At 35.7% G+C, this 144,179-nt stretch overlaps 4 protein-coding genes and 3 long non-coding RNA genes across 11 annotated transcripts in view; 6 read left to right on the forward strand and 1 right to left on the reverse strand.

The window, feature by feature from the left end:
• Positions 1–265: 265 nt before the first annotated feature.
• On the forward strand, positions 266–46,003 carry LOC113072950 (regulating synaptic membrane exocytosis protein 2-like). Of its 4 annotated transcripts, none has more exons than XM_026245827.1 (9): positions 266–356; positions 9,373–9,476; positions 11,553–11,719; positions 21,637–21,854; positions 41,219–41,360; positions 42,208–42,320; positions 42,416–42,517; positions 42,611–42,750; positions 44,045–46,003. In XM_026245827.1, the coding sequence occupies exons 1-9, from the start codon at positions 284–286 to the stop codon at positions 44,258–44,260; spliced, it is 1,275 nt and encodes a 424-aa protein (XP_026101612.1). In that variant the 5' UTR covers positions 266–283; the 3' UTR covers positions 44,261–46,003. The 4 variants fall into 4 exon arrangements, with proteins under 4 accessions (XP_026101612.1, XP_026101613.1, XP_026101614.1 ...); XM_026245828.1 differs by lacking the exon at positions 266–356 and adding an exon at positions 5,434–5,867; XM_026245829.1 differs by lacking the exons at positions 266–356; positions 9,373–9,476; positions 11,553–11,719 and adding an exon at positions 13,504–13,647.
• A 3,826-nt stretch (positions 46,004–49,829) lies between these two features.
• On the reverse strand, positions 49,830–59,132 carry LOC113072951 (dihydropyrimidinase-like). Its single transcript, XM_026245831.1, has 9 exons — positions 58,630–59,132; positions 57,557–57,715; positions 57,164–57,343; positions 54,242–54,431; positions 53,026–53,182; positions 52,714–52,855; positions 52,292–52,434; positions 50,315–50,522; positions 49,830–50,205 (listed from the first exon to the last, which is right to left on the reverse strand). The coding sequence occupies exons 1-9, from the start codon at positions 58,879–58,881 to the stop codon at positions 50,131–50,133; spliced, it is 1,506 nt and encodes a 501-aa protein (XP_026101616.1). The 5' UTR covers positions 58,882–59,132; the 3' UTR covers positions 49,830–50,130.
• Positions 59,133–60,231: 1,099 nt separating this feature from the next.
• Positions 60,232–64,598, forward strand: LOC113072948 (uncharacterized). Its single transcript, XM_026245825.1, has 7 exons — positions 60,232–60,723; positions 62,536–63,206; positions 63,308–63,353; positions 63,439–63,530; positions 63,763–63,873; positions 63,967–64,243; positions 64,320–64,598. Exons 1-7 carry the CDS (start codon positions 60,682–60,684, stop codon positions 64,596–64,598), a joined length of 1,518 nt encoding a protein of 505 aa, XP_026101610.1. The 5' UTR covers positions 60,232–60,681.
• An 8,770-nt stretch (positions 64,599–73,368) lies between these two features.
• On the forward strand, positions 73,369–77,124 carry LOC113072953 (uncharacterized). 2 transcript variants are annotated; one of them, XR_003280414.1, is made up of 6 exons: positions 73,369–73,668; positions 74,447–74,495; positions 74,972–75,119; positions 75,211–75,346; positions 75,840–75,967; positions 76,750–77,124. It is a non-coding gene; the product is annotated as an uncharacterized LOC113072953 (long non-coding RNA). The 2 variants fall into 2 exon arrangements; XR_003280415.1 differs by having other exon boundaries at positions 74,975–75,119.
• Positions 77,125–98,555: 21,431 nt separating this feature from the next.
• Positions 98,556–106,590, forward strand: LOC113072954 (uncharacterized). The gene is made up of 4 exons (XR_003280416.1): positions 98,556–98,764; positions 103,594–103,694; positions 104,546–105,001; positions 105,095–106,590. It is a non-coding gene; the product is annotated as an uncharacterized LOC113072954 (long non-coding RNA).
• A 9,854-nt stretch (positions 106,591–116,444) lies between these two features.
• On the forward strand, positions 116,445–134,341 carry LOC113072947 (uncharacterized). The gene is made up of 7 exons (XR_003280413.1): positions 116,445–116,802; positions 119,046–119,202; positions 119,740–119,935; positions 120,111–120,274; positions 126,827–126,911; positions 130,304–130,365; positions 133,871–134,341. It is a non-coding gene; the product is annotated as an uncharacterized LOC113072947 (long non-coding RNA).
• A 6,553-nt stretch (positions 134,342–140,894) lies between these two features.
• Positions 140,895–144,179, forward strand: part of LOC113072949 (zinc finger protein ZFPM2-like) — a 74,987-nt gene continuing 71,702 nt past the window's right edge. Inside the window, exon 1 of the mRNA XM_026245826.1 lies at positions 140,895–141,133. Within this exon, the coding sequence (XP_026101611.1) occupies positions 141,094–141,133 (40 nt within the window). The 5' untranslated portion in view covers positions 140,895–141,093. The remainder of the gene's footprint in view (positions 141,134–144,179) is intronic.

Consider the following 144,179-nt stretch of genomic DNA (forward strand, 5'->3'; position numbering starts at 1 on the left):
TTTGTTTTCCCCCGTGGGTGGGCGGAGCCTCTGTGTCAAGCTAGAAGAAATCAAACAAGGCTTTGTCATTGCAGTAAATAAACCAAACTAAAAAGTGTTCTTTAGTGTAAATTGTTGTCATTTTATAGGGCTCTTTATCCACTTTCACAACATTGCACTGTTTTACCCCATTTACCCCATTGGCTGAATATGACACAGTTTGTGCACCAGTCACTTCCTGTTGTTATATTTGAGTGCGGGCGACACACATGATCATGTTAAATGACATGCGTGGTTTAGTTGCATGTGCGCTCTGATGTTTCCTTCTCTCATTCCTCTCTCAGAAGATGGAGGTGAAGAACTTGAGCCTTCTCCAGGTGTGTAACACATCTGTGAAGGTTTAATCTGTCAGAAAGAGCTTCTTCTGATTGAATTGAACCTTTCTGCAATGGTCTTGAGCTGGTGTTTCCTCTTTAGACGGGTCTAGAATTAGATCATAGACCTTTTTGGAAGTCAGATTAGCTGATTTCCCTCTTTATTTCAGACCATCAGAGCTTTCTGAGAGGGTTATGAAGCCAGGTCCATTGCAAACTCTGTTTATATGTGAATGTAGACAAGTAGCTTTTGGTTTTTCCTTTGTCTTCCTGTAACAGTGATTGTGTAATGTTGTGATAAAAGATTTTCCAAAGTTATATTTGTTTTCCTAGTGACCTTTGTGTTTTTTAGAAGCAGTCACAGAGACTTCTGTTTGCAATCATTGGTTGATTTTACAGATGTGCTGTTCCATTTTGCTAGCAATGTTTTGCATTATTGCTCAAATGGTGTTATGCTAAATTTTATTCATATGGCGTTCTCAGTTAAGTATAATATTTCTCTCTGATTCTTTCGGAGAAATACAAAAAGATGCAGATAAGACATCTTTGACATGCAGTAGGAGTATGGAGCAGTTTGAAACTTTTAAAAAGTTTAGAGGAGAAACATCTTTCTAAGAATAACTAATCTTCTGTTTATTTATTATTTTTTTTAAATATGAATGTCAAATGCCACAGGCACACATATATCGATAAGAAATGTCAAAAACTGTGCAGTCAATTATTTTTGTGGAAACTGTGATTCAATTGTTCAAGAGAACATTTATTTGAAATATAAATATTTTGTAACATTATCTTTACATTTCTTAAAATAAATCAAATCAAATTACTTTGACTTCATCTGAGTTATACAGTATATGAACTTACCCCAAACGGTACTGTGTATCATGAGACCTGGTTCTGGTTTGTGGGCAGTACATAGATACAGATACAGAACTTCAGGTTTACATCAGGTTTAGGAATATTAATGAAAAATTAGCTGTAGACACACACACAAACACACACACACACAGGCACACTTTCCATCCGGTCACACGTCCTCCACTCCCATCTGCCACATCCGTTGTATTTGTCACAAGATCTTGTCTGTTGGAAGTGTGTGTGTGTGTGTGTGTGTGTGTGTGTGTGTGTGTGTGTGTGTGTGTGTGTGTGTGTGTGTGTGTGTGTGTCTGCGTGTCTGCCTCTTTCCAAGCATCAATCCCTGCTTTCTGTCCAACTGGTATTTACTCTACATTAGCTGTTTGAAATACTCACATCTTTTTTTCATATGGCACTCAAAATGAGTGTCCAGGAGGATTTGGCTTATATTTTGTGTATTTGTGGGAATTCTTGCACTGTTTTTACTCCATGTTCCTGTTGTTGTGTTAAAGCTTGTGAAATGAGGCCAAACGGCCCTGCGGTCAATGGCAGGAAAGGCAAGTCTCTCCAGGCGTGTGTTTGCAGTGTAGCTTTACAGTATTTTCCTCTTCATTTTCTTTTCTAAGAGGATGTTTCCTCACCTTAAAGACTGGGCAGTATATCAAAACATCACAACGTGTTTACATTTCATTTTCAAGTCTGAACATGAAATCAATTCTTAATTTGCAATTCTAGTCTAAGTGCATACCAAAAAAGAAAGTTTACATTGTGTGTTGTTTTTATTGTCACTTATGGAAATGTGCAAATGTTTAATTACATTGTTCTTTAGGGGACATTTTTACTTATTGCCCACGTCCTTACATCTTTAATATCGCTTTTTTTTTTATGTTGCATGAAGGCATTGATGTGTCTTAAGATCTTGCTTGAGTTCTGCAATGACATGAAGTCCTGTTGTCTAAGGTCCAATCTCTCCTCTTCACGGTATCTCATACAACTATATATCTCTCTTGTGTGGGTTGTCAGTGTTTCAGTGCATTTTGCTGTGAATAATGGGACTTTTAGAGAGATTGTATTGAATTAAAAGGATCTGGATTGTGTCTGGATAAATGTTGTGTGCTAAGCTTGTAACTCTAACTTTAAATACGCAGATAGACATTCAGCTTATTTTAAAAGACTGTTCTGTTTAAAGTCATTTTAAGATGTTCCTATACTCATGCTTCAGAGTGAAATTAAGATGTTATAAAAATGTCATATTTTGATAGAAGTGTAAGTCAGATGGCTCTGCAGACTGACTTGATTTAGTAGGATGCAGTTGCATGGTTTAAACAGCAGATGACGCACAGTCATGTGTAGAAAGGAGCTGTTCATTGCTTTGGTGCTGAATTATCATCTCTGTCTACCTCTTCAGCCTTTTGATTTATTTTAGGATGCCAGCTTAATACATGGTTTTAGCGGAAACTAAATACACAAGAGTAATGTCCAGAGACCGTATTTCAGAAACAAACACTGATGAATGAAATATGTAGTGGATTCATAAAGTATTTGAATATCTAAGCCAGTCTGAATGTATTGCATTAGATATGACATATGAAACCAACTGGCATTTAAAATAGAAATAAGAATGAAATGGCACAAGCACACTTTTTGAAGTGAAACTAAAGGAAGTTTGACCACTGTTTGGAAACTGCACCTGCACAAAAATAAGGGAATTGTAATCCCTCAGTTTCTCTGACACACATCGAGCCGTATGTTAACGCTGCCTGTGTCTCTCTGTCAATGACCTGCATGATAAGAGGTGAAATGGGTGGACCAGCAGAGCTCAGTGGTCAGTGCTGGTCAATCGTCTAACGGCCTTCAGGAGGAGACGCACGAAACTGCTCAGACAGGTTTGACCTCTGACTCTCTGATCTTGACCCTGTCTGCTCTTTCCACTCTTCCTCTGAATGATTTTGAAGTCTGGCTTCAAGCTCTAAATCTCTGGATGAATAAGTGCAATCGATACAGTCAGGTGAAGTAAATGTGGAGGGTGTAAGTCAATCGGCTGGTCAATAGAAAATCTGGCACAAGGTTTTCTGTACTGACGTACAAGGACTGACACTGCTCGGCATTTATTTTAAGTATTAGGTTTTTCCACACCCATTTATTATTGTAATATCAACCCTTTTTAAAAAAACCCACCCGTAAATAATACATTAAAGAAAACACACTGTTTGGTTGCTTTTACATCTAAAACCAAATTAGTTATAAAATAAAAATCATCTATAATTTTTGTATGGATAAATAAATCACGGTAGTTTAGCTCTATTATCTTTTCCTTCAAGAGACATCATAAATGCAATTCATTGATTGGTTATTTTTAGTAAAAAATGTTGTATGTTGTATTAAATTTCAAACAATTGGGGGTGTTAGATTCTTTTGGTCTTTTATGCAATTAAATAATTATAAAAAAAATGTATTACCACAATTAAAAATAAACTTTCTATTTTTTTTCGAAGTTGCTTTGCAATGATTTGTATTGTAAAAACCCGCTATACAAATAAACTTGAATTAAATTGAATTGAATTGAAAATGTGCACTGTATCACTATATGTATTACTTAGCTAAATTCAAATGAGACGAGCATAGTCAGTAGCAAACAGGACAGCGTTTGTCTTGCTCTCAGGATCTTAGCTTTCTGATAAGACGATTGTGTGTGTGTGTGTTGGGGGGTTAACAGGGTCCATATCAGGTCCAGTTAATTAATGTTCCATCAGTGCATCCGTCTTTGGGGAATGACATCATCTTGAGGGTGATTAATGCATAAAAAATGTGCTTGGGTACACAAGATTATGCATGCGGGGTCGTGGCATGATTAATGCTGCGGCGAATCAAAGCACAGCTCAAGAGAACAATGAAACAATGAGAAAAAAAATACAAATTAGCCGTATCAGCAGATTGTGTGCTCTGTGAAGACACAGAACAAGATTTTAAATATGGAGCGGAGGAAGGTGTCCAATTAGCGCAAAGTGGCCTTAGACTCCAGAGCCATTATAAAAGATACTAAACCAGCACTGAACAAATGATCTAAACAAGGATTCTGGGATATCTGTGATCAGGGCTGAACTGAAGGATCAGCAGGACACTTTCTCCAGAGGTTGATTCAGAGATGAGTGAAGTGAAGGATGAAGTTCTGTCTACATTCTTAAAAAATAAAGGTTCCAAAAAGGGTTTTTGTTCCAGTGATGCCAGCCATTTTTAAATCCTCAAAGAAACTTTCAGTGAGCAGTTCTAAAAATAACCATTATTTTTCTTCGAGTACCATGAATGGTAAAGGTTCTTCATTGTTTTTTTTTTGTTAGTTTTTTGTGATATTCTTTAAGGTACTGTAGATATATTCACCTTGGGCATGCTTACAGTAAATGGGAAGTGACAGCAATTTGTAGTGCAGTTTCAGTCTGTTTCATTGTTCAAATGGAAATGAGTGACTTGCAGCCGATTGTGACTATATTAAAGTTACATTTTATAAATTTTGTGGCCTTTTAGAGATTTATGAATTATTCATGGTGTGATGCATTATGCATTGCAGCAGATAATATACATTACAAATGGCTGCAAAATGTCCACTCTAGCTGCAAAGCATTTTTGTTTTTTGTTGATGTGTAATTATTATTATTATTATTATTATTATTATTATTATTATTATTATTATTATTATTATCTTTATTTTATTTATTCCTTTTTTTGTCAAATCAGAGTTTCTAAACAACTCAATGGCCACCAATGAAAGAATTGCTGTCAGGGGTTTTTGATTTAGTGTTTTTGTAAACTGCCACACAAAAATATTTTATGTTTTTGAAAAAAGTCTCTTATGCTTTCCAAGGATGCATTTATTTGATCAAAAATACAGTAAAACAGTAATATTGTGTAACAATATTTAAAACTATTAATTTCTTTCAAAAAATAAATCTTACTGACCCATAACCTAAACCAATCAGGACCATGTGTTGCAGCAATTTTACATTTTAAAAGAGCGCTTTAAACAAATTAACTGCCAGAAAATTACTGTAAGACTTCGAATCACCTGGAGTATGACACTAACTTTGTGCAATAAATGGTTGTTGTTATTTTGCTTCGATATTGTAGCATATCTGTGAGTGTTGTGTAGCATCCGACTGGTGTCAGGTCCTGGTCTTGTCAAATGAAGGTTGTTTCTCTTCAGGGTTTGTGGTGACTGTCATCCTCATTTCTCTTCTATCCTCCTTTCTTTCCACAGGTCTTTTTGTAATTCATTCCTGACTGCATGTTCTATTAACATTCCTCTAGTGTTTCAGGGTTTGTTTTGAAGCAGGACTGGCTGTTCTTCGTGTTTTCTCACTGAACTGTGATTTATTTTTTATTGCTCTTCTTTAATATCTTTTCTGTTTGTATCATGGAACTTCTTGGTTTTATCTGCTTGTCGTGTGTTTCCCTCATTTTTTGTGTGGTGTTTGTGGTGGTGTTGTTGTTGATGTGTTCCTTCCCGTGTGTTTTTGCCCCTGGTTTCTCGTCCTTCTTTCTGCATACCTCTTCTCACACCCCTCTCCTCTGTCTGTCTGTCTGTCCATTTTTGTGATGTGACCCCCTCACCCCTAACTCCCCCCCTCCCAGAAGACATGGACTCCCCCGGTCGGACAAACTCAGGTCTGTCCTTTCTTCTGCTTTGCTTTTCTCGTCGTCCTCTATGCCGTGTCCCAGCTCCTCTCTGTTTGTCACACTCCTGTTCAGGAACAGCTCACTCAAAAATGAAAACTGATTTATCATCTTGAGAATCTAGCTAATGGATATTCCAGAAGGTCAGTGAGCAGTGTCAACATTAGGGTTTATCTCACAAAGAACACATATTTTCTTTGAAAGCTTGTTTCCGTACAGGGTATAAAAAAAGAAAGAAAAAAAGAAGACTGCAACTTGCAAGTTTATATTCCACAATACCTACTTCTGTTCTCAGAATTGTGATTCCTAAAGCTCAATTCTGAAAAAAAAAATAAAAAAATTATATATATATATATATATATATATATATATTTTTTTTTTTTTTATTTTTTTTAAGTAAATTACAATAATATATTAAACCTTTTTTTATTAATTTGACATAAATTATAATATGCATTAAAAATAATATAAATTAATAATATTAATAACGGAATATGGTATCAATTAGAATGCGCTTTTACATGTATTGTGTATATATACAGGTCCTTCTTAAAAATGCTAATTTTTTGAGACAGGCATTTTGGGTTTTCATGAGCTGTATGCCAAAATCATCAGTATTAAAAAAATAAAAGACCTGAAATATTTCAGTTGGTGTGCAATGAATCTAAAATATATGAAAGTTTAATTTTTATCATTACATCATGGAAAATAATGAACTTTATCACAATATGCTAATTTTTTGAGAAGGACCTGTAGATGACAATTTTTTGACAGGCTTTGTGAGATTCAACTATTATCAGTTTGCACTGCAGCAGACAGTTAAATCTATTCAATTCTACAGTAGCTGTTATACTTTTTCTATGTTGTAATGAGTGTAAAAACCATAGAGGAGTAAATGCTGGGACTGTGCCTGAAAAGCGAACCCCATCTCTTTCTGCTGTTTGGTTGTCTTCTCTGGCTTTTAAATCCATCACTCCTTCTCTCTGCCCATTTTTATTCACTTAGTTTCTTTATTGCAAATCATAAGAGTTACTGTTTGCTGTGAAGCCCATAAGCTTCCTTATCCGCTCCAGTCATAATCATGAGTGATTATGATCGTTCTTATTTAAAATAAAATAGTAACTTCAATATTTTCTGCCATTTAGTTTTTTATCATTTTGATTAAATTTAATTTGTCCTTACTGAATAAAAGTAATAATTAAGCTGTTTGAGTTAGATTTTTTTGTTATTCGTAGTGTTTTATGGCAGTGGACTGTCGAAAAAGTATATATATATATATATATATATATATATATATATATATATATATATATATATATATATATATATATATATATGTGTGTGTTTTTTTTTTTCAATATTTTCATTTCCACATTAAAAGTGCCTTTTTTGAGTGGTTTTACCTCCTGAACCCGTTCTTGGTTATGGCTTGAGCTAATGAAACTGGCTTCATGACAGTATAAGTGCAGATATATCACATCGTAGCTATTTTCAGAAGGTATTAATGTCAATTTCAGTTTTATTTGCATCCACTTTCATCCCCCCATCTCACTTTGAACAACTTTAAAGCAATAGAGAGAGTATCGAGAATGAAGTGTGTTATATGGTTTTGGCATTGCAGATATCTATACTTGAATACGGATTTACTTTGAGGAAGGTTTCCCATGCTGCAAAGCTTTCTGAAAGTGATTTCAGTTGTGAATGTGGCATTAAGATCAAAAAATATCCTACATGCATGAACTTCTCTATAGCGCTACAATTAAATCCAATGAATCTAATGATTCTGAGAGCACTAAATATTGGGTAATTACTTAACAGCACAAATGCTATTTGAAAGAAAAAATTACTGTTGAAATTTACGGCACCTGCACTGACAACGTTTTTTTTTTTTTTCAGACAAATTCTGCTTGTAGTTGTACATTTATATGACTTTTTGCTATACGAACAAACATCAAATTGTGATTTTCATCAATATTAGTCTTAGTATTAGTCTTAGTATTACAGAGACTCAGGCCATTAAGGAACCACCCTAGAAACTATATAGTAACATGCTGAAAACAACCCCCTTGTAACTAGGGATGGGTATCGTTAAGGATAACGGTATTACTACTCTTACCGATAATGCTTAACGGTCCGGTACTTTAACAGTATTCTTATCGGTAATTTGTGTTGTGTTAGGCAGTCGAAAACTTTGCAGTTCTCTGTCTGCACATAATGTACTTTTGAAAGATGCTTTGACAGATTGCTTGTGTTTCCGCCCTTACATGCAAAATTTTTGTTGCCCTTATGACAACGAGTGTTGTCTGCATCAACTCTAGTGAAGTATACCTAGTGAAGTATACCGCCTACATTGGAAGTAACGAACTTGAGCACGCAAAAGACGCGATATGTGAACGGCCCATTATGCGTGTGTGTGCGCCGCGCACGTTCTTGTAGTGTGTGTGTGACTGACAGACAGCCTCCGCGGCGCGCATGAGAGATCTCGCAGATCTCACAGACAAACTTAATATGATCGCACATTAGAAATGTTTGGTGAGACCAAATGTGCATGATAACATTATTAAGCAAAAATACATAGTATACATTATTTTTTTCCCCTCCAGTACCGAAAGCAGAACCGATACCGTCAGATCTTACTGATACCACGGTCTTTCATAATTTAGCCCCGGGGCCATTTTAATACCGGGTTTCTGTACCCATCCCTACTTGTAACTGCTTAAGGATACTCTAGCGACTAAATTACATGTTAAAAACACACCCAACACGCGGGCACTGCTTAAAAACACGCTGCAGTCTCATAAAACCCCCTAGCAACCATTTAGAGTATTACATAACACTAAATGTATTTAGTACTAAATTATACTAACACTAAAATATACCACAATATAATTTAATTGAACCTTGCACATGCACTTCATTTATTTTATGCTCTGATTTATTAATAGTGAAGGACTCTTTAATATTCAGATGTGGTAAAGTGTGTGTCAGGTTTGTGACTTGTGAAGAGTTTATTACACAAGCCAACTCTCGTAAAAAGACCTAAAATTTAGTTAGCTTCTTGATTATTGAACGCTGTACTGTCTCCTCTGTAATTTCCGACAGTAATTCTATTTATATATTTTTTCTCTGCATTATTTATAATATGAAAATGTGTTGAGAAATTTAAACAGCAGTGTCTTTAATAATGGTCTCTTTGATGGAGATTCTTTTTCAAAAAAAATTATGGATGGACAGATTGGTGTAAAACATAAAGATCAGATGGTAATTCATTTTAAGAAACATTAGCTGCATGTGATCATGCTGCATTGTATGAAACACCTCATGACAAATGTTATTAGTTAGCGCTGTTAGTTCAGTGTTGTACATTACTGTTGTAGATGGGAAAGATTTTTGTTAAAGCATTCCACGTTATTCAGACGCTTCATTAGTGAGGCTTTTTTTTTTTTCAACAAGCTTCCAAACACGCAACCTCATTGACGTCTGCTGTGATCCATAGGTGCTATGGATGTTGAGGAGCGGACGCGGCAGATGAAACTGAAGATGAACAAGTACAAACAGGGAACAGGCTCAGACTCCAGACTGGAACAGGACTATCACAAGGCAAGTACTGTGGTCTACTGCTCTACTGGTAGAAAAACTGTTCAAAACCAACTTTTTAAATGATTCAAATGGTTCATCACTCATGATAACTCAAGATAAATGAGTGTGTTTTATATTCGTAATATTTGTATTTATAATAACATTTTCCGTTTAAGTTGCACTCATGCTACTTGAGGTCATCACAGTGAAATAAAACTCCTGGTTGCTTTAATAATAATAATAATTGAAAAATAATATTTTCATTATAATCCTTTATGTTTCACCTATGTTAACTTCACTATATTACAAATCTAATCTAATCTTGACAAACTATATATCGTTGGAAAGGTCTAAGACTCCCAAATATATATGTTACCAATGTTTTTTTGTAAAAAATTATGTAGGAAAGTAATAGATTAATTTATGACAAGATTGCACCCTCAAAAATCTATTTTATAACAGGAGTTTTGACCTTTGTTTAAAAAAAAGACTTTGTTGCTCTTTTCTCTCTCAAATTTTAGAAATCATCAGAAATTATATATCACTTGAAAACATAAAATCTCAAAATTCATCCTTTAAAACCCATTTTAAAATCAGACATTGCATTAACCATGTAAATGGTAATCAATATCATGTTACAAAATGTTTATAGTCATGAATTATAAAAATGTAGGTTTGTATCATGCACATTCAAGTCTATCTTCTAAAATGTGAGTGACAGTAATGGGGTTTTAAAAAAATGTAAATGTTCACATGGAAAAGGTAATTCTTGTTTTGATTTATTAATCTCAAAATATTTGCATGCATGCTTGTGCACGTTATGTTTAAAGTTTTTATTTTATTTTAATTATTTTTTATTTTAGTTATTTTATTTTAGTTTACGAGTTCTTCTTTCACGCACTTTAAATGCATCGGTTTAGTTACAATAGCTACTTTTTGCTTGTAGCTTTAGTTTTGCTAACTAAGTTAAACTAGATCCAAGTAGTTTAACTAGATCCAAGAGCACTTTTTAGCCATTCAGATTGCTTATTTGATCTGAAGTCAACATAGATAAAACATGTTGTGTGTTTGGTGACCCACTTCCCGCAGTTGGGAGATTTTTATAGACCTATATAGTCTTCCAGGTTTAGGGACTCTGTTCAGGATATACATTAGTGTTTGTGTTCACTGGACATTGTGCTGAGATTAAGTGCCATATACAGTCATATCGCCTTCCCTTTGTATCCTTTTAAGCGTGTGGTATGAAAAGCATTGTACAGGCACTCGAGTTGTGCAGAATTCTATTTAAAGCAGGTAAAGACTCTGTTTGTTTGGTCTGTCTAATAGAGGCGCCATTTAGGACGTAATGTTTATAATCAGCATAGCAAGCCATGAGCAACTTATAAATAAATGTTACATAAGATCCCACAGTGCTGTACCTCTCCATGTCTATCCAAGAGAGAATAGACAGGAACCCCTTAGTGTAAATGCAGTGGCTTTCATTTTAATGATGCTTGTTGTCTTTTTTTAGGCTTCTTTAAAAAAAAACATATATAATATATGTATTTTTGCTTTTATCCAAAACAAGCAACTTTGCATTCAGGATAAACACGTTATCAGTTCATGCATTCCTTGGAAATCAAACCCATATTGTACAGTTTGAGTTTAAGTAATTCTCATTAATAGAATTGTATTATTATTATTATTAGTCATGTATTATTTTGTCTATTTATTTATATTAATTATTTTTATATTTATTTGTTGTTGTTATTTGATGGTTGATATGTACATCAATTTTTATTCTTTTTGAATTTATTATTTATATTTGAATAGTTGTCATTTCTGCTGTTGTTATTGTTTTTCATTATTATCATTTGTTATTTTTAATTCATTGTAGATATTTTAGATTGAGCTCTTAGTTTGTGAAATTTCTCTGCCTCTAACATGGAAGTAATGAATAGCAAAGTAACAGTAGTTTCACCCCCCCCCCCCCTCCAAAAAAAAAAATCCTACTGTCATTTTTGCCCTTCTCCCTATTCTCTATGCCCTTTGATCCCTTTGTATTTTCTGTTTGCTGTCTCTAAGCATCTGACTGCATGTGTTGTGTTTGTTCTGCAGCGTTCAGGCAGGGATCCTCAGCGGGGAGAAAACCTCTCGGCCAAGTCTTCGGACAGTGATGTTAGCGACGTGTCCGCTGTGTCGAGAACCAGCAGTGCGTCTCGATTCAGCAGCATGAGCTACATCTCTGTCCAATCAGAACGGCCGCGGGGCAGCCGCAAGATCAGGTGAGACGGCCTCTTCTCGAGTCAGAATCACTGTCAAACCTGTGCGTTAGAGTTTAGTCCAGGTATAGTCCACAGTGAGGGCTGTTCTTTGAGGCCACGTACATACTGATTAGTGTAGGAGTGAATTCCTCATGTTTTGGCATCTCCTGGCTGTAGACAAGAAACATGTATGCCAATAGTTTAACTAATAATTAATAATAGCTAATAACAGTTTAGTAATTCAGTGTTTTAGACCAAACAAAAATTGTATTATTACAGTATTTATTATTGAATGAGATTTTATTTTCATTTTTTTCAGTTTTCTTTTTCTTTTTTCTTTTTTTGTTTTGTTTCAATATTTCAAATCATAAAAATACGTTTAGATTTAGTTTTGGAAAAACCATTTTCATTTGGCAATTATTACAAGTTATTATGGGTGGTATGATTATTAATCATACCACCCACCATCCGTTCACAGACCGTCAAATGCATATTGCACACATAACTTGCAAAAACTATCTAAACCCTTGCCGTTTTAATTTCATTGACCCGCTTCAAGGAAATGTCTTACCAGTCTGCCCGGATACATCTTTATTTACCCGTTTTCTTCTTATTTACCATTCAGAACTGAAAATGCCTTATTACAGTGTAATTCCTGAATTTGAATTGAAAATGCACACAGAATATGAATTTGGATGTAATCTAAATTATGGAAATTCAAAGCAGTTCATATGTGAAATAATCAATATTAACTGCTTGATGAACATTTATTGTCTTGAATGGCTGTAGTTGGTCTCTTAAAACAGTCTCTTTCAGTTAAAGTTAAAGTGGACAGTTCTTAGCCAAATATTAGTCTGACTGTGTGAAAATTTTATTCTACGTCAGCGCTATAAATATTGTTGGCTCTGTAATTAATTGCTTGTTATGTTTCTCATTTCTAACTCGCTTTGGTTAAACTGGTATCCATATTTACGAATGGGTCAAGATGCATCTCATATCTGAAACTTCCAGGCATACATTTGGTTATAGAATGAAGTTATCACTCTTGTAAATACCTGCTGTGTGCAGAACACGATTAAGCACACAGAAAAGGAGTGATGATCATATTTAGCTGCAGTGTGTACATGGCCTGAGAGAAATATAGTTCTGTAGGCTTCATCATTTTCTGGGTATAAGGGCGTTCAGGATTGGGTTCAGTTTGAGTGAGTTTGGCTTCAAATCAATGCAGACTAAACATTTTAAAGTCATTACATTTTCAAGTGAATGTGAACACCATTTCAAATGCTTGGGGTCGTCAATTTTCTTGGTAAGCACAACAGACTTCTTTAAAAAAATATTGTACTGACCTCAAGCTTTTGAACGACGGTATAATTCTATAGCGTTTGTCTGTCATCCAATTATTTTCTTAATAGGCTCTGTGTAACTGAACACAAAGTTACATTTACTATTAGTAAATAATCACCAGCAACCTAGTGCACTCTCATACAACATACTAGATGTGAATATTTAAGTTCTGCGAGCTGTGCAACACATTTTGTTCCATCATATGTGCCTCTGTTGTTTTTACTGTTTGCATTGCGTTATTTGGTTGTGTTGTCATTCATTCATTCTTAAGTTGCAGTTTACATTCAAGTAGTGTTGACACCTATTCTGTGCTTCATTTTTGTTCTGCATGCTGCTTGCACCTCTGCTTCTACTTCTGCCAGCCACACCCACAGCAATGAAGTGCAGGGGCGGAGCCTCTACAGGGAGAGGGAGGAGTCGGTGGGGGAGGCGTTACAGGAGGGACGGGAGGATGGAGGGTTAGAGAACAGAGGGAGCAAGAGAGGAGGGGGGAGGGCAGGAAAGCTTAGGAGACAGACAGATAGTGTAGACAGAGAGGAGGCAGAGCTGGAGGAGGAGTCTGAAGAGGGTGTGGCCCAGAGGACAGTCTCAGAGACGGACCTCAGGTAAACTATAGCCATGGCAACCAGCTGTATCTTATACCATAACTACAAGACATTCCGTTGGATATAAACATATATACTGTTCATGCCTAAACAAGGTGCACTTGAATGGTTTTCAGACTTTCCAAGTTTTACCCTTAAATTGATAGTAATACAAAAAATTGATAATACAGTATTCAAATTATATTTAACATTTTTTGTCAAAAGTACAGTTACTTTTAGTATTTATTTATTTAAAACTGTTAAATAAAACAAAATGTTTACAAACATTACATCCAGTGTTATTTTAGCGTCATTGTGGTACTTCTATAATTTTCACTAACGTTTGAATTAGTTTTATTATATACCGTATATATATGTGTATATATATATAAATTTGTATTAGTTTTTTACAAAAGCAATTGCAACAATAATAATAATAATAATTGTTGGAAAAGCTCCCAACTCTAGTCCAGTGAAATGAGTGTATAGATACAGTAGATGGCCAGCCATGGTGACCTGCTCATGATGGATGAATCAGCCATGTTTCAGCTTATGTGTGTTTAGTGTCTGTATGGTATATTAATGTGCTGCAACTAAAATTCAACGCTTATGACGGCTTTATTTGAGGTTTATTAAATGTGTTTTATTTTAATGTCTTCTAATAACCCTTTTGCCCATGTAAAGGCCTCCATTCAGATACAGCTTCATATTCACTTGATCTTATTATAAAATTTGACATTATTTTCACGAGAATTAAGCAGTCCCTGATTCTGTTATTTAGAGTTAGATTTTGTATTTGATATAATTTTGTTTTATACTGTAGCTAACAGCCATTCTCATTAAAATGAAAACAATATTTGACACAAATGACACACAATGATTTTTAGAGGTATAATTATGTTACAGTAAAATACTGTAATTGCTATGCTGTAAAATACTTTATAATTTTTGTTATTTTAGTATTATTGAGATACTATTGTAGTTTGTAGTTTATATATATATATATGTATATGTTTTGTAATTTTTACTAGTTTTTAATTGTAGTTTATCTATATTTTGAATTGGAGTAGTTTTTGTTCATATATATATATATATATATATATATATATATATATATATATATATCCATCCATCCATCCATCCATATATACATAAATATAAACAAAAATGTTTGTATTAGGTTTTATTGTAGTGTTCGTTAACTATAATAAACATTTGATTCTGTAATGTATTTATTTATTTGTTTTACTTAAATATAAACTTAAACAGCAGAAAGAAAATGAGATTTACTACCATTAATAATCAAGACCATAGTCTTAATTGTGATGAAATAATGCCAGTGTCATGAAAAACAGATTTAATTTTCTTAATACCTGTACAAAAGATCATATCTGCTTTCTTTTGATTACTTGATGAAATAAGATTCACCCATATATGCATCAGGGGTGCATCAGTCCAGCTCTTTCTCTCATCACCACATTTGTGATACTTCTGAGCTCATGTTCTTCATCTCTCAGTTTTGACAGAGCTCTTGTCATCTGGGGCTCTGACCGATGCATTAGTCTCTGATCAAGTTTGTAATGAGGGAGATAGGAACGTGATTTCCTTTGTTAGAAAGTGACTGGAAGCATACGCAGACCTTTGAAGCGAAACGCTGATCATATTGCGTTAAATGAACATGTGAATGGATGGATTCATATTATGTATAAGGAACAGTGATATAGCTGAAGAGGCAAAAAGTGTTTGCTTTCAATGGTGATCTTTCTGTCTGTATGTGTTCACTGAGGCGTGATGGATCAGCCAATATGTGCTTTGAGAAAACAGGAAGTGATGTCAGCAGCGATTACATTGACTCATCAGGTGACTTTTTTTTTTGCAATATGTCAGAGGCATGATTTTTGGTGGCAGTTCTCTGGGGGTTAGTTATGCAATCTCATGACTAATATACATGAAACTAGCAAGCGGGAACAAGAAGGAAAACAAAGCCATAAAGAGGTTACTTAGCATTGCCTTACAAGTCATAAAGAGTCAGTGAGGTTTGTGAGTGGCTCCTGAAGCTTGTGTTCACAGCACACAGACGATCATGAGATGTTTCAACTCTTTTTTTTTTTTTCATTTCCGTAGGTTTCTGTGGTATTATTAGCCTCTAGTCGGACCATTTCAAATCAGATTTTCAGTGTCAAATGCAGAAGTCCTTTAGAAAGTATCGTAAGAAAATGAAGTTTAATTCTCTTTAACTTAACTAAATCCATTAATAACATAATTATTAAAATTAAAAAATATAATTTTAGACATCTTACAATAAAACACTTTACAATAAGATCCATTAGTTAAAATTAGGAATACATGGATGCAAACCTCCTTTCTGTGAGCCTGTTCTGATTGGTCAGAGGGCCCAGTCTGTTGTGATTGGTGTACCATGTACAGTGCATCTGAAATGATACCCCCATTGCCATAGTTCTGTATTTAAAACGCTCAATAGAAAATATAAGCATCTATTATTTTTAAAATTGTGATTCAGTGGAGCCAGCTGGTCCAAATAAACAGGTTACTGAGCCTTCACTGAAGCATTTAGTGAATCTCACGTTTTGTTTTTTACTTCCTGAGATTAGAGAAGCAGTCGTCAATAAAATAACATGTTTGATGGCGGGGTCAAGTTGGTCTATGACCAACGTAGAACATAGACAGGAATTATGCAAATGTGTTACCCTGTGACGTGTAGCCATCACGGAAGTGGGATTCAAATTACTAACAACTCGTTTAGGCTGTAGAGAGTCGATTCTTTATTTTGGGAGACGATAACTTTATTTATTGTGCACTTTCAGCTTTCCTGATCGTTTACATTCACATGCAGCTACATTACACACTGCATAAAAAGGCAATCTTGGAAATGGCATAATATGGGCACTTTAAAAAAAGTTACAGAAAAGTGTGGCATTGTGGCAGAGTTCAATAGAGATAGAAAAGTGGCTTTCGAAGTCAATATATTTTCTTTATATAACTTTAATCACAAGCCTATAGTCCACAGTAATTTGACTTTTTTTGTTCATGCGTTCTGTTATGCTCGATATAAGCTGTTTTCAAATGCAAATCTGAGTTCTGTTTGATAGACTCTGACTCATTCTGTGCCGCCTGCAGTGGGTAAGTTTGGAGTTGATGAGCCGAGTTGGATGTACAGTAGATGCTGTGGGCATTAGGTGGTACGTGAAATGCTTCTTCGATGGTAGAAAAATTCTAATATTTAAATATGGTCAGAAAACATAATTGTTATTTTTAATGTGTTTTTTTAATGGACAACTCTTCAAATATTTAAAGAATATATGTTAATGGTAATATTATCATCTCATTCAACTTCATCGTTAAAGTGAAACTGAAGCTGCTCTGATATTGCGATAAGACACTAATGCTGACTTTCTGCTTTGTATCAAATCATCAGCATCTCATTTTCAGAAATGTCAATTAGGGACTGTCTGACTAAGCTTTGAAAGCTCATTCTTCATTTGCAAGATGCTGTAGACACTTTCCGTTTTCAAGCATGAGAAAAAAAAAAAGATGCTGTCGACTATATCACACTGTCAGTATTTGCCATTTTTGATCGGGACTAGAAGTCGATGATGGGACTAAATTTCATTAGCAACACCAGCAATATCTTCTGTAGCTTCTGAAGGACAGTACTAAATATATATAGTACTATATATATTTATTTACATCTTCATCCTGTTCAAAAGTTTTCATCCCCACTCTTAAGGGGTTGTATTTCCCTCTGGCGTTAATATGAGTCAATACTCTAGACTAAAAATCCACAGCACTTACAAGTAGTGGATAAAACAGTTCATTTTAAATAAATGTGAACATTCTTATTAGTACCTTTTATTACCACGTGTCCACTGACCTTGCATGGGAATCTGGGATTGCCTTTTCCATGAGGGATACAGAACAGAAGGAAGAACGTAGCCCAAAGCATGTATCCTAAAATTCAACAGCATTGTACTACCAGCCAGATTTTGAAATAGTCTTTGTGTCAAGAACGCACATATAAGGCCTTAAAATACTACCTATGTGGGCAACTCACATTTTAGAATGGAAGTGAGAACTTTGTTTTTCTGCTATTCCCTTTTTTTATCTCAATATTCATGACCCATGTTTGCTGACATATCTGAGCTTGCAACATTCTCCTCATTTACTAAATTTTAGGAGAGGATGTTAAAATTTTTGTACTTTATTTATGTTTTGTGTTTGTTCATTTTAAGCTAAACCAACTTTTTTCCTCCCTATGATTGTGAAATGAAGACCATCACATCCATCACTTCCACGATGTCAGTTTTCAAAAAGCAAAACAACAACAACAAAAAAAAACAATTAAAATAATTTATTAGTGTGCAGCTCAAGAGCAGATTTTATTTTATTCAGGGTATCAGAGCCCTTGTGTATTTGGCATGAAAAAAATATGTATTTATAGTGGTTGTGTTTGAATTTCATGCCTTAACTAAATTTGTAGTCCTTAATAAGCTGCATTCATTTAGACAGACAATTAACCGAAACACCAAGGACCCACGGCACTGTTTCCATAGAAACTGATTGTCTGCATCACCACCTCTATATACTGTAAATTCAAGGACAGAGATGGTGCCTGTATTCTTTTTGTCTTTTTATCATCATATTTGTTGCATCCCTTCCCACCCTGCACAGTATGTTATTATGATGCGTTCATACAGGTCGCACGCTTCAGACATTATGCGAGTTACATTTCATGGTGAACCTGCATAATGACCTGAAGTTTGTTGCGAATTTGAAGGTATGGTTGCATTTTCTTATAGTTACACATTGCATAGCTATCATAGCAAGGCGATGCAATGAACCCGAAAATCTGAAACCATGCACATTCCATCAAGGAGAGAGGATGTTTTATGCTTACTCTGGTTTTAGCACTTCAGTGGTCCAAATTTGAGGTGTAGAGTGCCTCTAAATCAAGAAAATGGACCTGAGCCACTGCGTGAACACAAAAATTTCATGCAGGTTTTGTTTGGTGTAAAGGTACATCGTGGCCTAAATGAAAATTCACTTAGCAAAATCTGCATGAAAAAGGAACAGTCTGTTCAGCTGTGAATGAGTAAAAAACATCCCCGGAGAGACATTTGCCTGAGGGATGGCCTTATCTGCCAAGACCTCCTGACAGACCATCAGGAGAAGCTTTGGATGGAGACTTTGGCCTTTGGTAGAGAGATGTCCACTTTGGCTGGAGGTGGAGCTCAGGTGATTGAAGTCAAATTAGATGAGCTGATATTGTCATCAGGACGTAGTTGGAAAACTATTGCTCTGTTCCAAAACCTAGTGAGCTGCCTTCCTGCTATACTATTTACATAGGCATTAAAAAATAAAAATAAAATCTTACATTATTTTTATCACACCCAATAAGTCTTATAGCCCCATTATTATTATTATTATTATTATTATTATTATTATTATTATTATTATTATTATTATTATTATTATTTTATTTATTTATTTATTTATTTATTTATTTATTTATTTATTATTATTATTATTATTATTATTAAGGCTTAATTTGGAGCTTTACTTCAAAGAATCAAAGCTAATAAGTATTTTTTTTTAATGCAGAGCAGATAAGGTCCATATTTCAATATAATTATGGTAGATATATATATATATATATATATATATATATATATATATATATATATATATATATATATATATTTTTTTTTTTTTTTCAAACCTTTGGCCAGGTTTTCAAACTACAGATTAGTCCTTGTCGATCCATATAAACCATTAAGTACAACCACAGTTATTAAGTTAAGTTACAACCACATAAGTCTTATTCTTATTGTCTTTGTGAATTTGTTTGCAATCTATAGTACGGATAATTCCCTCCGTCAATCAGGTGGTGTGACATAATCCAGAGAGACCGATGTATCTTGTCATCACAGCAGCATGAAAGATTTTGTAAATTGGCATCCTGTGTTAATCTCCATCTGGGTTTTGTGTCGGACACAGCACTTTGAGCCGTTCTCATTACAGTGATGAGAGGAGGATAATGGCAATCTGAAGCCCTGCGGCGGTGTAACACTTCTCTCCGTGAAATATGAGAGTCTCATGTGCAGCACTGCTGGAGGGAGCTGTCTGCATGATAAATATAGCGTCTGGCATCATCCCGTCCAATCAATCACTCAATGGAATAGTATCTCTTTAGAGCCGTGATTTAACTCTCAGGACGTTGTGTTGGGTTGTGATTTTCCCCAGAGACTTGTATCGCTATAATCAGACAAGAAACATACTCTACACAATTGATTCTGCTCAGTTGTATTGCTGTACATTGATAACAGTAGACCTCAAACTCAAAACAGATTCTACAAAATGCCATTTTGAGCTGTAGTTTGCTATTGCACCCCTTGTAGCCGCTTTGGCAAAGTAACACGTGCATGCATTTTGTAATCAACATTTGAATGCATCATTTGAATCCAACAAACCATCATTTTGGAGTATCTTTTCAGTGCTGTTTGCTTGAAACAAATTAGAAAGAAAAAATAAATCTCAGAGGTCTCGGTTTAATCCCACAAGAATTGATCCATGAAAGAGATTTAAAATGTGATTTTTTTGGTGTGATTTTTCAGTGCATTTGACTGGATAAATAGTTCACTACTGTAGCGTGTGTAGTGATTTATACTGATACTACAACAGTATTTTCCACTCTTTCTCAGAAATATATCAGTCCCAAATGTTTTAGGATCTAAGATTAGCAGATTACAGATAGATTGATGTGGCACGGCTGTATTTGAGCAGGGTTTATGGACAGAGCTGCCTTTTGAAAAGTCTAATAGTAGTAATTGAAGAACATGTCAGAGCTCATTGATTTCTCTCACATGTTTCTCTGGCTCTAATCGCATTGATGATGAAGAAGAGCAGACCTATGGCTGGATGTGTATCATTTAAAACCATTTATAATCATTAAGATTTCATTAGGATCCTTTGCCCAGGAAGTCATTTGTCTTTTCACTTCACAGTTCGCTCACAGCCACGTGAGATACTAATCTTTTTACACGTGTCTTTTTTTCTTCTCTTTTTTTTTCATGCTGATAGATAAATAGAGACCAACCTGTGTGGTATATAGAGCAGCATGCATTTCAGTGCTGAATAAGTGAACTTAACAGATCAACGGTTTACTGGAAGTGTGTGAGCTACAAAATACTTTATAGATATGCTACAAAATACTACAAAATATATATATATATATATATATATATATATATATATATAAAATATTTTGTTGTTTATAATATTAGTTTTTTATTTATTATGTTATTTATTAGTTTTTTTATTTGTGAAAAAAAAAAAAAACGAAATATCCTTACAACTACAGATACAATCTCTACAGATACAATACAATCTCTAAAAACAAGTCTTATGCATTGTCGCTTCTCAATAGTTAAAGAGTTTTAGCCATTTTAACATTTTTAACTTTTTCAGTGTTTGTTCAGTACACTGCAAAAGATTTATGAATAGAATAGAATAGAATAGAATAGAATAGAATAGAATAGAATAGAATCACGAGCATAAGCACTATTGAGAGAGCTAGCGACGGTTGTTTAACATTGTAGATTGACGCTCTGTTGGTAGTTGAATAAATAACTTGCGCATGTTCTTTATTTTACTCTGTTTACTTGTTAGACTACTAAAACTTAACATCTAGAACATTAGGCCCATCCCAAAACTTTCCCGTAAAGCAGCCTAAGCTGATTGGAGGCCTAAACCCTTTAACCTTGGCTTTGACCTTATTCTGACCCGAGTCTCCATTCCCCTTCACCCTCTACTTACCTATCTCTCTACTTTCTCTCTTCCATCATTCATCCATCCATCCATCCATCCATTCATCCATTCATCCATCCTCCATCCATCCTCTACTCTTCCCTTCCACCGCTTCTCCTCCTCTCTTTCTGTCTCTCCTCTTTGGGCCATCACTGACAGTGAATTTACGTCCAAAATGAAAAACAGGCAAATGGGAACGGCGGCCGGGGGCAACATGACCAAGAGCACCAGCATCGGCGGAGACATGTGCAGTCTGGAGAAGACCGACGGCAGCCAGTCGGACACGGCCGTGAGCCTGGTGGGAACCGTTGACAAGAAACGGCGCTCCAGTATCGGCGCCAAGATGGCGGCAGTCGTGGGTTTGAGCCGAAAGAGCCGCAGCGCATCGCAGCTCGGCCAGACAGGTAGGAGTCTAATAACATCTGTCCATTTCATGTTTGTCTCTTAACTAAGCGTCCTTTAGTTTAATTTTGTTGTCTGTATGTTCTTCTCAACCCTTTAATGAGCGTACTTTTCTTGTATCAGCTCTAACAAACCTAATAACATTTGTTAAAACAGCTTGTTTTCAAAAGTGTAAATTGGGTCGGAGCAGGACCGAGGACCGCCAAAATTATTGAGACCCTCTGTTTCACACCATTCTTTCTTTCTGTTGCCATTTCTCTAAAGTGACAACTGTTTGCAGCTTTTCATTTCAGTCGAGTGTGCAATTAATTGTTAACCAGCTGGTTAAAATCCGGAACATTCTGTGCTGTTGCATTATGATTGTTTAATTTGCCATAGGTAACATGATATTACTGTGATTTTTGGACATATACTGTGGTAATGTCATGTTTTTGGACATTTATCATCGCAATACTAGGGTATTCTTTGACTACATATAATTAAGTACTATGGTATCAAAATACCATGATATTACTATATCACATGTCCAAAAACATGGTATTTTATCATAGTAATACCAAGTCTTCTTGTCGATGAGGTGCATAAAGTTTGAATATTTTTGTTGCATTATGATTGTTTTCTTTGAAATGGCAGGTTGCTGGATGGTTTTTGTTTGGTATCTGATTTAAAGTGCTCATTAATATTTCAATGCAGTTAGGATTGTTGAAGCTCTGGGCTGGTACTTTATAGGTTCGAACCCTGGAAGGAGCCGTCAATGAAGCATCACTGTTGCCCTCTTGATGATTTTTATTCTCAGGTGCTGCAATCTGAAGCGTATCTCACAGCCATCAGACGGTAATACCATGGTACTTTTGATATATATACCATGGCGCTGAATTGTATTTATGTGGCACTACAAATCAGAAAGCACGTCCAAAAAAAAAAAAAAAATGGCACATTTTGTTACTTTATTCTTGGTAAGTTTACTCTATTCTCATTGTAGTCGAAATTGTATCGCCTTGTTTTTTGGACATGTACTGTGGAAATACTATGGTATACTTTAAAGTACCTTTTTATGCAATGTAAATTCCATGCTTTATGAATATATTCACATTCAGTATATTGATGTCCATGAAAATTCCATAGTATTACTATAGTACATGTTCATAAAAACATGTTTTTCAAACATTTACAGTACCATGTTGTTACTGTACCTGTTTTTAATGGACATTTACTTTGGAATTAACTCTGGTATTCTGTGATATTATGATAAATATTATGCTACATACGCAACTGGTCAAAGTATTTTGGTTTTAAATCGATATTAGGAAATGTGATACATTTAGTCATCAGTGTTACATTAAATTGTCGACAAGTGACAGTTTAAAATGTTACAAACGATTTCAATAAAAAAAAAAAAAAATGCTGTTCTTTTTAACTTTCTGCTCATCATACAGTAGCATCCCGGAGGGAAAACAATATAACAATATATAAATATATTTTAATCTATTAATTTTTGCCTTGGTGAGTATAAGAGCCTTCTTTTAAAAAGATTTAAAAAAATCATAATGACCTCAAATTTTTGGACCGCAGTTGTAGTAGTTTGGATTACCATTTAAATAACATGTAGTATAATAATAATTCAATAACATGGTATTGGACATTATAGCCATCTGACAACACCATGGTATCACTGCAAATATTTTTTATTTATTTTTATGGAATACATTATTAATTCAATGCAAATATTTTGGGAGTACACAGCAGTTCTAAGACACCTTCTTTTATAGATTACTGATTTCTGCTTCGCATCATTTCTCCCATATTCAGTCTGTCCAGAGTTTCCATGGTTTGCTGTACTTAAGGAGCGTGAGTGTATTCTCTAGTGTAGTCATGTTTATCTCATCTGTTGGAGTCAATGGGCAGCTGATAAAAACACTCTTTTAAAAATGTCAGTCTGTTTATCCTGAGGTCAGTGGATTTGTATGCCCACGCTCATCCTCTAATCACCTCATTGGCTGCCACCAGCTGGCTCAGGTCTGAGTGGTGGCGTGCAGGTAGATCACATGCCCAAAGAAATGAGCACAGCCCATCAGAAGGCTCGTGCTCAGCCTGCACATGGCAGTGTGTTTTTAATAAGTTGGGCTGGTTGCCAGGGGCCGTAGCACTCTGTCATATCTCGTGGGGTGTGTTGTGTCTTTCTTTAAGCCTCCTTCCATTAACAGTGTTTTGCTTGCAAAAAAAATAAATAAAAGAGTACAAACACAGTTGCTTTGTTGTTGTTGTCGTCGTCGTTGGAAGAAATTTGGCAGCATAGTATTATTTTTGCTGTTGCATTTCTTGCATAAGAGTTGTTCTCGTCTTATATGTGGTGTAATGCTATGGTCATATATTATATATCATCTTTCCATTCAAATTGTGGATTTATTTCTTGCAGAAAATCGAAATATTGCAAAAAAAAATTGTGCTTAAAGCATCCAGTGTGTTCAAAAGAACAAAAATTGTGAATTCAGGGAAATTGGCAAAAATAAATAGAGAAATGGATGTTGTATCCACTGAGTAAAGTCACTTTTTTATTATTATTTTTAATTATTAAATGTAATTTATTGTTTGTTCGCAATTGTTGCCAGATTTAGTATTTATTAGTATCATTAATATGAATTGACTTTTTTCTAAGGTCAGTTTTTATTTTAATCTTTAGTCATTTCAATTTATTTTATTTCATTTAGTTGCAAAGGCAACATCTCTCAGATACATTTTGATTTTCATCTAGTTTTTATATTTTATTTCATTTCTGTTTTATTGCAATTCATGAAAACAATTTTTCATATTTAATTAACAATAATAATGCTGCGCCAGAGCAGCATTTGAGATGCTGCATGTGCAATTATATTTGAACTTTTATAATTCAGCTTTTGTTTTTATTTTAATTTTGGTTTTAGTAATTTTAGTACTATAAACATACAGTATATATTGATACATTTTGTATATTGTGGAAACCTTATTCATATCTTGTTTGCATCAATCATTTTTTTATGTATTATGTCATGTAATTTACATAACAATAAAGTTCATGCTTATAATATCTAACAAATACTAGAAACAAAACAGACCAGATAGATTTTCTTCTGTTTGGAGAAAAATTTGACCTATTCCAACCAAACGTGTGAGAAATGGATGTTGGTTTTGAGGTCCGGTGTGCTGTTTTATTTGGTGCTTTAGAGAGCCGTCTGCTCAGTGTCACGCTCAATACAGTGAAAGCGCGGTTTCACAGACTACAGGAAATTGGGTCTGGCTGAGATGTGCAGCTCTGAACAATAACACCACCTCACGAGATGTGAATCATAGAGCGTATCAATTTTTCAGGAAGAGCTTTTAGGTGGCGTGCGCATGCAGGCGTTTGAAATCCCTGGCCTTTTTCTCAAAGCCGAGTCCGACTCATATTGCACAGATACATGTTTCCAAAAGAGGTTATTCCAGGCCTTTACGGAGTAAAACTATGGTTTTGTGTGTTTGTGTGAAATGTGCATACACACACTGCGCTGAAGATCTGTTGAGACTGTTGTCTTCTACGTCTAATTCACTTCTTTTTCACTATGAAGACTTATTTCATGGTGCATGCAGATTAAGACACACTGTAGAAAATGCATGTGTGCATCTTTATCTGGAGTTATGCTATTTTTGCTATCGCTCATAGTTTTATAATGCATTCAGGTTTGCAAGGGCATTATTTATTTATAGTTGTATTATTTTATTACGAGAGGCACCATGGTCAGTCTGTGTTACTTTGAACCCAAGATTACTTGAAAATAAATTAAGACTTACAGTATCTTCAGCAAGGATGCTGTAAATTGATTAAAAGGGACCAATTTATTTGTAAGAATTTTCAAATTTCAGATAATTTTTTACTTTCTATTCAAGACTTCATGTTCCAGGTTAAATCGCTGTATCTCAGCACTGTGAGTGTCCATAAGAGACCGCTGGAGTCCTGTGGACCTCTCTAATTAATCTTTGATGACAAGTTCTGCAGGAGAGAGCTTCATGGAGCTGAAGCCTCGCGGTTTTATTCATGACCAAGCTGAATCATCGCTCTGATTTATGGTGCACGATTGTTCATCTCGGCGTGTACGAGGCCTGAATTCTCTTGTAATTATACTCAATGCTCCATGGAGAACCATCTTGCATCTAACCTCTGCTGATCTTCCCCTGCCTCCAGATCTGTGTCAGCAAAGAGGCCAGAGCTGCAGGTGCAGATGAAAACACCTGATGTTCGGTGCTCTCTGCTGATTTTTATACGCTCACTCTGACAAAACACAGTACACAAATTGGAAAGGTTTAGATATGGCTCTTTTAAAGCTCAGAAGGGCTTAGAGCTGCATGATAATTGTTATTTTGCTCAAAAGTTTTAATCACGATTATGGTCATTTATATTGCATCAGAATTATTACACTTTTACATAAGTATGAATCAAGAGAATGCCAATTTGCATTTAAATAAACATACTTTTTTACATGAAATCTAGTACGAGAAGAAAATTCTCTCAAAGGATAAACCTTTGAAATCTCTGGTATTAACTCCAACAATTGCAAATTAAGGTTTTTATTATTATTATTATTATTATTATTAAAACAACAGCATAAAACAGTGTAAACATCTGTGTGATGCGTATTTCTTGAATATTTATCATTTCATGCATGCGCGTGCACAGTTTTGACACAGATGCATTTTGGAAAGCCTATAGGCAAATCATAAAATATTTATTGTACAATTATGTAAGTACAAATGATGACAAAAAAAATGTTTGCACCTCAGTGTGCGAATATTCACTACAAATAGTCATGCAAAAAAAAGAAATTATATATTTTTCATAAAAATATGCCTCTAGAAATAAAAATATGTGGGTCAAATTAGCCACTAACATAATAGAAATAACACTAAAAAAAGAAAGGGAATTATTACATTTCTGGCATTTTATATTTTTTAATGTATGACAAGCTACAGTAGATGTTTTGTGTTTTACCTAAATCTTTAGTATTTTTTCATAGTGACAGAAGTTAGTGGCAAACCACGTGAAAGAAAGCTTATGGAAGCTTATTATCAGTGCAAGATAATGCAAATGTAAAAAAATGAAATAAATGGATACATAACCAGGCAAATATCGTAAATGATTATACTTGCTGACAGATGCTAATTGAGAGAAGCATCAATCATGATCACAATTAAAATCCTATTCATCATGCAGATCTAGCTCTTAGTTGTGTTTCATTTAAATAAATCAACTTCCAGATTTTCTCCTTGAGAGAGCTGTTTTCAGTAAGAGTGCAAAAGTATAACATTATTGAGGACAGCTTAGCTCAGATTATTTGGTCTTGTGAGATTTTGTTGTACTTTGAAGTTGGAGTTCACATTGAAATCTAACTTTTGATTGCCAGCAGTTTTTTACTAAATTTGAGTAGCAGATTTGAAAAATCTCCATTTCGTACTGGCCCACTGTTGAAACAATTGAGATATTGAGAGTCTCACAGTTTTCTGTCCTGTAGGAAGATTCTAAAGATCCCAATTCCAAAGCTGATGGAGCATCTCATTCTCTTTCTCTCTCTCTGCAGCACTATGATAGATTTTCAAAAATCCCACAGGCACCTAATGCATCCTGGGAAAGTTGAAACCGCTGGTGTGCCCATCAGTGTAATCGATGTAATCTCATCCGTGTGCCCTCAGCCTTCAGTCTTGGAGCCACTTGAGCTTCCATGATTCTCATGGAGGGCTCATATGCTACAGGAGCGAGACCTATCCGAATGTGTTTCCCAGACAAGGAAGTGGTTTTTCACTCTAGTTGCCATTGAGGCTAGCGCACGCTACAGAATCTCTTTTTGTGTTTTTAAGTTTACTGCAATCCTATTGTTGCTTATCAGAATTGCACTCTTAAAAGTTCTTTATTGGCATTGATTGTTCCATTGAGAACATTTTGCTAAAAAAACACCCTGTTGGATCCTTTACTTTTTTTTTTTTTTTTTTATAATGTAAAGTGTTGAGTATTTCTGATTCAAAAAGGTTTTTGCTCTGTAACGTAGCAAGGTAGCACAACAATTTCATAATGTGTAGAGGGCAGCGGGTTTCCATATTACTGCATGTGTTGGACTGAAAGGGATTCAGGAGGCGTTAGCTTTTCACTGTTTCTAAATACACACACGTGCACGTTTAAAAATACTTTCATTGAATTACTGCTTGCCTCTTGTAGATCTTTTTATAGATGATTTTCCATGCTGCATGTTTTTCTGAGGATTAATGCTGTGTTCAATTGTTACCAATCTGGTTTGGGAAATGACTAGTCTGGAAAAATAGTGTGCCAACTTGAAAAGCTTCATCGAGTGGCTCTTAAAAACCTTTCCCCAGTCCATTTCCGGAGAATTCAGTTTGAGGCAGAGCAGAAGGGACTTCAGATGAGTAGACGGCATGCACAGGGCACGGGCAGATGGCAGGTAATGCACATCACAGGGGACGGACTCGTCTTGTTTAACTGAACCAGATTAGGAGCAGATACATGCTACTCTATTCCCATGAATACAGAACACTTCGGCGTCACATTTTTGAAAAAGCATTTAGTTCCTTTAGAGGCACATTATTGTGTCCTGACAGAAATGGTTAAACTATTATCTAAGATAAAATTAAACTAATGTGAATGCTCGCAAAATCCTTGTATCTGCCCTTAAAATGTTGAGTTCTGTTTTTTTTTTTTTTTTTAATTTATTATTTTATTTGTGGTTTAAATTTATTATTTATAAGATAACACATTCCCTAGAAACATGCTAGTGACATGGTAATCATGTTAGCAACATGCTAACAACACGATAAGGATGCTAGAAAAATGCTAGCAACATGCTAGGGACATGCCTACTCTGTTCCAAACTTCAGTTTCAACAATTTAAATGTAAATTCTCAAGCTTTTCAAAGCTATTTCAAACCTTCAGACAGTGCTTTCTCAAGCCAACTTCAAAGTTTGTCTGTGAACTTTATTTAGCTAGTTTTATTTATATAATACACTGGGAGCTAGCAGACCTTTGGCTCACATGGAAAGTTGTCATTTCGCAAGTGTGTTTACAAGTTATAATAAACGTGAGGTTAAACAGACAAAGGGTTCCAGACAGATAAGTTTCAGCCTGTAACGTTTTAGAGCTTGTCCCAGCAAAGGTCACTCACAGCTTGACATGGTCAGAACTTTTCAGACTGACCTGACACAACAGCATATGAAACCCATCCTCTGGTAAAACAAACATTGTGTACTGATCATGAACATCACGTCGACTCCTTCTTGCCACACTTCAGACACGTGTCTGCATATAACCATATATCTCTGCCCTTGACAGATGCTAAAGCTTCTGGATATCATTTTGGATGTTAAATACTTGGTTCTATCTCGGTGAAATATGCAAAGAAAAGATTTGTCAGTAAATAATAAAATAAAATTGATGTATTTAGCAGACGCTTGTATCCAAAGCAACCTACAGTGCATTCAGGCTAACATTTTTTTACCTAGCATGTGCTCCCTGGGAATCAAACCCACAACCTTGCGTTCTTCTATAATCTTTTATTGTCTCTTTATTTATTTGTTAGCTTTGTTACTATTTTTTATGTTTATAGTTGTATTTTAATTATTGGTTGACATACATAAGTCTCTACTAATCAGAACAGACCATAATATCACAGCAACATACTTATATTTTTGCCTATATTTTCCCTGAATACTCTGGTATTTTGGTACTCGTGCTCTCATTTATTGACAAGAATCTGGCTACATGATACAGAACATGGTCTAATTAAGTAAATTGTTCTAAATTGTTGTTAACTAGATTAGACCTTTATTAATCTCACAAGTTAATAATTTTGATTTAGCAGAAGGCATGTATGGTGAAATGCAGCTGTAGAAAGTAGCACACAAGTATCTTCCACTGTGACAGACCTGGTTGACAGACACAGAGCAAGTCACATTCTCTGTAGCCATGGTGATCTGCAGCTTTCCCTCTGATCTGATTTTCCACGGCCCCCTCTCATCCCCTCACTAGATCTTATGCAAATGAATGGCTCTCCTTCCGTCGATCCTGGAAACGAGCAAAGCTAGGTGAAGATGAAGCGGTAATTCATCTTATTCTGAGCTCTCATCTCAGCGCTGTGCTTTGGCTTGATGAGGATGTAATTGGTCGCAGTGGGGTTTTGTGAGTGTGTGTGGCCATAGATAAGCCGGCTCAGTTCTCTTGTAGATCTTGTCTGGTGGACTCATTGGATACCCACAATATCACATCTCTTCTGCGGACATCATGTTCAGCAAACCCTAAATTTAGTGTTTGGAGAAGGAAAGTTTTATTCAGATGCGTCCTCTGTCTTTGAGAAGTTCTTATAGCGATTTAATAAATGAAGAAAAAATATATACATTTATACATTTTTTATAGGGGCCACTGTTTGAGTTGTATGTAGTGAGATTTACATTAAAATTGTAGATTTATTTTGCACACAAAAAAAAAGAAGATTGTGTTAAACTCATTTGTCTAGGATAACACAAAGTTACAAAAACGTATTTCCATTGCGCTAGAATCACAGTGTTGTTATTGTTAACTAAAACTATTTAAAAATGTTTTTTACTGATTGAAATAAAGCTCAAATTAAATATAAAGATTTGATATGAAATATAGAAAATATAAAAATGTATGTTTTCAAAATAAATTTAAGCTGAAGTAATAAAATTGCTAAAGCTAAAAATAAAACCAAGTAAAGAAAAACATCTAATAAAACTTCAAAAGCATGTAAAATGACTAAAAATCTAATTCAAAATATAATACTGCAATAGTAGATAAACTCAAAACTTAGTCTAAAAAGTTTTTAGACTAATTTCATTAAGTATGTATTGGTTTCTTTTTTTCTACAGCCCATGAATAATCACATTTTACGTATGAAAGTATATTAGAGCATCAAAAAAGCCTGTGTAACTAGAAGGATCAGAGGGCGGGAAATTATCATAAAAAGCTGAACTGTGTTTTGTATATAAAATAAAAAATATGATATAGCCAATTTAAATGAATACTAGCACACTTGTTTTGGACTAGAAAGGGGTATAAGAAGTGCCTGTCATTGGAAAAATCCATGCCATAATTAACAATGAGACAATGCCTTCTGATAGGATTAGATCACACAGTCTCATTAATAATTTACGAGACGCTGCAGACTTATCGTTTAGTTCAAACCAAGAAGAACAAATCAGAGTAACTAGCATAGTGTTGTGTTCTAGTGCTTCGTGACCCCTTAAAGAACCACCATGGTAATACAGTTTTACCAGGGAGGAAAGAAATTATATTGAGATTTCCAGGTCACAAACAATCACAGAAAACATTCAAGTAATCAAAAAAAAAAAAAAAAAAGAAATGTGTTGAATTTTCTATTCACAAAGCATGTGCTATTTTGGCTTTTTAAGGTCAGGTCAATGATGATCATCATGGGTTTCTCACTGATCATTGGTTGTAACGATAAAGATAATACACATCCTCCAGGGTGTCACCATGGTGACAGAGATGATCAGATGCTGCACAGCTGTATGAACCAGATTTACAAAGATACAATGTTGGCTTAATTACGGTCTGACTGTGCTTTATTAAGTGAGATATTCGGTGTACTTTGCTTTAGCTGTTTTAGCCTCTGCCATTTACACAGTCCTTTATTAAGAAATATAAGATACATTGATGAAACACCGCATGTTGTTGTATTTTGTGCAGTTATGAAGTCCACTTTTAATGTTATTCATGTTATGTTATTAAGGCATCTTGTACCAAAAAATGTAGTTTTTCATAAAGATTTTCTGCCCTCTCTCCTTGTTGCGTAATTTTAAACTGACAGTTTACCTTTAAAGAAAAAGTTCACCCAAAAATGAAAATGTGCTAAACTTTGCGCACCTTCAGGCTATCAAAGATTGATCATAAAAGAAAATGGGTGCCATCAGAATGAGAGTTTAAACAGCTGATAAAAACATTACAATAATCCACAAGTAATCCTCACGAGTCCAATCCTCTCCTGATTCAGATGAGGCAACCTTTCACTGGCGAAAGCAATATTATGGAGGACTTGTTTGAACGTTTCAATAATGGATTTGTTTCTAACAAACATGCAGTTTTTCACTTTACAAGACAGTCATTGATGGACGGGACTCGTGTGGATAACTTGTGGATTATTGTGATTATTTTTTTAATCAGTTGTTTGGACTCTCATTCTGACGGCACCCATTCACTGCAGAGGTGTGCAAAAAATGTAATGCTACATTTCTCCAAATCTGTTCTGGTGAAGAAACAAACTCACCTACATCTTATGGACTGTGAATCATTTCTTCAAGGATTATGACTGACTAACCTCTAACCTTCCATATGTTAATACTGTCATTCATCAATACAGATTATGTTGCTAAAAACTGAAATGCCCTGATATGTAAATGTGTGAAATCAGCTACTGAAATCAGCTACATTTCTGATAATGGTCTTGGTGGATTGTTGAAAAGTAGCTAATTTGATTAATTAGTTAATATAGCATGTCATTAGATTTTTAGTTTTGTTAAGAATTGACTAACATTAGTATGGTGCAACAGTTTTATTCTATTACACCAAAGAGGTCTTATTATGACTAATTGCATTTGGAAACTGAACGTTTTAGTAATATGTGTTCATATTTTCTGCTTGTGTTGCATCATCTCTAACATCTTGTAGTGCTGCTGCTTTCTCCGTTTTCTTTTGATGCTACTGGCAAAGAACTTCACTTCAGTCAGTCTTTGTTTATTGGGTCTGCTGTCCTTGAGTGAACGTCTCATGAATGTCTCTGTGTTCTAAGACTCAGCCATAGATGGACTTCCGTATTTCAAAAACAAGCTCACGAGAAAAAGTCCAGTGATCCTGTTCCTCATCTGACACTTGAGTTACTAAGCAGTTGAAGGGCAAAACCAAACTATCTTCAGCTCTCCTTTTTCCTCAGTTCTGATGATGACTAAGTCTGTTAAGGAAAGACGGAGTTAAATTCTGCAGGACAACAGGCCTCCAGGACCGAGTTTGGTGACCCCAGGTTTATGCAGACATTCAGTCAGCTGCACAGATGCCAGTTCTATCAATCTGAGCCGTTAGTAAAGCACTAAAGACTTTATTCTGTGCACACACTGACAGAGGAAGTGGTCGTCACTCCATCTGAATCACCCGTCTCATTATTAGGTTTTTTAATATTTTGATTTTTAAAGGTGAATCTTGTGAAAACTGTCGGGAAATGCCCGGCCATATTTCACATCCCAGACCTGCAACTTTTGAAAACCTATGACAATGTGCAGGATTGTTTTTCCTGTTAATTCTTTCCATCATATTTCACATCAAATTCAAAACGTTTTCTTTCTTCTTTTTTTTTTTTTTTTTTTTGACTTGATTTAAATGGCAACTAAGTGGATTTTCACCTGAAGTTTCATTATAACTTTTATAAAAGGTATTAAATAAAATATTATTCTATGATTCTTATTATTTATTTAAGAACATTTGTAAAGTGTAATTGAAATAACATATCATGATGGTATTTGCTGTGCTGAATTTAGTTAATGTTGATAAAAACAATAATAATTATTATTACTATTATTATTCACATTATGGTAATTAGAGTTTGGGGGATGTTTAATGGTCATGCAAATACTGTTATAAAACAGCCATGACTTTCTCAATGCAAAACATTTTATTTTTATTTATTTATTTATTTATTGTGGTTCAGTATGACCCAAACCTTTCCTTGATTTTTAATGCACACTCAGTCGATGATGATCAGTGACGATATTCTGCATCATTTTGTTGAGTTTTTTGCAGATTTCCAATTCAGCAGTGCTTTCTCAAGAGTTCATGTGCTAATGACTTTTACATGACATAGTGCAGGTATGAGAGGATGTAAACATGTCGTTCATTAGAAATGTTTATCCGCACACACACTCGTTTACACACGGCTGTCTGAGCTGGTCAAAACATCATCAGTCTCACACACTGTTGCCTGATCTCATGGCGCGCTGCTAGGTCATTACATCTTCATGTTCTTCTCACATGTGACGTTCTTTAAATTCCAGTCCTTTGAGATGTTCTCATGTCTTAGACGTGAGCAGACTGTTTTCATGTTCAAGTTGAGTGCCAGTTAATTTGAGGCTCCTGAGACTGTTGATGACCTCTATTAATCTGAAATTTGGTTTGATATGGACATCATAATCTATAAAGGTTCAACTCATATTTGCAAAGATCTTCTGCATTTTGTTTTTGTTGTTTCACATGTCGATATGGGCTTTGTTTTTGATATAATGATGATTTATACAAATAGATAATCATAAAATGGGAATTTAAATTTAAATAAATATCCCTTTTTTTATTTGTCTGTATTTAAAGTATCATAAAAAATGTAAATATTGTGTGTGTGTGTATATATATATATGTACTGTATATATATATATATATATATATATATATATATATATATATATATATATATATTCCTTACACCATCATTCTTTAATTGACACAAAGTCATTAAAAGAGAGAGAGAGAGAGAGATAGAGACAATTCTTATGAAAAAAGCAAGTCTGTGCTTGAAGATTTGGAAGGTTTCTGCTATTCTCATGTAAAAGATGTTTAGTAATCTATTTGGTCACTTTAAACAAGTTAAGAAATTTCTAGTACAGATAAACTAGTCTTGAGTAACATTTGCTCTTCACCTCAAATTGACATTTTAAAGTACAATGTTTTAAACCATAGTTCTACACAATTGACATTTTTCTAAATAATGGAACTGTAGGCCATTTGAAGCCCTGGAACCATTTACTGAATTACTGTGACCAACTTGTGTAGATGATGAATAGATATTTTCAATGGAAATTGGCAGGGGGAAACATTATGAAGAGGCTTTTTTATTTGAAATGCAAATGATAAAGTGGTTGTTGTACGAAGGAAGCTGTGGTAAAGCCTGTCCAGTGATGATATCTGTATTAGTTTTGTAATAGCCATTATAGTGTAGTGGCTGATTGATTGAATACACTGATTCATAAATGTTTTCCTCTCATCCTCGCACTTTCTTTAACCCTTATGACTGATTGTGTTGACTACATCTGGTTTATATTGTAGTTCTTTGCTTGTAAGTACCAGACCGCATTAATGTGAATCATGAATCATTAATCAACATTACCCAGAATTATTAAGTCGTGTGCTAAGTATTAGTTAAACTGCTTGCAACAGAGACATTTTAGAGATGTTGAGAATGTTGGGACCCAAGTGGGGTAACCCAAGGGAACTTTTATCTTTTCAGAGGATGCACTTTCATAGCGCAGGAGACTTTATTGAGATTGTCCAATTTGTACATGTGGGTCGTTATAATTTTTGCTTGACTTTAGCATTTAATGCTTTGGGTCTTCCATTCTCCGGCTGTCAGTCTTGGTGAGTTTCACAGTCATTGTCTAGTTTAGGCTAGTTCAGGCTGTAATGTCTGCTTCCTTCCTTTTGCTGTGTTTAATGAGGATGATGAGATGTCACCTCTGCCCCCTGTGCTGTTTCTCGTATTTAGTAGTGAATCAGGATGAGAGTGCATTCTGGCAGGTTTTGGGAGTAGCGGTACACCCTGTTATGTTCCTTCATGTCTGCTAGAAGAAAGTCAGACCTCACAAAGAGCCATAAACAAGTCAAAATGAATCATAATGGAACAGAGCAGTACCAGTAAGCACACCACAATAGTGACAGATACATAACACATACTCAGATATGGAAGACACCATATATACAGTGTGTGTGTGTGTGTGTGTGTGCGTGTATGTGCATATATAGAAATATTTGTCATACATTTTTTTATTTAATAATTTTTTTAAATGTTTTTAATGAAGTGTTTTAAGCTCACCAACTGTTTTCTATTGCAACCTGTTAAAATGTATTGTATAAAATGTAATTTTCCAGTGATGCAAAATCAGTATATATGTAAAATGTGCACATTGTTTTTTTTTTTTTTTTAAACATTAGATTTTCCTCATCACTGTCACCTTTTGAAATGTTTCTCTGCACATTTATTTATCTAACACTACAATAGTAGCAGAACAAAGGTAGGTTATTTAATGCATCTTAAATATTTTGCAGATAATATTTAGATATTTTCTTCTGCCTTTAGCATGAAGAAAGCCAATTATTTAATTTTAGAAACTTTTTTTTTAACTATGACTTTTTATTAATTTATAAATACAATAGTGCTGTCACTGTAACGATTATTTTGTTAATCCTGTAGTCTGTCAGTTTCATTCTGATGATTAAGTTATCTGATATTTTTTGTGGGGAAAAAGAATATATTTATATACCTAGGTGAATAACAAGGCAATAATAATTGGTTCAAATAAAATATTGCAAGCAAGTTATCTTGGTTTTATTGAACAAAACTGTTGAAATACATAATAACAATACAATAATAACTTATGTATTATATCAGTTGCCTACAACAGCACAGCAATTGTTTACAGCGCAATCTTATCCTTGTTTTGAGTTTGACTCCTAACCCTAAGGTTGTGGGTTCGAGTCTCGGGCTGGCAATACTGTGACAAGGCGTTGAACCCCCAACTGCTCCCTGGGCGCCGTAGCATAAATGGCTGCCCACTGCGCCGGGTGTGTGTTCACGATGTTTGTTCACTGCCGTGTGTGTGTGCACTTTAGACGGGTTAAATGCAGAGCACAAATTCTGAGTATGGGTCACCATACTGGGCTGTATGTCACGTCACGAAATGCTACAGCTGCTGTCATTTCTTGAACAAGAACATGTGGACATCAAAACCTGCAAACTCAGAGCAAGGGTTTAAACTTTTATTTTCATACCCGATGAACAGTTCACATATTTAGAAAAATAATGATGTATTCTCCTGTTTTGGTGCAGGTCTGTACCTTATAAATCGTATTAAAATGCTCCACAACATTCCCAGATGAATATTATAACATTATAAAATGTCTCAAACTCTTTTTTTGCAAATATTTTTTGCAAATTGTACAAAGTATTTGTTTATACAGTTTATTATATTATAATATTCATCTGAGACGGTCCGTTCATGTAAATGATGATGTTAGTGTTGATGCATGTAAACTACAGACATACAGTATAATTAAAGCGCATATTAAACCCTTAGCGCATTTATGAATTTCACAAAATCACAGCCTTTGTAAATTCACAATTGCATTATGCTTTATTATGATTTTTAAATTCAATTAAATTCAAGTTCTTCGATTAAAGTTTATGCGTATAGCACTTTTATCATACAAATCATTGCAAAGCAACTTTACAGAAAATTAAGTTTCTACAATATTTAGTAGTAGCTTATCAGTAGTGACTGTCAGTTAATGTGCATATGGCAGAAATGTACGGAAAAATTCATTAAATACTTAATTAAACAGACGATGAACACTATTAACCGCAATTATTATATGATGCAATCAAACTTATGGCAAAATTTGGTAGTTTATGTATGTTGTCTCAGGGCTAGCATCATCTGAGGTCCTCTGGGGGGTGACTAATTTAATCGAGGAATCGCAACAGCCTTAAAATATAGTATAAATGGGTCTTTATTCATAGCTGTCATAGTTTTAGGAAAGAGGTCCTTAGCATTAAAGACTGAGGATCATGTCATAGAGACTTTGGGAGATTTTGACCTTCATAACACTGTAAAAATCATTGTCCTAGAACGCACCCTGCTATCATTTTTGTAAATTTTGCATATTGCTAAAATCTAGTAATTTAGCTTGCATTAGAGACACAGTTTCTTGTTTCTCTCTGAATGTGTCGCCTTGAGTGGCTGTTGAAAGTGGTTGGATATGGCTGTTATTCCTTTTATGGCTAAGCAAATATTTGCAAATGCATTTTGTGGGAATATTGTTTTTGGGATAGCAGTGATTCAGCTGTTTCTGCCGCCGGGCATCTTCTGTGGTAAACATTTACACTGGGAGATAGTGAAGAGAGAGGTGGAGGCCGGAGATAAAAGATGCACGTCAGCACGGCGAAATAAATCTTGTCTATTTGAGAGCCGAAGAGAAAGGAGGAATTATCAGCCTATGTGCATGCAAGTGTGTGTGTGTGTGTGTTTATCACGTGAACTGTGGGTGACTGGGATGTGGACAGTCAGGGTAAGAGGTGCTCAGGTTCCTAATGACCACACACACACACACACACATTTGCAGTATCTCTGGGTAAAGCTCATGTGCCTGGAGGAGCATTTGAAGTGCTGAGCCCCACCGCTGCCTCTGATTGGTTGGGAGAGGATGCAAGAAAAGGAGCCATGCTCCGCCTCCTCCCCCTCCTCCCCCTCCTGCACGTGTTAGAAAGGAGATGGCTTGAGGAGCGCTCACTAATGCTGCATACTCCAGGGAGATCAGTCGACGCTGAACGTTCTCCAGCTGAAGAACCCAAAACCAACCCTGACTGAAGCGAGAGCCCGTCCTGCATCCGCTGCAGTTTAAATGTTGTTTAAGAGCACTCTGCACTCTGAGTTTAGCCCATCGTCAGCAGTCTCATCACTACAGCATCTTCTCCATTCGGCCCGGCTGTAAACATGGGCAGGCAGAGCCACGATGCCACATCCACCACGAGCACAGGTTCGGGCAGCACCGGCGGGCGCATGCAGCGCTCCCAGAGCCGAATGAGTCTGTCGGCTTCGTTCGAAGCGCTGGCCGTCTATTTCCCCTGCATGAATTCTTTCGATGAGGAAGATGGAGGTAAGATGTGTCACATATGGAGATGTCCAAATGAGCATCTTGCATGTCAGAGTTTATGCGTTTTTCAGGATATTTGGTTTTATAGAGCATACCAACTGTATTATCCATGTTTATTTTGGTTCATGGTAATTTCTGCTTTCTGGTGGAGTTTACAGAAATGATGAGAATAATTGTGCATGGCTGTCAGGAAAATAGTTATTATTGTGCATAAATTACTGTGACAGTTTTTAAAGCACTTAATAGTCATGCATTGTGTTTTGGTGGGACTCAAGCATCGTCATGTGTTATGACCTTGAAGGTATTTGATTTTCTTTCTCTCCAGCATCTGTCTTTCTCCACCTTCAGCCGCCATAGAGGTTAATAAATAAATATCAGATGACCTTTCATATCTTTCAGAACAAATACTTTTTGTGTGATGTGTAGGTGGAACCAGATTTTAATTAATACATTAATATTTTCATCACTGAGTGAATCTCATAAGATGTCCAGGTCACATTTCACACCATTTTTTTCTATTTTATTTTATTATTTTATTTTATTTTTATATTTTATTTTAATAACTAAAACAAAGGAAATAGATTTTTTTTTTCATTACAATTAAGCACATTTCTCCCCAAATTGTCAATATAATTTTACTTTTAATTAATTTTACTTTTTTGGTTATTATTGTTATTGTACTACAAGAATAATACTGTAATACAGTGATTTATGCTAATTTAAAAACAACAACAACAACAGAAGAACAAAGGCAGTACAACACAAATACCATCATGATGTATAAACATTTTACAATTTAATTTTGTAGTATTTTCATTTAATAATACATTTATTTAGTTCAAATAACAATTTGGGGAGGAAAATGTGCTTATCTGTCAGGAAGATTGTGTTACATCATTTAATAGAGCTTTGTAAGCGACAGTCTACGCAAAAATGTAATTGTCATTATTTAATACAGCTCACCCTCATGTTGTTCCAAACCCGAATGACTGACTTCTTTCTGTGGAATACAAAGGAAGATATTTTTAAGAATATTAGTAACCCAACAGATTTTGTTGACTTCTATTATATGGACAAAAAGTACAATGGAAGTCAAGGGGAACTCAAACTCTTCGGTTACCGACAGTCTTCAAAATATCTTTTTGTTTTCTGTTAAAAAAAGAAAGTCATACAGGTTTGGAGCGATGACATGAGGGTGAGTAAATGATGACAGAATTGAGATTTTTGGGCAGACTGTCAGTTTAAGGGATGACTGAATTGAGTCTTCTGACATTGTGCATCATTGTTTCTCGGGTTTTTATCGGTCAAGTTCAACAAGACCACAACCATTAGGAGTTCTTGATTATTATACAGTTGTGCTGTTGGTACAGAAAAGGACGGTCACAACCGCAGCTATGTTCGTCATCCTCTTGTGTTCAGCTCAGTCTCAGGGCCGAAAGCAGAGGCGGATGACATTGAATGAAAAGAAGCCGTGTGTGACCTGTGATTGAATGGTTTACTCTCAGCCATGTCTGCTTCCTGTAGCCAGCCTTCGTTCTCTTACCTATTGAAAATGGGTTCTGCATTCTGAGTAGCCTTCACATTACTGCATCATCCTCATTTGTGTTAGGCAGTAAAAGAACAGGGTGTGCATCAATTTTGGACATCTAGACGTAGTAAATAAAGCAATAAGCAACAAGAGAACGCATTTAACAAGCTTAACAGTGATTTTAGCCTCAGGTGACTTATTGCTTGGGAAAAATTGTGCAATGAATCGTAATAATGGGAATAAACTACTGTTTTGCAAAGTAATATAGTCATTACTCTAACTGTAGGTGGTTTACAGGTGGCAGGAAGCATTGCAATTTAGGGCATTAATAAAGAATGTGCGGTGTGATATTTCAAAAATGTTTTCTTCCTATTTGTTATAGTGACAACTCTTTAGCATACATTGGGAAAACTTAGATAATTAAAAAGATAAGTAATTAATGATCAAATGTGTAATAGCTGCACCGCTAGCAGCACCAGAAACAATGATGATTTCCTAAACTATTGACAAATTTTCAAAATAACCAAAGTGTTTACAATCTTTAGGACATTTACCTAAGAGTTGCTTCTTTATACTTTATGCATGCTAAACTGATATAGAAGAACGTATTTTAACATTAAATAACCTTACACACATCACAGTCAAAAAGCTGGTTATTGCATTAAACATGCACTTCTTCTTTCTTTATGACGGCTGTGAATTGTTCAGCTCGGGGGATGCTGACACAGGTTGAGGTGTTTGGTCACGTCATGCCTAATTGTGGTTCAGTGCACCTGTGTAACCCGTCATGTCAAATCACCCTGCATCTCATATAACTGACACTATGGCGTGTCTGTAGGCCAGATATAGAAACAGAGAAATAGCAGTGTGTCAAAAACAAGAATTTGTTGAATCCGGTCCATCCTGTTGGAGCAGAACCACTATGTCTGGACGTTCATATCACACCGTCTAGATCAAAAACACATCAGCTGTCACACGTGAGCCGCGTGTGAGGCTCTGGTTTTGTGTTGAGCGATGTGCAGAAACGTGTCCTTCATCACTCTGCTTTTAGACAGATTTCTTGATATCCTGACTGACAAACTGTCTCTCTTTCTCTCTGTCGCTGTAGAAGCAGGAGGAAAGAAGCTGCGCAGCACTATCCAGAGGAGCACGGAGACGGGACTGGCTGTAGAGATGAGAAGCAGAATGACCCGGCAGGCCAGCCGGGAATCCACTGACGGCAGCATGAACAGCTACAGCTCAGAGGGAAAGTGAGTAACAAAACATACATGAATTATGCTGTATTATTTATGTTTCTGTATGTACACGTGTATGTGTATATACATTTATATAAAATAGTATTATTATTAAAATACATGAATGATGCTACTAAAATTAATAATGAATTGTTCATATTTATTAAATTATATGTATATTGTAATGCATTTTTATTAATTAAAAATAGTAATACAAATAAATATATTGTTTATTTTAAATAATTATTCAAATAGAGTATTATTATTCATAATTAATTATATATTATAATCTAGATATTAAAAATCTGTATTAACATTGTAAAAAAAATTATAATTTATATATCCATATTTTAAAAATTCTTATTAAAATACATAATTATAATAAGAATTTAGCATTCAACAACATCTGTGACCTGTTACCATGGAAAATATACTCTATTCATTATTGTATTTAAACAAAAATTGATTTGACAGTGATGTCAATTAACAGTGAAAGTCTATGGGTCAGGGTGTTGCAACAGATGTAATTAATAATGAACTTTGACACAAAGTATCTCCTTAGGACTAAACATTATATAAAATAATATCATCTTTCACCTGCTGCCATGTAACTTCTACACAATACATGCAGCAACACCAGAAAGTAGCTATTTACATGGAGAAAAATCCATTTTACAGGTAGTAATCAGAAGTTAATCTACAAAAACAGCAATTTTGATGACTTTACAGCTACATTTTTGCACAGCAATACAAATGTAACCACTTTAACCAGCTTAAACGATGCACATTTTCAGCAGAATGTCTTGCCCCGTAGACACTTCCACTGTAAATGCATCAAAATAATCAAAACATTTTTTCTCAGCCTCATTTTCCCCGGAGTGAGACTCTCTTCTGACAGTCAGTTCAGTGATTTCCTGGATGGACTTGGCCCCGCCCAGCTTGTGGGGAGACAGACATTAGCCACACCCCCTATGGGTGAGCGCTTGTTTATTTGATTCTGTAGCACACAAAATCACTACAGCAATATTACCCATGTGTGATTAATATATCTTGATTTGCACCATGTCTAGGTGACATTCAGATCGGGATGGTGGAAAAGAAAGGAGCTCTAGAGGTAGAGATCATCCGAGCCAGAGGCCTTGTGGGAAAATCAGGTTCTAAGGCACTGCCAGGTGAGAGGGGTTACACTTTCTGATGGGGATTTCTCAGGCACCTGAAAACTCATCACTCGTGATTAAACTCCATCTGTGGTTCTTCTTCTCCAGCCCCTTACGTAAAGGTGTATCTACTGGAGAACGGCGCCTGCATAGCCAAGAAGAAAACTAAAGTAGCACGAAAAACACTGGACCCTCTTTACCAGCAGCAGCTGTCGTTCGAAGAGACCCCAGGAGGAAAGGTTTTACAGGTAAAATGTCATCACTTATAGTTTTATTTACCAGTCTTAGGTCATTATTTCATGGTCATTTGGTCACTGTACACAGCTGCAATACCTGTAGTTTGTAGTAATAGTAACAAATACATTTTAATAGCCTTCAATTGAATTGAATACAATATACAGTATGTATTTATATGTGTGTATATATACACATTTAATTTATCTCTGTCTATATATATAAATATAAAATTATTATAAACTATACTTTCAAATTAAAAAATAAATACATATTTTTTCATATATTATTAAGAATATTCTATCTAACTACAAGCAATAGCACAAATAAGTACAGTAGAATAAAGATACAAATAAAATAAACAGTGATTTTCAGTTTTTTTAGGTAGGTCTAGCATTAGTTTTTAGGTACAGAAATTGAATAAAGTAATCAAATGTAAACCGCATTACATATTGGACTGTATAAATGAAAGATTATTCTTTATTAAAGTTACAAAAGCTTTTCAATGAAAGACATTCGCATTGAACAAGACTGAATGGTTCGTCAATGTATATTTTCTTTACTTCATTGCTGTTGTTGTAATGTCTGGGAAGCCAGAATGTGCTTTAAGTTGAATATATATAGCATAATAAGATAATACATTTAAATGAATTTAAATCAACACTTTCTTTTTTTTTTTCTTTTTACAGTATATTGATTTAGATGACTTTTACATTTTTTATTAAGAGGCATGGTCTCAGTCTATCACCAATGTATAGTAATTGTCTTTTTTTTATGATTGTGACTTAATATTAAAGCTGCGGTAGGGAACTTTTGACGCTCTAGCGGTTAATAAACAGAACTGCTTGCGTCTTGCGGAAGAACATCGTAGCCGGAACTACTTCTCTCTGTTTATGTCTATGAAGAATCACAAAGGTACTGGGTTACCGCGGTACCCCCGAAGCAATCTAAAATAGTCCGAATATAAACACTTATTATAGATGTACTCTAGTGATTCAGGACAAGCTAAAAACACGGTTTGGAAAACGGATTCATGGTGTACTCTCTTATTATATACATTTTTCTACATTTTGAATACAAAAAAAGTTACGGACTGCAGCTCTGATTGGTTTATTTCTTACCGGGAGCGGTCCGTAACTGCAAATGGCAATAGGACCACTGGGAAGAGCTTGATTTTTTTCACAGATTATCTGTCTCATATTCTACTGTCAGGACATAATGACAGGTTTAACAAATATGAAAAATATATATATTTACAAAAGTTACCTACTGCAGCTTTAATGACCGTTTATTCTCTTCCAATCGTAGATCATTGTGTGGGGAGATTATGGACGTATGGACCACAAATCCTTCATGGGAGCCGCTCAGATACTTTTAGATGATCTGGACTTGTCCAACATGGTTATTGGCTGGTTCAAGCTTTTTCCTCCCTCTTCATTGGTCGACTCAACCTTGGCCCCGTTGACCAGAAGAGCTTCCCAGTCATCTCTCGACAGTGGGTCTGGGCCGTTCGGACGCTCGTAGCAGTTTTCTGAAATCTAGCGTTATTGTAGCAGCCATTGGGTGGAGTTTGAGATTTGCGACAGGTCCCGCCCCCACGGTAACACTGCATGCTTGATGTTGTGTGTTCAGAGCTTGTTTCTTAGGGGTGAAAAAAGCGGTCGCAAAAAAATGCTGCACAAATTGTGTGCAAAAAGAGCAACCCCTATAGGGCAGGGACGAGACAAAGCTGGAAAATTGTCTCCTTAGCTTGAGGAACGTCACCATTCCTGCTTTTAGATCCTATTTGAAGCCATTTGAGATGAGTCTGAACTGAGAACTGACCCATCGAGTTCTTCAGAAGCCCTTTTTGAAATGGGGTGAAATGTTCTTTTCAACTTTCTTTTCCCATTTATGTTTCTTTTAATGTTGTATGTATTTGTATCTACATGGGCTAACAGTGTTCCTTGGGTCAAGCCATGCCAACAGACCCAGAAATGTACACACAAAACAAGAATATGACATGGGAATGAACACCTCACTCCCCAGTCAACCGAGAGATGAAATGTATAGGCTTGATTTCTCTTTTAAGATCAAATTGAAGTACTGTACTTCTCTTGATACCGTATGAAACCTAAACAAGAAATAATGAGGTTTTTTTGTTGCATGGAGAAAACTTTAGCTGAACCTAACAATAAAAGTGGATAGAAGATAATTTTCTCAGACTGCTACTTGCAACAAAAAAAAAAGATGACAAGAAAAAAAAAGAAAAATGTGTCAGATCAGCCATTTTCAACAATTTCTATTATTTGTAAAGATAAATTTCGCTAGTGCATGATTTTCATGGGGAGTGAATGCTACCGTGTGATTTAAAAAACAAAACAGAAACAAACCATGAAACCTTGTTTTGTGTCCTGTAGACCGTTCATTGGTCTCTCTACTGTATTTTTACAGACAAGCAGATAAATGACAAGTTGAACATTTTATTTACAGTGAGAAATCTGTTCATGTGACAAATATGTAAAAAAAAAAAAAATGTCTATGATTTATTATTGTAAAGGCGTAAGCCTTATGAAGCTAAAGATGATGTGCAAATTGTACGTTTCTCTACTTCTCCCTTGTCCCAGGGTAAACTCTCTGTACTTATCGTTTCGGTCGTCACATTTTTCATTGTTCCAGTACTTTTAGAATTTTAATTTTCAGGGCTTGTTCGTTTCCTACAGCTCTTCTAGTTTTAATCTATATATTGTTTTGGAGTTCGCTCGTTTAAAAAGCATGTTGAAAAGGGTTTTTGGCAACATGGCTTGGGCACATCTTACTGTAACTCAGCATGTTTTGATAAAGACGATATTTGGAGAGAAAAGAAAAAGCGGTTTGTTGTACAGTGCATGTCGACGGCGATCCTCTCTCCCCCTTCACCCTCAATTGGATTTTAGTGAAAATTAGGCAGTGGTCTCACACGGACTAGAAGGGCAAAATTCCGAATGAACATTCCACCCTGTAAGTTCATACTTTGACAAATTTAAGGGAAAAACGTGACCAGGGATTTTTATATCTTTACGGAAATATGAGCTGCAGTATTCCTGACAAAAGAGCCCAAAAGTTCACAAGGTCTTTTTACCGGAGACGGCTGCAGCTCGCTGACTTTCGCAGTATTGTGCTGTACAGTTTTCCGAGCATGATGCTGTCTGCAGAGTAATGCACATCGGGACGATGATATTTGCCACACAATATAACTGGTTTTTATTTCTTCGTTTCAAGGAAGCAAGTCATTTAATATATTTTTGTTAGTTTATTTACAAGCCAAGACCTATTTATATTTTATTTTCTATTTTTTAGTAATAATCAGAGCTTCTTATATCGGAGAAGTTTATGAATCATAGTTTTATTGCCTGAACGGAAATATACACTGAGACATTACACCTCTTCCTTTGAAAATAAACTCTTCTGATTAACCAATATGATTTTTTTAAACTTATCAAGCTTTCAGTCTACTTATGATTTCTGTGTTAAGTCTGTCACAATCGACAGAATTCTAATAGAAATCTCTATTAAAGCAAACTCTCTAGATATTGTCATCTTATGGAATTGGGATAATGTCTCATGATGTCAAAGGTATGTTCTGTTCCAAATCATTGGAATGCATTTTTTTTTTTTTTTTTTTTTTTTGGTGCAATGTGTTCATGCCAAGGCTATGTCTTGGTCAAGTATGGTTGAGTACAGAGATTTATGTAAGTTATTTTTCAAATTAAAAAATAAAAAATGGATATTACACTGGAAAATGAGCATTTGCAAACAACAGCAATACGTCTCTAATGTTTCTTGACATGACTTGAAAAACAATAGAACATATATTACTCACACATACACGTTTAGAAAAATAATTTGAGATTTAAACACTTTATTATATACTGTAGAATATATAAATTATAAATGGTGTATACAGACATATATGTACTAGTTGATAGTTTCAGAATTCTTAATAATGGTTTTAAGTTATTTATTCATTATATCATAAATTTGGTGCTATAATTTTGTCCTAGAAATTTTTAGTTTTACTGCGTTATCAAAATGATCAAGATACTTTGAAAGCAAGCATGTGGAAACAATTAAACAATGAAATGACCATGTTATTATTCCCCCCCTGAAAACCCATTAATCATACACTGTTCTGTGGTTATGAGGAATTACTGAGACGATGGCTAAAAAAGAAAGCAAACCACTGGGGGATGAAAACACTTCCTCCTCTTTTACTTTAAAAAGATGAATGCTGGACTGTCACAACACTCACGAGCTGACAAGACTGACAAATAAAAGGTATGTTTAAAAGTAAAAAAAAAAAAAAAAACATATATATATTAACTGAAATACTTGCATGATTTCAAATAATAAGCTAGGGTGTTTAACTCATCACAAAATCAAATAGAATAGACTAAATTGAATTGTAACAGATTCACTGTTTCTTCCGTCAAAATACAGTATATTTCTAATTGTATGATCATATATATATATATATATATATATATATATATATATATATATATATATATATATATATATATATATATATATATACACACACAATTGGTATTATAGAACTCAAGCCACTGTTATTGCTGTTATAGATTACAAAAGAATCCACTTGATTTTATATTGGGTTATCTAATGAAATGATAAGAGCACATTTTTAAGTGTGGCTGAAGTGTCTATATATGTTTTGTGGCCACTGTAGATCAAAATAATGCAGATGTTGAAGTGATGAAATCATTAATCATTTCAAAATCTCTGTTCCTTCAGGTTATTGAGACGAAGATGATGATGATGATTCGAGCTAAACTGCATCAACTGGCAGGAGGACTACGAAGGGTCTCGTCCAGAATATGTGGTCTCTACATGACCAAAACCACAAAAAGCTGGAAGGAAAACTTCTCCTCCTGTTGACCTGTTTTAGCACCAGCCTTATTCTGAGCACCTTGCTCTTCCTCATCCTCCACTTTTCTTTCAGATGTGTTCAGAAGGTCTCCCTTCCATTCACTTGTGTCTTTTGTATAAGCTTAACACCAGCGATGTATTTCTCAGAAAGGATCAGCTGTTTCGGAGCCTTGGTTTTGATCTCGATGAGTATGAAACAAGTGAAGAGCCTTCTTATCACTTTAGGAACCAGTTCAGTGATTTCCTTCAACATTCAGAACACGTTACGGAACATGAAACTTCTTGCAAAAGGCCTCCTCTGCAACTTGGAGGAAAGGTTATTGGATATTAACACAGAACCCCTCGGGAATTATATTTAAATGCTAAAGTGGGTGGGAAAGCAACTTAAAAATTACTTTATAAACTTGCAGTTAGGGAGTTACCATGCAGATTTTACACTAGAAGCAAAGGTGGACTCGGAACACTTCAAACTGTACCTCACAGAGGCCGAGAAGTCTTTAAACCAGACCGCGCAAAATGTGTTATCACTGACTAACGCTTTGTCTTCGATAGGAAAGATACTGTCTCCAACATTAGCTCTTTTATTTCTTGTACTTCTCACTGCTTTATATCTGAGAAGATTCCACGTGGACGAAAAGTACAACAATATATACATATACGTATATGGTCCTGGCCTTGCTGCTTGTTCTGATACTGCTGTCCTCACAGATGGTTCAGCTCAGGGTTTTGCTATCGGAGCAGTTTTTCTCAGATGTTGCAGAGAAAAGAGCTGCCTATCTACATGAAAAGATTTTAAGAAAGCGGTGCAAAACTAAAGCAGAAGAGCATGAAGGAAGTTTGACGACCTTAGCCATGCAGGTTGGTCACATGTTTTCTAGTACATATTTAAACATCTTTAAAACTGAATACATTTACTTCAGTGTGAAACATATAAAGACTTGTTTTAGGAGAAAATATCATAAATTAAGTTTACATTTTTTTTCCACATATTCAAATAGTTGGATTTCTTCTTGCTTTAAGAATAGACCTCATTTAGTTTTATGTATGCTTTTGAAATGACCAGTGAGGTAAGAATAATGCATTTAAATCAAGAATATATCCTCTTAAAGCAAGTCTGCAGTTTTGCCTCTCCAGAAACATACAGTAGCAGAAGGTGTATGTTGATAGACTCTATAGTGTTGCAGCACACATTTGCGTTGTGAATTGTGTTGTAATACAATTGGGATACATTTAAAAAAAAAAAAAAAACTTACTTTGTGTGAAATCAAACTTCAGTAGCTGTAATTGCAGCTCAGTTTTTGGTGCCCCTTACTCTTCCATAAGCAGAGGACAAACTAGATGCTGTTTAAATATACTTGAAGTTTGCAACACACCAACCATAATCTCAGGTTTGATAGAGTACATTGACATCACAACATTCACACTTGTTTTTATCAAAAAGTGTAACTTTTCTTTGCACTGTAGAAAGGAGGTGTCCAGTTTATGGTGACCCAGTCATCATCATATAAGAGGCAAGTGGATTGTTCAGCCAAGGAGCCCTAGTGGTCATCACACATTGTTTGAGACCGGGACCATGGTTTTCATTTTGCTCTTCAGGGGTTAACAGACTCAGATTGAGGTGGAAGACACTGAGCAATGAACATATACATATGTTTTAAACTTGTATCCTATAGAAGAAAAAAACGTGCACAACCATTCAAAAATTTAGGGTTGATAAAAATTTATAATGGTTTTGAAAAATCTTATGTTTACCGAGGCTCTATATATTTGATCACACAGTAAAAACAGTACTATACTGTGAAATACTGTATTAGTAAAAAAAGAAAATGTTAAATTCTATTTTAATATATTATAATATATTTAATGTAATTTATTCCTTTGAAAGCAAACCTGAATTTTCAAGGAACATTTATTATATATATATTGTATATGGCATTCATTTGAAATATAAATCTTTTGTAATATTATAAATATCTTTAGTGTCACTTTTGTTCAATTTATTGCATCCTAACTGAATAAAAGTAGCTTTTCTAAAAAAAAAAAAATCATCTCTTCTCAGAGTCTGATCATGATAGAATATAAAAATTAATTTAAACATTTTGTAGCTTAAAAAAACTAAAAAATGTATTTGACAATACTGTATGGCATTTTTAGGGGAGGACTTAAAACTATTTCAGAACTGATCATTGTTCACCATTAATGCCCGAGTGGTTTGAAGCAGCACCTTTTTCCACCTCTAGAGGGCTTTTGAGTTCTTGAGTATATACAGTAGTTTATTGGGGGAAAATACGGTTTTATGTGTTCTTCAGAGCAGTGTGTTGGTTTCTGGGTTCTTTGCAGAACCAAAAAGTTATTTGTGAAGCTTTCCTCTGTGGCATTAGGCTGAAACAATTTTTTCTGGTTGTAGCGAGAGGATTAATTTTTAATAGTATATTGCAAATTCATCTTATAAAACACTCCTATAAAACATTTTCTTCCATTATTCAAGATCTATTTGGGGCTACAGATATGATTTCTCCAGTGTACGGTTCTCTGCACACAGCACTGGGCATTCCAACCTAAAAAAAAAACGAAGACAGAATCATTAACAGTAGTTCATATTGCACACAATGACCACACTTAAAAATTTGCTGGCCATTATTAAAGCAGAGCCCAAACTTATTTAACCTTTTCCCGCTGATTAATCCTCTTATACACAAATTCAGCGAAGGGTGTCCGTGGGATGTATCGTCCCGCGCCTGGCTTTGTGAACAGTTGCCCATTTTCATAAACCACCTTCCCCCTGGAGATTGTGACCACTGGAAGCCCATGACACAGCATTCCCTCAAAAATGTTATAGTCCACAGCCTGGTGGTGAGTCTTAGCGGAAATCGCCCTAAAAACAACATTAGATTACATTAATAAAACAAAAGTTGACTTACTGACTTACATTTAAATATAATGTAAACCAGTGTGTAAATATATAATTATGTATGTACTGTAGGCTATTGCCCAGTGCATCCTAATGTATTAAAACAAATACTTTAATAAATCAGCAGAAGAACCTTTGAGCCAATTTAAAGTGTGTAAAATGGCAAACTACAGTTTTTCAGCCCAAATCTGTTGTTTGCCATATTCAGCTTATTTTTTAGCCATTCTTTTGCTGTATCAGCACAGTTGAAGGAATGAGCTCTGCATGGCCATCTGTCTCCAGAACTGAGACAAACCAGCAGAAATAAGAGTTTTCCAATTAAGATGACAGCTATTATCTTAAAAAGCTAATTTAGAAAAATTCCATCAACTGATACAACGCAAAGGATATTAATTTTCACACTGGATTCGGCCTGACTTAACTTATCTGCACAATGTTTTCATTAACTGATTTATTATGTATAAAAATTGCATACCTTGTGAACCACCATTTACTGTTGAATCTATTATAATGCTTTGAAAGACAATACAAATTACAGCATTTCAAAATGATGAATGCTACAGTCCCAAGTTTGAGGTTAAAGGTTGTACTGCTTGAAATATATTGCCTCAAATATTGCAAACTCATTCTTATCTTCTGACAGCTTCTCTTTTACAGTTTCTTTATTTTAAGTTTTGTTTTGTTTTGTTTTTGCTTGCAGAAGAACTTAGTTCAACATTTACACTTGGTAACAACTTATTGAATATGAATCACTTGGTGCCTATGATTAACCCTTACAAGTGGTAAAATCATAATGCTTTATCTTAATAATTATGGGTGGATATTTATGCAATTTCATAACTGAATTACCTGTCAGTCCAATCAAATGTGATGTACACTTATGTTTTGATCTAAACATAAAGTGTATGTTAATGCAAATATCTTGGACAACGGTCTTGCTTTCCATTATTTTCCTCTTAAGAACATACAGTACATTGAGTTGACCCTAATTGTCTTATATGAACCCAGAAACATCACCGGTCTCTTACACGAGCACTCAGCTCTGATTAATGCAGCGCTGCTGTGCGCTCAATTTCAGCACATTGCTCCTCGCTGCTTAACTCACATGGTTATTTGGTTATTTGCCTAGGAGGAGAAGGATTCAGCCCAGATTCATGGGGGAAAAGGAGCAACAACGTGGCCCAATTACATAAGACCCACGACGCTCTGCTGTTTCAGTCCTCTCCTCTCATGCGTGTGCTTTATAAACGACGCGTTTGAGCAGGAAGAACGCTTCAGTTTCTCCATTTATGGTCATCTCTTCTCAGCCAATCGGCTGTGTTAATGCTTCGTCATGGCAACATCTGCACTTATAGAACCTGTATGACCCCATTCAGGCAAAAACATGCTTAACCATCAGCCCAGGTATTTGAACCTACAGACGTTTATTGCCCATTGGAATATCATTAAAATAATTCCTGCCTACAGAAATTCAAACGGTTGGTGGGGTGCCAAACGTCCAAGTTTAAAACAGACCATATTTGAAATGGTGATTTAGTCTTCTGAATTTTGACGTCACATTTGCAGTTATTCAGTTATTCTTCTCTATTCAAATTTATTTAAAAGAGTCTTTGTCTTTTTTCTCATATCAAATGTCTGGCTGTTAGGAATGTCTGCGCAATAAAGCACGGCTCATTATTCATTAGGGCATGTAAATGAGGTCACATGTAGCTTTCTAGGCTGCGGTGAGTTACCTGGTGGCCTTTGGGTCCCATATGACCAGGTCTGCATCAGAGCCTTTAGCAATTCTTCCTTTTCGAGGATAAAGGTTGAAGATTTTTGCTGCGTTAGTACTGGTGACAGCTACAAACCGGTTTTCGTCCATTTTTCCGCTGTGCTGGGGAAAATAAAGCCACAAATTGTGAGTTATTTTTGTGATCGCTGCACCCCACATCCAAGAATGAGAAAGTTAAAGGTCAGCACTACACTGACATAGACAGACAGACAGACAGAGAGATAGATAGACAGACAGACAGACAGACAGACAGACAGACAGATAGATAGACAGATAGATAGATAGATAGATAGATAGATAGATAGATAGATAGATAGATAGATAGATAGATAGATAGATGGATAGATGGATAGATGGATAGATAGATGGATAGATACTGACCACTCCCTTCTCCCATATTACAGACATCCTATCTTCAACACCATTGACTCCGTTTGGGATTTTGGTGAAGTCGTCTTTCCCTAGGGCTTTCTGACACACTGAGAATGTGCAGTTATCGGTTCCTGTTACGCTTAGATCATCACTGTAAGATAATGCACATTATCACCTCATCATTCATGATGCTTTAAAATATTACTTATTTTTTCATCTTGGAACATGCTTGAACTTTTGTATTCTATGGAAGAAAAGAAAGTCATGCGAGTTTGTATGGAAATGTTAGTAAATGTTGAAACTGTGAAAGTTCCCACAGACTTGGCCAGCAGGTCCATGAGATATCCAGGGGTACTGGGGTCTGGTCTCAAGGGTGGGCCCATGACAAAACTAGCAGCATGAGCCCAATCCTTATGCCAATAGTGAGTGCCATCTGTGCCAAGTCCAGCCGCAATGGGCTCTCCAAACACCACTCGGCCTGACGAGAGACAATCAGTGTGATCAAGGATCAATACTGAGTGCATGAAAATCAGGTTTGGAAATCACATCACCTCAAAGGTGCCAAAACCAGCTCATCTTACTTACACTTAAAACATTAAATGGTGTTGTTGATGTTCCTCCCATTTTAAATCTATAATCTTACCCATTTCCAAATTAAACCATATTAATGTAAGATGCGACTGAATTGTTTTACCTATAGACTACTGCTCAAAGGTTTAAGACTTTTAGTACTTTTATTCAGCAATGCTGCATTAAGTTGAAAAAAAGTGACAGTTATGTTTGTAATGTTATAAAAGATTTGAATTTCAAATAAATGCTGTTCTTTTAAACATTCTATTAATCAAAGAATCCTGAAAAATAAGTTTATGCAAAAAATATTAAACAGCACAACTGTTGTCACCAATGATAATAATAAGATTTATTTTTTTCAAATCCAAAAATCAAACAACATAGAATGTTTTCTGAAGGATCACGTGACAAATAAAACTAGAGTAAGGATGCAGAATATTCAGCAATGTCATCACAGGAATAAATTACATTTTAAATTGTATTAAATAGAAAACAGTTCTTTTAAAAAGTTTAAATATTACTGTATTTTCATCAAGTAGCCTTGATTAGAATAAAAAATGACTTTCAAAAAAAAAAAAAAAAAAAAAACCTTTTTACTAATTGTTCAGGTAAGTTGTTTTCAAGTGGAAACAAGTCAGGATTTTTATTTGAAATAGCGTGCAATAAAAAGACCAGGAACATATGTGACCCTGAACCAAAAAAAACTGAGATACAACTATTTAAAAACTGGAATCTGAGGTTGCAAAAAAATTTAAAATATAATCTAAACATTGAGAAAATCACCTTTAAGTTGTCCAAATGAAGTTCTTAGCAATGCATATTACTAAACAAAAATTAGTTTTTGATATACTGTATTTATAATAGGAATTTTACAAAATGTCTTCATGGAACATGATCTTTACTTAATATTTTGAAACTTTCGTCCTATCAATAATCATGTTGTCTTGTCTTATTTGATTTTACCCACCATTTCTGCGTGCATTAGCCACCACCTTCGCTGCAGATTTGCTCATGACGTGCACTACGTAGAGCGGGCAGTTAACGGCATGGGCGATAGTGATGGCGCGCTGGGTGGCCTCAGCCTCCACTTCCTCCGGACGACACATCTCATGGCCCTCAGGCCCCGTGATGCCCAGAGAGAGCATACGCTTAGCCCCCTGTGTCAGAACACACACAAATCTATATTCACAGAAAATCTAATCTATGCATGCTCTGCGAGACAGCCATCAACTGTATCTCAGCATGCTTCATCAGCATAAAATTCTTCAGATTAAGCAACTACAATCTTTAGATTAGCATTTGTGAAGGAAATAGCAGTGCTTGCGAAGCAGAAAAAGAATAGTATATTTTTACATTTTCTGAAGAAGACAGGAGTGATGCTTGCCTTGCAAAACTCACTGCCACAAAGTCAGGGCATTTATATGTGGTTGCTTAGGTGTTCAGAGTGTTTTAACCCATTCTTTTGTCGTTATCTTGCTCTAGTGTCATAGGTGGTTGCTGAGGCATTGCTATGATTGCTCAGATGTTCTGAATGTCTTTAGTGCCACCTTACAGAGATGTTAAGGTGTTTTAGTGGTTACCAGGTGTTGGGAGTTATTTTTAGTGCATTAATATGTGGTAAGTAGGATGTTTTAAGTGGTTGCTATGGGGGGACGTTTACTTGACAACATTTCGGGCCTGAAAACGCAAACTTCTTTGAAAACAATACCGTTGTCGTCTCTCTGTAAACTAAAAACACTGAAATTTGAGAAAACAGCAGGCCTATTATTATAAATTGTATTTATTTATTTTTTTTATAATTATTACATGTTCGCATAGTGTTTCTTTACAAAGTGACATCGCCAACTACTGGCCTAATGTGCATAATACAGCACTTTAAGTCGTTTTCGCGATCTGTGAAACACCAAGGACATTTTTTTGTGTTTTTACCCTAAGTCAATATGATTTTGACTTTATATTTTAGGCTTCTCTCTCTCTCTCTCTCTCTCTCTCTCTCTATGTCAGCTTCTTCTGATGCTGTTTGGAATGTTAATACCAATTTAATAAGTTAATTAATAAGCATTTTTAGATAATTAGTGAAGGCAGGAGTTAAAGTTTACTAAGACTCTTTGAATAAAAATAACTTGAGTTTCTACAGAAGGGGAAAGAGGAAGGATAGACTCTGTGTCAAATAATGCTAAAAGTATGAGTGTGGCTACTGAGACACTATGGTTTGTGTCTTTAAGAATTTCATTTAAAGGTTTATTTTCATTTAAGAGAAAATGAAAAGTATTTCTTTGTACTTTTGGGTTTTGGATCTTTACGTTTCTTTTGAGAAACTATCAAGTCTGTCATATATAGTCATAACTATCATATATAGTCTTTGTCAAGTCTGGTCTTGACTCGTTCCATCTGACCTGAGGCTGACAGATTTGTTACACCTCCTCTCCCTGTACATGATTTTTACAATAGTCTTTCTGGAACTAGTGAAAAACAGCCAGCCTTAAATACAACTTCATTAACTCATGTATGCATGTGCTGCCCTCCAGTGGAATCATATTTCACATGTTTGGAATTATCATGTGATTTGTTCTTAGAATGCTAGGATTTCAAAATGTATTTCAGTTAATTTTAACATTCAATATAAATTGCCTAAATATGTAGATTTAGTGGCATATCATAAAATCTGACCACTCTTAGACTAACATGACACATCTGGTTCTTTCTACTGCTTTTTGAAACATATTGGGCAATAGAAAGTCTAAAAATAAATGTGGCCAGCATTTACGAGATAGAAAATGGCTGGTTATTGTTCGTTTTATAACACACTCACATTAAACATTACATTTATAACAGTTTTCTGCCCTTCAAATGTGTTCAGTTTAAAAGCACAGGCCAGTTCTTGTGTAACATGGCCTGTTTGTCAAGCTTTGCATTTAAAGAATGATTTACAAGAAACACCTGCACACTGGTTTACTCTTCTTAAATCATGGTGAAGTTTAACTCAGGGGTGAAAGAGCAGAGAGCTTTGGGGGGAAAATCTCTTGCCGATGCACAAAGAGGGTTTCTAAACAGATCCAACACTCGTAAAAAGAAAGCTTGGTAACACTTTATTTTGATAGTCCACTTTAGACATTCTACTAGCAGTAAATAACTTTGAAACTACATGTCAACTAGCAATTAGTAGAGTATTAGTAGACTGTCTGCTTAATATCGTCTAACACTTTCTTTGTCAACTTATTGTCAACTAATACTAAGCCAGCCTAAACCTACCCCTAAAACTAACCCTAAACCTACCCTAACAGTCTGCTTTGAGAGTTAGTTGACATGTAGTTGCAAATTTCTGAGATTTAGTTGATATGTAGTCGACATGTAGTTACAAAGTTACTTACAGTCAGTAGAATGTCTAAAGTGGACTATCAAAATAAAGTGTAACCGAAAGCTTTTTTTTTTTTTAACTGGTATCTGTAATTCAATGAAGAACCTTTAACATCCATGTAACCATTCCATTCCATAAACAAAATGCTTTATATTTTTAAAATGTTCTTCACACTAAGAAAAAAAAAGGTTATTTTAAGAACGTTTCACTGAAATCTTCTTTTGGGAAAACAGTGGTTCAATGGCCACACTATGAAAACAGCCTTTGAGAACCTTTATTTTTAAGAATGAACAGTAAAGATGATTCTGTAACTAAGGGCCACTCTTAAATATGCATAGGAATCTGCTTAGAAAAAAGAGCCTTCCTCTTTCCATGAACCATTCTCCACTCATATCTGGCATCATCTTTTAAGGTCATGTGTCTTTTAGAACATACAGTAGTTCCATGGTAGATTCTTGAATTTGAATGTTTGCAAACAGGAAGCAGAATTGTAATTTTAAGTCATAATTACAAACCCAGAAAACTTCTCACCTCTGCAATAAGGTCTCCATTCTCTGCATGGACTTGAGCTATTGCTCCGATCTCTTTACACTGGGCAAATGCGGCATAGAGCTCATGGTCACGCAGCATGAAGACATCTTTGTAAGCCATGAACATCTTAAAAGAGTTGACACCTTTTTCACGAACAAGACTCTCCATTTCCTTCTTGACCTAGAGAAAGTCCCAGATTTATATGTTAAAGTTAACGATATATCATCACATTTATAGTCAGATGGAAATCACGTGTAATCCCACCATGAGGGAGGACCGCACTTAAGTACAATGAAACAGTTTGTAAGTTCATAATTAAAAAATGACCTTTAGTACAACTTTCATTATTAAAATATACTGTTTTTATTTCTAAATATATGGTGGCCATCATACAGTGTCATCCCACCAGGTCACTGCCATATGAAGGGAGTAATCGCAGCAGACTTTGGGGTCAGCCGTTGCTCTCCACCGCTCATAGGCTTCTAAAAGTGAACACCCCTTCTGTGGGATGACAAAGTCCAGGATCATGGTCGTGCCTCCAGCCACTGCGGCCTGTGGACACAAGGTATTAGCAAAGTAAAGCAAAGGACCATCAACACTCACATTGTTACAAATTAACTCTCTAGTTCCATCTGAAGCAACTTAGGTTTACTTAATCATCCATAAATCATTTGTTTTATCAATCACCATTGTGTTGCATTGCATTAGATGGTTTGCCTCCCAAAATTAGTTTTATATAATAAAACTACAAAGTTTTAATTACATAACTAAGCATTAAACATCAGCTTACTAAGACATATTATCGGATATAGAGTGATATTTATATGCATACTGTTATAAAGATTCCACTGATTCTCATTACAAGCTATCAATATTTCATCTTACTTTTTGGCAATATATATATATATATATATATATATATATATATATATATATATATATATATATATATATATATATACAGTATAACAAAATGCTTTGTTTTTTGCTTAGTTCCATCCTCTGTATAATACTGATGTGCTTTTTTCCCTCATTTTCATTAAAATATTATATAGGCCATAAAAGCCTGATGTATAAAATATGATAGTTAAAAGATTTTTTTCTTTTAATTTCTAAAGGTTCTGGGTTCATAGTGCATGCATCAGATTGCATGAACTGTCTGTTCTATCCTGTAAGACATTTGAGTGACTACGTCAGTATGCAGTAGGTGAAATTAAATATTTAAGCCATAATGTTCTCTTACAAGCACACTGAGCTTATTTAAATAATTAACTGAGCTTATTTAATAATGGATTTCCCCAAATGAGCTACTAACAAACCTGTCATCAGTTAGAATCATGAGACTAATGCCATCAATAGGGGCATTATGCTTAATTTCAGTGTTTTTATTTCGTTAAAAAACAATTTAATGATTATTTAAGGAACAATGATAAATGCACAAAACGATTTCCATCAATTGTATTTACCTTGGTACCGGTTTGAAAGTCATCCACAGCGGTGGTGCCCATGAATGACAGCTCCATGTGTGAGTGAGTGTCTATTCCACCCGGCAGCACGAGTCTGTCTGTGGCATCGATGACCCGAGTGCCAGCTGCTACCTGCAGATCTGAGCCAACTGCTCTGATAACTCCATCTTCAATAAACACGTCTGCCATCTCCGAGAAATCCTCATTTACCACCTTCCCTCCTTTAATTAAAATCCGGCTTTGAGTTGTCATATTTTCTTTTTAGTAGCTGACTAATGCACAAATGCGAGGATTACAAAAGAGTCCAAATGATGTTCAATAGATGAATTGTTTTCTTGACTAAACATGCAACTCTAGAAGCATGAACATGGAACACTGTCTGTCAGTGTAGGGTTAGAAGTGTGATCTGCAAGACTGGAACTGCTTTTTCATTTCTTTTTTGAAACCTCTCACCCATTTCATTGCGAAACCTGCCCAACCGACCTATCCGTTTTAGCCTGTTTCTGACATGATGAGCATGATTTATCTGAACTGGGTTCAGTGAACCGGTTCAAATCAATTCATCACTCAAGAGTGATCCGAGACGCCTCCAGGTCCTAACTATCTACGAAGTTTTAGAACTTTTTTATAATCGTATTCTCTTTAGTACGGAAGTTCTAAGCGGCCATGCATTCTATTTTTTCCCTTTTTGTTTTCTCTTTATAACGACTTAATTTTCTCGTTATCTCGACATAAAGAAGTTCGTTTTCTCGTTATAACGACTTATTTTTCTAGTGATCTCAACATAACGAAGTTTGTTTTCTCGTTATAACGACTTATTTTTCTCGTTATCTCGACATAAGGAAAGTTTGTTTTCTCGTTATAATGACATGACAGTTTTACTGCTGCTATAATAACAAACTCAACTTTGACAGGCATCTGATGGACAACCATGCAGGCGCTCTTACTGTAACCTATATTTCAGCAAATTTAGCTTTGCCTAGGTAATAAAGTCTACAATTCTGTATATAAATAAAGGCTGATCAATCACTGTTGATTTTTCCAGAGACAGTACAACGAACGTTTTGTTTTTGTAATTAACATGTTTAAATGGCAACACCGCGAAATTAGCTGCTTGGATTAAACTCACTTTTCATTTTCCCTTTATTTGAATTAAAATTATATATAATTTGTAATTTGTAGTAGCCTACCCATTATATGATGTGGCAGATATCATGTGTGTTACAAGCTTCTGTTTGAAAAGAGCGTCCATGTGTAGGACTAGGTGTAGTGTGTGTGTGTGTGTGTAGAAAAAAACGATTACAACATTATAGAACAAAACTGAATTAAATTAGCCTATGGATTTTACATATACATCATATTTCTCATCAATATGGTTAACAATAAAGATTAGTAATAAGGAAAAGAAGCACATCAGCCTGCATCATTAAATCCCGTCCTACTGTAGATAAACAGAATACAGTGACGTCAACCTTGGTTTTGATAAGCAGTTATTTTATGACACAGAATGCGTTGGTGAAACTCATGCATCTAGCAGGAACTTAATACAAAAAATATTCCTATGATTCAAGCATATGGGATTAGAATCCCGCCAAATGTATTGCAGTCACAGATCGAAAAATAATAAGCATAAATTAAAAAAATAAAAACACGTGTAAAATAATAACGCACAAAACCGAAAAACAAATGAATTTTTTTTCAACGCGGTGATGGATCTAAAAATAATAAGTGTGAATCAAAAATGTAAACACATTTAAAATTATATTGCACAAAACTGAAACATGTGTTAAAAAAATTCCAAATCGCAAACAAAATCAGGTTTCCTGCTCACGTGTTATTTTTTTGTGTGCTTGTGGTCTTTCCCCCTTTGCTCTGGTTTCCACGTTCTGCGCTTGCGTTTCTAAAAGTTGCAGTTAGAGTTTCATTTAAATCAGGGCGGGCTTCAGTGTCACTATTGGCCAACAAGTTCTAGATTGACAGCTTCTCCTCTAGCCAATCAGTCCAAGGGGGAGTTGACGTCACTCCAATGCGACTCATGGCTGCTGTGAGAGGATGGATAACCAGCGTCAGCAGGCAAATGCCAGACAATCTCAGGTAATTAGCATAAATATTTTGTGTATATATATATATATATATATATATATATATATATATATATAGGTGCGTGATTTCACATAGAGCAGCGGTTACTACACAGAGCCATTGTTTACTGAGAAGATGCGCAAATAAACGCTGAAAATGAACGTGGATTTGCGTATCTTCTCAGTTAACAACGGCTCTGTGTAGTAACAGCTGCTCTATGTGAAATCACGCACCTGATGGAATTAACCGCTGATTAGAAAACCGGCTTTACTGACGAGATGCACATAACGATCGGCCAATTGTGATCGGAGCACCCCTAATATATATATATTAGGGATGGGCATTCGATTAAATTTTCTTAGTCGATCGTCGGGAGAATTAACGATCGACTATCGATTAATCATTAATATTTTTATAATATAATTAATTATTTAATTTTTATAATAAAAAAATGCAATGAATACAAAAATACAGCGTGTTTTTCCTCGGTGAGACCTTTATTACAAGATCAACTTGTGGCAGACAGTTAAACTACGTTCAGGCAAACCGAACATATATCCGCGTGCATATGCAGTGCTCTAAAGCAGCGGAACCTGCAGCTGCTAGCAGGCGTTCTTAACCCTTTCGAGTCGATTAACGCATATATGCGTTTTGAGTCTGAATAAAGTGCTTCATTCTTTTTTCTGAGGAAATCCATTTCTCAAATCATCAACCACATCACATCTTTTTGGGGTGAATTATGTCTTAGTCCTCTCATCGCGAAGCAAACAGTAAAATAAAATAAAAACTTGAAGAACAGTCTCGCTGCCTTTTCTTCTGTGTGGGCGTATTCAAGCCGCGCGCTTCAGTTTGAATCTGAATAGCGCGTTCAGCGCGGGGGCGTGGTCACATTAAATATAATGACGGAAGATATGAAAAACAGACACTGCGAGAATATTTGTTTTTCGGAAGCACTTGTTTAGTTTAAAAGTAGACATTCCAGGCTTTCTATAGATATCTCTCTCATGTCTCTTCGTTGAGTATTCACGGAGTTACGGTTCATTTTAATGAAATGTTTGTACATGACGATCAGCGGAGACAAAGACTGTAGACAGCGCACCTTGTTTGTTATCTTTATTTTATAAGTGCACAAAGGTTTTTTGTTATTATGTCTGTATCCAAAAAAAAAACTAGACCCTTTACAGATTCGATTGATGTATTGCTCTTATCTGTACGATTAAAACTGAGAGTGTAATTTATCAGGGGTTATCAGGAGAAAATGACTCAAAACGCATATATGCGTTAATCGACTCGAAAGGGTTAAAGCCTCATGAAAAATTTGCCGGGATGCATAGGTACATCATTTGAGTCGTGGCCGTGTTGTACTTAAACACGGCATCGCAATGTTTGCAGTTAACTAGTTCGCTTTTTAAATCAAAATGGTCCCACGCCACACTTCGCCGTGACATCTTCATGATTATTCTTTGAAATCAAAACGGAAGATCACAGATAACCGAGTAGGGTGTCAAATATTGCCCCATGGTGGTAAAATATTTAATTGCTGCCACACAGTGAAATTCATTTAATTGCTTGAAGACTCGCACTACGCAACGCAACCTGCATTAGATTAAAAAAATGCTTTAGATTAATCGATAACAAATTAACATGATCGAGGAAAATCTTAACGATCAATTATCGATCGTCGATTAATCATGCCCATCCCTAATATATATATATATATATAGTGTGTGAATTATGACAGTTTTGTGGATTTCGGTTTAGGTGCAACGAATGAATTGATTGCTTGAATTTATGTTGATAGTTTTATATTTCATTTATTCACAGGCAGTCTCAAGGTTGCTTTTAGAGAGACTCTTGTCACGACTACAGGAGGCTTTGCAGCGCTTGCCATTAGACCTGGATTATTTATATTTTATTTGCACAAATGGTTTGGTTTTGATCACTTCACATACAAGTCGTGAACATGTACCTCAAGAAGTAATGCAGTGTCTTTCAAACCTATGTTCTGTTCTTGTGAATCGCCTGGACACAAGACGTACCTCTTTAGTGATTTTGAATGAAATTGCTGGACTAATGGGACGTCCCAAAATCATTGTATCTGAGCAGCACATCAGACGATTGATTGAAATTGGTCTGACTGTACCTTGCATTTCAAAACTGCTTGGCGTGTCAACACGAACCATAGAACGCAGAATGCAAGAGTTTGGTATAACAGTGAGAGGAACATACAGTCAATTGACTGATGAAGAGTTAGACAATCTTGTGGTTGCAATCAAAACAACATCACCACATTCAGGCTACAGAATGATGAGAGGACACTTGAAAGCTCTTGGTCATCGAGTCCAGTGGAGCAGAGTCTTCAACTCTATGAATAGAGTTGATTCAGCTGGAGTCCTTGCTAGAATGTCACAACTTGGACATGTTGTGAGGAGATCATATTCAGTTCAGGCCCCTCTTTCCCTCATGCATTTGGACACCAACCACAAGCTGATCAGGTAGGTTAAATTATTTTTATACAAGTCACTTGTTGTACAGTAAGATATCTTATGTTATTAAAGGTCCCTGTGTGCATAAATGTTTTTCCTTTTGAATTCAGATATGGCTTTGTAATATTTGGGGGCATAGATGGCTACTCAAGAAAGGTTAGTGGTGTGACTCCTGTATGTGTGATACAATCATGGAATAATTGTGTAAAATGCCAATAACTTCCCTAAATTATTTTATGAGGTCATGTATCTGGGGGCTGCAACCAACAACAAAGCAGAGACTGCACTAGGTTTCTTCCTTGAGGCAGTAGAAAAGCATGGAGTTCCTTCACGGTATGTACATTTGAGTACATCCTACCTATCCATCCATGTTTCTATATATACAGAATGACTGACTGACTGAATGGTCTTAAAACCCTCACCAAGCATTTTAAATGGCTTCAAACTTAAAGATATAACAATTTACTTTCTGGCTAGGCTCAGGCTTTCTCAAGCCAACCCCATAAGATGTTTGTCCAACCTTACTATGTAGTGTTAATGTTAAATTTACTGTCTTAATGTGTAGGGTAAGAGCAGACCAAGGTGTAGAAAATGTGGACATTGCAAGGTGGATGTTCACTGTTCAGGGCTGTGGCAGGGGAAGTTTCATTTCGGGGAAGAGCGTTCATAATCAAAGGTAATTTCTTGTTACTTTAGTGTTGGTAATTTGTTTTTGAATTTTGAATCATAAATGATTAAGAAATAAGGTTGTTTTGTCTCTTACATTTAGGGTCGAACGGCTGTGGAAAGATGTGTGGATGTCGGTTTCAAACTTGTATTATGATGTTCTACATAATTTGGAAGAGAGTGGCACTCTTGACCCATCAAACACCATTCACCTCTTCTGTGCACATTATGTTTTTCTTCCACGCCTCCAAAGAGACCTAGATACATTCACTGAGGCATGGAATGACCATTCCATCCGTACAGAGCAAAATCTGTCCCCCAATCAGCTGTGGGAAATAGGACTCGCACAGAATACAGTCAATGTTTCCTGTAATGTGGAGGTATGATTGTAAAAAAAAAAAAAAGCACAATATGTTTTGTCTATACTGTATTATTGTTATTATTTTTTTTAAACAGGACCTCAACATTTTGGTGCAAGATGGAATTTACCCCCAGGAGGAGCAGAACACTGGAGTAGTGGTCCCTCAGGTGGAGTGTCTGCTCTCAGAGTATGAAATGGCTCGACTCAGGACAACCATTAGTCCAGTCTCACAGTCCAGAGACTTTGGCCAAGATATTTACTTATCAGTGTTACGTTTGTGCAGCTGCTTCTTGAATAACACTTTGGAGCTCAAAACATCAGACTGTAAGTTACGTAAAAGAAAATCCTGTAATGGTATCATTAAACTATTGTGAAACTAATCAGTGCTTCCCACACAGAGATTAAACAAAAAAAATGAAATCTATATAACTAATGTGGTAAATGTGACATAAACACTTTTGGCATAAAAATAAAAACAATTCCTTTTAAAAGTTTTTTTTATTATTATTGTAATCAACATTGTCAAATACCTACTGTAGTTGCAAACCTCTACACCAAGGCTCTCTTGGAAAACATGAACTTATAAATGAAATGCAACATCAGTACCTTAAATCAGACATAAAATCAGTTAAGGAAAGCTCTACAACAGAGCGGCTTGATTTGAACTGCAGATGCAAGTTATATATCTTAAATCAGATATAAACTACAGAAACCGCACTCATTTCAGAAAAGAAAGTGCAACTTAAGTATCTTAATGTAGGTCTAAAAGTACTGCAGACATCCAACAGTTTATGTAGGAAATATGTTAACCAACTGTAACACTTAAAGCTATGGTTTAAGAGATTAACTCAAATCCAGCACTATATTGTGGGTGATATTTAAACCCTGCTAAATGCTCCCCCTGATTTTATGGCTTGTACAATGATGAATTTAAAGTCTTCGTATGTTGTCATGTGTGCTACTGGAAAGGTAACCGTATTAGTGCAAGCACTCACTATTGGGAAGCATATGGTGTGCTGTGGCATTCTGACTTTACAGTCATGATCAAATTTGAAAACTATCTGAAAAGCCTTCTGTTCCGAAATCAGTAGTGGCTTATGTCCCTGGCCTGTAATCCATTGCATGACTCTAGGGACAGTGAGGTAGGATGGCTCAGTTTCCACTTCTGCTGCATCTTCAGCACTCTCTATAGTTTTGTGTAAAGAAAAACAAGAAAGTCATATCTTGGACAAACTGAGAGTGAGTAGTGTTATTGAATTTTAATTTTGGGTAAACAATCCCATTGATAATAAAGTACAATACAACGTAAAGCCCACCTCCACATTCAATTTCTTGAAGGAAGTCCTGAAAGTAGTTTATGATTTTACTCTCTACCGAAGCCCTTGAAGTTCCTCTCTCACTCATTTCAGGAGCAACATTGCTGAGAATATAGTCTGCATCTGGCTGGAAAATAACAAATTGTCAGTAGAACAGCAAATTGATGTTTCCTTAAAAAAAACAATGTTGTTACAAACATTTAACTTACTGTACAGTCCTGCCCAGGAACAAACAGACTCTTGCAAAGACTTGGATGCTCCTTGAGTATGTCCAGCAATCCATACAGCTGAAGGCCTTTGCGCAAGTCTCCAAGCATTGGTATAACTCGAATGTTGCATGGAGAACAATTGCTCTTGTGGAGAAAAACAAAAGTAACAAATTAGAAAAACTGTAGATCTAGTAATACAGCATAAGTTTGTTTCAAGATGTAAGTTAAACAGTTATGGTTAATAAGTAAAATTTAATTTGACTAAATGTAACATTACACAGTCTTCCAAATTCTATCCTTCATAACACAGTCTGCTTAAAAGGCAAAGTATTTTCCATATTTACCTAATTACGGCATCTTTTTGTTCTATGTTGAGTGCTCCTGTGTATCCACAGCTGATAATTTCATCTGTAAATTCAGTCAGATCAGTTGCCTCTTCAACCTTAAGAAAAACAGTCAGTGACAAACAGGATGACAAATTAACTCAATGTGATTACTTTGTGGTAATATGCAAACCAACAATGTAATATACTGCTGGCAGCTATTAGGCAGTATTCAGAGTGAAGTTACCTTTGTGATCAATAGGGAGTATTCAACATCATCTACATCATCCTTGCAAATTCTGCTGACATCAACTTCCCCAGTGGTGAGGTAAAAGTAGCACCACTCCCTCATAAAACATGGGGCTGGGCCACCTTGAGCTAGACTGACAGCAAAGATCTCGCCAGCAGTCCTATTATTTCAAAGTGAGGTTTTAAAAAGCACTCAGTAATTGCCTTTACACATGTAATAAAAAAAATTGAGCTTCAACAACACAAACCTGAAGAGACCATTGTCAAGGTCACTGTTGGAGTACTGTGGACTCTTTGCTCTCTGACCCAAGAAGAGGCGTTTTTCAATGCCACTGATCATTTCTTTGAATAACATTGAGAAAAAGCAGAGTGTGAATTACACAGATAAATTTTTATTTATTTTTGGTACAGCTTTTCCACTTTTATTATTCTTAACTTGCCTGTAAGAAACTCCTTTCTTAAAGCACCAGAGTCGACTCCAGCTTCCCCAATAAAGGTTATTTTTAGCTGGTTGGCTGGGTTTCCTTTTTTTTGTCTTTGCCACTGCTTGAGCCCCCTCTCTAGGAGATTGTCCCGTGAAACACAAATGCGGAATTGATTTTCTGCATTAACTCGGCCAGCAAGCAGCTCCAGAAGATCATCTAGACTGTAGCAGGAGATGATGAGATGGTGAACATTTACATTTACACTTTATTTAACTTTTTAGACTGTACTATATGAACATTTTACCATAATACTTGTGGAGAGCTTGAATTGCCTGTTGTATCATCAGCAATACCAGAATCATCATTGCGCATAAAAGAACTGTGATCTGGAGACTCCACTGTAATTGGAAAGAGAATACGGTTTCATTTTACAGTGGAACATGTGACATTAAAGCACTTGGGGTTGATTTATAACACATTTGTTTCCTAGAACTATGTTTCCTAAAGTTTGTGTTACTCACAAAGATTTTGTTCTCCACACAGGCTGGCATGTAGTTCAAGACTGTCCACAGGAAACTTCAGTTGACATATTGGGCATGGTAAAACAGACTACAAACAAGAACATGTTAAACGATATAATAGTAACGTGGATTAGAGAAAATTTTGATTAGGGCTGGAGAATTTTAATGCCACATTACCTCAGATAGAAAATTTTCTTGTGTTATCTCATCCAAATTGCTTTCTGAGACGAACTGAACTTCTGTCTGCTCCAAAAACAAATAAATAAAAACTGTATCATACAAAGTACTTCATCATAAGTATGTGATTAGCAATTTGTTGACATAAACTAAAATCATTTATCCTTTTGTAGGTCTGTATAATAAATCAATATGGAATGTTACATTATTCAAAATAAAAATAATCTTTTTGGGTACTAAACTAATTAGAAAGCATCAATCCATTACCTCTTCATTTGAGGATGCGGAATCACTTGACTTGCAAACCTGAATGTGGAGAGCCAACACTTGCAGGGGCATGCTTTTGTTGCACATTTGGCAAGTAGCCTTTGGCATTTTTTTGAATTCTCTGGCATCATTAGGGAGAGGATTAAGGTCCAGCTCCTCTTGTAGAGGAACTACATACAGCATTGTCTTTCCAGATGCGGAGGCAGATTTAATCTGGGATCCAGTGTAACCTTCCGAGTCTGGAGGAATAACATTCAGCCGTCTTGTACCACTCCCCCCTATAAACAAAGACAAAATTAACATGACAAATGTTTTTATAACCCAAAACATACTGACTCAAGTGGTAATAAAAATATAAAGTCACCAGTAGCCTTATAAAGCATCCATCCTCCACTCAGACCCTCCATTTTCGGGAATGCTTCATACAGTATGCTGGAAAGCTATTGTGAAATGCAAAGAAACTCACTAAATTAGAATTTTTTATTCTATTTCCTGTACTTATGACTCTACTATAAATGTACTTTTTCCAGTTGTACAAAAAGACAAATACACTAACATACCTCTGAATGTGTTATGTCCATTGTAATTGAGATTGTCCTTTTGCCAAACCCTGCTTGAACAAGCTTGAGCTCGTGTGCAGGTGAAGGGGTAGTCTCAGAATTTTTATCCAAAAGATATACATTTAAATCAAAAGGTTTAAATGCTTTTGCATTCTTGGTATGTGTTCTGGATGCTACATTTATTCTTTTTTTCCCGCAGATTGCATGTCTTCGGAACATGCTTGGAAAGGCCCTACAAGAAAAGAAAAATTTTATCATTTATATATTTTTTTTTTTTATAAAATGAATGTCTGTAGGTATACAGTAATAAAAAAACGAAGTTTGTTTAACTTAAAAAAATGTCAAATCTAATAGTGTAGGGGTTTAACTATGTAAATGACAGAGTGCCTGCAAATAAAACATTTTAACTATTAGATTGGTTATCCATGCACTGTTTGGCCAACAACATGCACCTGGCCATGTCCTGATCAATGGTGGTATTTGTCTGTCTTTCTGGTAAGACTGCCTGCTGCCCCTGACCCTGCACTTGAACTTGAGGACGTGGTGTTACAGGACTCTGATTAAGAGTCTGTGTTAGCACAGAGATGAGGCTCTGTGCTGCACTAAGCACATCCAGGTATTCGGTCTGCTAAACACAAAGTTTACATTAAGAGTTAATGCGAGCATAATGAGAAAACCTTTATATTATGCATTCAGAATATATTCAGAACGCTTCACTCTTGATAATGTTGTCATTGTTTGATTGGTATACAGCAGAGCGGACTATATATATATATATATATATATATATATTATACTGAAAGGTCTTTGTACTTATGTAAAGGTGGTATTATTTAGGGTTTTACATTTGCTAAAGATAAAAAAAACTATTATCAATTAATCACAGTAGGGTACTAATCATATATTGGTGAGGTTAAATATATGTGAACATTTTTAACTAAAGACTGTGACAAATGAGGGAAAAATGTTTCTGACCACTTTATGAATCCACTGTATATAGGCCTACATTTCTAGCATTTAGTTGGCATTCTTACTGATGTTCTGTCCTCTATTTCTAATATAAACGGTTAGCAGCCATACTTCTCAAAGCTATTGGAACTGCTTTATTGATGTGATGAAGATAGATAATTAGATACTGATTTCTTTGCACTATAGTGGAATAGTCCCTAAATAAGGTAACAATTTGCTATCCCAGTGAGTTAGGATCAATGCATAAAATCATAATAATCTTAATGGAATCTATGATCTCGAGGCTACACCGTTACAGATAGCAAAATCGTGCATTTTAAGATATTCAGTCATAGACTTAAATACTGCCTGCACGAAAAAAAAAAGCACGTGATATTTAATGCTCATCTGATCAGTAAAGCCAGGTTCTGTAATCAGCGGTAGATCTCCATCACCTGCACACTTTCACATGGAGCAGCATAACGGCTCTGTGTAGTAAATACTGCTCCATGTGAAAGCGTTCAGGTGATGGAGATCTACCGCTGATTACAGAACCGGCTTTACTGATCAGATGAGCATTAAATATCGTTATCGTGTAACGTTAGGCCTACTGCCTAAAATATAAAGTATTGCTTACTAAGCCAAACAAACAAGACACGTGTTAACAGGCTAGATATCGACCTACTCAGACTACATTGAATTTGGAGAGAATATGATAACACACAAAGGGAATGTTTCTGTCACCCACTAACAAAATATTTATGGCTAATTACCTGAGATTGTCTGGCATTTGCCTGCTGACGCTGGTTATCCATCCTCTCACAGCAGCCATGAGTCGCATTGGAGTGACGTCAACTCCCCCTTGGACTGATTGGCTAGAGGAGAAGCTGTCAATCTAGAACTTGTTGGCCAATAGTGACACTGAAGCCCGCCCTGATTTACATGAAACTCTAACTGCAACTTTTAGAAACGCAAGCGCAGAACGTGGAAACCAGAGCAAAGGGGGAAAGACCACAAGCACACAAAAAAATAACACGTGAGCAGGAAACCTGATTTTGTTTGCGATTTGGATTTTTTTTTAACACATGTTTCAGTTTTGTGCAATATAATTTTAAATGTGTTTACATTTTTGATTCACACTTATTATTTTTAGATCCATCACCGCGTTGAAAAAAAATTCATTTGTTTTTCGGTTTTGTGCGTTATTATTTTACACGTGTTTTTATTTTTTTAATTTATGCTTATTATTTTTCGATCTGTGACTGCAATACATTTGGCGGGATTCTAATCCCATACAAGCATTTAACATTTATGAATTCATTAAATGTCAGTAATGAAGACTTCACAAATTATAGCGATCATGAGGAAGGTCCGCATTCAGTAAAGTGGATAGTTTACAACGCCCCATCAGTTATATTCAGGTCTATAGTGCCACCTGCTGGAGCAGTTTTGTAACTTCTTAGAGAAAATGAAGTCGTTATAACGAGGAAACGAACTTCGTTATGTCGAGAAAACGAGAAAATGAAGTCGTTATAACGAGAAAATTAAGTCGTTATAACGAGAAAACAAGAAGAAAAAATATTATAATGCATGGCCGCTTAGAACTTCCATACTTTAGCATAATCTTTGTGTTGAATAAATGTGTCAGGATATCTTTAAACGTCATTCTGTGAAATCTGTGACCTGTTTTAAACCAGGTATGAGCAGAATGATGAACTTGACTAATCTGAGCCAATCGGCTCGTTCGGATGGTTAGTAAAAAATAAAAAAAATAATTAATTAATTAATTGGGGGGAAAAAATAAAGATTTTTGAATTTTGTTTTATTTTTATTTATTTTTAAATATTATTTTATTATAATAATCTCGTGTTTTAAAAACATCTGATATAATGGTCATAACAAAAAGACATGGTAGCCTTTCTAAATGCCATGTTTAATTTAGTAGTCAATTTAGCCTAGGCTACATTCAGCCTACATCAAGTGTTTGATCGAAATAAATTATTGATTTGAAATGAAATATTTTATTACCTCAATCCGTTAATAAACGTTAAATCCTCCGCTTAATCGACAGTTCCCAGCAAGACTTTTAACAAAGAAAAACGAACAATAAACGTCGTAATATTTTCTGTTTTCTTCATTGTTCATAAGTTCTCATTTGTTGTTGTTTTTCGTATTTAAATGTTCGCCCACAAGATGGCACCATTTACCCATTTTTGTTTTAGTTTGCGTGATAAAAAGGGATACAAGTTTGTTTTGTGATAAAAGCATATTAAAGTGAAAGTTGTGGATCTGAAATGTATGGCAGCTTGCGGGATTCAGAGACATTCGGTGTGAGGAACTTAAATCCCACATGAACCTTCTTCCCCGACAGTAGCAGCAGATATCTTGATATTTGCATTCTGTGATGAAGATATCATCTCACAGTAATTTTAAGAGTAAGGCTACATTATGCAAAATAAGGTTTATAATAATATAATAATGACCAGTGAAAAAGTTTATGGTACAGTGTCTTTGACATGATCTGCAATGTGCTATGCATCTAGGGACAATAAAGAACTCGATAAAACATCTGATTTCCAGCTGTTTTGAAAGGCAAATTTGCTTAATTAATCTTATCTTAATCATTATGCAACACCTTGACTTAAAGCTTTCAGACTGGGATATCAGTCAAAATCTGAATGTGCATAAAAGTTCAAAAGCAGCAATAAAACTAGAGACACTTTTCTAAAAGGTCTCTTTTTAAAGGGGGGGTGAAATGCTATTTCATGCATACTGAGTTTTTTACACTGTTAAAGAGTTGGATTCCCATGCTAAACATGGACAAAGTTTCAAAAATTAAGTTGTACGTTTGAAGGAGTATTTCTGTTCCAAAAATACTACTTCCGGTTTGTCACAAGTTTCGGAAAGTTTTTTTCGAGTATGGCTCTGTGTGACGTTAGATGGAGCGGAATTTCCTTATATGGGTCATGAGGGCACTTCTGCCGGAAGAGCACGCGCTCCCGTATAGCAGAGCACTGAGAGCACAACAGACTTCACTGATCAGAGCAGAGCAGAGCGAAATGTCACAAAAGGAGTGTGTTTTTGGTTGCCAGGGCAAGACAACCCTGCACAGATTACCAAAAGAGAAACAGCATTAAGGGACCAGTGGATGGAGTTTATTTTTACAGAGCATCAAGGGAGTTGTGCAAGTGTTTGTGTTTGTTTCCTGCATTTCGAAGATGCTTGTTTTACAAACAAGGCCCAGTTTGACGACGGATTTGCACATCGTTTATTTCTTAAGGATAATGCAGTCCCAACGAAAAAGGGTCACGATCGTGTGTTGGAACCGCATGCGGTGAGTAAAACTGCTTAAGTGTTATTAACTTAGCTATCAGCGTGTAAGCACATCAAGTAAACAACATGCGATGTTGTCATCAAACTGCACTTTCCACATGTACAGCTTAAAAAAAAAAGATGACAAAGTGGAACTTAGTCATTTTCCAAAACCGCTAAGCAAATATATACAGTTTCAGTAAATACCACATAGCATACCGCCTTTGCTGATGCTGCTCTTGTTCAATTTCAGCCTCTGGATCTGATTCTGGATCATAAATATATGCTGAATCTGACTGTTAGCCATGGTTTGTTTTGGTTGGTTTTGTCCTCACGGTGTCACAGCTTCCAGACACGCTCAACTCAAAAGCCTACTGGCACTTGTGATTCTTTAGCTCCGCCCACACGTCACGTCTCTAGCCACTCGTGTTTTTCCGGGAAAAATCGGTACAGACTATCTTTCTCTTATGAATATAATAAAAACTAAAGACTTTTTGGAGTTATGAAGGATGCAGTACTACTCAATAGGTACTCAAGATTAACAGGATATTGAGTGAAAACGAGCATTTCACCCCCCCTTTAAGTGAACTGATGCTCTGATTCTGACCTGAATCCATTTGAATATTCTTTTTCTTGCTCTTCTTACAAATTTTTCTAATTTGAATTGCAAAAATATTGAATAGATTTCAGATTTCAGTATAATTATGTAATTATTATTCTATATTTATAACACAACTTTTGAACTTTAAAAGTGTTATTTTATTTTATTTAAAATGTAATTATATTAATATATATATATATATATATATATATATATATATATATATATATATACACACTAAAAAATCCTGGGTTATTTTTTCTACCCAAGTGCTGGGTTGAGCCATTTGGGTAAATTTTTTGGGTTATTTTCTCAGTCTTGGGTAGTTTTTGGGTAGTTCTATGTAACCCAACCGCTGGGTTATTTTCTGGGTCGTTTTCACTGAGAGCTGAATCAATGCACCCCCTCCCCCACTCGGACGCAATAACCCAGCTCATTGGGTCAAATCAACTCCGCGCAGGATCAGCGCAGCGCGGGCTGACTGAATTCGAGGTGGAGGTGGATGCCACACACGCTGTAATATTTGGAGAAATAAGGTTCGTATCAATATATTTATACATTTGACATGTATTTTTAAACATATTTACACACATAACATAATAATGAGCGAACGAGCGATAAAAAGGCAAAGAAATGTGCGACAACAGTCACGTTTACATGACATTAAATGCACCGCCAGATTCGCTCGTTTTGGTTTGCTGGTAATGCCTGCTGGATAGTAAATACGTTTTCTTCAGTTTTTATGTGTTAAAAGACCCTTTTGTCAAAGTCTTACGTTTCTTCTTAACTGTTAAATGACATAATTTACTTCAAAGTCCATTAAGTCAATTAATTTCAATGCCACGAGATCAATGTGATGTAAACGTCCATTCCTTACCTTGCCCATCCTCCATCTTACTGCATGCAGTGCTAAGTCAAAACAACCCAATTTTTGGGTCATCTGTCGCGGGCATATTTTGGATCGTTACAGGAGAAAATATTTTAAAAACAAACTGACTTCAGCCTTTTCTTTCTGGTGAAATAAAGTTTGTATTGGTCTTTTTTTATCATTGAATCGTTACCGATTGGCAAAAATGTCCCATTCTGATTTTAAAATATCACTTAACGTTATATGATAGATCATAAAGCATCCTGCATTTGCGAGCACCAGAGATAACGTTACCTATTTTTTTTCTGTCTGATGTGTTTCGTTTTTTTTTTTCACAATAAAAATAAATTTCTAATCATTTATTCATTTAATAAATGTATTATTATTTGAAATCCAGGTAAGTGTCAATTAATCTTGGACTAAAATATATTGTTTTTTCCCCTCAGACCTGCTCTTGACTGTCCGTGGTGGCAAATCCACAGCCTTTCGCTGGAGGTGACACTTTTATCTCATCTAATTTGAATGATTGCCATACATTGATCATAATAAAATGACCATAAACCATAAAAAACAGCTGTTACTATTATTAAAAAGATCCGGTAACGTTATTGTGGTTATACCCGTTTAGTTAAAGGGTTAACGTTAATTCACCCAATAATCAAAATTATGTCATTAATAAGTCACCCTCATGTTGTTCCAAACCCGTGAGACCGTGAAACTGTCTTCCGAAGATGAACGGAGGTCTTACTGGTTTGGAACGACTTGTGAGCAAATTATGAGCAAAGTGAAATGTTAAGCAGTATAATTCAGGAATCAGTTTGCATGGAGTTTAGAAACATCCAGGATTTACTAGTTAAAGTGTTGAAAAGCTCTGAAGAGTATTTCTGTTTTTATGGAAACTAATCCTTTTACATGTAAAAAATGTTCATAAGCCTCTATTTGATTAACAGCATTGTTATTTCTTTGTCCAGTAGAATCAACCGTTTCTGAAGAGAGAGCTGAGGAAATTAAACAATGGCTGAGAAACAACACACAGCCCATCAGCCAGGTGGAACAGTACATCTGAAAAATATGTTTGAGGTCCTCCATGAGTTTCCTCGGCTAACTACCTCAGGCATGGTATGTTAACATAATGTCTTTGTCATATGGTAACATGAGTTATATTAAGTCTTTTTTGAGAAGTTTTTTTTTTTGTAATTTTTGCTTTTAGATTGCACAGGACTTTCACATTTTACATTAAGATGAAGCCCCAAAACTGTTTGAAAAATGGCTGGTATACTGACAGGATCTTGCTTTTTGTGAGCGAGAAGCAAAGCTTTCATGTACAGCTGAAGAAATGAAAGAAGGTTAAAATGTTTCTACAATATTTTGATATTATGGGCCAGATTTACTAATAGCTTGCACCATAGTACTGTCAGGATTACTAAAGAAATGCAGTGATGAAAAATTGGGCACATTTTTTTTGCAACTAACATTACTGCATATTTGTGGTAGTTTATATATTTTAACCCATTTTTGTGCTTGGCAAATAATTGCTGCTAGAAAATGCAGCATTTTCTCCTCTCATCTAATTTATTTAGAATGCCAGACAAATATGTTATAACAATGCTTTTAATTTATGCTGCTCTTGGTAGGATATGTTGGTCATTATGTGTCTGTTTTTTTTATTTGCATATTGTCAGTGGATCAACAGCACAACTTTACACTTCAGTCTACACTTTTATGGGATTTTGGACTCACGCTAATTTGACCTGTTTAGTAAATCTGGCCTTATATTCTCAATGACAACTCGCTACTGTTTTTACTAGTGTTGATGAATGTAATATTATTTTCCTACAGATGCAAAGGGAAATCTTGCACTAAAGCTGTTACCTGTTTTGCTTCTACCTCCACCCTACAAAATTGGCAGAAAAACAGTCCGACCCAGCATTGATGAAAGCAAAAAAGCTTTCATTGACATTCAGCCTGTAAGTACGACTTTACAGAAATTTACTTCAATCATTTAATGACTTCACCAGGTTGAATACACTACCATTCAAAAGTTTGGGATCGGTATGAGTTTTTAAATGTTTTTAAATTAAGTCTCTTCTGCTTACAAAGGCATTTATTTGATCCAAATACAGCAAAAATAGTAATGTTGTTAAATATTGTTACAATAAATTAATATTTGCTATTTGAATATATTAAGAACAAATTTTTTTTTTTGTGGTCAAAGCTGAATGTCCAACATCGTTATTCCAGTCTTATATATAGTAACATGTTGACAAGATATGCTCCATAAGAACTTTGTAATTTAATTTATAATGTATCTTGGATAAATAAGTCTGAGCTCACAATTTTTTTTTCTGTAGATAATTTTCATTACTAAAACATCTTACTGGCAAATTTTTTTTTCAGTTTCACACTCTAGCAAGTTAAGGTCTTTTGCTTTTGTAGGGCAGAATATAAAATGTAGAAATTAAAAGTGTTAAATTAAAGTAAAATTAAAGTATTACAAGTGTTACCAAAACTCTTTTGACTTGCTTTGCATCCCTGTCAGTGGCTCTATCAAAGTGGGCCAGATCAAGCTGTAATAATTTTCAGGTATTTTGCCTCATCCAAAGCTCTGGCTATACAAGACCTACTGTTTCTAAAGACTGCTTGATTGAATAAACAGTTTCGAATGAATCCCCAACCCACCACCCATACCCACACCCCTGACACTCCCATTCTGTTTCACCTTTATTCATTTGCATTATCTGTCCTTTAGGTTGAAACAAATATGGTGGAGTACCTCCAGAAGGCTGAAGCATCAAGACCTTACCCTTATGTCCTGTAACTTGAAAATGGACACATTGCGTCGCGGGCATTTGTCATCCTCGCAGGAGAAGCTTTGGAACAAAGAACTATTGTTTAAGGGGAAGTCGTGGCCTAATGGTTAGAGAGTTGGACTCACAATTTAAGGGTTGTGTGTTCGAGTCTCGGGCCGACAGGAATTGTAGGTGAGAGGAGTGAATGTATAGTGCTCTCTTCCACCTTCAATACCACGACTTAGGTGCCCTTGAGCAAGGCATCGAACCCCCAACTGCTCCCCGGGTGCCGCAGCATAAATGGCTGCCCACTGCTCCGGGTGTGTGTTCACAGTGTTTGTGTGTGTGTTCACTGCTGTGTGTGTGTGCACTTCGGATGGGTTAAATGCAGAGCGTGAATTCTGAGTATGGGTCACCATACTTGGCTGAATATCACATTACTTTCACTTCACTTCATTGGGACAGTAAATGTATGTTTCAAATCGTTTTATGTTTTTGATGTAAACTAACCGAAACATTGTTTCTATATTAGGGAGTTTATTCATAATATTTTTGAGTTGGAGGGAAGTGAATCCCCAACAGTGAAATTTTTGCACTGGGCACTACATTCTTGCAAGTAGATTATAAGAGGTTCTTTGAACAAACAGTGGTTCAAGAACACGAGGTAGCATTTTAGTTTAAGTTTTATTTGCACATGAGATTTTTGTTATATTTTTTTTGTATAAACAACTGTTTTATTGTTTGAGGAAGAGTATTACTTTATGCGTACTGATGATTATCAATTACATTTTTATGTAGAAATCTTTTACTGCCAATACGTTGTATTTCATAGATTTATTTTTGTGTTCATTTTGTGGACTTAAAACAACAGGTCCATAATGTAGACTTAAAACAAATGTGCTTTGTAACAAACAGTTCTTGAGGTAAAGCATATGGATTATTTAAAAATAAGTATTTATTTGTATATTTAAAAAAAAACTTGAGGTTTTTTGGAGTTCATGAATTTCATGAGCATATGAATTAAAAATAATATGAATTATTTTTTAAATGTATTACTAAACCTTGTGGTTCTTTGGAGTTTATGAATTCAAATGTTTTTTTCTAAACATTTACAGTTTAGAAAAGTTTCAGAGTCAAACCATAAAAATGAAAGAAATTGTTTTAAATACTGTTTATAAATGGAATTTTATTTTTTTAGTTTTGTATGATCTCTTGAATTTTTGGTTGAGGTAAAGTGTAAAAAGTGTAATATGCTGAAAGAAAAATAAAGATAATACAATGTTGTCCTGTTTGTTTATTATGTGGTATATTTAATGTTAAAAGGAATAAAAATTCCTTTGAAAATATAACCCATTTATGAAATCAAATTAACCCATTATTTTTGTAAAAATAACCAATTTTTGGGTAGAAAAAACAACCCATTTGCTGGGTTAAAATTAATAACCCAACTTCTTGGGTTAGTTTAACCCCATATGGGTTCTGTCCTATATTTACCCAGCAGTTGTGTTAAAAACAACCCAATTTGGGTTGTTTTTAACCCAGTGTTTTTTAGAGTGTATATATATATATATATATATATATATATATATATGCATTAAACAAATGCATTTTGTCTTTATCTTTCAGTTCTTGCACTGAGATGTTACCAGTGCAACTACTAACACAATTCATCTCAACAATGCAAACAAAACCTAAGAAAATGTCCTCTTAAGTGTGGCTCTGTCACCATATACAACAGTAAGCATTACAAGCTTATGAAAAAAGTTTAAGATTTTTTCATATAGTTTTTAATTGTCTTTTTATAGATGGCATTGCATTATGTAGCAGTAAGAAGATGCTGTCTGTTACTGACAGCAGTAATTCTAGACAAAACAAAACCATCTTGAATCCCCAATGCTGTGACACTGACCTCTGCAACACTGTAGAGGCACCAGGTACACAAACATATGAGAATAAGGATTTTACAATGGTAGTATTCCATAGTTTATTTCTGTAGTGTATACATTTAACTGCAATTCAATATTTTATCTGGTTAAAGTCTCAAATTAGTTCTGTTGTAACCTAATCGTATTCATTTATTCATTCATTCATCCATTCATTCATATCGTAATCTGTTTAGCATTGATATTCCAGTGGGATTATGTTTATTTCGACAGTGTCATTTCATTTCATTTCTTTTTTTTTTTTTTTTTTTGACATAACAACTGTCCTTCGTTTTTAGTTTTGTTTCCTTTCCCGAATGTTAATGTATTTTCTAAATGAGACATCAGTTCAGTGATGAGCATGCATGAACGAGATGTGACGAAAACAAAAATATATCAAAGCAAATGAAGGCAAATATCACTTATGAACAGATTGCACTTCAGAAATTTTAGAGGCTGATAGCACAAACACCTTTACCAAACCGACCAGTCAAAATCAATATTCAGATGATGCAACATCCTTTGTTCCTTTCTTGTGTTCGATCAGGGGAAATTCTGCTGAGTTCCTCAAGCTCTTGTGTCATGTCATGTGTCTTTAAGTTATTTGCACCAAAATGTTGTGCTTATTGGTTAATTTGCATTGGCAGTATTGTTTTTACTTGCAGTGATTTGACGGAGTGTATAAATAATGACTATAATGATTTATTTTGTAGTTGTTGGTTTCCATCGGGTCTTTTTGTTGTTGCACAGGAATATCCTCAGAGCTGTGAATTGCATCAGCCGGTTCAGGGAAAGTCTTTTCACTGTCACAGCATCTTGTGCAGCTTACTTTGTCTTTGCTGCATTAAAAAATAGAAAACTGACATGCACGAGAGACACAAAGATGCATGTGCTGGAAAGATAAGCAAGCCTTTAGGGTTTATAAGTACCTAACCTCTCTCTGTCTCTCTCTTTATCTTTATTTTTTCTCTCACTCATTTTCTCCCTCACACACATACACACGCTGAACAATTCTGCATGCCTTAAGAGGATTTACAGGGTGATTTGAAGTGTAATCAGAGTATGAAATATTAAGAAAGCCAGGGCATCTACACTGCGCCTCTGCAGACAGGGATAAGAATTTACTTTCGCTCGTCAAGTCTGGAAGAGTTCAGAAAGTGTTGTTTGTTTGTTTGTTTTGTTTTTGTTTTTTTTGGCATTCATATAACATGATCATCAGCTGCCAGACGTGACTGACGCCTCTGTCATTTAGAAAGTATCTTTCATATTATGAATATAGCATGCACTGTAAAAAAACAAAATCGTTATTTTAAATGGTAAAAGATTGTAAAAATACTGCAGTAAAAACTTTTCAAGTTGACTAAAAGCTGAAAAATCGAATAGGACTTAATGTTAAATACTGTAATTTTTCATCTTATAAAAAAAAAAAAAAAAAAAAAGTGTAAAACTGACTTTTTTTTTTTTTTTTTTTTTTTTTTTTTTTTTTTTAAACATTTTAATTAGGGGATTTCGTGGCCTACTGGTTAGAGAGTTTGACTCCTAATCCTAAGGTTGTGGGTTTGAATCTCGGGCAGGCAATACCACGACTTAGGTGCCCTTGAACAAGGCACTGAACCCCCAACTGCTCCCCTGGCATAAATGGCTGCCCACTGCTCTGGGTGTGTGTTCACAGTGTGTGTGTGTGTGTGTGTGTGTGTGTGTTCACTGCTGTGTGTGTGTGTGCACTTTGCATGGGTTAAATGCAGAGCACGAATTCTGAGTATGGGTTACCATACTTGGCTGAATGTCACGTCACTTTTTTTTCATTAGTTAACATAAACTGCCAATTAAAAATTCTTCTTAGGTATTCCAATATTTAATAACACGTTAAAATCGACAGTTGCAGTTGTATTATTTAATGAGCTTACATGAACTAAGAGTTTTAATTATTTATTTTTTAACAAAGATTAATAACTTCTGTAGCAAATGTAACTATTTCTCGTTGTGAATGTTAATGCTTTAACGAAGGTTAACTAATGAGATCTTATTGTAAAGTGATAGCTATTGGTCTTTATAGTTCTTTTGCACTTTAATCTGTAACATATAGTGATCGAAATTAATCACTATGAATAGATGCAGTAGTAAGTAAAAGTAGTAAATTCAGTAAATCTCAGTAGATACAGTAAATCTGAACTTTACACCTGAACAATACTGATCAAATAGCACTTTTATGGAATAATAAAAAATATGAATAAACAACAAAAATACATTTCTGCTTTTAAACCCTCCAGTACTCCAGTACTGTACATATTTCCCTTTGTTTTTACAGTTAAACCGAGTACAGTGAAACGCTGCTTCAAAACCAATTTACTTTAATAATGTTTGTGAGAAAAGAAGAAAAAAACAGAGTGGAGCTTATATATGAGGAAATGATTGAATTCTTAGAAATTGGTATATTATATAGCAGAATACCAGATGGTTGGTTGATAAATAAGTCCTAAGAAAGCTGAAAAGGAAGATGGAGCAAGTTGTGAAGGCATTTTTATGATTCATTCACAATTAAATATGCATTAAGAAATTAAACAGTGGATTTTGAATTCATGTTCACTTTAAATGCGTTTAGAATACTCCTTACCAGTGGGAATGCATGCTTGAATGCCAGCAGATGGCAACATTTATCTGCAATACAGAGGACTGAGAGAGAAAGGATTAATCATAACCATCCTAAATTACACTAAAGACTATTTCAAATCTGATTTTTAATGGTATACAATTGCTATTTTAGATATGAGCCATTTGCCCATGTTGTTAATACAGGAACTAGTGAAAAAGAAGCTTCTACGAGTACTGTAGGTCTTTATTTGCAGAGGAAAACATTGTTGACTTTCTAACAACAATTGTATTTTCATGAAATCTTCATTGCTGGGCTTGTAGAGTAAATAACAACAACACAGCATGTATATCCGTGCCGTGGTAGATTGAAACATGTTTGTGCTGTAAAGTGTCACAGGATTCGAATGTGTCACAAAGTGGCATGTCAAGCGCCAGTGCAGAGACTCAGTCAATGTAAAGCTTCCAACAATGGGAGGCGGAAAATGTGAAGGGGAACAATTAAATTACGCCTTGCATGAAGTTTGCTTTTCATTTTGGGAGGCAAATTTAGTGCCATGCTTAATCATTATGCTGTCGAACACGATTTGCAGAAATATTCAAGAGCTTTGCGTGCCTCGCTGCCCTTTCTGTATTGAAAAATAATGGGGCTCTATCCAATTAAAAACTGCATTTAAATCAAGAAAGTATTACATGCTCTTTAACAGTATCTCTCTGCTGAAGCTTTTCAGAAGCTGACTGTATGCACGAGAAGGACTCCAGCAGACCTGTGTTTCTCTTAAGGTGTGTTATTGTGCTGAATTTTGTTTTATGACTGAGAACCAAGCTATGGGGATATTTATAATGAAATATATTTACTTATAAAGCAGTGGTTTTCAACTGGTTTTGCATCAGGATCAAGATTTTACTCACAGTATCAAAAATGTGTACCACAACATCAAATGCATTTTTGATAATGTGCACAGGCTGAAAAAATAAATGCACAGTTAATAACATAGCATGGGTTAAAAAAATAAAAATAAAAAATAAAAAGATTTTCTGTCTAAATTTCTTTTGAATTCCAGTGTTTTCTCATTTCAGCATTGATTCACCACACAAAACATATCGTGGTTGCAATTAAACAAGTTTTTATGTAGTGTGGGCAATATATAATATTGAATACTTGAAGAACATGCATGTGTAGTTGTGTAGTTCATTAAATGTAATGCATTCATTGTGTTTCCTTTAATTGATTTGCTCACTAACAGAATCAGAATGAGCTTTATTGCCAGGTATGTTTACACATACGAGGAATTTGTTTTCGTGACAGAAGCTCCGCAGTACAACAGAATGACAGCGACAGAACATAAAACACATAATAAAAGAATAAAAATACAAATATGTAGACAGTGAATGACAATATACAAATGACAATTGTGGGCAGGTATATTACAAAGTGAAGTTATGTATGTACATATATATTGTGTGCAAAATTTAAGTGTATACTAAGTATGTGTGTTAGATAAATAAAGTGTGTGTGTATATAAATATAAAGTGTAGTGTGTTCGCCATTATTGTCAGCTGTTCATAAGATGGATTGCCTGAGGGAAGAAACTGGTCCTGTGTCTGGTCGTTCTAGTGCTCAGTGCTCTGTAGCGTCGACCAGATGGCAACAGTTCAAAGAGGGAGTGTGCTGGATGTGAGGGGTCCAGAGTGATTTTGACAGCCCTTTTTCTCACTCTGGATAAGTACAGTTCTTGAATAGATGGGAGAGTTGAACCGATGATTCGCTCAGCAGTCCGGACTACTCTCTGTAGTCTTCTGAGGTCAGATTTAGAAGCTGAGCTGAACCAGACAGTTACTGAAGTGCAGAGGATGGATTCAATGATGGTGGAGTAGAACTGTTTCAACAGCTCCTGTGGCAGGTTAAACTTCCTCAGCTGGCGGAGAAAGTACAACCTCTGCTGGGCCTTTTTCACAATGGAGTCAATGTGAATGTCCCACTTCAGGTCCTGAGAGATAGTGGTTCCCAGGAACCTGAATGACTCCACTGCAGTCACAGTGCTGTTCATGATGGTGAGTGGGGGGAGTGCAGGGGGGTTTCTCCTGAAGTCCACGATCATCTCCACTGTTTTGAGGGTGTTAAGCTCCAGGTTGTTGAGACTGCACCAGACAGCCAGCTCTTTTACCTCCTGTCTGTAAGCAGACTCGTCACCGTCCTGAATGAGGCCGATGAGTGTGGTGTCATCTGCAAACTTCAGGAGCTTGACAGAGGGGTCCTTAGATGTGCAATCGTTGGTGTACAGGGAGAAGAGCAGTGGGGAGAGAACGCAGCCCTGGGGAGCTCCGGTGCTGATTGTACGGGTGCTGGATGTGTATTTTCCCAGCCTCACTAGCTGCTGCCTGTCTGTCAGGAAGCTGTTGATCCACTGACAGATGGAGGTGGGCACGGAGAGCTGATTTAGTTTGGGCAGGAGGAGGTTTGGGATGATCGTGTTGAAGGCCGAGCTGAAGTCCACAAACAGGATCCTCACATAAGTCCCCGGTCTGTCTAGGTGTTGCAGAACATAATGCAGTCCAATGTTTACTGCATCGTCCACAGACCTGTTTGCTCTGTAGGCAAACTGAAGAGGATCCAGCAAGGGCCCAGTGATGTCCTTCAGGTGGCCCAGCACCAGTTTTTCAAATGACTTCATGACTACAGACGTTAGAGCCACAGGCCTGTAGTCATTTAGTCCTGTAATTTTGGGTTTCTTAGGGATGGGGATGATGGTGGAACGTTTGAGGCATGATGGGACTTCGCACAGCTCCAGCGATCTGTTGAAGATCTGTGTGAAGATGGGGGCCAGCTGGTCAGCACAGGATTTCAGACAGGCTGGTGTAACACGATCTGGGCCTGGTGCTTTTTTCCTTTTCTGCTTCCGGAAGACCTGGCGCACCGCATCCTCGCTGATCTGAATTGCAGGTGTGGGGGAGAGGGGGGATGCAGGAGGTGAGAATGGTGAGAGTGCTTGATTGGAGAGGTGTTCAGGATGGGTTGCAGGAGCTGTTAATGGTGTGAACGGTAGTTTGGAGAGGCATTCAGGGCTGGTTGCAGGAGTTGTGAAGGGTGTGAATGGTTGTGTGGGGAGGCGTTCAGGGCAGGTGATGGGTGTTCTTTCAAACCTGCAGTAAAACTCGTTCAGATCGTCTGCCAGTCGTTGATTCTCTACGGTGCTGGGGGGTGGTGTCTTGTAATTGGTGATCTTCTTTAGACTTTTCCACACTGATGCGGAGTCGTTGGAAGTGAACTGAGTCCTTATTTTTTCAGAATAATTCCTCTTTGCCACTTTGATCTCCTTTTCCAATGTGTATTTAGCCTGTTTATACAAGACATTGTCCCCCTTCACGTAAGCATCTTCTTTGGCCTGACGGAGCTGTCTGAGTTTTGCAGTGAACCACGGTTTGTCATTATTGTAAATTAGTTGAGTCTTTGTAGGAATACACATATCCTCACAGAAACTGATATATGATGTTACGGTCTCTGTGAGTTCATCCAGATCGGTGGTAGCAGCTTCAAAAACACTCCAATCAGTGAGGTCAAAACAAGATTGTAAATCCTGCTCTGCTTCATTAGTCCATCTTTTTACAGTCCTTGATACAGGTTTAGCTGATTTTAGTTTCTGCCTGTAGGACGGTATAAGATGAACCAGAAGGTGATCAGAACGTCCCAAAGCTGCTCGTGGAACAGAATGAAATGCATCCTTTATTGTGGTGTAGCAGTGATCCAATATATTACTGTCTCTTGTGGGACATGTAACATGCTGTCTGTATTTTGGCAGTTCACGGGACAGATTGGCTTTATTAAAGTCCCCGAGAATGATTAAAACAGAGTCAGGGTGTTGTTGTTCTGTCTCTGTGATCTGATCAGCGAGTTTCTGTAAAGCTGAGCTCACATGAGCTTGAGGATGGATGTAAACACTGACCAGAATGAACGAGTGAAACTCCCGCGGCGAATAGAACGGCTTGCAGTTAATGAAGAGTGTTTCGAGATTTGAGCAGCACGTCTTCTTTAACACAGTTACATCTGTACACCACCGTTCATTGATGTAAAAGCATGTCCCGCCGCCGCGCGATTTCCCCGTGGATTCTGATTCGCGATCCGCTCTAAACAGCTGAAAGCCCGGCAGATGGAGCGCGCTGTCCGGTATGGTGTCATTCAGCCAGGTTTCCGTGAAACACAGAGCAGCAGAGTGTGAGAAATCCTTATTTGTCCGAGAAAGCAGAAGGAGTTCGTCCGTTTTGTTGGGTAGAGAGCGGAGATTTGCCAGATGGATGCTAGGCAACGGCGTTCGAAATCCGCGCTTCCTGAGTCTGACGAGCGCTCCCGCTCGCTTCCCCCGTCTGCGCGTCCTGAAGCGCTTGATCAGCGCCGCCGCTCCTCCGATAACAACGTTCACTAAAACATCTGAATAATTGAAATCCGGAAAAACATCTTGTGGTGCGTTCTGCCGAATGTTCAGCAGTTCTTCCCTGGTGAAACTGATGGCAGGAATATAACTAAAGACAGGACAAACTAACAAAAACACAAAAACATATGCGGAGCTCGTCACGGAGGCAGCCATCCTGTATCGGCGCCAGCGAGAAGATAACATAATCTATCTAACTATTTTTACCTTTTTATTCACACCCCGCAAGCATATTGCATGTAGAATATAATATTATGTATTAGTATAATATTAAGAACACTTGAAATGATGTTTACAGGTGCAATCCACCAAGATGAGTTCCTTGTACTAATTGTAAATTACTTGACTTATAACAATGAATTCCTATTATGTTTCTTCCCAGGAAAGCAGTATGTAGAGTTTCTGTTCTGAATTTGTTGCTTGTTTTTTTAGTGACCAACAGTTTTTCACAAATAATTGGTCCTGAAATGTTTTTATAGAATGTGGGTTGAATGCAAATCATAAAACACATGCTTTTGGATTCTCCCAGATACAGTTCATCCTATGAACCTCCTGAATCCTCTGCTCGTCGGTGTAATTAAAAGATTTGCAAACACGTGTCAGCCGATAATCGCACACAAACTGCTTCCTGCGTCCCCAGCTACATTACGTTCCAGAAATCATTTACTGCAGCAATCTGATGTTTATTTCGAATGAATAAATCTAGTTACCACTGAAGGCATTAATTGATATTTTTAATGCCATTCTTATAATTGAAGCCGGAGAAATCCAAGAACAAAAGGCACAGCGAATACAAATACTGATCACTAAAATACACACATTTATTTCTATTATTCTCTCTCTGGGGAAATGAGCATCTCCATTTGTGTCTGGATGCTGAACAGCTAGATGGCATCATTGAGCAACAACATGAGTGCTCTCTCTCTCTCTCTCTCTCTCTCTCTCTCTCTCTCTCTCTCTCTCTCTCTCTCTCTCTCTCTCTCTCTCTCTCTTCTCTCTCTCTCTCTCTCTCTCTCTCTCTCTCTCTGTGTGTGTGTGTGTGCAGTGTTGCCAACTTAGCGGATTTGTCGCTAGATTTAGTGACTTTTCAAACCCCCATAGCGACTTTTTTCCAAAAAAGCGACTAGCGACAAATCTAGCGACTTTTTTTTGACAGACCTTATTTATTCTCTGAGACTCTCCAGTACTGCCGAACGAGCACAAGCGCTCGCGCTCTCTCTCTCTCTCTCTCTCTCTCTCTCTCCCCCCCCCCCACAGGCAGCGCGCGCACACGCATCTCTATCTGCCCTGTTCAGCGAGCAGAGAGGAGCAGCACTTTCAGTTAAAAAAAGATATTCTGTTGCTTCAAACTCTATTTTACATACAAGTACAGTCGAAATCACAGTTCAACCATTGTCTTAATCTTATGTGTATGTTATTTCATAGTCGTGAATAGGATTTAGTGCACAGATTAACAATCTTTGAGAGCTGGTATGTAGTCTTAATGGACCGCGTTTCAGTCATTATAATATTAATTCCGTTGTCTGACAACAGAAACATTAAAATATAATAATAAAAAAACGTTTATTGAGAATTTTTGCAGCATTAAAATGCAGTACATGAGCACAGAAAGGGCGAGATAATATGACGCACCTACGTCATGAATATGGTAATTACCATATGACGTCATCTAGCGACATTTAGCGACTTTTCAGGCAGGGTTTAGCTACTTTCCATTGAAAGAAGTTGGCAACACTGTGTGTGTGTGTGTGTGTGCGCAAGTAATTTGAATTGTGCAGTTTTGCCTCAACCGTGTTCTGTACATTTTATCCGCAAAGACAGATATTTGCAGGACCCTTGTGACATCCTCGCGCACAGATGCATTTCTGAAATACTTTAAATGGCAATGTTATAAAAGTAAAAGAGGATTGTGGGTCATTGGTCTTGTGAAATCAGAGCGCAGTGCAATAACATCCTGTTTGGAACAGAAAGGCTGATATTTGCTCTTATCAGTCGGGAATCAAAGAGGACATTTTCCGTGTCTCAAGTTCTTCGGGATGTTAATATTCTCCTTTCACAGGAGGTAAAAACATGACCTGGGCCAGCTCTTCGCCAAATGTCACAGAGTTCAAGAAAAATGATAAAAACTGGAAGAGCTATTATATGCGGGGAAAAGTGTTCTCATGCATCCAATCTGACACAGAAATCTGCATTTTCATTTTATACTGAGTCAGGTATTTATGTGTATATGTATATGTAAATGTAGATGTGTGTGTGTACATGTTTTTCTACACTATTCTGGTGGTGACTTAAACCTCAATACACACCAAACACAAAAGCTTATAAATCATACAGAATGTTATTTTTTTATTTTTTTATTTTTTTTAAGATTGTAAAAATGTATAAAGTAAAAAAAAAAAAAAAAAAAATCTAAATATTGGACCAGCTTTTCAGTTAACCGATTATGAAATGCAGTAAATTTAGAGCATTTTTAAAGTATGGTTTTATTGTCAGTTCTACATCCATTTTTAGTTTTTCTTCTGCAAAACCCAGTGATCCATGTCATGCAGTCAAGCTGTGCTTCAGTGGAAGCAACAAAATCTGACCTTTTGTTCACATGGTCAGTGACACTAATTTGCTTACATTTCATTAGTGACTTAGAAGTCTTGAAGATGTCTTCTTCATTTTTCCATATAGTGTTTCTTTGTTTTTCATGAAGTCTCTCTACTTTCTACTTCCAGGTTTAAAGGAATAGTTCACTCTAATATTAAAATTTGCTGTAAAAATAGTAATCCTCAGGCAATCTGCGATGTAGATGAGTTTGTTTCCTCTTTGAAAAAGATTGCTCTCCAGTGAATCCTTTGCAGTGAATGGGTGCCGTCAGAATGAGAGTCCAAACAGCTGATAAAAACATCATAATAATCCACAAGTGATCCAAATCAATTAATGTATTGGGCATTGAAAAGCTACAGGTTTGTAACAAACAAATCCATCATTAAGGTGTTTTAACTTTAAACTGTGCCTTCTGGACAAATTATTCATTATCCATAATGCTTCCTCCAGTGAAAAAGTCCATCCCGTTTTCTCACATCAAATCAACATCATTGTTAGTTACAAACAAGCAGGTTTTCACCTTACAAGGCATTAATTGATGAAATGAGAGTCATGTGGATTACTTGCGGATTATTGTGATGTTTTTATCAGCTGTTCGGACTCTCATCCTGACGGCACCCATTCACTGCAGAAGATCCACTGGAGAGCAAGTCATGTATAACTGTCTACAAATCTTTTCTGTTGTAGAAACAAACTCAACTATATCTTGGATGGCCTGAAGGTGAGCAAAATCAAATTGTATTGCTTACTTAGATTACTATTGCTTTAAATGGGAAAACAAAGAATATGATCTACATTTAGACTGTATGTAATATATTATATGAGATTAAACAATAAATTTTATTGTCACAATGATCTGAAATGTTTCCTATCTCCATTGCCTATAAGCCCTGTACTGCAGGAACTCACAGGCATCATGGCAGCCAGCCGTTATCAGAGAGAACAATTACTGCCTCATCCGCTCTGACTATCAGCCCTGATGATCTGCACAGATTCACATGACAGCTAAATAAATATGTAAAGGTGCTGCGCTGGAGATCCTGCAGATACTTACAAGCTCTCTGAGGAAAACTACAGCGCCAGAGGAGATGATAATGATTGTGAGGATGCAAACTAAATTAATCTCTCTTTTATCACTCCATCTTCAAGCTGATAAATGTGTTACGAGCGTATGGTTTTGTGTGCCATTGTTTTGATAGCAATAAAATTGCTACCAGGTTAGATGATATCTTTAATATACACACTGAAAAAGACAATTATTTACAGTAATTAATTTTGCATTGCATTTTGTGCTCCATGGAATAAGGAAAGTCATACGGGTGAAAGTCATGAAAGTGAATAAATAATAGTGAAATATCTAATTTTTAGGTGAAATGTTCCTTTAATAATTCCGAAAGCATTCATATGTGCTTCCCAGTATCAGCCTTACCAAAAATACTACAGTACAGCCAAAGCAAAGACCTCAAAATCAGAGGTTTCTCTGTGAAGCGCCAAAAAGCATGCAGACATGTCTAGTAAGCTCTAATACTTTGGGTTGACGCCTGCTCCCTGTTTCCCAGCATGCTTTGAAACGTGTAAGACCCCTCTCAATCACTTTTGAGCCCAGCGTTGATATTGGCTGTGCTTTGAGCGAGACGGTCATGGGAGGGATCAGCTTTATTCCACCCAAATAAAAGCAACGGAAACAAAGCATCATCGCTATATTTAACCAAATCTGCAGCTTACTGTGACAAGCACATGATAATGATATCCTCTTAACAAGTGTCGGCACTCAATGAGCCAGCACAAGAGGGTGTAAGAAAACTGCTCCAACCGCAGGGATGCTACCAGACCACAAACACAGACTAGTTACTCTTAGAGCTATGGTGCTGTTTGTACAGTTATTTACAGTTAAACAATAATAATCATCTCAATCAAATAATCATTTGTTCTTAAATTAAGGGCACATTTACAGTAAGTCTTATATGCTCTTTTCTTATAGAAAAATTGTACCTTCAAAAGGACACCTTTGTATCGTATTTATTTACAGTCTATGATACCTAAATGGTACAGGTAATGTACTACTATACACTAATATATATATATATAAGTTAAGTTTTAATATGTTTCAGTTTTAAACATTTTAGTACCTCAACTTCAACTTATTTTGGTTCACAACATTTCTGTTTTTGTTTAAGTGGAAAATATCTTAAAAAATGGAGAAAAAAAAAATCAAACATATGTTTCTAAAATATTTTTTTGAATTTTATACAGTAGCAGTGTATAAAACTGTTGTGTGTGTGGATGTTATTTTTCAATACATAATTAGCTTAGTTGCATGCTAATTACAAAATACTGTAATCAATTGCAAGTTACTTTTTTGTGAATTTCTTCTGAGGAGATTTATTTATATGGTATTTGCATTTCTAATTCTATTTTCTTATTTCATACTCAAAGATTTGGGTTAAATTATTATTTTTATTTTTTTTTCGAAATTAACATTTTTATGTAGCGAGGACCCATTAAATTGATCAAAAAGTGACAGTAAAGACATTTGTAATGTTACAAAATATTTATATTTCAAGAAATATTTTCATCCTGAAAGAATGTATCGCTGTTTCCACAAAAAAAAAAAAAAAAAAAAAGCACCAGCACTATTTTCAACCTTGATAATAATGAGAAATGTTTACTAAGCAGAAAACCGGCATACTGGAATGATTTCTGATCATGTGTTACTGAAGAATGGAGTAATTATGCGTTAAGCTTTGCCTCACAGGAATAAATTTCACTTCGAAATATATTAAAATAGAATTTAACGACATTTCACAATATTACTGTTTTAACTGTATTTTCTATCAAATAATTGCAATCTTGGTGAGCTCAAGAAACTTTTGAACTGTAGATAAACTTTACATAATGCAGTAAGTCCTTAGACAGGAAGTCTTCACTTCTGTGGCTGCCATAACAAACTTTTGTTAAACATTACTGTACCTGAGTCCCTTTTCTCCATCTCTGAAAATCGACTCTTTCATAAGTGTCTTTTTGTTGTTCTGCTGAATCTTAATTAGCAATTAGTCCGAATTATTCTCAAACTCCCTGATTCTTGTGCAGAGCTGTAGATAGTGTGCTCTTTTAATTAAGCAGAGGTCAGATGTCTTAACTCGTGCGGTGGAGTGACGCCACGCTTGGCGGGAACACGCACCAAGAAGGGTGTGACTTCGCTGTCCCACATCAGTGCCCAGAATCTGCGTCTCTTATTCCAAAGAGTGCTTGGGAAGGAAAAGAAGAATGACATTGTGAGCAGAGAGAATGAAAAAGTGGAAAACTGGTAGCTTAAGTGTAGGAAATGGATTCCCTGGTATCCTACGTTTTTTAAAGGATTAGTTTACTCCAGAATTAACATTTCCTGATGATGTACTCACCAAGATGTTTGTGTCTTTCTGTCTTCAGCTGTAAAGAAAGCAAAGAAGCTACTAAATTTTTGTGCAGAATCAATTAGCATATTGGTCAATATATGATCATCGAACTTATAGCAGGACATCAGGACTAAATAGAAAAGTATGAAAATGTCATTTTACTGTGGATGGGGTTTACATGCATGATTTGAGTCCATCAGCAAGGCTTCAGTCTATTCCTCTGATGAACAAACTGTTCTTTCTTCGTTGTGCAATAAGACTGATACGTCTGTAGCACCTGCTCTCCTCGAAAGTTTGTTCATTTATATACCATCAATGTCACAGATTCCCTCTCTACTTTGCAAGATCGTAATCGCAAAATCATCTTCTATGAATTTAAACTAGTGCCCCCAGATGTTGAAAGACAAGACCCATCTGATATTAAAAGAGCGCGGGGAGCCGCTCGGCTGCAGGCCTCAACGCTGACTGACAAAGTCCCAATGATAGCGAAATCTAGCAGGTGCGTTCACACGCTCTCCTCAGATCTGTACACCGACCCACTTGTCGTCTTTGTGTACTCTGTAATAAGCTGCTTCAAAGATCACTATGTATGCTAGGGACCGATACGATCTGCAGTATGGAGTTCTCCTTTCCTTTCACCATGCCGTCTGTCTCGCGCTTGTGCTCTTCTACTCCGTCTCTCTCCCTCTCACACTCTTTTGCTTTTCTTAAGAAAATGTCACTCTAATCATATCTTAATGCTTTGACAAAGGGTTCTCTCTTTTTTCATGGGAGAAGAACAGATACTCTTGTGTCTTGAAGGCCGAGGATGGGAATGGAAATGAAAGAAAACACCCTTGAAATTCAATTTCGCTCCGGCGTGGGTCTAGCGTTTGACCTTACGCACAATTACTTAATTGTTTCATTTAAAGACGTCGAAGGATCACACAAACACGTGACAAACAGAAGAGATGTGCTGTGAAGTGTGAACGTGTCGTTGTCGTGTACTCTTGTTGTTGAAGTCTGTTCCTGCAGACGTGTGAAGGGAAACAAACTAGCATGTCATAACCGCATGATTCAATTAGCGTGATATTTCATTTACGCTAGCATCAAAGGCCGTTCATTGTGATTGATGGCTGCTTATCAGACAGCCACGGTGAATAGATACAGTTAAATTGATTGTTTTAGGGAGGAACTGTGTAAAACTGCATTATACTGTTTGTATATAAAGACAAAGTATAGGAATTGTTCTTATCTTTTTCTATATAATCCCAGAGAGCACCGTCGCTTCATATATTTCCAACAATGCATATAAAAGCTCTTTGTAGTTAAACTTAAAGTTTAAAGTGAGCTAGAATGGAAAATGTGAGTGGTGATTATGTGCGAAACCCATTGCTTCTGTGAAAGGCAATATTATTGTAGTATAATTTACACACTATTATAGTATTTATACATTTTTATTACTTTTTATTGCTATTTTTCAGTTTTCATTGGAAAAGTATTTTAAGTTTTAGTTTCATTAAGTATTTCTGTTTAGCTTTATTTTTTATTTATTTGTAGTAACTTCAATGTATTTCTTCAAAAAAAAAATTGAGTTAGATTTTACATTTTTATTAAAATTGTAAGTTTTCATTTAATATTTAAAATGTATTTTTATTTCAGTTCAAAATTATTTTTAGTTTTAGTTTTTCTTAACAATAACACTGTGGATGCTGTAGGTTGTTCAGACCATTGCTAAGAGGTTTCTAAGATGAGTGGGTTTTAGCAAGTTGCTCATACATCAGAACGTCAGAACGAGAGTCCAAACAGCTGATAAAAACATCACAAAAGTGCACAAGTCCAAATACCAGCCCATAATCCATTATAACACTTCCTCCAGTGGAAAAAGTAAATCCACCATTATACTTACGCATTTAAATCCACCGACATGTTTGTTTTGGACTGTTTTTGCTTGTAAAGCGTGCTTGGTCTGTGCATACTGTATTTCTCTCCTTGTTCAGACAATACAACTTTTTCGCTGGAAAAAGCAATATTATGCATAGAGAACTCCACACACAAAGCTTTCCTTCGTAAATTGATGGACTAGACTCATGTGGATTACTTGTAGATTATTATGTATTAATCAGCTCTTTATGGTCTTCTGATGGCACCCATTCACTGCAGAGGATTCAGCGGTGAGCAGTTGATGGAATGATAGATTTCTCCAAATCTGTTCTCAGCAATCTCAGCAAATTGTCATTTTTCAAATTCATTTTTGGGTGAACTGTTCCTTTAATGTTACAAACTAACAGTTATTAGTGGGAACTTTACAACCCCATTTACAGACGGCGGGCGCAATTCTACCTTGGTGAATAAAGTGGGGTGGATATTTCTGGTATTTGCTCCATTAGGTGTGACAGACATGTCCCTGTCATATGGCTCCACAGTGTTTTGAGTTCATGTCAGGATACTGATTGTACTCTTGTTGTTACAGTAAAACCCCACAGGCTGCCGGCCCACACTTCTTTCACTGCTTTACCGTGTCCCAATCCAGAAACAGCGCTGCACATTGGTTAATATTACAGTTATGTCAAATCTCCTCATTACTGCCCCAAAGTTTCTGTATAGCATTTCACTGAATCCTGGCTGCACGCTCTCCCTGGTGAGTGTCGGATGCACACACCTCCATCGTTAAAGAGGGTGATGGTGATGGTGGATGACAGCAGCCTCTGTGCATCTCCAGCCGCAGCTGCCCATCATCTTGAGTGACAGCTGAGAAGAGGACAAAAAAATAAAACTCCCCCCAAAGGTCTGGCAGCTGCATGTGCACCTGCAATCTCAAGACAGAGGCCTGTACCAGCAGAAGAATTTGTTCACTTTAAACTGGGCCAAACAAAGCACTGCATCTATACAGATATGAAGTTTGCTCAATGTATTGCTTGCTGTTTTTCTGGCTGTGTTTAGCATTTGAACCTCTAATCCTAAAAATGTTACTTTATAACATACCTTGTATTGAATCATTTGAGCTGTATAAACGATTCCTTAAATTGTGCATTTGTTGATAAGTGATTTGAGATTTGATTCGATTTTACTTTATTTTGCCAGGAAGATGCTAAAACTGGCGTACAAGTGACAAAATTCCATCTACATTGAAGGAAGGCATATTTAAAGGTCAGTAAGGAACAACCACACCAAACACAATTTCAAATGTGAAATCCTAGTAACGAGAAAAAGAGATAAATACAGTAATGTTGTGCAATATTATTGCTATGATTATTATTTAAAAAAATATATATATTTCTATGACTGTTATTATTATTTACAAAAAAATCTATTTGAATACATTTTAAAATGTCATGTTTTCCTGTGATGCAAAGCTTAATTTTCATCATCATCACTCCAGTCTTCGGTGTCACATGATCATTCAGAAATCATTCTGATATGCTGAAAGAAAAGAAAAGAATATTTTTATTTAGCAAGGATGGAATAAATTGATCAAAAGAGACAGACATTTCTAATGATACAAAAACAAAGAAGAAGAAGAAGCAGCAAAAACTGATTTCAGAATCGACAATATAAGAACCAGTGAGCAAATCAGCATATTAGACTTATTTATGAAAGATCATGTGACAATGAACACTGGATTAATGATGCTTAAAATTCAGCTTTGCATCAAAGGAAATTAAATGTAAATTTTGAATGTATTTTAAAATATATATATTTTTAATTATATAGTAATAATAAAATTGCATAATAGTACTGTTTACTGTGTCTTGTATTGATGAGCAAGAGACTTTCTTTTATAAACGTTGACAATATTCATGCAGTGTCACAAGATCCTTCAGGAATCTTTCTAATATGCTGATATGCTGCTCAAGATATATATATATATATATATATATATATATATATATATATATATATATATATATATATATATATATATATACATGTTGAAAACAGTTAGGCTGCAGTTTTGTGGAAACTGTGATCTTTTTTTCAGGATTCTCTGAATAGAAACCATAACCTTTTTTTCTCTGATTTTTGTGGTGTGGTGATCTATGAGTTGCTAGCATCTCTTCTAAACAGGAACATTGCTGTAAGGTTTAACACGTGGGTTTACAGCAGAGCACTGAGGACTCCAGCTGACAGCTTCTTCCAGAAAGTTGTTTTACACTATTAATTTCACTTGTATAATACCAAATTGCTTGGGAGGATGCTGTCTGCTTCATCTTTTAATGAACTGGTTTGCATGGTCTGTAGAAAGCACGGTCTGCGGTCGATTTTGGTCATCTTTTGTGAGACGCAGCTAGCCGTGTTATTGTGTAACTGTGTCTGCATCCACTTTGATTTGGGCTAACAGAACCCCACCAAGATATGCAAGGTTTGGATGTGTTAGGAACTAATTCCATCTCATCTCAAAGTGCCATGTGCATACTGTGAGAGAAATGGACACAACAACACACCAAAGAAGCTAAATAAACCCATTATTAGTTGATCAAAATCCCAGAACAGATTCAGAATCAATCGTTCCTGGCTCATTGACTGCCTTGACAAACTACTAAAAACAACTAAACTTATAGAAACAAGAGATTCAAGCTGTCTTGTAAAGAATTTATCATGCCTGTTACAGATTTACATCAGCTCATTTTTAATACATCTGTGCATTAATATACAGTACAAATGTGCATTGTTTTTTGGGGGGGTTTTTTGAGAGGTGCAACGTGATTTATCTTCATTGCATGAATATCTGTTCTGGCATATATGGGAGCAGTTAATAGCTCTTGATGGCATCTTTTAATCAGGACTGAATAAAATTCTAAATCAGCTTTCTTTCATTTCTTTAAGTTCATGTAGGATTGGAACATGAATTAGAAAGACAGGAAGACGAAGAAGAGGGTTAAAGAAGAAATTATGCATATATATTTTTCCTTAGATATGTAGATATTTTTCACAACCAATAAGATACACAGTTCTCCTAATTAAGACAATAATCACAGCCATTATTCTTTATATATATATATATATATATATATATATATATATATATATATATATATATATTAAACAGGGCAACAGCATGGCAGCGACAGCCTTTTTCCAGATAATATTTATCATTAGCATTTGAATCTATTGATTATTAAATTAAATTCAGTTCAAGTTTATTTGTACAGCACTTTTCATGATACAAATCATTGCAAAGCAGCTTTACAGAAAATAAAGTTTCTACAATATATTTGGTAGTAGCTTGTCAGTGGTGACTCTGTCAAATTGATGTACATATGACAAAAATGTACAGTAAAATTCAGTTAATGATTTAACCAGACAATGAACACTATTAACAGCCATGCTTATATGTTGCAAACTTGTAGCAAAATTTGGTAGTTTATGTTGTTTCAGGGTTGGCATCAACTGAGGGGTTTGCATCATCTCTTCTCGGGTGTTCGGTCATCTCAGGTTTTTGTAAGGGCTGGATCCAGACTGAAGCTTGAGTAATTCCTAGTTACCAGGGGATGTCAACCTGGGGCAGAAACAGAGAAACAAATAGATACATAATTAGTGTAGCTGCTGTTCCAACCAAGCAAGAATGGTTTGTTCAACCCAAGCTAAGGAATAATAATGTGCATTTGATCAGATATAACTGCAGTACAAGATTATGAGATACATTATTTGAATGCTTGAGATACAGACACAACTTTTCTTAAATTTTTGACATTAACTGAAGATTTGAAATGGGTCTGTAATTTCCCAGTTCATTAGGATCTAGTTGTGGTTTCTTAATAAGAGGCTTAATAACTGCCAGATTGAATGGTTTTGGGATGTGACCTAAAGATAACGACTAGTTAATAATATTGAGAACCGGTTCTTCTGCTACAGGTAGCAACTCTTGCAGTAATTTAGTGGGTAGGGGATCTACAGTAATATGCATTTTGTTGGTTTAGATGCAGTGATAAGTTTATTTAGCTCATCCTGTCCAATATTTGTTTAGATTTTGTATGATATTGATTTTGTGTCATGTCAAAGGAATAAATTGGACTAAGAAATAAGGACTATGGACCACCAATTTAAAATTCTATATTATTTTAATTTAATTGTAATATAATTCTATAAACTTTTTTGGACTTCATTATTTATTCATAAATTGTGTGTGTGTGTGTGTGTTTGTGTGTAAATATATATAGTGTAAACAGTGTCAAAATGCAGAAGATCTGAGGTGAGGCTGCTCTCAGCCTGTTCATGGGCGCTGAACGTCTGAAGCCTTGGAGCTCACATCTCTGAAAATGCTGAAGTCTAAAAAACTACATTCTCACCTATGAAAAAAAACTACATTCTGTAAGACAAAAATTGTTTTATTTATAAAATTAAAGTGGACTTGGGCATCTGGCATGACATTCGCTGTGAAAAAATACTGCAAGTGGAGGGATAAAAACAGTGAAATGGTTGGAGTTCAGTTATCTCTGGTATATCGCACCATTGGAAAAGGAAATCAGGCAATCAGATTCGAGGACAAGAAATAACTGTTGTATAAATGAGCAATATCACTTATACGGCACTCGGCCTGTGGCCTTGTGCTTCGAGCCGGATCACAGCCACCCTGATATAAAGCCATATCGCACTGCTACTCATGTGATATTGCTCTCTCTCTCTCTCTCTCTCTCTCTGTTAACATGTATATGTAGATTTTTTTCTCTTTTAATTATATTTCCTTAAATTCAAATTATGCATCCAATGTGCTGCTGTTTTTTTTTTTTTTTTTTTGACTAGCAATCAACCCTGCTGTGAGAGCCGTTATATGATGGCCAGGGGTCAAAGGAATGCCTGAAATATTTCTGAGATTGGACAGTGTGTTATTTTTAGAGTTGTGGAATGAGAGGGGAAAAAGTTGAGAGCTTTACAAGTAGGTCAGCTGCAGCATTGCTTCATATCTCTTTCAGTATTATTACCGTCCTGCAGCCCAACTTTTAATCCAGCTTGAGCTGCACCAATTGCACGTTCACGGACACTTTTATTGTAGTCGGAACTGCTTACAGAACCAAAACTGAGCTTCGGCAAATACCTGAAAGACTTTCAGAAGGGAACGATGGCCAACAGGTCAGATTTATTGTGCAGATTTGGTTGGGTACTTCAGTGTTAGGTAAAGTAACAAGTATCATTAATGTATCACTGCTCATTGTCAGTTGGTTTAGTTCTATTCTAGACCTGTACAGTAACGCTATGTTTGGATTGCAGCCTCAAGCCTGTTTCAGCCACTGGATAAAAAGAAAGGGAAATTTGACGATTTATCTCACAATCTCAGGATTACAAGATATGAACTCCAATTAGCAAGATCTAAACTTAGTTATATATAAAAAAAAAGATAAAATTTTGAGACTTTTAAGACTTTTCAGAATTTTGAGATGTTTTTTTTCCTTGCAATTCCAAGCTTATATCTCACAATTCTTAGTAATTGTCTTTCAATGCTGATTTTCTTTCGTTAAAATATAAGTTAGATTTTTTTCTGTTTGTTTCCGCAATGGAATGAAAAATAGAAAAGGTAATTGTGATTTTTTTTTCCCCAAAAAATATTGCAATTGTGAGCTTATATCTCACAAATCTGACTTTTGTTCTCAAAATTATGAATTCTGCATTCATAACCCACAGTTTTGACTTTGTCTTCAAATTTTGAGGAAAGAAGTCTGAATTGTGAGATAAAAAGTTGTGATTACCTTTTACATTTATTTATTTTATTTTATTTTATTTAGATTTTTTTTTTTATCCCATGGTGGAAACTGACTTCCATAATAATGAGAAACATGGAACTTTTAGTTTTTACTCCCAAAAACACAACTTGTGAAACACAATCTCAGGGCCAATTCGTACGTATTTTACGAGGTGGCTTATTCGTATACTAATTTGTACGACCCCAGTGACGGTTAGGTTTAGGGGCGGGGTTAGGTGTAGGTCATTCGTATAAATCATACCAATTGTGCAACTCGTAAAATACATATGATTTGGCAACAATCGTATGGATTTGTACGAGTGTGGTCGTACGAATTCATACGAACAAGCCACCTTGTGAAAAATGTATGAATTGCCGTGAGATCGGGTCTGTATGTCGCAATATACTGCATGATAGTGATGACGTTTTGATTTGTTGGTGTTTTAGGCTCTAAAATGTCCCACTTTTATTTAGTTAGTTTCAGTTAGTTGTGTGAAACTCTCTGGTGTTATGCGTTCAGACTGAATTGGGTCCTTAGGAAGCATTTGAGCTGCAGCATCTCTCTCCGAGAGCAGAAACACACCAGGTGTCCCTGCAATTAGCCGCTGTGAGATTGATGAGATCTGGCTGGGCTGATGGAATCACTCTTATTATATTACATCTGGACCGATGTCCATTTATTTATGAAGCACCGGAGGAGCAGGTGACTGCGCCGTGATGGAAATGATGAGGTTTGTTGTAGCGTGGCCCTCATTTGAACTGTGACAGGTAAACACGCTAATTGATTTCAGAGGCCCCACGGAAACAGGAGCTGCCATATTTCCCACTTTTCTGTTTGCCGAACAGACGAAGCTGTCATCCGCCGCGGCGAGAACACGTCAAATGCAGAGCCGGTAATTTGTGCTGATGAATGACAAGCCGAGACTCTTGTTAGGTAGATGGCACGCTCATTAGAAAACACATTTTCAGATGTCAGCGTGCTCCCGTCTTCCATTCCCCTCTGTTCTTTAGATGGAGGAAAGAACGAAATAAACGCTGCTTGAATATCATGATGTCATAAAATCAAGCAGAAGGAATTCAAACCTCAATTGACATGTCTGGTGTATCCGACGTGCTTTGCGTTTTGAACACTGACAGCCATCTGCGAGGGGTTTCTTTCACTCTTGCTAATGAGCGCTGTGTCACCGTGGCCTGATCTCCTCTGGACCGTCCCAGAAGACACGTTACAGCTGTCAGGCCCCTCGGCTCGATCCTGCAGCTCGCAGCAAAGAGCCTCAAACGGCATTGACTTCCACCGCCGGAGAAAACACAAAGCCTCCTCTGACTTGCTTTCATGAGCGTGTTTGTGCACATGAAGGGTTTGTCAGAATGAGCTGAAATGTAAACTAGTGTGTGAATGCTGCTTTTGCGCCTGCCGTAGGTGTGTTTAAGTTCTGCTTAGTCTTCTAGGACAAGATCGAGTTGAATTATTAAATTCTGCATGTGTCGCTGAAGACACATAATGAATTCAGCATTTGCAGTGACCAACACAAACGCTAAAAAATCTACTTATTAAATTAATTGACTAAATATAAAACAAGAACTGCAACAAATTGTGGGGGAGACCAGGGTTGGTTTTCACCCAATGAAGATTAAGGCTATATTTCACGAAAAAGTTTTTGAGTCAAAATGCTTGCTTTTATCTAGCTGATTTGTATATGGGTTCACAAATATCTTAAAAGACTTTCCGTCCATCAAACTAAAACTGTAATTATAAGTAAGTTTTCTCAGGACAGTGATGTCAGTTGTCACATGCTTATCTAAATTTGTACTATTTATTTCAAGTTTTTGATATTTATGTACATAACACTGTATGTTTTGTTTCATAGTTGGTTTCCTGGTCCATTTTTGTCATTAAATCGACTATAACTTGAGACTTTTGTAGTTCTTGTAGTGCCAAATTGTCACATTTTTTAACAGTTTGTTTTAAAAGAATCGAATACCAAGAGCAAACAAGAAATACATTTCAGATGAACTGAAGACAAGTATAGGAATATGAATAAAAGAAGTATATTATGGAACTAGAAGAAAATGGCCAATTGGAAATAAAGTCAAATGCTCTCCATTTTCAATGTGAATCCCAGATAACAAATTTCATCCATGAGACAGGAAAGTACACTCAACAAGCTGGATAATAATTTTCAGGAGCTGGAGATCATTTCACTGAAATACAAATTAGTGATAATACCAGAAGAGAGAGAAAAAAAAACATATTCTCATACACTCTCTCTGATTCTAGTCTGTATTAACTGGTTTGCAAGGCTTCTGTGTAAAAAGCAAAGATCTTTGTTTCTGCTTCCAGTTGAACGCTGCTGTCTAGGATTCATTGCATTTGAATCTCATCACGAAATCTAAATATTCACAAAGCACAGCGATATCTCTCAGAAGCAGCCAGCCAGTCATTTTGAAATTTGTGTAATTCATTAAGCCTGAAATCCATTTCCTGTGCAAGAGAAAGAATCAAAATCAGTGAGAAGCACAGGGAATAATTTATCATGGGATGACTGTCATTTGAACCTGCGATTCAATTAAACTGTATGTTTAATTTTGCCTCAAGATCAAGAGTTAAAAAGCCTATTAAAGTGGCTCTCTTGATGCCGAATCTATCTGTTATCAGCATGTCGAGGAAATTCGAGAGGCTCTCTGGTGAGCATCTCTATCTGTGACACACTGTCAGTATTGCTGAGGGGTTTGTGCTGTCGATGACATTATTCACATCGCAGGAAAGGCTGGGATGAACAGGGAATTGTGTAACCACCCGTACGTAAATAATAATAATAATAGCAACCGTAATGTTTTTTAAAGAATTGTAAGCAGCATTATCACTGTTATCGCCACATAAATACGAGGCATCACTGGTGCTTAGCAGTCTTCACCTTTGTAAGTATTCAATTGTTACATGATGATTTAATCCTAAACTCATGGGATTAGACTAACAATTTCCATATCTTTTTGTTTTTGTGATGTGTTAAATGCACTCCCATATTTATATGGTTTTACATTTAAGACAAGGACAAAAATAAATGAATGACACTGCATTCGATAACAAAATATGTGAAAAATAGCATTTATTTTAAAGAAAGATGGCACATGGTCAATGTAATTTAAAGGCAATCAAATACATTTATAATACTGTTTTCTTAACAGAAATTATGTCACTTCTCTAGGATGATGTCATTAAGGATCGGGCTTTAGGTATTTAAAGGATTTTTACAAAAGACTGACAGAGAAAATGAAATGATCACAAATGTAAAAAGAATAAAATAAACAAAAATATTATTTAAAAATAACCACCATAAAAGAATATATATATTTGAGATAAAAAAAATTTTTTGGAAATATTAAAAATGTATTTTATATCTCATTATAGAATATTTTATTCTAATTGTATTTTATATCTCTAATATTATGACTTTACTTTTGAAATCAAGGTTTTATTCTGGACAATTTGAGTTCACTTGTGGAATGACTATTATTTTATTTTTATTATTATTATTATTTCTTTTTTTTTATGTTGGATCTTTTTTTTCATGGCACTAAAATGTCATTGTACATCAACTCAATGAATCATACAATCATAACATGATTTTCTTTTTTCTTTTTTCTGAGTTTAATGTTACGATCCTCGATGTTACAACCATATAATGGAGGCATGAAAATGTACTACCCAAAAACAATATTTGAACTTAAGACTGAAAGTATTGTGATGCTTTGTGATTGTCAAATGTTAGCAGAGCATGTTTAAAGTTAAAGTGATTTTTTTTTTTAAATGCTTATGGTTAGTCTGCTGGAAACCTGTGAGGAAATAACATCACACAGTCAATAAAAATCACCTTGAGACCAGGTAGGGTTGGCAAATTATAAGCATGTTAGATCTTCACACTGTGATGCCAACAGTGATCTGTGCAGCAGTTTTTGTCAGTGATTGTGAACCTGAGTTGAGTGTAACATGGTGCTCTGATTGCAGTCTGATAACCAAAACGGATCAATATGTGTGCTGTAAAGGTTAAATGACGCTCTGTAGTGTGTTGTCATGGTGCAGCGTGAGTCAGGATGAATGATAAGAGCAGTTCGAAACTACAAGCCACTAACATGGCCTTATATCACATTATAAGTTAATCAGAGGACTCAGCCATCAAAATCTCTGTATGATAAAATGAGAAATGTGTGTTGAAATTTCCAGTGCTCTGTGGGCTTGTGCTGCATTCCCAGGCTGTGTGTTGCTGACGGCGTTCTGATGCTGCTGTGTTCTTCTCCAGGAGGATTTGACACTTTCTGAATTATGTAAGTGAGCTAATGAGCTACACACACAACACACACACACACGTGCACACTCATACACACTCCAGTCCCTGCAGACTCAGACAGTCAGACAGTCTATGCTCTCTCCCCCAGGCCTTCTCACTGCCTGATATCTACACAATACATAAACTGTACAGTATATTCAAGAGTGTCTGTGGCTATCACTGTTTATTTTGAATTATTCTGATTTAAAAAGTGTACTACCATATTATTTGTACTCTTCCTGCAGTGTATGGCATGCATATGGGTGAGCACATTTTCTGTTTACCATACATCCGAGCACTCTGTGTTCAATACTGTGAATTTTTAAAATTTTTTCCAGTCATGAATTAACTGAATATAATTGCAGCTATGGTCATTCTTGACTATGATTTTTTTAATGATCACACATATATCTCTCTATATATGTATGTATATATCTATATTCTATATGCATATACTATCTATCTATCTATCTATCTATACAGTATGTTTGTGTGTGTGTGCGTGTGTGTATGTGTGTGTGTATATATATATATATATATTTCCTCTGGCATTTAGACTGTACAATACACTACATACACAAGCATAATAATGTCCAAATACTGTCCCAATTCGTTTCCACAGTGACTTTTTTTAAATGACACAGAGACAAATTTGAAATGTATTCATATTTGCTCATCTTATAAAGATCATTGTGACATGACTTGAATGCAGTAAATGAGAGCATTGTGGGTATAAGGTGTATTTTCTCAAGGTCAGTGGTGTTTCAAGCACTTCATCATATGATGTCATGCAAATACCCAATGTAAATCAATTAAAGCGTAAATTAATTTGTCTGATTCATTCCACAGAAGTTGTCGGTCACGAGGAGGTTTGTTTGCATCTGAATACTCTCATGTTCAGAACGAGCAATAAGATGGTGAGTATTATTTCCTTTATTCAGATAACGGCACAAAAGGCCAAATCAGACGTCCTTGGATGTGCCCCTTCACACAAAAAATATCAACTATTGTGAGTGTTTCAATTGCAGGAACATGATGTATTGTTTTCTTTGTAGCAATAAGCTTAGTAATTGTAATGAGTATGTATTAATTCTCCAATGAACGTCAAATATTTAGATTTACCCCTTAATTAAAATGTGTACTTGAATGCTTATCTCCTCTGCTATATTACCTCTACTGTGAACAATTAGGATTTTCTTTTTTAAAGACACTCACTTCCATAAGCTAATTGTTTTCTCTTTTTTACAGGGAGACTTTATCAGAACTGGCCACTAATTAACAGAAATCACAGTAACTATTGCATAGGTAGCTTGTTAATTAATGGTCTAAGATGCAATTAAATTACAGATGCACATCCTAATTTATTAACCAACTTCTCTTAATCCTGTGTAATTTCAGAGGGATCTTGTTAAATCGAAAAGCGGAGTGATCAGGGTGGCAAAGTGCTAATTAAGCTCTGAATTGGGGGGCTGCATCAACAGAGCACAGGGATGATCCTTCGCTGTCTGTTTACATCGCTGCAGTGCATTCTGGGAGGTCACCCCACATCCTGGGGCAGGCGTACTGTTCTGCTGCTCTGGAAAATAACAATGTGTAAGACAGATAAAACCAGCACATCTAAATGTATTTATACTAATGTCGTCAACGTTTAAAGCAGGAAACTTTATTTTCAAGAACTTAGGCATTTCCACACAATATGAGGATGCGGAGTCATTTGTTGCTGCAGCAGAAGCACAGATGGAAACCCTTTCCATCATGTAACAGTATCTGTTACATGATGGAAAGGGCTTCTCATTGGTAAGAGAAAGTTCTTTATTGTCTCATCTGTTTCTTCTAAACAGAAATATGGCAATTGAGTTTGATTGTTCTCCTCCTCTAGAGTTTCAAAAGAGATCGCAAAAACTGTGGTCAGATTTGACAAGATATAAAAGTTGAAAAAAACTCAATAAACCCTTAGTAATGTATCCTTTTGGAATTTCTTGTGAGAAAAAAAAGACCTCGGAAGAGCTTCTGAAAAGATCTCAGAAATGTGTAATTTTCCAAAGTCTGCGATTATATATCAGTGATCTCTGAATGAATTAATAGCAACAGATTAAAATTGTTGTTATTTTTCTCTATAGAAAACGACTTGCGTCATCTTGCATGTCGCTCCACTAGAGTTTCATAAGAGATCTGAGCTATCCACGTTCATTTTATAGCTCTGTACTCTTACTGTATGCCAGCAATCGTTTCATTTGTGTCCAGGAATTATAAGAAATACATCTACAGTAAGTCAAAGCTGACACTTAAATGAAGGAAAATGGAGGGAAGCATCAGCCAAATTCAGTCGAGACTACAGACATTTCTTACCACAGGGTATTAAATGACAAAGTCCAAATCGAAACTGAAAAATGAGGTATTGCTGTAAAACAACTTTGCAACTCTGTCACTGTAAGTCAGATATTTTACATTTGTCTCATGCTTGTTGACCACAATTTCCCTCATTTCTAAGTGTCTCCTGTGAAGAAAACGTGGCCACCGTCATATACGGTTAAGATGCCTTCCTCTGGGCTTTAGGAAATCAGACAGACAACATGGCTGCCTCTGATTAAGAGTGTAAGAAATCCTGTTACACACTTGCAGCTGAACGCCTGAGAATATCACCACTCTCATTATTGGGCTGGGATTTGGAGAAGGGCTTGTAGCGTTCCTCATTGGGAAAATGTCTACAAACATCTTTTCATCCTTTTTTTCTCTATATTTTACTCCCTCAGTCCATTTAGTTTCATCAGTCTTGTAAAACAATGATGTTTCTTTTCTGCATGCCGTCGTATGGTCAAGGTGACTCTTTGCTAATGCGTGTAATAAAAGAATCATGTCACGAGAAATGCTTACAGCTGTCTGTAGCGCTCTGCTTCCACAACAAGATCTTTTAGTTTTCCTACATGTTGCATCAGAAGGAACGGACAAAAGAACAGCTGCATGGTCAGTTAAATATTTAAGTGGACTATTCAAAAAGATAGTCCATCATAAACTGTAAAAGTTCAGTTCTTATTTTTTGTTTTGAAGTCAGGGATCAGAGAAGAGTTGGAGAACAATCGACTGAAACAAAGAGAAATGTATTCGAGTATACAGTAGATATGACATTTGGTTTCTGATTTCATGTTCCCCAGCTACTAAATGTATTCGTTCGGGGTCATTAATTGATTATATAAATTATATGATTATTAAAAATAGTAAATTAATTTAGAAAATGTATTTGGTATTTCTAAAAAAGTATTTTTTCTTTTTTTACATTTTTATTACGACATAGCTTTTTTTTTACATTTACATTTATGCATTTAGCAGACGCTTTTATCCAAAGCTACTGACAGTGCATTTTGGCTATACTATTTATTTTTATTTTTTTACAAGTATGCGTGTACCCTGGGTATTGAACCCACAACCTTTTGCACTGCTAACTCAATGCTCTAACAAGTCAGAAATTATGCTAATTTAAATGTAATTTAAAGCCTTAACACACAATTTGATAACTCATATGTTCGAGAGAACAAAAAAAAATCGAAACTCTTCGTAAGAGTCTAGACTACATTGAGTTGTTTGTAGTGACGTGTAACCAAATTGCAAACACTTCTTTTTGACACCAAAGGTTCAGTGATGGCGCAAACTGTGTTCTGTCCACATCAGCGGAAGTACACAGACATTTGAGAATTGTTAACAGAACGGAGCGCCAGGTATTCAAAAAGCTAGCTTCTCTCCATTCAAAAGCTTAGTTGTGTTGTGCATTCATTTGTGTGGGTTCAAACCCCCAATTTTAGGCCGTTCGTTTATGAAATGCTCTTTAAAGGATTAAAGTACACCGAGTTTGTGTCTGCAACACAGAGACTTTGCTCAGTAATTACACTCATGCCTGCACCAGCAATTCATTCCTTGACACAAAGCATAAAAGTCTTTCCTAAATGCCGACCGTACACACGCATATCAACTTTGCGAGGCCATTTTGATCCCTCTAGACTTCCTATCAATAACACGTCCCCGATCAGCCAGTGAGCTGCAAAACACAGTCAAGGCAGCAATTAGTGTAAATTAACAGACATTTTCAAACCCGTCTTTGCTCAGAAAATGGGCGCTTTGTAGTTCAAAAACATCCCACTCTGGCCCTCGTGTGGGAGTTCTTCCAGCAATTGCTTAAATCCTAAAATAAGTACTGCAATCTCCAGGCACAGGCCCACTGTAATGCTTTAAAAACAATTTAGAAACTGTCATCGTTGTAATTACAGTAACTAATTACCATCCTCGGCAAACAAATAGCTTAACATAATACAGCAGCCCAATCTATTTTGAAGAAATGCAAATTCTGAGCAAAAAGGGGGGCATTTTGGCAAAACCTGAAAAGGAATTCCGGAAATAATGCACTTTGTTTTATCCACACGTAATTCCCAGGGAATATCATATCATAAATATTTGCATTCAGTTCTTATCAGAACATTTGCATTTGCTTCTTATCAGCTGGCAAACCAGGCACCTGCAGATAGCACGAGCTGCTTCCACGTCATACACACATTTCTAATGAGACACGTTCCAGGCTGATATCATATTTTGGCTAGAACTTTATCGGTCATTTTCTCCTAGAGTTGGCTCATCTTGGAACTGTCTTTGAGTTGTTGCTTTTTTTCTCTCATTTGATGTGATTCAACTCAGATTCATTTTTTAAAAGCCCGCGAAAAAAAATAATAATACTTTTCTTCTCACAACTGCCTGCTATCAGTGGCATGTATGCTAGCAGTGATTATCTCCACATTTCAAAATGTTTTATCTGTGTGAATTATTTCATTTGCCATTGCATCATCCCTTGAAAGCGGGCGGCAGGAAGAGAGGGAGAAAGAAAGGTGGCGACTCGTCATCTGCAATGAACCGTCGTCCTCGCAGCAACGGAGTGCGGCCGTGCCCATCTTCTTCAGTTACTACACGTATGCAACAGTTAGCGGGGGAAATTAAAATAATTGTTTGATAACGTTTTTAAAAAGCCAGTCCACAATAACAATTTCATGGCACATTGCGGAGTGTAATTATAAATCAGGCGTTTTTCTCGGACAGCCAGAAAAACACTGGAGGTCAAGTGAAGTGTCCTAGTCAAATACTGCTCTCATTAGCACAATCTGCTATTATCTGCTAATTATTTGTCTGTTGCTCCAAACCGCTGTGCATGGCGCTGGGCATCTGTCTACCCACGCGCCTCTCAAATCAGTCACCTCTCAAGAGCAGGTGCTTGTGTGAATACGTTCGTTTGCATAAATTACTAAAATTATTCAACAAAATGGTATGTTTTCTTTTGATGTAAACATAATAAAAAAATATATACGTTTTCTCAGCGAGGACACATTCATTTGGTCAAAAGTAAGAGTGAAGATGTTTATAGTGTTACTTAAGATTTCTATTTCAAATAAATGCAGTTTTAAACCCTTTTTAAACCCTCTGTTCATCTAAATTGAGATGTGCATGACTAAAACTAACTTATCGTTGTCCCAGTATATTTAACTTTGATGGGAGAATATAGCCTACTGTATTACATAACATTTAGGTCAATGCTAACGCAGTCTCTGTTTACTGCTATCTCTGCTCTGGGCTCGCTCTGATTCTAAAAGAACACAGATACAGAGGAATGAACTGATATGTGTATCTCAGGAAGACCGAACTCTCATTTTTGGAGCATATTAAACGTTTTGCATCTCCCTGTCGCCTCCCTTACGCTAGTTGTGGCTATGCTATCCCACCTCTGTTTTTGTCTCAAAATCATATGGTCATCTTTGTTTACACAGAGAGGCAGCACATTCCCGCGGTTTCCCTTCATCCAGAGCATCTCCAAAATGTTGGTTTGGTGCTCGAACACTGTGATAAGTATTTTATTAAGCTAAGTAAGTCATATGTACAGCGATCTCCTTTTGTGTCTCTTAAAAAAAAGAAAGTCATGTGGGTTTGGAAAGAGTGAGTAAATTATGTTATTATTCTTTTTTTATGATTATAAATATCTATCAAGTCTATAATAATTATAATGATAATATATCACACGTATTATTATTATTACTTTTTAATAATAATATTATACAATATATACACATACATAATGTATGTGTATACACACACACACACACACACACACACACACATATATATATATATATATATATATATATATATATATATATATATATGTAGGCCTATATGTATGTATATAAGTGACTTACATATACTGTATATATCCTAAATTATATATAATAATGAAATCATGCATGTCTACAATAATAATTATCATTATTATTCATCATTATAATAATAATAATTTAATTCATTTATATGAATTCATTAAAAAAAATTATATCAAGTCATCAAGTGACTTTATATCTTGGATATCTTCCAAAAAAAATCTGATGCCATGAGCCATGCAAATTTGATCAGATCTAGTGCTAGTTCTTCCTTCATTGTAGCATTCTAAATCTTGTAAACTGGTGAACTGATAAAATCCAGTGTGCTAACTCCATGAAATTTTGTAAAGCCAGCTAATCAGATCGCAGCTTGCTATTACAGCCAGCTTTTGACATTTTTATGTGTAATATGCATCAGATGGTTTGTAGGCAGTCTGTAAGCATGCCTCTCAAGCTCTGACTAGAATGGGGATGGAGATCTATGAGATAACCCTTCCAACAGAAATTTAATGGATTCAGCTGACAATGACTCTGTCAGAAGCTGCTGATGACATTTAAGTTGTAGTGGATTTTAGGGCTAAACGATTCCTTCTCTTGCTTCTCACAGGTGGAGGGGCAGAGGATCAGACAGACGGGAGGAACCAAGACTCATTTTTACACAGATGGACATGTAAAAAGTTCAGGTAGAAACCATCACAGTTCACACAGCATGCTTTAACACTTACAAGTTACTTACTGATTTTTTTAATAAACTAGTTCAATCTCTCACTGGAACCATCCCTGTGTTTTACCTTAATTCAAAGGGATCTGTTAAGTTTTGGCTATTAATAGATTTTATGACATGTTTGAGTAATGCAAAATGTGAACATAAGAACAAAGTAACATATTGAGATATTTTTCAGTAGTATATATATATATATATATTATATATATATTTTTTATTTATTTATTTATTTATTTTTTTGATATTTGGATACTTATTTGTGCATGTATTTCTTTTTTTTTTTTAAATAAAGGTACTTTTTTTTGCAAATCTCAAAATAAATATCTGGTTATCATACATTATACTATTCTGATGTCTAAATTCACATGTAGTACTTAAAATGATTGATTTTATTTTTGTAATTTTTTATATATTTAGACAAAATAGCATAGGCTGTATGATTTTGGAAAAAAAACTGACGTTAAAGTATTTATTTATTTTTTTCTGCAATGTATATTGCAATATACTTATTTGGAAAGAAATGATCATTACAGTTAGTGGGGTGATTTTGGGAAGTGCATCTGCACAGTAATTACAAATTATAAAAAAAGTACAATTCAAAAATAAATAATATTTACTTGCACTGCCAAAAATTACCACTAGCCCTGACATAAGTAAATAAATTAATACAATAAAAATGTTTATTGTTCTTGTTGTTGACCCATTTCGACACCACAGCAAAAACTACTAGCATAACTAACAAAAAGTTGAGACTTTATTGAAGGGAAGTAAACAGCAATAAACAAATAACAAGCAATTATAAAATTATTGTAAAAAACACTGTTTGCTTGTTTTATATCCTGCATTTTTATAGCATAAAATATTTATTTATTATGAATTTTTTTATTTTATGCATTTTTTTCAGATATCAGCCACAATATGAAAATAATTATCAATATTCATAGCTGTAATAGACATTTGATACAGCAAAAATTATAATGTGTATCATTATTAGTCAGCACAACACACTCACTTTTGCTGTGTCCTTGTAAGAGGACTTTGACCTGAGAAAGCATTTCTCTCAGTCTCTCTCTCACAAACACTGAAGATGGCCTGTTTGGGGTTTGGAAATGGCATATGAGGGAGAACAGGACAGGGTTGGGTGGAGTCGCACCGATTAAGTGATTGGAAGCATTCGGCCGCTGAAGCATTTTTCTTCAATCCTGCAGATAACATCGTCCCTGCGCTCTTTATCTTTCTTCTTGAACTGTTTTTAAACATCCCTCCCTTGCTCTCTCTTCATTACTGTCCGCTTCTTCTGGCGTCCACTTTCATTACCGAGACTTATCTCATTCACCCTTCCGCTGTCACTCCCGTTATTGCGTGGTGGGGATTTTTAGATTAGCCATTCCCACAAACTCTTTACAGAACTTCTCTGTGAGTTCAGTCCAAACGAGCTAAAAATTTGTTTAGAAGTGAGGTAAATTAATTAGGCTGTCATTGAGAAATGGACCGCTCACGTGTTTGCACGGTTGATGGTGCTTTGATTGGTATGGGAAAATTCATTTTGAGACAAGTGATGCTTTGTGGCCTTCTTAGATCCAACTGGCCCCCAAATGAATAGTCCCACCTGCGCGTCATGCTATTAGTTGAGACAGTGTTGCTACACATCGACTCCAAATGTTCAATCAGATTTGAATTTGGATCATATTTTCCGACTGATTTGCAAACTTGAAGGCTTTGTATTCTGATAGAGCTATCAGTTGGATTGCAGGTAAACTGAGCTACTTGTGAATGTGCTTTTTATGTTTAATCAACGACAGACTTCTCTCTGGTGACATATCTTGTACTTTTCCAATCGTTTAGTCAACTTAACCCTCCCATTTCTTTCAGTCGACTGCGAACATTCAGATATGCCTCCATCCAATCAAAAACCAGTAGACTGAATCAAGACCCGGGTCTCAGTTTGTCATGTGAAATTACTGAACAAAAGATATGTTGTAACCCCATAAAGCACAGAAGCTATTGAGGACATAAGTCACTATAAATACGCAGTTTTTACATAATATACGTTTTTTATGCCGTTTTTTACATTACATAACCAGCTTGAACGAGTCAAAGACTAACTAAATCTGTTAACATTCCCATTCATCTCAATAGCAGTTGCTAAGCTAACTGGTGAAAATTTCATCGAAGCATGAACACACTGGATTTTATCTGTTCACCAGTTAGCTTAGCAACTGCTATTGAGATGAAAATGATCCTCCAGTTGTCCTCACAGTTTTCATACACTGTGGCCACGGAGACTAAATTTGATGGTGGACCTCAAAACTTCAGTCTTAAATATAATTTTTTAATAATTGAGATTTATACATAAATACATACATTTATAAATACGCTTTCCATTGATGTGTGGTTTGTTAGGATTGGACAATATTTGGTAGCGATACAACTTTTTTTGAAAATCTGGAATCTGATGTTGCAAAACAAAAAATTGCATTTTAAGTTGTGCAAATGCAGTCCTACAATGTATTTTTGACTATTGCTACAAATATCCCTGTGCAACTTACAGTAAGACACGTTTTGTGTTCCAGGGTCACAAATGCAGAATCGATTGCACATTAAACGGTGAATAAATCTTTATAGTCTTTTTGGTGAACAGATTCAAAAGAGTCGGGTCGCTGAGTTAAATCAAATAGCTCTAAAGAACTCTCACTCACACACCAAAGTGTTTTAGATCTGATAAGGTCTTTCCCGTAGTCTCTGCACATGATGTAATTTCACCATTCAGCACACAGGTTAAGAGAGGTAAGAACATTAACACGCTCTTTTATTAATGCGCACATATTCACACAAAGCACATTTCCCTGCTGTTTTAATAACTCATCTAAGACCTGCGATCTAATCGGCATGTACAGCAAGTAATTAAAGTTGAAATTAATTACTGTCTGTGCTGATATTCTAATCAAACAGCTTTGGAGTATTTTGTAGCAGAAAGTTGATATTTTGTCATCCGTGTTTTATCTCCAGCGGCGGCGGGCGATCGTCTGTACTTGCAGATTATTCCTCGCCAGGAAAAGCTCAGGAAGCAACAGATAAAGATGGAGAGAACTTCCACACTTTTCTTTTTTTTCCATTCCTGATCTGACCTCTTGACAGTTTTCATCCCTCGTTCTGCTCCTCCGTCTCGCCCTCCTTCTCTTAACATTCCTTTATCATGACAGTGTTTCGTGAGAGATAGGGCCAAGGCTTTGCGACTGTGTCTGATGGAAATTAGACAATCGTTCATTAGTGAGTTAGATAAAGACTCTCCCTTCCTCCGACCCGGGTGACAGTTGTCTTCCTCGGGGAGCTCGTTTCACACCGAGAGCTTGTGGTGGTGCACGCGTCGCCGCTGTGGAAGTGACTCCTCGGGTCCCATCTGAGTTTGTCTCTGCAGACAGTGCCACTGGAAATGTCAGCAGGAGCAGAAAGGAGCCATGTTGAGTCGCTCACTCTAACAAGCTAAAGGCTTTTCCCCGCGGGGCCCGCTTATGCAGAGCCTTCTTATTTCTCTGTGTTGTCTCCAAGTCAGGCTCGTCGAAGAGCTCGCTGTACTTACAGAAGTTGCTTTGTAGAAGATACTGCACCACTAGCAATAGTTTCCGGACAGGTTTCACAAAGGCTCCACATTTCTTACATTGTTTCGATAGTGGCAATCATACTCACCTTATGAATTATGCTCTTATTATCACCAAAAAATGCATTAATTTGATCAAAAATACAGTCAAAATTAATTGCGAAATATTATTATATTTTAAAATAACTGTTTTCTGTGTTAATATGTATATTTTGACATGTAATTTACCTCTGTAATGGCAAAGCTGAATTTTTAGCATAATAACCCCAGTCCTTAGTGTCACATGATCTCTCAGAAATTATTCTAATTTGATGATTTGTCGCTCGAGAAACACTTCGTATTATTATCAGTGTTGAAAACAGATGCGTTGCTCAATATTTTCCCAGAAACCGTGATACATTTTTACCTGATTTTTTTGAATATACAAAAGAACAGAATTTATTTGAAATAGAAATCTGTATTTAAAATAACATTCAAATGCTTTCATTTGCAGTTTGGATGAATTTGGAAGAATAAAAATCTTACTGACCCCAAAATTTATGAAAGCTGTGTCTTTAATATATAAACAGCTTTAAATTCAGAAGCAATGACATTAAATCAGGATAAATGATATATATCCTTTTATAGAAATATGCATTTATTTGATCATTTTTATTAAATATGTACTGTATTTAGTATATATAGTTGATACATAAAGTTAACACATGTTGGCTTTAAAATGAACACTCCTCAGTTTATTTTGTCCTTACCCTTATCACTGATTGCAGACCTGGTAACATGTTGACAAATCTTCTCTCAATCTCATTTGTGATTTTTGTCTTTGCTGTCGGTCTGCACTACAATTTTGCTGTGTGTCATTTAAGTCGGATTGCGTTCAGCTCGAGCCATTCTGTATAAATCGGTTTACATTGACTTGTTTTCAAACAGATTTAATGACATATTGCTGAAGAAACTGCAAAAAAGTATTTTGATTTTGAATCATTTGCAAGCGGAATGCTTACAGGACATATTTTTGTAGCATGAATTAAGTTTTCATTTTCCTAATGATGAAGAGAAACCTGTTTTGGTTTAGCCAAAACTCGAGTCGAATGATTGAGACGGACACGCAATAATTCCAGACAAAAGTTTATACAGACACTTTCTTTCATTGTCTTCAAGGCGATTTTGATGTGCAGAAGATCAACTGTTTGAGAAAGCGTCTGGATTGTGGTCTACATCAGGGTCAGATGAACACACAATCACAGACAGCTTCACGCAAGGCAGGCCTGCCCTTCCTCTCTGACTCCCTCGCTTTTTTCTCTCTGTTAGCTCGTCAGAAATGGAGAACTGTCCCTGCGTCTCGGCTCACAGATCAGAGGCTTCGGTTCTGGCCTGCAAAAACTTTTCCTGCATTAAAACAGATCTTACAGAACTTTCCAAAGCTTTATGATGGCGTTCATCATTCGCCTCAGGGGAAAATAACAAGCTGGTTGCTCACTTTGTGACCTGGTGGATGAGGTAAATCAATATAGACTTACAAGTAGACAAAATTATAATTTTAAATCAAAATAAAGCTTGTTTGAGTTCTGTAATGTTACATATTTATGATATTAAACAAGAAAAAATTAGGGTGAGACTAAAATAAGTAAAAAAAAGTGGATGTAAAAGTTGATGACGTCATACAGAAAGGAAAGTCATTTCAGGTAGAGCAAGATTTCAACAAACTTTATTTCTTTAGAATAATGTGTACCAATGATTTGTAGACAGCAAGACCAGGGAAGGTTCTTTTTTAGTACTCATTTAGTTGAAAACTGGTTGTTTATGGGCCTGTATAGTGTTAAAGATCTTGGAAAGAAGCTCTTAAATGGCTGTTAAATTATAGAAACCTAAAAAGTGGGATCAGATAAATTATTAAGATAAAAAAATATATAATGGTGATGTGTGTAATTTATTCAAACTTGGCTGCACCAAACAATGTGCAAAAATATTGATTGTTTCAGTCAAATATATATAATTTTGAAAGCATACAACAAAAGAAATAAATACATATTGGTTTGTAGCAACAAGATGGTGAGTAAATACTGACATAAATTTTCATTTTGGGCCGCAAATTAGGATTTTAGTCATAGTTAATAATAGTTAATTGTGAAAGTACTAGTTAATCCCCAAACTGCAGCAATAAAGTCTTGGTGAGCTTAAGAGTCTTCTTTAAAAAAAAAAATGAATCTTACTTTTTTTGACAATCTAATATTGTCTTGATTTTGCTCTTGATGGTTCCAGGTGGCTCCAGGTGCACCCGTCCAGGCAGGGAGCGTTGCCCCCTTGTAGTGCATGAACCTCGGCTGAGTCGGGTGGCAGCCTTCCATTTGTTAAATACTACATGAGGTGACTGGAGCTTCTCTGCTCATTGCTGAGAGGACAGATGGAGAGGCCACGGAACGTTCTGGAGAGCCGATGGTAATTAGGAGCCAGTAGCAGAGCCGGTGTCTTCCGCAGGGAACAGGCCTGAGCGGAAGTGCTGGGTTGTTTGCTCTTTGGCTGCTCAGCATGCTGTTGCTCTGCGAAGTGAGCTCGGGTTCGGACTGTCATCGCTGCACATTTCTCCGCTCTTCACATCAGTGAGGTGTGTGTGAGAACATGCTGACATCTGTGAGCTTTTGTCATTCACAGGGAGAGCTAAACTCTTCAGGTGTGCTTCCAGTTCTATTCATTTCAATAGATAACTGATGGAAGCCGATATTTACAAAAACATTTTATGGAGTAGGCCTACCCAAAAATTAAACTCTTTGATCATTTTCTCATGTCATTCCAAACCTTTTTTCTTTCTTCATAGAGCAGAAATTAAGAATTTTGAAGTATCTTCAGACAGCTTTTTTCTGTACTTTTTTCTATTAATGTATATAAATAAAAAATATGATTGATGATTTTTTATTTCACTCTTTGTTAAGGTCATTACAGTTTTAAATATATAGTTTTAATTAATACTAATATTATAATTTTTTTATTGATTTTTTATAGTTTAAGATTAGTTAAGTATTTTTATAATGTTTTATATATATATATATATATATATATATATATATATATATATATATATATACACACACACTAGTTAAATATAAAAATTCTGAGACGAAGCTAAAAAAATAAAATTATATATAATTGTTTAATATTTCTTGTATTTGGATTTTAAAATTCAAAATTGTAACCTTATATTTCACAAAATTAAATGAAGGCAAACTAAAAAGCTGCCTTCAAACTTCTTCTCATGAATTAATAATTTGTTACTGCTTATGTATAAATGTTATAGTTTTACCCTTGTCCCTGACTTTCACTCGTAACTATAAAAACTATTATAAAAATATGAATTAATAAATGTTTAAAATTAAGATCTGAACAAAGAGTTGAATAAAAAGAATCCATTTAGATATGAATTGTGTAAAAATGTACTTTATATAATGAAGGGGGGAACACTTTTAATCTGTTAATCATCTGCTCAACTTCCCATCTGCAGGTGAATAATTACTTTGTCAGTCATCAGTCTCAGAAAATGAGAGTTGCATGAGGAGAAAAAACGGAGGAAAGGGGAATAGTAGGACGCTGAAAAGCAGCTCTGCAATCCCTATAGGGCTCATATTAATGAGGGTGCAGGGAAAGTTAACAACTCGCATTAAGCACTAATGCATTCTTTAATCAATTAAGTGCTCATTTATAAACATCCAACACATTCAGTTTGACTTAACAATAACATATTAGTGATTTTTGTTCCAGGCATAACATATTTAAATGTCACTGATACTCCAATGGCTAGATAAACATACTCTGAAACTCTATTAGCAGCATTAGGTAAAGTCTGGAACAGCAAGAATTCCCATGCAATTCACTCGTAATCGCAAATTAATTTCACATTTGATGTATGAAATTTAGTGAATAAGTTGATTAAAATGCATAGGTCATAGTAAAAACTGAGCAATTTTAGGCCATTTATGAATTATTTTGCAGTTATTGAACAGCTTTAACACTCTTTCTTGGACCTGGATGATGTAGTTAAGACTTAAATGTATGCAACACTACAGAAAAAGCTTGTATTATCATTATTGACTGGTAAAGCAGCCACTTAAATGGAGATGCAACATCCAGTTTTGGCATCATGTGACACGTTCAGCTCAGATAGAACTGACAGTGTAAATCTAAGTCACCCAACACACACACAGACACACACACACACACACACGGAGTTCTGAGATGAGTGTTCATTTCTAAGGTGTGTTAGGAAAGCACAGAAGGAAGGAGATATTCAATTAAGCTCATGGAAAACTTATTTACTAAAAAAAATCCTAGTAAAATTTAGATTAGCAAAAACTCCATATGTCATTCCAGTTTTAGCCCTCTGTGAGAAGGATGACATGATAAAGACTTGTTTGAACATAATCTCTATAGAAAGATTCCTCTGGGTTAAATTTTATGCACATCCAACCATGCTGAATATTTACTTCATCTTGCACATAGCTCTCTCAAATGTTAATACCGAGACAAAGAAACGCATACACGCAGCTAAAAATAAATTGGCATGCATAGTCAGAGTGTTGACAATAAAACCAAAAAAACATCCCGCAGGATGTCAACAATCCAGACACTCCAAAATAAAAGCAGTCCCGTTAATAAAACGCTTCGTTTTTCAGACAAAATGCTTAACAGGCGTCTCTCAGAGTCGGTTTCGACATGTCTAAAATCAATCCGAATATTTACACCCGTGGAAGCAGGCAATCTGCATAGCACCGCACACCTCCTCACTGGAGAGGAACTTCACTCTTGGCACGGTGTGTTTTAATATTTCATGGAGCTGCACCTCCTTTTCCCTTGCAGGCATCTCCTGAATGTGTGTGTGCTGAACAAAAGCCTAGGTTGTTTACATCAGGGTAATTGGTCATGGACGGGTCATTACCTGCAGCAAGAAAACTGAAGAAAAGAAAAGTGTACAACAAGAGTCTGCAAGAATCCGTCAATCTGACTGACTGATCAGGTCATTTATGAACAAACAAATGTTTATATATAAATAATCAGCCTTTGGACAAAAAGGGCAAAAGAGTACTTTAACTAATAATAAAGGTGCACTATATTACAAGTTTTCTGAAGCTATAATGTTTTGTGTGAAGAACATCCAAAGTGTATTCCATTTTTGACTGATAATCTTTATCTCTCTAATCAAATCCTGTTTGACTTCATGACTTTGCTAGTCGATTGAGAACTAGTGATGTTTAATGTTTTCTAATGTGTCATATGGCTTATATTTAATTTGAGAGCTGCAGTAGATGTAAAAATGATGGATAAATTATCATATAATTTTACACAAAGCTATCATATGGCTTTAGATGACTTGGAATGTAGTGTACAATTCATATGTAAATAGGAATATTTTATGTATTTATTTCTATTATAATAATGTTTTTTATTGTGCCAGCCTCTGGTCAATCTGGACTGCGGTCTGTAAGAACTGCATGATGATGCAAAAAAAAAAGTAATCATAATTTTTATGAAGTTATACCATTATCTCTGATAGGTATTTTCATGCAGTTGGGTGATGAAGAGCAGGTGGCCTGATTTGCAGAAAGCAGCACCTTCGCTGCCTCCTCTTCCTCCATGTGGCTGTTGGGCAGGCGAGGGCGATTGCGTTCCCCTCCCGCGCCATGCTGCCTGTCCGCCTGTGGGACCTGCTCCGTGGGCTTTTCATCAGCTGCCATTTTCACCAGCATGCAGTAATTTCATGGCTCATTGCAAGCGCTGAAAACCTTTGAAACTGCAAATGTTAACTTTTGCCTGGCCCGAAGCCATTTAGAAAGCGATTAATTCGGCAAACAGACGTGAGCCACTTTCTCCTCCCAAGTTTTCGCATAATTTTCCAACCCTTTCTATCTGGGATTTGCATTGCAGGGAACTCAGAGGACAAGGAGAATAACCACTGGTTTGGTGAAGAAACGAGGTCTGTCGCTCTACAGTCTGATCCGCCCGGCTGTCCCAATCCAGTCCAGAACAGGAAGAATGGACAGAGAATCAGATCAAGATCAAGAGAAAATTGTGTACAAGGCTCTTTGAAGGTGAAGTGCACAGTCTTTTAGATATTAAATCAACATGATACATTGTTTGCGGTCCAGGAACTTCAGGAACTGATCAGGAATTGATTCTGTGAAAAGTAGGGGTTTTAACTGTTGCTCTTCCATTCACATCTATCCATTTCAAAATACACTATTAGTTTTTCCATTAGTATTAGTCCAGTGTTTCATAATGTGAAGTTTTTTTCAAGATTATAAAAAAAAACTGCATTACTCCATGGTTTATTTTTCATTTAAATTCTTGCAAAAAGAAATAATAAAATAAACATATATACACACACACACACACACACACACACACACACACACACACACACACACACACACACACACACACACACACACACATATATATATATATATATATATATATATATATATATATATATATATAATCGTTATTAATAATAATATCATTATGTAATATTTTGCTTCCAAAAGAGAACATAATAAGATCAAAAGATGAAGTACTTTAATTTACAAGTATATTTCTTAATTTTCCTGCAAAAAATAAATGCTCTACAGTATGTTTTGATTTTTATCATTATTGCAGATGAATGGTCTAATTAGTGAAATAAAGTGAAAAAGGCAGAAAATAACAATAATAATAATAATAATAATAATAATAATAATAAGATAAATAATAATATATTAGATAAACGATTAAATAATTAGTCAAAAATCATTATTGCAGATTAATTATTAAAATCTTGCTATACAACTTTTATGAATACCACTTCTGTGATCAAAGGATTCATATTTCATATCATGATATAATATTACCGCTCAGCCCTAATTCAAATCTATTAGGATTACACTGAAATACTGAACTGAAACACAATTATCAGTGCTTCCGAACATCTGGAGTGACAGAGTCACACTTTAATCTGTCAACACAATCAATCAGAGCGCTGCGTATGAATGTTAAAGCTGCAGGTACAGCGTATGTTCTGTGTGTGGTGGGAGAGAGAAAGAGAGAGTCCTGCGCAGTAAAGTGTGAGAGACACAGACGTCCCCCACAGCTGTCCATCTGCGCTCTGGCATGCACAGACGCTTACCAAACACAAGAACTCATTCTGCCGCCTGAACTCCATTCATTTCTCTTTGCTGGGACACCCAACACTTTGACAGTCACATACTGTATAGTTTGGGTCTGAGAAAAGCTGGATTTGCTCAAAATAGCACAACAACCCAACAGTGGCAGAGAAGATTTTTTTTTTTTTAATGGGATCTGATTTAAAACAAAAAATGTCTTTCTTTTATTCTGCTGCTATTTTTTCACTAAAAAGAAAAGGTTCAATAGAGTCATTAGCTCTGGAATCGAACTGATCTTGCTGTACTGTAGGATTCATGCTGGAAAATATTTAGTACAGTGCTCAGTGAGTCACATTTTTGTAAATTGAACAGGGTTCTGAATAAAACCACTGACGTATGAAAAACATGGGTGAGTAAAGGAAACCAATATTCATTTTAGATGATTTTTAGATCCTGATGAATGTACTTTAGTAAAATTGCTTGGGAAAGTGATACTGTCATACACGGTGAGTTTAAATACTGTAAACCTTACAGTAATGCTGTCCTCTTTACAGGCAATTTGTCAATCACAGTCACTTTCCCTTTCCACAAAAAAATGCATCAGAAAAATCATGCAATGCCTGTTAACCACGATCAATGGATTGGGAGGGTTCATGAAGCCGTGTGAAGGTTGTAGGAGACCTCTTTTACTCAAGCATTCAGATTTTAATGGGAGACAAATTTGCATCTCAACACCTTAACAGCGCAGGAGTCAAAATAAAAGAGGCCACCTGGGATTTGTGGAAGCTGCACGAATGGCTCTAATGAGAATGAATTCAGCTGTTGCGAGGCAGTCTTGACAAACACAACCTACTTTTTGCATGGTTGTTTTCTTCTAAATAATCCTCTACTTCTCAATGAAATGACCCTCTGCTTCCTTTATCAACTGATGTTGGAAGATCTGACAGCATTGCTGTTAGCGGTTTCCCTGGTAACAAATCTGGCAAATCTTCTGTCAAAAACAATTAAAAAGAAAAAATGAAAGACACAAAGTAGTATAAAGGTTGCAACATTTTTATTTATTTATTTTTTACATTTTTGCCATCTGTTGAAACTGGTTTATATGAATAATGAACATGCGAAGATAACTATATATATATATAGACCAAGAAGTTTCTTCTGCTCATCAAGCCTGCATTTATTTGATCAAAAATACAGAAAAAATTATAATATTGTGATATATTATTACAATTTAAAATAATTGTTTTTAAATTTATTATACTTTAAATTATCATTTATTTCTGTGATTCTGAATTTTTAGGATCATTATCACTTGATCCTTTAGAAATCATTCTAATGATTCATTATCAAAGTTGGAAACAGTTCTGCTGCTTAATATTTTTCAGAACATGTGATACTTTTTTAGGATACTTTGATGAATAAAAAGCAAAAAAAAAAAAAAAAAAAAAAAAAAGAAGCTATGTTTTTAAAATATAAATATTTTGTAATAACCAGGGGCGGATCTACCAGGGTGGCATAGGAAAAAGCATTGCCACCCCTACTGCCACCCCAGTTGGCAGCAACGAATTAAAGGTTATGGCCAATTTGAAATTTTATGAGCGCGAATCTTTCGTCATTCGTGATCCCGCTCCGAACTCCCGAACTGATTAAAATGATTTGCGATCACCAAACTGACTCAAATGATTCGCGAACCCGCTTTGAACTCCCGAACTGACTCAAATGATTCGCGAACCCGCTACGAACTCCCGAACTGATTCAAATGATTCGTGATCCCGCTCCGAACTCCCGAACTGATTCAAATGATTTGCGATCCCCAAACTGACTCAAATGATTCACGAACCCGCTTTGAACTCCCGAACTGACTCAAATGATTCGCGAACCCGTTACGAACTCCCGAACTGATTCAAATGATTCGCGATCCCGCTCCGGACTCCCGAACTGACTCAAATGATTCGCGAACCCGCTCCGAACTCTCGAATTGATTCAAATGATTCACGAACCCGCTCCGAACTCCCAAACTGACTCAAATGATTCGCGATCCCCATAACTGACTCAAATGATTCGCGATCCCACTACGAACTCCCAAACTGATTAAAATGATTCGCGAACCCCAAAATGAGTCAAATGATTCGCGAACCTGCTTAGAACTCCCGAACTGACTCAAATGATTTGTGAACCCGCTCCGAACTCCCGAACTGATTCAAATGGTTTGCGATCCCCAAACTGACTCAAATGATTCGCGAACCCGCTCCGGACTCCCGAACTGACTCAAATGATTTGTGAACCCACTCCGAACTCCCGAATTGATTCAAATGATTTGCGATCCCCCAAACTTTACAAAGTATTAATATACTGTAATATTTTTGTTGTTGTTGTTGTTGCTATAAAAACAGACCTAAGCCATCAATAGCCTTTAAAATGGCTTAAAATGCATTATATAAAAAAATAATGAGGCAATAATGATTGGTTAATAATAACACTGTTAAAATACACAATGTAGGCAAATAAAAAAAATATTATGTACATATTATTACAAATGCCATGTGATTGCTGCTGTTACACTTACAGGACAAAATTGGCCCTAGATTTTTTTTATTTTTTTTTTAAATACCATGGTAATCTGTTTTTATTTATTTTTATTTATTTATTTATTTACTCTACTTATTTTTATTTGTTTGTTAGGGACAAAACTGTTTAAAAATGTCCTAAAATAGCTAATTTTACACTAACAAAACATACTTTTCTACTGTTTTATTATTATTATTATTATTATTATTATTATTATTATTATTATTATTATTATTATTATTATTATGTATTTGTTTTTATTTAAACATACCATGACAGTACAATTTTTTTCTTAGTTTTTTTTTTTGGAGTATCTAATTTCTCCGGAACGGAACAGAAAAGGCTGCTTCCTCACCTGGCTTGTGGACTATCACATCTGCATCCTGCGTTAACGGGGCAGTCCAGCAATCTCCACACCGCCAATGCACCGTTAATTGTGCTGGAAGTCACTGAAGTCACCGTTACAGATAGCGGCCAGTTTTATTTCACTGCTTATCATAAAGCTTCCACATGTCCCAGTTCCAACACTAAAATAAAAACAGATCATATTGTCTTAATTGCATCCCTTCAACAATGATGTTTGACAGCCAGACACATCAAATTAAATTTTGTTTTTGTCCGGGGAATGGCTAGTCGAGGTCTTATATTTCCATTGCAGGTACATTGTCTGATAATCAGGGGAACGAAAAGAGTAATTACAGGGAGGAAATCACATCAGAAATGAAGGAAGTCGTCAAAGAATTGGTGCTTTAATAGGTTTGAGCAGAGCGTTAAAAAGGCCATTAGCGTGACTCTACACCGGTGTTACTCAGTCCTACCAAAACAAACACAACGCAACAGAAAGAAAAATACTTTCGAAAACAGACTTTTAAGTAATCATTTATCACACTGTTCAGAATAAGTTCTTGTTTCACACTTGTACCACTTGCCAAATAAATGAGAACATTCTCATTCTAACTAAAGGGCAAATGCAGATATTATTGTGGATATTCAGAAAGTTTTTTATTATTTAAGTGGGTTGAATTTTTCCTTCATCTGCTGATAGCCAATTAACTTTAGCACTGGATCAGCAACACATTACTATTATATTTAATAGCCCTACTTAATTATTTATTCATTTATATATATATATATATATATATATATATATATATATATATATATATATATATATATATTGATGAGTTTGAGTCAGGGTTAAAGTCTTGGATTTCTCTCACTCTTTTTCCTTCTCTCTTTTTTTTAACCTGAAAAATTTTCATTTCTGATAGGGAACTTCTATAGAGAATAGAGGACTATAGAGAAATAGAGAAATAGGACTATAGAGAATTCTCTGTATCATTGCCTAGGATTCTGAAGCTGATTAAGTGTTTGATTATGGAAATTAATTAAGCAGTACTACCAGAGCATTTGAATAAAAACCTGTGAATAGAGCATTAGCTTGGAATTTTGACCTTACTTAAAACCACATATTTAAAATCTCAGGATTATCTAAATACGAAGTTATAGAATTTTTAATTTTTTTTTCTCCCCTACAGAATCGACTATAATGTGGATGAAATTAAATCTCTGTGTTCTCATTAAAGACTCACGTGGCAAGAGTTTTCATTATCCTGAAGTCTGGCACACACACACACTGAGACTATCTTGCCTGAACTGTCATGTATTTGTGTGTTTTTTATAGTCTCCAAAACTACTGCTCTTCATTCTCAGGCCTTGATCCTGACTGTTAAAACCAAACATTTAGGTTTCTCTTTCGCTAACTTCAGTGAACTGTAGTCCGCTGGTTTCTCCATGGGTTTCCTGAGAGTGTTCTCAGTGTTTTAGTTCGACGGCAGAAACACATAATTGTTGAGTGTTCACCCTTTCCACAGGTGTCCTGCCGTGATAAGATAAATAAAGAGCGGAGAGTTGGAGCTCTCTATATTACACTACAGGCCTCCAGGGCTGATCAGCTCATAGAGAGAGAAACACTGGGGAAAATGCTGACTTTACTTAATTGAACAAATCTTTGTGTATTAAAAATGGAAAAAGATAGCTTAATAACATTTACTAGTTTTTTTTTTCTTGTTTTTTTTTTTAGCATTGATAGAACAGTGCTCTATGAATGAATGCAACATAAAGCTAATATACTGGGGAATAGTTCACAGATTTATAATGAGTTCAGAGATGAATCTAATGAACACATGTCCAGGTCTTAGTTCACCCCAAAACGAAAAGAAAGTGTATTTAAAGCTATCTATATTATATTATAAATATATATTTATAATTCAGTTACAGTTTTCAATATATTTGTATCATTAAAGTTCCTTAAAATAGTATTAATTTGCTTTTTATAAAAATAATTTAGCTTTTGATATTGAGGTGAAATATGTTTTGTGAGATTCGCCTGTTCTCAAAAATTAAAAGTCTGTTCACAGTCAAATGGTCTTTAGTGAAAAAAAAAAAAAAAACATCAGGCAATAAATCAAATAGAAATACATTTCCAGGGCTGTTAAATAATAATAATAATAATAATAATAATAACTTATTCAATAATAAATTAGCAAGGTTTATGAAATAATAATACATTTGAATTATATATATATATATATATATATATATATATATATATATATATATATATATATATATATATATATATATATATTAGTATGGTTATAAATTTATTATATACATCCATGTGTCCAGACATGTTGTCATTCATTTTTTCTTTTCTTCACAACTTCTATATTTATTTACAAAATAATGAGAAATGAGATGTTAGAGATGTTAAAATGTATTGTTATTTATAATATGACTTTTTTTGGATGAAATTGTTTCTTTAATGGGTATTTTTTTGCCTAATTTAACCCTAAAATAGGACTAAAATGAACACTGTGTTTATAAATGAAGTCCATTTACCATTCTCGCTTTTTCTCTTTTTTTTTCTAGTTCAGGATGGCATGAAGGTTCATGTGGCCAAGGTGCAAAATCATCATGCCTGAGACCACACAGATGGGGATGAGATAAAACTTCTGTGAGTTGCTCTTACTCTCTCTCTCTCTCTCTCTCTCACACACACACACACACACACACACACACACACACAATGCATGTTCGGTGAGGATGACCGGAGGATAGGTTGTAAGTGTGTGATTTGCTGTTAGGAGGTTAGGGGCGGAGTTAGTGAACCACCTGTGGCAGTGACATCAGCATTGCTAAGATCAGGGGCCCTGTGGTCTCCATCCCCCACCGTCCACCTTGTGTCCTATTATCTGTGACCATGTATCACCTGCGGATACACGTCCAGCCAGAGGAGACAGATTTCATCTGTCATCTGCGAATGGATCGCTATACCCAGAACTAAGTCTGTCCAGAAGTCCATGTCCAGCGGCCAGCCTGCCAGAGCTAATCTCACAGATGAAGCGTCTCCGTTTCTGCTCAGTCATGAACCTGTGCGGGAGGGTGAGAGAGACGGGGAGGCCTCGCGATCAGATTCATCTCCTATTAGAACATACGTCAGGGGATAAAAGGATAGTTCACCCAAAAATGAAAATTCTGGGATTATTTACTCCTCATGCATGACTTTCCATGTCATTTATTAGTTACTGAAGCATTCAAGCTTCAAAAAAAAAAACATCAAAAGCAACATGAAAGTTTCATAAAAAGTGGTCAAAAAAAATGGTTAATCAGCGTTGACGACAGGAGACTGACACGTCTAAGACTCAGACTCGCGGTAAACTCATCTACAGTCATTGTGTTAACATGCTTCGATGCAGTCGAAGATGCCCACCCACATATCTGCTAATTGCAGGTCTTTGCCCCTGAGCGTCCTCACAGACACAGAGACAACAGGAAAATTTGGTCGTTTTATCTTTGCCGCTTTGAAAAATTTATGACACTTTTGCCTCCTCCACCCTCCGGTGGCTTTGCAAAAGGAACACTCTTTCCCGTTTTCTTTATTTAGATTTTTGTGTTTTGTTAAATACTTGTTCCTCCAAAGTATTTTGGGTGAATATGCTCCCAAACATTGTATTATTACAACTATTTATTTATTTATGTTTGTATTTATTTAAGAAAATAAGTGGGGTGCTTTTAATTCGATTAAAAATGTTAGGTGATTTATTTTTTTATTAAATATTTTAATATTTGGCATTAGCATTAATTAGACGGAACAGCTGTAAATGATTTATTTTATTAATACTGACTTTAATATTTAAAAATATTTGTTATATTATATGTAGTGACATATTATTAAATATGTGTATATAATGTTTCACTGTTTTATAGTGATTGAAATCTGTGTCTGTCTGTATAGAATTGAAAGATTTTGATTTAGGTGTTTTGGTACATTATGCACAAGACTAACCCGAAACTATTAATTATTCATTTTACACCCTCTTAAGTGAACCATCAAACTTCCAGTCAAGGAGAACCAAGCAAAGCTTCATCACTTCATTTATTTTTTCTTATTTTTATCATACTCTAATGAATATTTTTAAATGCCATTTCCTTCCTGAAGCCTAAGTACTGTAGGGTCGAAACAGATGCATGTTTTTCCCTTCTGGCTTCCCTGAGCAGTGGAAAGAGGTCTTCAGATAGTAGACAAGCAGAAAGCCAAGAGCTGATGAGTGGAATTTCCTCTGCTTTCTAATTAATGGAGGTACACAGGGCCAAAGGATGAGGCGGATCAGGGAAATGACATCAAGAGAGAGATAGCATCACTCATTTCTCCGGTCCATTGTCGCCCCATGGGATCGGCTGAAATGAACCGCTCAAGCATTCGCCGATACATTTGAATGGTGGAGAAAAATTCATTGTCCAGTGGAGAGTTTTCGATAAGGATCTCATCCACTCTCTTTTTTTATTCTGCCTCCATTTCTGCCCTTTGTCAGAGAGTGTCCAGATCAAAAAATGGAATCGAGACATCGGCAACAGGTGCAGTACATCCGTCAAAGCTGCGGGAATCTTGCAAATGAACTGAGGAGATTTGGTCTCGCCTAACCTTGGTTTCTTTCATCCGTTGGTCTGTGTCAAAAGAGGCAGATGTGAGGTGTTTCATAAAGGTGGAAGATCATTTAGGCACATCTTAGCGGGCAAGAGAATTCAATTCAGTACAAAAACTGAGATTTGCAGCCGGTGACTGATGTGTGTGTACTGTAGCTATACGAGAGTTAGATAAATGCAGATGCACGCAGATATAGAAACACTAAAGATAAACTGGATCAACTCAAAATTTGTATTTTGGAAAGTCGTCTGAATGCTCAAGAAAAAAATGAATGCACTGTAAAAAAAAAAAAGTAAAAAAATCTGTCAAATTTATGCAAAATTTATGCACAATTTATGAAAAAAAAACAGCAACTGTGGTTTCCAGAATTTTACTGTAAAAAAGGTATGGTAGCACCATTTTATGTTTTATGGTTTAAACTTAAATTTACAGTTAAATACTACAATTTCATTAACTGATATAATGTTAAGATACCAACGCACTACCAAAAGCAGGTGGTGATGAGAAACATGATGAAGCAAAGCCTATCACAAGCAGCTTTTAATTATTAACATATACAGAAGGTGCACAGTGTTACTCACAAACACTAAACACCATCATGGTGACACACATGAAACTGAAATTAATCGTAGAACATTCAATGTAACATACAACCCTAATGTACACAACTGATAAGAAAAAAACTAAGAAGAAACATAGTTATAAAAAAAGGGCAAATTTAAAAAATGTAACGCAGGGAATTCTTCACTGTAAATTCTTTTACAGTCTTTTCACTTCCAAAAATGGTATACTACCATAAAATTACATGTAATGTGCAATGCAATTTTTCACTGTATAAAGTAGGGGAACTTACCATTAACCATGTAACAGGTTTTTATTGTTGCATTTTTACAGTCTTTTACCATTAAATTCATGGTAATTTTTTACAGCGTGGTCAGAAAGCGAAAGGGCTCAGTTTGCTATTTTCCAAGTCTTATATATTCCAAAAGGAGTTACATTTTTGGTTAGTTCCTCACAATTTTTTTTTTTTTTAATTACCTCAGGTTTATGTTGTTGAAATGTTTTCACTGAAAATCCCTTTTGCTGAAATTCAAAAAAAAAAAAAAAAAAAAAAAAGCATGTGTTGCAGTGCTTTTAATGTAAGCTTGTAAACTTGTAAACTTGTTTAACTGAAAAAAGGAATGAATAATTCTACAAATAGACAAAAAAATATGCATAAAGAATATCTTTAATTCTATATTTTAAAATGCTAAAATTTGATGCTGCTGAAAATAAAAATCGCCTCTATAAGTGACTGATATTTAATATAATTTCTTTTTCAGCATGGGAGGATGAGGGTAAATACTGAAGGATTTGTGCTTTTTTGGTGAACTTGAATTCCTTCAGCTTTACACTATTTGTCTTTGTTCATTATTTTACAGTGTTGCGCTCAACACCATTTCCAGAAAAGAAGAAGGAGAAGAAACTTAAACCAACATTCCAGGTGAATGAAATATAGACATTTTTTAGAGCTATTGGGTCAAAGAAACTCACAAAACATTGTGGGAATGCTTTGTTCCACCATTTAAATTAGTTTATTTGCTAAAATAAAGTTTGGAAGGGTCACGCGTGAGAAATGTATTTGCAAGGAGTCTCTTTTAAAAGCTACTGGTGTTTGCTGAAACTTCCATGATCCTTGCATTTGTAGTTGTAATAGTCATTCCGGCTCACACAGCAGTTCTGATAGGACAACAAAACAGGAAACAGAGGTATCTTCAACAGAACGCAAGAAACACAGCAGAAATCAGGGTCTGTTTTGGATTAAGCTTCGCCACCTTATTCCTGTTCCTTGCCAACACCAAACGGTATCAGGAACAAAGAGCTTTGTGAGCGTTGCTGCAAAATCCCAGTTTTCTAAACGAAAAAGTGGAAATGACCCATCATTCTGCATTATTCACCCTATCGCGTTAGTGAAAACACCTCCAAAGGTCCGCGTGCCGGAATCAAACATGCTCTGTTGGGATTTGCGCACCCTATCCATTGACGTTCCCTTTAAAGTTTCCCGTGATAAGTGTGAACTGAAAGCATACATTTCCTCCCTGCTTGCCAGCAGTAAATAAACGGGCATCTCTGAGCTCCGTTAGCTTTGTCTTCCCTGGCTTTTAAATGATAATTTAAGTTTTCCTTCCTAAGTAGTTCCATCCGTCCCAAGAGACCTCCATCCCTGTGTAAAACGGTGTGTGTGTTTTTGAAATACCCCCACCTCAGCCTTTATACCCCTTGCTGATATTTAACACATAACCACTCATAGTCTGCCTATGAGATATGAATATAATTGTATGTTAGTTTTTAATTACAGGAAGAATCTAACTTGTAAGACGATGAGCTGGAAGGTGCCACCGCATTGTTATATTTTTTCATCCTGGTTTTTCTGATTATGTGAGCTGGGCTCCTTTGCTAAGCGTTGATAAGCAGAATTTCCATGTTCCCTGCATAATTAATCCATCTCTGCCTGCCTTCCATGCCAACTCCTCCGTTATCGCCCGCACATGCCTGAATTGCAAAAGAATTCTCTCTTCAATTGGAACTTATTGATATTCCAAAAAAACTGGAAATCCTTAAATTTTAAGCCACAGATTGTTAAATGGATTAATTTCGCGGCAATCTCAGGCATCTAACGCGGGAAGACAGGCAAGGCGAATCCAAAGTGTCTCCCGTTTGTGGACTTTTAGTCCCAAATGATAGGGTTTATTGGCAGCCACCCGTTTCTCCTCCATAGTCAAAAATTACCATTCATTTGCATCGTATAAAACACTTTTATATGGTCTGAAATTCAGAGGAATGAATTCAATGCCTGTCGTTTGGCCGCCCGATAACAACTCCGGCCCAGCACATCTGGAGCCTTTTGATACTGAGTGAAAGGGACGCCTGAATATTTAATATTTGTATCTGTTTTTCATCGAAGGTTTCACCATTAAGGATGGCGGTGCTATTTGCATGGAGGCTGGCAGATGTAGATTCACTTCTCAGAGCTGTCTACACCCAGCCTCACTGAGAAAATATACACACAGATGCATTTTTTCGTCTCTTTCTTGTTGTGTTGTGCTGCTGCCTCTGAGGCTGTACTGACCAGAACCAACACGCTACAGAACAACTGAGAAATATATAGCACCAAATCCAAACGTTCTAGTTCAGATGTTTTATATGAAACGCTATGGATCAGACAGTTATATTAGGCGCATTAGAATAAGGCTCTCTGATTAACTGGCAGCTCGGCTCAGAAATGTGATATTATGCAGTTATTGTTACATCTGTCAGGGCGCAAGTGCTCCCTGCAAGCATGTAATTAACCGCAACTGTTGTGGACTGCGCCCGGCCGTTTGTAATCTAATAATTATAGATTAATCAACTCGATATTCTGTGTATTTTCCTCCCTTGGCAGCTTTTAATGAAGGTATTGCAGAAATGGCGTGCAGCTGTATTTCAATGCAATTATTCTGTCAGAGCCAACAGCCAGTTCATATGCTGTTTTTGACTGATATCCACTGAATATTATCCTCGCAAACCTAAACGGAAAGGAAGACTGCAAATATATCCCCTGGGGAGGATATTATGCTCAGTACTGGACATAAAAATAAAAAATAAAGATGTTGATCATTTGGTTGTAAGATGCATTAAAAATGATTAGGCCTGTATTATGATGTCATTATACCAACGCATTACCAAATGCGCTAGACCTGTGTTATGATTATCATTTTGACTTGTTTAAACAAAATAACTTTCTTCAGCTGTTTCTCAAAAATGTAGTCCATGCAATACACACTTACGCTGATCATCAGGTATAAGATGTCTTGTACTCAGTTAGTGCTGATAGATTATGATTAAATAGGTATTAAAAGTGCAGAACAATTGTTGTTGTCCTAAAATCCGTCAGTTACGTAACTCTAGAAAATCTGGTTCTCTCTTAATGGGTCTACATGCTGTTTCACAAGCTGTACAGTGTGAGTGTTGCAATGTTTCACAGCTCTTGCTGCCATTTCTTTGAGCCTGCAGTGTAAAAAATGTTTTGTCAGGTAACCTAAAATAATTTGCTTCAAATGGTAACATCTAAAATAAGTCAGAAATGTCATTTAATAAGGCTGAATCAACCTGACAGCAACAAAAGTCATTTTTATGGGTCAGGGCAGGTATAAAAAAAAACACATTAAGGTAACAATAGCACCTTTTTATTTTTTATAGTGCATGTGTGAAGAGGTTATTAGATTAAAACTAATCCAATTAGCATTTTGTACATTGTCATTTTCACTGCTTAGAAGAAAACAAGAGTTAAGAAAGATCATTTACGTATTATAGTTTATCAGCATTGTCTGTCTGTAAATATCCAATACTTAATGTTAATTATCCCTTATTTTCTATTTTATTTAAATAGAGTTTTATAGTTACGACAACAGGAACAAACTATGCTTAATGCAACATCTAAATGATTCTTAAAACGAGGGTAAATACTGACTATTGGAACTGTTTCTGTTATAATTAATATAATATTTCACATAGAATACCTTTTATGATTTCTTATGATAATTATTATTAATAATAATTTATATTAACCAGATATAGATAATTGTGACAATCTTGATAATTTCCATATAATTATCTTAACCTTTTAATTAAGTAACAGATATTAAAAAACCCAGAAATTAGAAAGACAAATCTTAGAAAAATAAATAAATCTTTAAGATTCAGTAAATATTACATTTATCATTGACAGTGGGGTATGAATATCTGAAATAGTAAATAATAAAAATTAGATAAGAACAAGGCTCATATTTGCATTTGTAAAACACACACAAACAAATTCCCTCAAATTTTTGTCTTTCCTCGCAAAGTCAAGAAAAAATGAACTCCTTTCTTATCATCATTCTAACAGTTTGTTTTATTTACCAAGTCCTCTTTCACAGAATGTCAAATGATTTTTAACCTCCATCTGTGTGTGTTTTACTTGATTTCAGCTCCTGGAGAACAAAACACAAACTGAAGACGAGCTTCAAAATGGAAGGATAGAAATCAGCAGTGAAAAGAGGAGAGGATGAGAGCAAAGAAAACAAAGAGATGGAAGAATAACACAGAAAAGAAGGTAAGAAAAAGAGTACATAGAGAAGAAGGTGTGGAGCAGAAGTGTGTTGCTGGGCAGAGGGCTGGCGCTGGCAGGGTGGAGAAGCGGGCACGCTCACAGACATCTGCTGGCACGCTGCGGATGCTGGAGGGGGCACGGTGCCATGACCAGCGGCTACATGGCACACTGATAATGCTGGAGCTATACTCAGATACACACTGTGTCTCTATAGAACGCCACACACACAACACCAATGATAAAATAATCTCACACTATCGACATTAGCAATGCAGGACACACGCTGAGGATCCAAAATATCATAATTGGCAGCTTTCAGTTTTTAGTCTAGGCAAAATACTTATTAAGAGAAATTATCCTGCAGAGTAAAAGGAGGATTTACCTACACTCCTAAAAATAAAGGTTCTTTATAGGCATTGATGGTTCCACGAAGAACCTTTAACATATTTCCATTGCACAGATAGAGATGTTTTTAGTTTTTTAGATTTTTTTAATATTCTGCACACTAGAAATAAAAAAGAATCCGTTCACTGAATGGTTGTTTTTTGACAGTCACTGTTAAAAATATACAGTGTGTTTTCACAGTAATGATGTAGAAGAACCTTTTTTCCCCCAAAGAACATTTCAATGATGAAAAGGATCTTGAAAATACAGGAAAAATATGAATTGATTAATAATTCAAACAATACAAGAAAATGTTACTCTTGAAATATTTAGAGTAGATGGATTTTAAAGTCATGTCTATGATATTATAATGAAATATTATATATAAAACATTAAAAAAATACATTTAATATTTTGCCAGACATATTTAGAAACATGATGTATGTTATGTTTACATTATTAAAATGTCCTTCACACTAAGAAAAATAAAAGGTTATTTTAAGAACTGTCTTCTATGGCATTTACTCTTAAAGACAAAGGTTCCAAAGGAGTGTTTTGAGGTTGCAAAAATCTTTGGAACCTAAGAACCTTTATTTTAAAAAGTGAAATTTGATCATTTAAAGTTATGCTTAAATCTCATCTCCTTGATCGATTTGTGGTCAATGAAATGTTTTTGTATTTATCTATTGAAATCATTATTATTGTTAATTATTTGTTTTTATAGCTCTGCTGTCTTGTTGTATACGTTTGTAATTTGAAGCACTTTGGTCAAGTTGTGTTTAAATGTGCCATATAAATAAATAAAAAAAGGAAGAAAAAATAGAAAGATAATTACAAATGACTTGGTAAGGTTGGTGCAGTCTGGTTCATTCTGCCATATTAAAATTCTTATTAATATATTTCACTTCAATAAAACCAGTCGATTTAGATGTCACCGCATTTTTAGGTCACCTACAACGTCATATCATAGCAGCTTGATTCCTCATATCTTCTGGCCTTTATTAATTTCATCATTATCGACACTAGACCTTCCATCTCTTTTCAAGCAGATGGACATGAATGCATGGCCTTGATGCTCATGCACTCCTCCAGCTGTCTAACAGCGCCCACACACACTCACAGTCACCTCCTCTGGAGAGCAGCCAGTCCCATAATGCCAGTTGGTGTGGCATCATACAGCAGAAAATCAGCCTTGCGTCTTCAAGAGCCACCGTTGATGCTGATGCTGAAGTTCAGACGGCAGTAAATCATATTTAAATGTGCTGGAGGCAGATGTGGATATATTTAGCTACACACACACACACACACACCTCGTTTAAAGTGATTTTGCAGTGTGAAAAGAAAAAACGTGCTTTATTTTTTTATTTTTTTTGCGCGAACCATTATAAATGACTTTCATTAGTGTAACCTGTGTAGTCAGGTTGATATTCTTGAGAAGTTACCATTTAGATTTAATTATTGGTGCCAGTTATCAGCTTGATCTTCACCACTGAAATACGTATTTTCCTGTAAGTCTATGACGGTGCATTTCTTATCATCACAGCACTATCCCATATGCCTCATGAATCCTTTCAGTTAATGTTAGCATTAAACTCCTCACTGTATTTGTGTTAAAGCAGCAGCGGCATGATCTCTATGCCACTGATTTCCCCTGCGATGAGAACAGCATCATGTTAATTATTTCAACCATCTGCTGCAGCCCATGATGGAGGCGCCCTCCACCTCACACAGATTTGTACCTGTCAGTCAAATTGTGGGACCAGCACAATTCGAGCTGTGGTGGGAAATGAATCTGGAGATCACAGTTTAACTGGACTCTCTGAATTTACACTCAAAGAAGCCTCAACATCTGGCTATTTTTGGAGAGTTTTGGCATGGGAAATGTCGAAAGCAGAACTTTCTGATGCTTGTTTAAACTAAATGAGATGTTTCACGATACACATTTATGTAAGTGTGTATCTTGAAACTTCACAGGATTATTTTAGTTTATTGTTAACACCAACAGATGTTTCTGTTGTTTGGTTCTCTCCCACCAAAAATGATTACACTTCCTGGAAGGTGATGTCATTAAGGAACTGGCTTTTGTTAGTTTCAATGGGATTTAGAAAAATAAAATCAGGATGGAAAATATCTTGAAGATAAAGGGGGAAAAATTCAGGATCTTAAGAATTTCAATCAATCAAATAAATCAATCAATCAATTTAAAAAAAAAGAAGAAGAAGAAAAGGCACTTCCTGGAGGATGATGTCATTAAGAAACTGGATTTTGTGAGTTTTAAGGGATGAAAAGAAAGAAAGAAAAGAAAGAAAAGAAATAATAATTTTTTTTGATCAAAATTAACAGTATAATGTTTTGTTTGTTTGAAACATTGATTTAATAAAGAAAAATAACACTTGGAATATTAAAAGCAAAAAAAAAAAAGGAATTACCTGCTTTTCGGTTAAAATTAAAAGTCATTGCAAAAATAAACATCCTTCAATAATGCTAAAGTTCAGCCATGTTGTTGTTATTATTATTATTATTATTATTATTGATATTATTGGAATATTTTGATCAAATTATTTGATTTCAAATATTAAAAATTACATTAGACAGTGTGACTTATGTTAATCAACCAGTCAAGTAGGTTGATAACTTCATAATTATATAATCTGAATATTCAGTCTAGAAACTTTATTGGTCAGTCTTTAAATGGAGGAAATTCAGTTCAATAATGCATTGCTACCAAACGCAACTATATTTGATGACAAGCATGCAGCAGTGGCTGTCTCGGTGTGCTTTGAATTTGGAATGAACAACACCTTAGCAATCTTTATTATACAGTATATTATTAAACAATATTTTACAGCCACATTTGTTATCTGACCTGGTGTGCCTGGATTCATTTAATCTGTCCCGAAACAAAATACAAGGCTGAATTAAGAAAGAGCAGCGTTTCCTGATCCTTGTGACTGATTTTGTGGTGCCATTTATACACAGCGTCCTCCTGCAGTTATATCTCCTGCAGCAAAACACTTTGATTCAATTATTGATTGGTTAAAACAGCCTTTAATTCTTTGCAAATGTGCGTACAGCTTTTTAAAGAAATGAAACATGTTTTCAAATGTAAGACAGTGCAGAAAGGACCGTGTGGCCCTGCACTTGCCTGGGGTCACTTAATTAATTTGGAGGTGCTCGTTAATACAAACCACATGCGCCGCCGATGACCTGCCACAGGAGCTCAAGGAGGGTCGGAGAAGACATACTCAGCCCTATTCAGAATGACACAAAACAACAGACTGTGACACCTGTGGCCTTCCAATGAAACTGCTGAAAGGTGAGCACACTACAGAAATAAGCATATATGCAACATATTACTCTTATTTACAAAGGGTGCAGAGTTCAAGGAAACAGCTGTGAATGGACTGAGAATAGAATGTGCTTTATAACTTAGAATTTAATAGCTTTTTACAGAAGTGTCAGAATGGCTGTAGATCCAGACTGAGAGCTTTCAGTTTGCTGGAAGTCTAATTCTATCATGCATAAAGTCAGTGTCTTAGGAATTCTGAAAAAGCACCATGTAATTTGTAATATTTTCATGAAAAATAATTTTATCTTTATCTACAAATGTTGGTTTATTTTAGGACGGATCAATAAAATTATATATTTTTTATTACAACTGGAAACAGGAAATAAGCTTAAAAAAGATTAGATGAGAAAATGTATAATTATGTAAAATGATAATTATGTAAAATATTCAGAAATAGCTGTTTAATATTATTTAGAAAACAGCATAAAGTATTATTCAGTTAATCACTAATCACCTAAAACAAAATCAAGGGAGAAGTGCATGGTGTGCTGAAGTAAATGATATTTGTATTAAAAAAAAAAAAAAAAAAAATCAGCTTTTCGCTTCATAATTGAAGGATTAGTATCATGGATGATTGTGATGTTTTTAATCAACTCTCGTTCTGACGGCACCCATTCACTGCAGAGGATTCATTGGTGAGCAAGTAATGTAATGCTAAAATTTCTCCAAATCTGAAGAAACAAGATGAAGAAACAAACTCACATCTTGGTTGGCCGGAGGGTATAAGTAAATTTTCAGCAAGTTTTCATTTATGGGTGAACTATATCTTTAAACACAACATGAAGCACCATTATCTTTTAATTTGTATTCGTTGAGAAATTGCATGGTATTAAATTTTGAAAAAAGATTTGGAATAATATGCACAAAATTACTTCATGTATAAGATCAAGACCATGCAGTTTTGGTTTTATGTTGGCATGAGCCTCAGTGTGCCACTAATGGCACCAAAAATAATGACTGTATGCCATTTTTTCGGCCAAATGTTTAGTCCCTCCCCAAACTCAAGCAATTGGTTGAGCAGGAAGTTGACATGTCAGGCCACTCAAACAACAGAGCAATGTTTGAACGTGTCACAAAAATGACACAAAGCAGTGTTAAATTTGCATTAGAGCAGATATCTAGTTGTAGCTAATAGACAAATAAGGATGAGCTTTAAAAAATGTAATATAATGAAGTGATACAAATCTGATGTAGATTTTCACCATCGTTTTCATCGACATCTAGATCTGAACCAGAACTAGAACTTAGCTGTAAATCGCTAAAGTTTTTTTCTCCTTCATGGCTGGAGCTCACAGGCCACCAGCGCTGGAGCAGAGGATGCTGGGAAGAGCACACTTCTTGCCAGCAGAGTGTAATGGCTGGTGAAAGCAGAAGCAAACTGCACAGAGGCAGATAAAGGTTTCCTCAAGGTGCAGCTCCGATGACTAGTTAACCCCTTGAAATTATGCCGTAGTTTCAGACTCGATTCCAAAGTCCTGGAATTGGGTTACAAGATAATTTCACAGGCCACTTGGTTGTCTTCCTTGGCAGTTCAACTGGCTAATTGAAGAAGGCGATTTCCGGGCCCTGAAACTGTTTAAGAAATGATACTTCCAATTTGAGTAAAGGGATTTTCTGTGACGTGGAAGTTGCAGGATTTTTGAATATATATGAACGTATTTTTCATCAAAAACATGCTGAAAGTAGCACAGTGAAAGTCTTGAGTTAGTTGAAGATCACTTTTTTTAAGTAAAACATTTTTTTTTTTTCATTTGTGTTTGTTTTCAGGTGATTTCTGAAAAAGTTAGAAAAAAAAAAAATTGAAATCCCCACCCAGTAAAGTCATGGAAAATAATTTGAGCCATTTAACATTTGATCTTTGTTCTCTGCTCTTTATATTAAACAAAATATTTTGATGGCTTTAATTTACTTACTGCTTTAGAGGTTTTTTTTGTGTTCAACAAATAAAACTGAACTGCACCGAATCAATAACATGTTAAAATTAATTTACAAAAATAAATTACAAAATTCACAAATAGACAGAAACAAAAGAGCTGTGAAAGTTAATTATGAAGATTTCCCCTAGATCATATAAGAGGGAGTTTTACTGATGCACAGAAATTATATGAATCTACATGTCAATCAGTATTCAGAATTAAAATAATTATATATGTATACTGTCAAAATGTCATTGTTTCTCTATATTATTTTTAGATACCAAAGTAAAAAACGATTAATTAACATGTTATATTTAAAAATATATATATATTATATTTGTATATTTGTCAAACTCTTTTTTTAATTAAAAAATGAATTACAAATATTTTGTAATTTAATTCACACACACACACACACACACACACACACACACACACACAAAATTAACCAAACATTTTTTTTTTTTTTTAGTTTATGAAAATTCCAATAAATATACAGTAAACAGACAAAGTCACGACAACATGAATGCGCAAAAATGCACGCGGTAGTCAGCGGAACACACATACAGTTTTTGGCAGCCCAGCCATTATGATATACATTAAATACTATAGTTATATTTCAAGTAATGCTTAAACGTTGTAGTTTCAACGGATGTCTTTAAATGCGTTATTATCTAACTTCAACCACACCTGTTCCAAATCCCCGCCCTCCAAAGAATGACAGCCAACCAAAAAGAACATAGATAATGATTGGCAAGTAATTTAGGTTTTTGATTGGCTAAAGAAACGCGGGCAGTTCTTCTCACTATGGCAGTTCTGAGGACACTTATTTTGGTAATATCTGATAACTCTTTATACTCGATAGCTAAATAAAGACAGTACATAAATAACTATGTTTTATTAGGGGTTTCCATCCATCAAACCTATGACTCACTGAATAAGGCTTGCTGCCTAAACGTTTATTGATTGTTGTTTACTCTGTTGCAAAATTAAAATAAATTGAGATCAGTCATAAGAAGATTAAGCGAGTTGGGATCCCTTATTAGAGTACATCTATCAAACCTTTTAAATAACTTTTATGCAAAAAAAGAATCAGCACATTGGCGCTTTTTGGAACAATAATACGCATGAACGGTGAAGTTTAACAGCCTGAAGGATTGTGTTTGTATGGCGCCCGCGGTGGATCAAACTTCATGTTCAAACAAAAGCGCGAAACGCCTTCCCCTCCGCCTTCAGTCCGAGCGGACGGCTGCTCCGCGCGCGCGCGCACCCACACACCAGCACACACACACTCGTGCGCACGCACTGAGCGAAGGGGACGCGTGTGTGAAAGACAGAGCCTGTGAATAATTCTCAATCCTTCTGCGACCCGTTCGGCTTTTGGATGATCCATAATAACCTCTCATAATAATCTAGAATAATAATTAATAATCAATAATCATCCGGATCAACATGTCCCGCAGAAAGCAGAGCAACCCCCGGCAAATCAAACGTAAGTTCCTCTGTTTATTATTATTATTATTTGTTTCAAAGCCACGCGGAGTAAAGTTGGACGAAAGAGAGATAGAGATAGATCAGTTTATTATGACAACTGCTAGCAGCAGGTGCAGATCTTCTTCTTTCAGTCCTTCTTCCAGTAAATCTATTTGATGATTCGGTGTTTTTATTTTTGGCGAGGCTTATTTTTCGCGTGGTACGGTCAGTGTAACATTTTAAAGAGTTGTTTGTTATGCTTTCATTTTGAATTTACTTATAACACGTGCATATTCTAGCTTTGTTGTGTCTTTGCTTATATGTAATATTTATGCACGTGCTCATTTAATTCGGAAAGTTTCATATAGTGTCAATCACAGAGACTGAATAAAGTAGTTGTTTTCGATTTGAAGATGTTACGCTGTTTCTTGCAAAGCCTCGGGTCTGTTTACAGTCAGTCCTTTTTGTTGAGGCAATGTGTTGATTTTTTTCAAAATAGTGATATTTGAAGTCTTTTTTGATATGTTTTACATTTTTCTTTGTTTTTATTCTTTATATACATTTTTAGATTTATTATAGGCTATCAGACAGAATAAGGTAAATCAATAATTAAATGCAACTGTTTTTGTGCTTTTGTAATAGTTATGCATCTGTTTGTTTAGTGCTGGAAGTTTTGTGTTCTGTAGTGAGAATCTCATGACCTGATTTTTATTTTTATTTTTATTTTTTCTTGTTTTAGATTTGAAGATGTCCAGCTGATTCTTTAAAAAAAGGTGTGAATAATGTTTTGAGTCGATTCAGTCTTTTTGTTTTTGACCATTTGAAGATGTTTTCCATGATTAACAGGCAATAAATTGGTTATGACATTTCAATGTCATGTTTTGATTCAACATGTTTGGCAAGCTGGATAAAATGATGAAAACTGAATTGTCATTCAGTTTTTAGGTCACTGTAGTTTTACGTCTAGCGTTTCTTTTAAAGGTTTTTACGATCTGTTTAGAGTCATCTGTGGATATCAGGAAAAAAAAATTGCCCATAATCCCTAATGTAAGCTAATAAAGACTGAAATATCATTCCTGTATATATGATGATGCAATTAGAAAAAAAAAAGAGTGAATTAATTACTTGCCTTTTTACTCTATATCGAAATGTGTTGTTGCATTCTGTAAATTCATTCTTCCAAAAAGTATTTCTGTGGTCTAAAATAAATTTCATATTTAATAAATATGACACATCTAGAATAATCTGCAGAGCTCTACAGAGTTAAATAAATAATGTGTTTCATAAAATATACAGCATCAGTAGCTTGGGCATTTCAATTTTTTTTAGGCCCTTTTTTTAGGACAGTGTTATGAATATTTTCAGCACGTCGCGAAGTGAAAGGTTTAGACAATAAGATTGCAGTTCTGTCTTTTGGATAAATAAATAGGCTGGCTATTGTTGCATTCATCTTTCGTGAATGAAAGAGCCGAGGTGCGATCTCTGATCAGGGCCTTTAGAAGTGTGTGTGTGTGTGTGTGTGTGTGTGTGTGTGTGTGTGTGTTTGGACCGCAGAAAGGAAGGACGAAGAATCTTGGTCCTCTTTTGTGAAATGTTTTTCTCTTTTTTTAGGAACATGTTAAACTGAGCCAAGGAGATGGGAACAAGCGAGATAAACTAGTTACACAATTCTAAAAGCCTTGTATTTATCGCCGCTCGATATTTGTATGTTGGAAAGGAAACATTTCTGTGGTGTGTATGAATTTGAGACCGTATATGCTTCTTTTGAGCTCATGTACATATTATTTAGGGTTCAAGTTAAATTTAACTGATTTAAAAATATATATTCCTTTTGAAAATGGCTTATTTTGACCATCCTGTCATTTGGGTGACACATTGATTTGTATTCTTTTAGACTTTTCAGCAAATATTGTTTGACTGCATTAGTATACAGTACAGTAAATACAAATAGGTTTGAAGGCTTTCAGTCAGTGCAAAGCAATCTTTGCATATTTTGTTTGATGTGGTACTTTCTGTTATCGCATTCGACAAGCATGACAGCTTTTGAGAACCCGAAATCAGCTTGAGTCATTAAACAGTTGACCGAGGCGTTTGCATGCAAATCGATCTGCGTCGATTTCCTTCTGAAATGCATCCGAGATGTCCAGGAACTGAGGTCTGAGTTATCTAACCGCTCTCACAGCTCATTCATGATATCAGGGTATTGTCTCTGGTTCCAAAAGGTCACGCGGAGCCCATAGTTCCTCTCTCTGGCACTTCAGGAAGAGGAAGAGGCCGTCTGATCCAGTGCACAGAGAGACAGAGTCATTCTAAAGGACAAAAAGGTTGTCGGGCACTGTAAACCCCCCTCGACCCCACCACCACCGCCGCCATACATTGGTCGGTTATCTAAAATTGTGATTTATGCAGTATTTTAATATTTTGCTTATTCTCTCCCCTTGGGTGCTCTCTGAGCAATGATAAAAAGGCTGTGCTGAAAAAGCACCATTAATTTGCAGCGATGCCTGTGAGATAGGGCCAGATAATGGGAAAGATAAGGCAGGGAGATATACCATCAGAGCTGCGATTATTACCATTAAAATTCCAACCCAGCAATCTGCAGCCGGCTGATAATTCCCTCTCCGTTTCCACCACTTTGGATGATAAGGCAAAAAATAGTCATCCACTGCTCCTTGATTAGGCTGCCTGGATGTCCTGATAATACTGTGATAAATTATGTATTTCTCCTCCTTGTTTTTATGGCCATGAAACGTTACATCTGATTCCATTTTTTTTATAAATTTTTATTTTGCTTTGGTTTTGGTCCCTGCCCCCACCGGCGATTTGAAGACCCCTCTCACCCTTTCCTCTTTCCGTTCTTCTCATCGTAATAAGGGTTTGATAGAGAGGTTATGGAGGGTGAGATGTTTTCTATGGGAGCTCATATCTGTGTTATCAGCTCATCTCCACGAGCGGCTGCTCACCGCTGTTGTTTTTAGCCCTTATCACCTCATGCCAATATGCCAATAAATTGGTCCGATTGTTAACCGGGCCGAGCCGGGGCCAGTGAAAATTTATGACAGGAA

Source organism: Carassius auratus, unplaced genomic scaffold, assembly GCF_003368295.1.
Source record: "Carassius auratus strain Wakin unplaced genomic scaffold, ASM336829v1 scaf_tig00011088, whole genome shotgun sequence".
NCBI lineage: Eukaryota > Metazoa > Chordata > Actinopteri > Cypriniformes > Cyprinidae > Carassius > Carassius auratus.

Coding starts and splice junctions, on each gene's coding strand:
- LOC113072950 (XM_026245827.1), top strand. CDS start 284: ATGTGCGCTCTGATGTTTCCTTCTCTCATTCCTCTCTCAGAAGATGGA. Junction 357..9,372: donor AGAACTTGAGCCTTCTCCAG/GTGTGTAACACA, acceptor TGTGATCCATAG/GTGCTATGGATGTTGAGGAG. Junction 9,477..11,552: donor TGGAACAGGACTATCACAAG/GCAAGTACTGTG, acceptor TTTGTTCTGCAG/CGTTCAGGCAGGGATCCTCA.
- LOC113072951 (XM_026245831.1), bottom strand. CDS start 58,881: ATGACAACTCAAAGCCGGATTTTAATTAAAGGAGGGAAGGTGGTAAAT. Junction 53,183..54,241: donor GGCTAATGCACGCAGAAATG/GTGGGTAAAATC, acceptor GTCTCTCGTCAG/GCCGAGTGGTGTTTGGAGAG. Junction 50,523..52,291: donor TGGGACCCAAAGGCCACCAG/GTAACTCACCGC, acceptor TGTTGTTTTTAG/GGCGATTTCCGCTAAGACTC.
- LOC113072948 (XM_026245825.1), top strand. CDS start 60,682: ATGGATAACCAGCGTCAGCAGGCAAATGCCAGACAATCTCAG. Junction 63,207..63,307: donor ACCAACCACAAGCTGATCAG/GTAGGTTAAATT, acceptor TTTTGAATTCAG/ATATGGCTTTGTAATATTTG. Junction 63,874..63,966: donor AAGAGCGTTCATAATCAAAG/GTAATTTCTTGT, acceptor TCTTACATTTAG/GGTCGAACGGCTGTGGAAAG.